Raw genomic sequence first — 144,179 nt, 5'->3', positions numbered from 1 at the left:
TATGGCAGTGGTGGCGAACCTTTGGCACTCCAGATGTTATGGACTACAATTCCCATCAGCCCCTGCCAGCATGCCATGCTGGCAGGGGCTGATGCGCAATGTAGTCCATAACATCTGGAGTGCCAAAGGTTCACCACTACGGCTCTAGGGTTTCCCTTTATTAGTTAATTGCCTGTGAAAATCTTGACAATATTATTACATAATAATGATTCAGCAGTGATTTTAAAGAATCTGCATCATACCAAACAGGACTAAGAAGAACTCAACAACAGTGTCAGAATGACCAAAACAACTGTAATAAGTGAAAGTAAGGTTGTCATGGCCTTGCATAACCCCTTCCTAAATATAATTTTAAGCAGTCTCAATTTTTCACCTATGATGCAATATGTTTCTAAGCCTTATTGTTCTTTGTAGAAATATAAATAAAACAGTATCACACCCACATCTACTGCTGGGCTAGGTTTATATAATAACAAATACAGCTTTCCAAAACATATGAATTATTCACAGTAATACATATGATAAATCAACTGTTTCTATAAACATAGGTCTCTATGGGGATGTTCCCATGATCACAGCCTTTTTCGCTGTTCTGATTAATTAATCTGGGGCTAAATATCATCCTTTTGCTCCATCCTCAAAGTTTAAACACATATTAGAATAATCAGAGCATGCATATATATTAGCTGAAAGTGTGAGGAAACTTTATTTTGGAGAAATACTGACTGGAGGATTTGATGATCATGGAGTGACTAAGGATGAATATCTAGATGAAATAATTAAAGTATCCTGTCTGCAAAAAATGAAACTTGAACCAAACATTTCCATAAAATAGAGTAGAAAGAAGTGATAGCTTTCAGAGAACAGATTCTTGCTTAGTGTTTCTGAATTACTGATGATGAAAAGGAACTCAGATGCATATTATGAGGCATTGTTGTTTTAATGTATTACTGGCTATTGCATTATCATCAGTGTAGAATTTTCACTATTTATTTAAAACTACTCTTGTGGGGGTTTTGAGGAGTAATTTAAAGCCTGGCATTCATAGGTGTTTGTGGAATTTATTTATTTATTTATGACACTTTACTAAGAAGCTAACAGTTGCTTTTTTAAAAAAATACAGTATAAAAGGTATAATGCAAACACACACACACACACCCCAAGGATTATAAACATAGGGTTGGGTTCAATGTAAAATTTCCATTTGTGTTAGAGCTCCTGAGCAAGTGGAAATACTAGAAAAAAGGCCATGGCAGCTGTCTGCTCTAAGTCAAATTTATCATATTCCAATTTGGATTTCTGCTTGTGCAACATCTTGTGCAATTAATTTCTTGGCATTAATATATAGGGAGAAAAGCACTAGGACATTGCACAGTATCTTGTGTTAGTGGAACTGTGCTAAGGTTATGTTTCCATTTGAGCATCACTAGATCCAAGCAAATATGCTGAAAGACTTAGTACTAAAGTTCACATCCCCATAAATAATTGTTGGGTTTGCACTATGAACAGGCATAGTGTTCCTTGATGATTAATAGAAGGAAAGTTGAGAAACAATTTGGTATGAACATATCCCTGGTGAGACTGAGTACCATAACAAAACAGGTGACCCCTAACTGAAGGTGGAGAGTGGGCAACCCTGAGTCATACCTAATTCATGGGGATTCAGATGGCCAAGGTGAAAGTAGACCTTTCTTTAGACAGGAAGAAGGGTCTGCTGGGAGGAAAGGCAGTACTTTGGAACTGACTGAGCAAGGAAGACCGTTTTTTTTTTAAAAAAAACATACACCAAAGTATAAAAGGGCTATCACAGCTTGGGAGCTTACTTATGAGCATGTAGTCCAAAGAGAGCAAGGGATAATGTCAGAACATTGAAACCAAGGTACTAGGTGATCTGAGGAGTTTTCCCTATGGCCAAAACATCCCGGGGGGGAAAACCGCGATCATACATACTGGGATGTTTCCATCTCGGTTCCTCCCTCCGCATGGCAGCCCGGCAGCACGTTCTGGCCGGGAGGAAGAACTCCAGGTGATTATGCATGGCCCCCGGTTTACTTTCATATTCCTCACCGACGATGCCGCGCATGTGCAAACTGTCCCGTTTTTTTGCCATTCTGATTTGCTGCAGCCGGTGAGGTGGGAAAAATAAACTGGTTCATCTCCCGCGGTGTTTGCATGGGAGCGGGAGCAGCGTGGTTTTTTAAAAGAACTGCCAATTTTATCATTTTTTGAAAGGCATGGGATAAGGGAAATCTTGTGGGGCGGGGCCATGCAGAAGTCATGGCCAAATCGGGATGGTTCATTTTCTTATCCCAGGATATATTGGCCATGGGGAAAACGCCCAAGTGAATTCAGCTTAAAGATTTGGATAGCCCATCTCTTAAGAACATAACTTACTTCTGACTTAAACTGTAATAACATAGTGTCCAGAAAAGATGACTTGTATTTATTCTAATTTCCTTTACCTTTCTTGTGTTTGCCGCTTTTAATTTATTCATGAAATTCTTCTCATTTTAAATATGATCTATCCGATCTCCATAAACTGCATTAAACTGAACATGTGTTTAGTTCACATTTACCAGCAGTGTTTAAAGGAGAAGCTGTTAATACTAGAGAGATTTGTATGCCTAGAGAGTTGACATAAGAGAGAGGGTTCTCAACAATAGCAATTTAGAGAGAAAAGGAGATTCACAGTTGGTGCTGAGGTCTCTTAAGAGACTAGATGTGAGAAGAACCTTGGTGCAGATCCTTGGACTAGGCAAAATCTCTGAGAATTTCCACACTGGTGGAAGTGATGTACCCTAGGGAATGGAGGAAGCAGGGCTTTGTTGGGATCCAGCAGCTGGGTACCCAGTTGACTGAACAACTGCTTTATTTTCCATGGTGCTAAAACAGTTGTTTCCAAGGCCTATCTCTTCACGAAGTAAAAGATAAATAGCATAGCAATAAAAGAAAATGGAGGGCATCTAAATTAAAACTTAATCAAAATTTTCATTAATGTATGCAAATTCACACATTACCTATTTTTATTTCAGCATGTCAACTTGTAGCAGGGGAAGGAAGGAAGGAACTGAGATAATGAAGGCATATATACTCATATAACTTTGACTTGAGGATGGAGTACATGTCACAGTAGGTTGTTTTCCAAGAAATACCCCTTACACAGACTGAAAGGATAAACAGTGTTGAGAGGAAGCCGTTGCTCTGTTACTTTATCACAGTTTCAGCTAGACTTTTACAAAAACCACCTCCTAAAATTAGAGTTGCCAAGTGACACAAGCCATTGGGTATTATACAACTTGTTAATCTTTTAGATCCTCTTTCTTTTTTAAATGTGCAAACTATACCAAACTGTGCACTCCAGAAAATACTGGGGCATACTGTCAAGTACAGTATCTTCTCAGCTTCTTGCATATTGTTAAAATGCAATATCTTTTCAAAAAGAAAACCTTTTTGAGTCAAAATAGTACATCGACTTTCTATGAATATATTTGGCCTTGGAAATATGTGGCTGACAGAATATGAAAGAAAATATTTCAAAAGAAATATGGAGAAGGCAGGGTTTCAGGGTAAGTCAAAGTCTTTTTTCCACTAACATTGTACTACATTTAAAAAAAAATCCAGCTCTGAATATTTTAAATCTGTAAGCAGAACTTTGTACGTTTTCCACATTCTTTAAATATTTTGTTCATATACATCACTTAGAAAAGATTAAAAGGTCTACCGCAAACTTTTTGACCTATCAGTTCAGGTCTACAAGTTTAGGACCATTATTATGGCCCTTAGTCACAGAGGCTCCAAACATGTCCTGATCACAATAGACCACAAGACAGCAACATTTTGTCAACAAGCAGAGGGAGATGGGCTCACTAGCCCTGTGCAGAGAAATCATCCAAATTTAGTAGCAGGCTATTTTTTTAAAAAAAAAATCATCCATATAGCAGGTCAGTCCAACATCTTAACAGACACACTGAGCAGAGGCAAGAGCAGACCATGAATAGTCTCCTAGCAATTACTATCTGCCACCTATTTTTGAAGAAGAAAGCTGCAACCGAATAACCAGGGGCAGCCATTGATGCCGGGGTGAGCCAAGGAGCAAAAATAAGTTGCAAGCATGGCTTGGTGGCATGCTGCAGAAACGGGGTGCATTGATTGGCTCCCGGCCGGTAAAGGCGGGAGGAGCCAGGGTATATAAGAACGCCTCACCCAGACCTCGCCCTTCCCGGCGGCGAGACTCAGAAAGGCGTGGTGTGCAGACCTGAGTCGAGCGTAAGGCCTGGACAGAGCCTGGTCTTGGCCATTCTCCCTCTTGCTTGGTCTACTCCTTACCTCTTCTCAGCTTCTCCTTCTTGGTCTGACTTCACCTGTGCTTACTTTCTCTTCGTTCCTTTCCTCTCCACCACTTCTCCCCTATTTTTCACTCTTGGCTGTTGGCCAGGTCTCAAGCCGCTGCATAATGGGTCCTAAGGCGGGCCATGAGCAAGGAGCCACCTCCCAGGAGGGACCTGCCACCTTCAGGCAGAGGCCGGGCCCTTCCTTAACAGGAGTGAGTGCCTCAGGACGGGGCCCGAGGGCAGGCGGTGGGGGAGAGCCCCTGTGGTCAGGTGGATCGGAGCTGCCGCGCATGCAGGCTGCCGTCACACTGCCTTGGGCTTATCCCCTATAGAGCAGGGGCAGGTCGGCGGGTTCGGCGGCACAGCCTTCTTCATCCGGGGAAGTGATCCCTGGGGCACAGCAGAAGAACTCCAGCTGTCTCCTCCGGTGAGCGCGTCCATGTCGGTGGACGTGTCCGTGGGCCCCTCCGAGCGGGAGGGCCGGAGGAAGAAGCGGTCGTCGCGACACTCCCTGTCCTCCAGGCGGTCGCCCAGCTCCTCCTCATCGGGTGAGTCAACTGAGGATGATGAAATGCAAGCATGCGGGGAGTTCTGGTTTCAAGGGGAGAAGGTGCCTGCTCTCCCTCCCTGGCTAGCAAAACGCAGGCCCCTTCGGGGGTTGGAGGTGTCATCTACTGGCGCGGTTCCCAATGACAACGGGAACCCTCCCGGATCCCACCTCCCCAGGAAGCTCCGGGAGCGGGCTCTCGACGGGTATTACGTGGATGTATTTAGATGCCTGTGGTGGGAGGGGGAGCAGGGCTTGTCCGGGGGCAAGGCCGATAAGAAACGGAAGGATCCGGCAGTGGCGGAGCGGACCTTTAACAACTGGTTGCAGGGCTTTACTGAATACCTGGCCCTGATAGCGGCTGCTTACCCCCCCATGTGATGCTTGGCACTTGGACGGCCCATATGGCACAATGTTGCGGGCCCGGTCCTTGGCCGGCAAGCGAACCCGCGGCCATAGCCTCATGACGCAGGCTATCCAAGCAAGAACAAGCTTCCCCATAAGAGCCGCTTTCGCTGGGGACCTCATCCACGACCAAACATGGATGGTCGAGTGGTCCAGCCCACGGCCATGAAAGGAGCATCGGAGCCCTCTCCGCCACCGAGAGGCCTCCCAGAAGCTACCTGGGACGGGGGGTGGAGAAAGGGACTTGCTGGGAATTTAATAGAGGCGCTTGCCAGCGACCAAAATGCAAGTATGATCACGTTTGCTCCAATTGTTCTGGAAACCACAGCAGGGTGGGCTGGACAAAGCCAGTCGGCTGCCCTCCCTTTCAGCAGGCCCGGTTCCCTGGCACCGGGCCCTCTCAGAAGGATGCCGGCGGCCAGGGCGGCGCTACTGCCTCCCAAAAGCATTGAAACTTCAGTTTGCTGCAGACCTTGCCCCCCACACCCGTCCGGCTGGGGGTGCTGTTAGACTGGCTGCAGCATTATCCTGACAAGGGTGCAGCTCGCCTTTTGGGGATGGCTTTGCAACGGGTTTCAGAATCCCATACCAGGGGTGCAGGAAGGCCTATCAGGCTAACAACTAAAAATCGGTCCTGGATCACCCCGACGTGGTGGCAGACAAGCTGGATAAGGAAGTGAGGGCCGGTCGAATTGCCGGTCCCTACAGCCAGCCTCCCCCACTCCCCAACCTGAGGGTCTCCCCATTGGGCGTGGTGCCTAAGAAGGCCCCGGGGGAGTTTCGCCTGATACAACACCTCTCCCATCCCCGGGGTGACTCAGTGAACGATTTCATAGACCCCGGGGTATGTACAGTGCTGTATGCCACCCTAGACGAGGCCATCAGCCTTATCAGGCAAACTGGGTGCATTACTGGCGAAATGCGATATCCAGTCCGCCTTCCGGCTCCTGCCCATTTCTCCCCTAGATTTTGAGCTGTCGGGCATCCACTTTCAAGGGCCCTGGCTTGCGTGGACAAGGCAATGCCCATGGGAGCTGCTCCCACAGCCTGGTGCCGCATCTCGAGGCCTTCAGCACTTTTCTCGAATGGGCTTCCAGGCAGAGGGTGCCCTCCGGGTTGGTGACACACTACTTGGATGATTTCCTGTTTATCAGCAGGCAGGGCACCAGGGAGTGCGAGGTCGCACTGGGGGGGCCTTTCAAACAGCTGGCAGCCGTAAATAGGGGTCCCTTTGGCTCCCTAATAAGATGCCGGAGGGGCCCTTCGCCTCGGCCTCTCAGCTACTTAGGCATACAGCTGGACACGGGTCCATGGCATCGTCCCCACTCCCCAGAGACACGTTGCTCGCTCTAGCCAACCTAATCCAGGTCGCATCATGCCCCTGCGAAAATGCAGGGTCGCGCCTGGTCCAGTCCTTTTACTGGGTCACCTTAATTTCGCCTCTGCAGGGTGGTGGCACCAGGCAGGGCATTCTGCTCCCCGGGCTGGCAAGGTCTTTGTGCGGCTAGCAGGTCCCCCGACCATCACGTTAGGGATTTACAAAGGGACTGAAAGAGGGACCTTAAGGTTTGGCAAACATTTCTCCAGGGCTTTAAATGGCATTTCCTTGTGGCAGACGTCTGTAGAACCTGGCCTGGAGCTACTAGGTGCATTCTGGACGCTTCTCAGGGGGCCTTTGGTTCTCGGTGTAGTATACTTCCAGGGTCACTGGAGCACAGGGCCTCTGGCCTGCATCTTGGCACGCACTGGGAATTCACTATGGGACCTCACCTTCCTTGAATTGTTTCCTCATTCTGGTGACCGGTGCACATCTACCAGCACGACTGTTGGCTCCTGGGATAAGAGGGTGCTCTTCTGGTACGACTAACCTGTGGCCGTCCATGCGTGTGGTGAACAGGCAATCTAGCAAATCTGCACGGGTCATGCGTCTGGTGCGCGATCTTGTTCTTACCTGCTTGAAGTATAAAATCTCCTTTAAAGCTGCTTTCGTTTCGTTTGCAGAATGAGATTGCCGATGCCTTATCTCGCCAGCAGGGGGATCGCATCAGGCGCCTGGCCCCCGGGGCAGAGCTGTTCCCGGCGACAGTTCCGGCATCCCTGTGGAACCTTGGCAGCGAACCGTCATCACAGGTGTTTTGAACTCGTTGGCACCGGCCACATGTAGGCAGTACGACAGAGCCGTGCTCGACTTTCAGAGCTACGCCGCGACGACAGGGCGGTCGGTCCGCAGTGGAGTGGATACAGGCCTCCTACTTGAGTACCTAGTTTACCTCTATGGGCGGGGCATGCACCCATGATCCATGGGGGTGCAGCTGGCTGGGATTGCATTTTATTGCAGGATCTCTGGCTTCCCGGATGTAACTAAAACATTTGTCGTCCGCCGGCTGGTGGCCGGCGGTGCTCGGGCCCTAGCCATAGGGACTTAAGGCGCCCCATCACCAGGGAGGTGCTCCGAGCAGTCACGGGGGAGTTGCGGCAGGTGTGCGCTTCACACTATGAGCGCCTGCTCTTTACAGCTGCTTTCCACCTGGCGCATCACGGGGCTTTCAGGCCGGGGGAGCTGGTGGCCCCCACCAGGGACTGGCTTCCAGGTACGGTGCTGCAGCGGCAGCACCTGGTCTTGTCCGGAGACATGGTCTATGCAATGGCTTTGCCCATTCCAAAACCGGGATCAGGAGTGGGGCCATGGTGCTCTGGGTCACGATGGCGTCAGTCTTGCCGGGTGATGTGACCTGCCCCTTGCCTCTCACTAACCACTTGGCTCCGCCACAGGCCACGGCAAGGCAGGATGCTCCTGGTGCCGCGGGGATGGGTCCCCCCTCTCTACCAGGGTTCCAGATGCTGGCGGTGTTGAGGGCTTGCCTGGCCCGGGCAGGATTACAGGCCAGCCACCGAGTGCAGCCTGCACTCCTTCAGGATTAGGGGCATGCACAACCCTGACCCAGCAGGGCAGGAGCCCATGACGCAAATCCGCGACCTTGGGCAGGTGGCGCTCCGGGACGCTTTTCGGGCTTTAAGCATCCGCTTCACTCTAACATGTTGATTCCCTTTCAGTGCCTCCAGGGATGCTGCAGACTGTTTTCCGACCCAGGTGTGGGTCATGGGGCACAGCATCAATCAATCAAGGCGGGGACCTCAGCCTTCTGCTCATCCGATTGGGGCCGGCATCTCCGGACTCATGACTCACGTGAGAATCACCTTGGTTGGGGCAAGGGAACATGCTATGGGATGAGCTTGAATGCAAGCTGATCGAATACATTTTCCAATTGGCCACACCAGACATTTTAGTTGTCCCACCTGGGGAGGAGGACCTCCCGGCCAGGTCGGGCCTTGAACTGAAGATGGGTGGTGGCCACCACGCTATCGGAGCTCATGGCGAAACACCGGCCCGACATGACTTTTGATGGGCAGATCTCCTCCAGCCCGGGTGCACTGGAGGGGGCGATGGACCTCAGCGACCCGTGGACAGGGCCCGCCGGAAGGTCAACAAGGCGGCCGCCAAAGGTGAGCTCTCCCTCTCGGGGAGCGGTGGCGGACATGCAGAGATTTCTACAGGGATAACAGAAGATCTGTTCAAGCCAGATGGTGTCCACCTGTCGCGTTGGGGCTTGGACCTTTGGCTGCAATCAGTGCATACACCCTCCCTCCGATTGGTGAGGGACCAGACAGGCTCAGGCTTGAGAAGCTTAGTGCGGGGAGCTGCCGAGAGGGGCAGCTCGTGGGCGGAGTTTGACAGCGGAAGTCGCACATCTGGGGAGAAAGCGAGAGCCTTCCGGCAGGTTCTCCCAGGCTTGTTGTCCTGTGGAAGGGCCGGGGGTGGGGCGGGCAGGCTGGCAGGCCGGCAGGCCGGGCCGCTGCCCGACACCCCAGGGAGTGGGGTTGGGTCGGGCCGATAGGCGGCCGTGGGCTTAGCCGGTGCCCAACACCCCAGCAAGCAAGGAGAGGAGGGCGGGCCGGTAGGCAGCCATGGGCTTAGCCAGTGCCCGTCTCCTCAGCAAAGGCGGGAAGGGTGGAAGCCAGAGTGATATCTCTGGGGCTTCCCTTCCCAACATTTCCCAGTGGAGATTGGGATGTTGATGTGCGACCCGTTTGCCGCCCAGCTTCATTTTGTACATAGTTGAAGTTTGATCATGTTATTGATTATTATATATTAATAAACTGGGCTGCGGCCCATTCCTTTTCCAGCCTGTCGTTGTTGTGTCTTTATTTGAGCGAAGAAAGGTTTCACCATCTGCAGCAATGGACCTCTTTGTATTCCCTATTCTGTGCTCAAGCAGCCAATTCTGTGCTCAAGCAGTGGGAAGGATGCCCATTTAATTCCTTCCCCCCTTCCTTTTGCCATCCTGCACAAAGTCATTGTCAGACTCACTTTTTGGTCTAAGAGAGGCTGGTTTTCACAACCATGGCAGCTTTAGAGAGGCAGACATAAGGCTGTGCAATTAGCATGAGGCCCTGTCTTATGGTACTATAGTACACATAGGCCCTGTTTTCTACTATGAAGAGGGGCCCCTACACCTCACAACTAAGCCGATTCCCTGGCAGCATTGATTGGCCCCAAAGCCATCCAAATGTCCCTCATACTCTACTAAGCGGAACCAGTCTGCTAAATGGACACCACCTAAGAGCATTTGTACTGACACTCGTCCCCTGTCAGAGATTTTTTAATACCTACTTTTTAAAAGACAGTGGTGGTTGTTTTCATCTCTAAACATTCATTTGACTGCTATATTTGCTTTCCAGAGAGTTTCACTGCTCTCTCTGACCATAATGCAAGAGATTCCTAAAAGGTTTACATAGTATATTTCTTCCATTTCCCCTGACAATTCTCCCACGGGGCTTGTCACTGGTCTTAGCCAATCTAATGCTTCCCCTCAGGCTATATCTAGGTAGGTGGTGTCTGTGATAAGACTGGAGCGTTCCTTGGCTGTTGTATCCTGTCATTTCCTCTGAAGGCTTATTCCACCAGGGCCCAGGTGTCATCTGCTGCATTTCTAGACAAGATCTCAATGATGATTGTAGCATTGACTCCATCTACATTCGTGAAGCATAATTCCTTGAAAGCAAATTTGAGAAATGAGAGAAATGTTGGCTGAAGATGAAGGGGAAGAGGAGTGCTCCCAGTGCTTTGAATCTTCTGGAAAGCTCTACAGTCTTCTCCACAACTATCCTATATAGTACACATGTGTGCTTGCCCTGCACAGAAGACTGTTTGATGAACAATAGTTACAGTTGAGTGCAACCCTATTTTCTGTTTAGTATTGCCTTTTCTGCAGACATTCAATGTATTTCACAACTGAGCAAAAAAAGTATTCTTGGGGAAAAGCTATCAAATGTGCTGTCTCTAAAGTCTAGTTTAAATGTTTGGCAGTCTATACATATTCTCCAGCTTGAACACTTGGAACCCCTGGCTTGCTTTTGGCCAGGAAGCAAACTTGTAGAAGTATTATTGTATGAACTGGCATCTGCATTCAGAATCTGGACTCAGAATCTACAGCGGCTTTATAAAGAGCTGTGAAAGATTTGCAATGCTTGCCACTATTGCATATGACCCACACTGAGGCTGGTTTAAATCATTAGTGCTCCCATCTAATTTCTGCCCTGTTTTGAGCCTGCAGATAACCATGGAAGAGCCACCATGCATGTGAAATGGGTCAGCCATAAGAATAAGTTGTATGCATACAGCAAAGTATTGTGCAAACAGCAACGGCTTTTTTTGGGTTTGTCTTTGTAAAAAGAAAAACGAGGCAGAGCACTTGCATATTGAACTCATAAGTCCCCCAAATCAGAATCTTCCTGAAATAATGATTTGAGATAACTTTCCCCATTACACGTTGTGCACTTTATCTGGAGTTTCCATCAGTGCTCTTTGCGGCAGAAGCAGTTGTGCTTTGAAGCTCTAATTCAACTACTTCATCAGATAGCTGATCTTGAATGTATAAATAGTCTCAGTGACTTGAATGCAGGTGCCTAATCTTAAGTAGCTCATAAGTAGTACTCTTTATTTCAACAGGATTACTTATGTCCTATTTAGGATTAGACACCTGCTGGTGAACTGTGCAAAGTCATAGTCAGAGTGATTGCACACATGCAAACTGTAATTGGTAACAACAGAGATTACAGAAACACATGGAAGCTGGTACTCCTGGGAGCCATTTGACTTGCTTATGCTTTAATTTACTTCTGATTAGAATCTCAGTTTTACAGATAAAGGCTACAGTCCCACATAGAGGGATGAAACCTGCAGGTGTAGCTTCCCATTTGTGCATTATGTAAGACAAGGCTGCCTATGATTTCCACTCACACATGCTGATACATTGTTGTTTTTCCTTCAGTGTTGATTGGTAACTGAATGTGTGAATCAAAACAGGGAAGGATGCCCCAGTTAGGTGCTGGTAATGGAATTGGGGAAAAAACCCAAAAGTCAAAGATGAGCCTGGCTGCCATCAGCAACAGGGGTTTGAGACAAGATTTAATAATCTGATTATGTTCAACCAAACCTTTGGCAATTAGTCATCACTTACAATTTAAGAGTATGTGAACAATGAAGAAATCTCTGAAGGAAAATTAACACGTTACTTCCCTGAGTTAGTAGTACAGAGTCAGTGGAGGGGCATGGTCTGAATATTCAAACAAATATAGCAGCAACTTGCTCCAGATACAAGAAAATAAGTTTATTCATAAACCAAAGAAGAAAACATGGGTGACCTTTGGAATTTATTCAGTCCAAATCAGACATTTCTGAAGAGAGTCAGTATTTCATAGAATTCAGGGATTTAATGATTGCTTATAAATCACCCTGCTACAGTAGCTGCTGCTACTAATCATGTCTGTTGTGGGTCCCCAACTTTGTTGATGCTGCAGACAGTTTTGAAATGCCATGAAAAGGTAGAGGTTGTCACAACAAAATCGCTTTTGTGGGATGCTGGCACAATCACAAAAGAAGTGCTAATCACAAAATGACTCCCTTGGGGGTGGTAGGATCAGTTTATTAGCTTTGGGAAAGAGGCTGCTTAGTTTCAGTTTCCAAAAAGAGAGAACAGTTTGTTCCCAGCAAGGATGCAGAAACACACTATTAGGCCCAGAAACATAAGCAAGTTTCTGTCTATGTCCAAGCCAACAGTACACAATTTTAAGGGAGCCAGAGACATGGGGGAATGTGACAATGGCAATATCTTTGTATTACTTTAAGGGAGTAATGTGGGGTAGCTTTATGGTAAACCCTACCCTAACATTTCCAGGTTCTCCCTGGAAGTAACTGTAAGGGTGGGGGTTAGTTTCTGCTCTTTCTGCCTGGCCTTGGCGCATTCCTCGTTCTGGGCTTTGTGCCCGGGGTGGTTGTGGCCTTAACCTTGCTGTGGTTATCTTGTGTGTTTGAAGCTTGTTTCTGTTCTGTCATGGGAATTCTGCTGGGACGTTTGGGGGAGGTGGCTGAAGGTTCCGTAAAAGCGACACCTGAAGCCCGGGAAAGTCAGAATCCGCATCCCGTGTATTGCGATCATTGAAGTTTATGAAATAAACGTACTGAACTCAGTTCCTTTGTTTCGAGTCCTTTGAGGTTCCTTACATTATGCGGATTCTCACTTCTCTATCTTGGGAGTGATTTTGGGTCAGTACCATTGTCCATCCGAGCTTTGTGGATCCCTGATGATGCCAACGACTATGCAGGGATTGAACATCGAGAGCTTCGTCGCACTTGGAAAGCTGACAAGACTGTGGTAGCCTCCCAAAGAGGGCTCCATATCTTCCTTCCACACAACTTGGCGTCTCTCTGGAGGAGCCAAGCGGAACCTCGTCTCCCTGGTGACCCTCTCTAGAAGCCTCAGCTCAGCCGGAGCTTAGCCCAGCGCTTCCTCCAACTGCATGAGCAAGTGGAAGAAGCCCCCTGATGGCTCGGCGCCGCGATTTCCGGCTGGCACGCCTGGAAGTGCGTCAGGATTTCTCACGATCCTGGTGGGCGGAGTGTCGATGGATCAGCGCCCCCCTGGGGCAACATTTCACCACCCGCCAGCATATGGGATTACAAACCCGGTGATGCGAATGGTTCGAGGGAGGGAAATCGGGTATCAACCATCCACGGGGACACAAGAAGAGTCCCCTGGCAAGATTCTGGATCAATACCTGCGAGGATCCCCTCCCGAAGATCACTGGCAGAGCACTGGAGCGCTACCTCGAAAGCAGCTCGCTGCAATTTCAACGACCCAGGACTCTGAGGAGGAAGTGTTGGAGTTACCTAAAACTTCCAGATTCAGGCTCACTTTCACAGAAGATGCCCGTACCCGCGACCCTCCGGACTTATCGGATCTCGAAGAAGCGGCGGCCATGCCCTTGACGGTGCCCGCGCCTCCATATCTGAGTTGATGGGGGCTACCGCCCTACCAGCCATGGATGCATGGCGTCCCCTGGTTTCGGATCTTTGGGAACAGATGGAGGCTCTCGAGAGAACCAAACGGGAGTGGGAGCAGGAACGGATGGCTCTCGAGAAAGAGCGCGAAGCCTTAGAACAAGAACGTGAACAGCAGCACCGAGCAGTGGAAGTGGAACTTTCATGAGAGAAGGATGTCCTAAGAGACCAGTTCCTCAAAGACCTCACTTCCCGTGACCGAGTCCTAGAACACTCCCGACTCGAGCTCCAGCGCCAACGTGAATGCCTTAAAGTGCTGGAAAATCAAGGAGTAGTCGAGGCGGAACTGCAAAGTAGAGAACGGGATAGACTACAACATGAACGGGAGGCTCTCACACGTCGTGAGAGGGAGTTGGCGGCAAGGGAGGCGGCAGCATCATTCGGAGAGATTCCCGAAGCGCCACCAGTGAAACTCTACCCAGCATCGGTGGGCGCAATCCTCACCGCCCATCGCCTTCGGATCGTACCGCTCCCCTACCCCAGCGTAGAGTCCTACTCCCGGTGCAAACCTCCAGCTCCCCGGTCCAGGGCTACGCTTAAATCCACCGCCTGCACACGCTCCGGCCCCTGTTCCCTGAGCCGGTAGGGGTTACCCCCGCCCTCCCATTCCTGCACATTTCGATGGGACCAGCTTCCAGGTTGCTATATATTTCATCCTACAACTCAACGCTTGGGACATGCTTTGAGTTTGATGATCTTTATAGAGTCCAAAGCCGAGAAGGTGCGTGACATCGGGTCCGTGCTGGATGGAGACGCCTTTGGCAGAATGGTTTTGTGGAATTGCATGAAGTAGCAGGGCCCCTGAACTTCAAACCGCGGGCAGCTTTACTTCAAGGGTTCGCGTACTCCGTTTTCAAGATCTGGAAGAGAGGGTGGAACAAAGCCATCAAGACTGTTAAAACTCTCAAGCAGGGAAATAAAACCTTGCAGAGTTCTACCCGAGAATTCTCGGTTGGCCGCGGAAGCAAGCTCTCCCGGACTGGCCTGGAACGCGATGAAATGTGAATAACTTCTACGATGGCTGTCGAGGGAGGAAATCTGCACCAGGGCATGCATGGTGCGTGACCCCCAGACCATTGCGGAGTGGATTACAACCGGCACCCTTATTGCGGCCCGCCTTAATGCAGGCCTTTCCAAGACACAGGGAAAACCGCCCACCTCAAACCTCCTGCCAAACCTCCTCCTGCCAAACCGTGCAACGTGACGGTCGCCGTCCCCGCCGAAGAAGGCGAGTGCAGGACCGCCGGCAGCCAAATCCACCTCTGATGCTGGCCGCCGCCTACGGGTTATGTCTATATTGTGGGGGCCCGGGCCACATGGCGGCCAACTGCCCGAAGAAACAAAAGGCACCTGTCCCAGCCTCCCCGCAAGTCAACGGCACTAACTCCTGCGCAAGACGGGTCCTCGGGGGGGCCCCAAGCTGAGACTGGCGCAAAACCACCTATGCGATGACGAGCCCGGGGAGACCGGGCTGACACCCGAACCTGAAGGGGCAGGAGCCTTTTCGTCAGGTCAGCCCGGAAGAGTTTCCTGCTGCCAGATCGCGTGGTGGGAGGTGAAGGGGAGCCCCCATAACTATTATGACCACATCTAACCAATACCTCCAAGCACACACCCATATTCTGGCATGAGCTCTCGTAGATCTCTGGTTGCTCCCACTCGCCTTATAAGGAAGCCTCAGTGTGGCTGGAGCAACTAGGGGCTCGAACGCATAGCATTGGCCAAACCAATTCCCTTTACTCAAATGGATGGCAGCCAGTTGGGCACCGACTGAGTCCGGCCCATATTTCAAGACCCCAACCAGTGCTTCTGCAGTAATGTGCGCTGAACACTGGGAAAGACGTAGCTCTTCATTCTGGCTCCAGTCGCCAAACATCCCATATAGTAGCTGGGTGCATGTGCCCTGGCTCCTCTCCCATGAACCCACCCATCTTCTGGGGACAACGCATGACAGTCCGGATTCCACCGATCCCCCCTTGTGGGAATCACATACACGAGGGTGAGCCACCGGCAGAGGCTAAAGAAGACCCCCGAAGACACCCCAGGCAATGGTTTTAGCCAGCGACCTTAATTCGAGGCCCAGAACTGGCCGGAGTTCCCAAACAATACTGCCAGGACTTAGGCCAAAGTCTTTGCAGAACAGGAATGCGATCAACTCCCCATAGGGACACAGACTGTAAAAAATCCCTTCTTGGTCCCAGGGGCACCAACTCCCCAAAAGGTGGTAAGAATATATCGGATGAGCTCTGCTAACCGAGGAGAAGGAGCTTCGAAGACCTTTCTCGAGTAAGAATCTGGCTCATGGTTTCATCTCAGCCGGTGCCACCAAAGAGCACCCACGCAGGCACCCAAAGCTTTGTTTGTGAAAAAAGAAAGATGGAACTCCTTACCGCCTGTGCACTGATTATCGTGGGTCTCAATGCTGTTTCGCATTGTCAAATAAATACCCTTGCCCCTCATCAAGCGAAGGACCTGCTTGATGCCTTGGGAAAGGGGCTTATTTTTCACCAAACTGGATCTGAGGGAGGCTTATTACCGAAAGTAACGTAATTTTTAGTGCTGAGGGTTTTCGAAAGCATTTAACAGCATTTAATACCAGAATTTGGGCCAGTCATGGAATATCTTGTAATGCCATTCGGATTATCCGGCGCTTCCCAGGGGCTTTCTATATCACTTATCAATGACGTTCTACAAGATTTTCTTGTTTAGCAAGGGGTGGTGGTGTATTTGGATGACGTTCTAATATATTCCCAAACGATGGAAGAGCATGAACGCTTGGTCGGAAGGGCTGTGTTGCAAAGCGCCTGCTCGCTAACTCCACTCTTTCTCGCAAAACTGTCCAAATGTGCTTTCCACCAAACCTCCACATGGATTACCTAGGGTATCGGATCTCTCCAGAGGGCCTGAGATGGGACCCGGCAAAGTTGCAACTGTAGTGAATTGGCCGATACCCACCAATTCGTAAGGGAACTTCAATCGCTTTCTAGGTTTTGGCGAACTTTTATCGTAGATTTTATCCCCCAATTTGCTAAGCTTGCTCTACCACTTCACAGACTTACTGCGTTACCAAAGTGAAAGGGGGCCCCAGGCATTGAAACCCGGGGCTCCCCTTTCCTGAGTCCCCTGAGTGTCAAAAAAAAATCGTTTTCAGGCTCTTAAGACAGTTTTACTCATCGAGACCCATTTTGAAACACCCAGATCCCACTTTGCCTTTCATCGTGCGTAATGTCGACAAGCTTCCGGATAAAGCCCCAGGGAGCAGCACTCTTTGCAGAAAAAATAAAGACATAACAAACTTCTGCACCCGTGTGCTTATTTATCGAAAAAACTGTCCGGCCCTGAACTCAACTGGACGGTTGGGGATAAAGAAACTGCAGCCATTAAGGAGGCTTTGTCTACGTGGCGGCATTGGCTGGAAGGTGCCGCGCGCCCGTTCCAAGTCTGGTCGGATCATAAAAACTTGGCAGCTTTGTCTACTCCACTCAAAATGTCGGCCAAACAATTGAGATGGGCGGATTTTTTCTCCAGATTCAACTTCACTGTCCATTTTTTCCCTGGTAATAGTAACAAATTAGCTGACGCCCTGTCCCGCCTCCCCAGGAAGACGGACACTTCCTTACGCGCCATGCCTTGTACTATTCTCACACCTTCTCAATGGGGTTGACGGTAACCCGATCCCAGACAGTTACGCCCCCGAAACATTCCCCCATGAAGGTCCCGGACGTTGTATCCCCGTTTCTACGTCACCTGGAGGAGGCGGAACGACAGGAGGTTCCGAAAGAGGAATCTGACCCCCTCCTGCAGTTGCAAGGGGGAGTGTGGAGACGGGGTGACTGCTGGTACGTCCCACCGGCCTTACATAAGCAGGTTCTACTGGCTGGTCATGACACCCGACAAGAGGGACACTTTGGATTTTTGAAAACGCTTCACCTACTTAGGAGGCAGTTTTGGTGGCGCACCATGCGCAAGGACATTGAGGCATACATAAAAGGGTGTCCGACGTGCGCAGAGGCTAAGGCCATCCCTGGTAAGCCGCACGGATTACTACGCCCCATCCCCCCGGCGGCTCGGCCGTGGCAAGTGATTTCCATGGATTTCATCACAGATCTCCCCGAAAGCCATGGTAATACAGTACTTTGGGTAGTGGTGGACCTCTTTTCCAAACAGGCGCACTTCGTTCCGTGTTCCACCATTCCCTTGGCGCCTAAATTGGCCAAATTGTTTATTTAACATATCTATCGTTTGCATTCATCGCTGGAGAGAGTGATCTCCGACAGGGGCCCACAGTTCATATCTAAGTTTTGGAAAGCGTTCCTGGAGTTGTTGGGAACAGCCTCAGCTGTGGCTGCCCCGTACCACATGCAAAGTGATGGCCAGACCGAACCAACCAACAGAACGCTTGAGCAGTACCTACGTTGCTACACCAACTATCATCAGGATAACTGGACGGAGCTTCTTCCCTTCGCCGAGTATGCCTACAACAACGCGGTTCACAGCAGCACCAATAAAACTCCGTTTGAAGTGGTCTCGGGTCGTTCGTTTCCCCTGTTACCCCAGCTCCCCGATCATGCGCTCCAACCCCCTGACTTTGGTGACTGGATCCGGTCTCTAGCTGAAGGCTGGAAATCCGTTTCTTCCTCGCTCTCGCAAGCGCAGGAAGCCCAAAAAAGACAAGCGGACAAACATAGAATGGATTTTCCTCTGCAAGTGGGGGCGTGGGTTTATTTGTCTACCAAAAACCTCAGGGATGTGCATAAATATTCCAAGCTAGGCAAGAAATTCATAGGCCCGTTTCGGATCACCCAGGTGATCAACGAGGTGACCGCTCGGTTAGAATTGCCCAATTCTCTCAGTAATATTCACCCTGTATTTCATTCTAGCTTACTCAAGCGGGCTCCAGATTCAGATGCTTGGCACGACCCAACAGAGGTTCCCCCGCCGGTGATCGTTGATGGCCACAAACACTACGAGATCGACGCTATTCTGGATTCTCGTTACATACGCAAACGTTTGCAATATTTGGTTTCCTGGGTGGGATATCCCTCGGGCCATAATCAATGGGTGTATGTTGAAAACATTGACGCCCCCCCTTTGATCGCTGCTTTTCATAAGGCTTTCCCTCATAAACCAGGGGGAGAGGTGGCTTTCGTGGAGGAGGCGGAGTGTAAGGGTGGGGGTTAGTTTCTGCTCTTTCTGCCTGGCCTTGGCGCATTCCTCGTTCTGGGCTTCGTGCCCGGGGTGGTTGTGGCCTTAACCTTGCTGTGATTATCTTGTGTGTTTGAAGCTTGTTTCTGTTCTGTCGTGGGAATTCTGCTGGGACGTTTGGGGGAGGTGGCTGAAGGTTCCGTAAAAGCGACACCTGAAGCCTGGGAAAGTCAGAATCCGCATCCCGTGTATTGCGATCATTGAAGTTTATGAAATAAACGTACTGAACTCAGTTCCTTTGTTTCGAGTCCTTTGAGGTTCCTTACAGTAACATAGCTACACAGAGATTTCGCTGCTTGTTTAAAATTCTGCTGCTGCTCAGAATTGTGGCAGGCAAAGAGTGATTCTTTATTTTTGAACTGGTTTTTCTTCTGTCACGCTGATTTTTCCCATTAACATCAACATGCTTAGTATTGCTTTAACTGCTATAAATAGTATGTTAATGTGATTTAATGCATAAACAGGAATGCCAACAAAGGTGAAAGAGGCGGACAAAATTCAGGAAGAATTGCTTTGGAGGCCCATGAAACAAGGCAAGTTATATGACTTCTTTTCAGATAGTGTTTATGTTGAGGAATATTTGCCTAGGGACCTGGGGTACCCCATGTCTCCAGGCACCCCCATTTGGTCACTGGGGGGGGGCAAAAATTTCAAGTTTGTTTGTGTGTGTTTTGTATTTTTAGTGTTTTTTCACTTTTTGGCCAGCAGGGAGAGCAGTTTTTAGGCTAGTGGCACCAAAATTTCAGGGTATCATCAGGTGACACTGCTGATGATATTGGCCAAGTTTGGTGAGATCCCCCATTGTTTCCAATGGGAACAAATAGTAGATGGGGCTACACTTTTGAGGGTCCATATCAGGAGAGTTTCCTGCTGATACCATCCAGGTTTGGTGAATATTGGTTCAGCAGGTCCAAATCTATGGACCCCCAAAGGGGGCACCCCATCCCCCATTGTTTCCAATGGGAGCTAATAGTAGATGGGGCTACCCTTTTGAGGGTCCATAACTTTGGACCCCCTGAACCAAACTTCACCAAAACTGGGTAGTATCATCAGGAGAGTTTCTAGAAGATAATCTGAAATTTTGGAACTGCTAGCTTAAAGATTGCTCCCCTGACAGGGGCTCTCTAGTCTAAACAACATTAAAAGTGATGCTGTTTCAGGGTGGATTCTCCCATTATAGGGGATTTAAAAGGAGAATCTGGGCTCTCTACATTGAGAATGATGCTGTTTCAGAGTGGATTCCCCCCCAGAACCAAACTTTCAGTGTGTGTGTGTGTGTGTGTGTGTGTGTGTGTGTGAGTACTAATAAAAGATTTGTTTAGGCCTTTAAGCCCCTTGTTAAAGTATTGTTAAAGAAACATCTGCAGGTCTAAACTACTACCTAGTAATGTAAAGGGAATTTTTGTTGTATTAGCAAAAGCCATTAAGGACCAGGATGTCTAGGTACTGCCTGATGAAACAGAGGTTGAAATCTTAAATACTTCCATCAATGGTACTAATGTTCTGCCAATGGATGTATTAATATTTGAAGGTTTGGATTGTTTCTGGAGACACTCCTTCCCATACTTTTTCCTATAAAAGCCCCTGCTTTTTGCCAGTTCGTTGATTCCCTACTATCGCTACCAGAGATGCTGTCAGCCTCAATAAAATTTTATTGAGTAATTCTCAAGCCTCTTGCCTCTTGATATTCCCCATCCCTCCCTTTGGGAGTTGGGTAAGCTTGCCTACTACCTTCTGCGATAACATTTACAGATGTGTTGTATTTCTGGCAATTCAAAGTGAATGTATTTAGCTGCCGATTTGTCTGCTGTTAATGGACATTTTGATGTATAAGAAACTCATCAGAAGACCTTCCTATGGAGCAGCATTTTCCATTATGAAAAATACACACTTATTGCTTTCTGATTTTGGCAGTTGTAATGGCAGCTCATATTTAATTAAAATACATTTTTATTAAAAACCATAAAAAATGTTTTCGCAAAGGGATCTGCTATGACGTTGAAAATCTTCCCAACTTAGACAAAGTCGTGCATATTCATTTGAAGAGCAAATACTGGAAGGCTGTATTTAAATGTCTGAATATTGAATTTTTCTTTTCAAAGGTACATCTTCTTCCAAAGTGACGAAGAACATATGTTTGTTGCTGTGAAGATGAAAAAGTTGCTAGCCTCAGTGGAAGGTAGTAAGGGAAGAGGGAGTAGAATAACCTTATGGTGATTATGCTAATTAAATGCACACAACCTATCAAAGTGCAGAGAACTGCAAGAGGGAGGAAATATTTAGCTATGCTTCAGTAACTGCATAACATCCTGCATGCTGGCTGAAACAGCCCCATTTTCAGTATAATTTTGTTTAAATGCCAGTCCATTCAAATATCTCAGGATAACCCTGCATCATTAACTTCCACTGAAAGACAATTTACAGAATCAGTTGCAACTCCTCTGAATGTGCCATGCAAGGAAACAGTTTCAAAGGAAGGTTTCCAAGTGCACAATCAGTGTGAGTAAAAGGGAATTTGAGGGAGTTGGCTTGGTGGTGACAAAATAATGAAGGAATGGAAATCATTTAGGACACTCTCTACCTCTTTGCTTTTGCATGGGGGAGGACAAACGGTGTCCTTCTGCACACTTTATAGTAGGAGTTGACCCATTTCTTATAAAGTTCAGTCATCTCATAATATTAATTAATCTCATGAACATTCTTACTCAAGAAACTCTTGAGTAAAAAAGAAAGAAATCTTCACCTTTCATTAATGTGTTGAGAGAGTTTATTTGGATGTTGCAAAGAAATGGCAAAGAAGAAAACATCCTAAAAAGGGAAACATACACTGCAAACAGATCTAGTAAATGAGATGCAGATTTTGTGGATTAAATAAGTGTCCACAAGTTTATTAATTCTAAAAGAACCAGCAGCGTGTGTGTTTGGGTGGGTGGGTGGGTGGAGGAAACTCTATTAATCTGGTTAACTCTCATGCACCCCTGCAAGGAGATGTTGCACTAGTTTTTTAATGAGTGAGCAACCTGCTCCTACTGTGCGCCATTCCCCAAAGCATCCACTATAACTGTTCTTGACTTCCCATGACAACAGATGAGCAGGGCCATCCTAAACAAAGCTACACTGTTCTATGTTTATTCATTTAGATGGGCTTAGAAAGTCTAATGGTGTTTAGAATTGTAAACAGTAAATGTACTAAGAGATAGCTTTCCAAACAACAACAACACCTACTAAAGCTGCACAGATAGGTGAGACAATCAGCCCCTAAAGCAGAGTCTGATTTTGGAAAACCCAGTAACAGTGAAAGGATGATCTGTTAGTGGTACATTAGTTTAGGTACAGTCACTTTTATTGTCCTTGCCTGTTGTGATCTCTTTCAGTGCTTAGGTCAATAGTCCTATTAGTGAAAATATCTCTGCTTTCCCTAATCCTCACAGTGGAAAGCATGCAAACCCCCCTATTCACTGAAGCTCCAGGACATATGGGTCAAAAGGTGTGTGGGGGTTCTATTTAGCCTTATAATAACTAATTCTGCATCATCCAATAGAAGAAACTTAGACAATACTCCAGAACTTGTGAGAGACATCTCATTTCCCATTCCCACAATATTTCCTCTTTCCCTTTCCTGGAAGCATCCATAATCTCTCAGCTTTTCCTATTGTCTCTTTCCGAATCAAAGATAAAATCTTGTATTAAACATTTTTAATGCAGCCTTGTCTCTTTCTCATCTATCAGTCACTCTACATTTATCTGCCCCTCTGTCTTCAGTTTTCTTTCATCCCCAGCTGCTTCTACCCAGAAAAACTATGGCCCAGTTGTGTAGTGCCAGCCATGTTAGGGAGTCCTCAAGAACTTACTTTCCACTGTATCCTTCTCTTAGCACTATTTCATCATTCTCTTCTCCTGGCAACCCACATATTCTCTCCTCTTTCCCTGCTTTATTGTCTCATCTCAGTCATTCACCAGACTGCCTGTTATCTATCTCCTATCTTCAGTAATATTTATTATTCCCTCTCTCCTTTTTATCTGTATGACAACCCTGTGACGTAGATTGGGCTAAAAGTATGTGACTGGTCCAGTTAATTTCCACAGCCACATTTGAATCTAGATCCCCTACATATTACTCAGAAGTTTTAACTGCTATACCACAATAGCTTTCATAGACTAACTGCTGTTTAAGAGTAACAAGTAGCCAGGCCTAGTTGAGTCATGCAAGTACAATGGTATCATATCATCCAGAGAATGCTGCTAGGAGGTTGCCTTCTTCAAAGTGGGACATATAAACCCAGAGGCGTATCTGGGAAAAATGTAGCCTGGTGAAAAATCTGAGTTTTCCGGGGGGGGGGGGTCCCCCCATCGGCGGCCACCCTCACTCACCATTGCCAAACAATTTTTTTTGCACCAGGTCATCTTAAAGTCACCAACACGTTATAGAACATGCAGGTACAAGGGTCTGTTTATACATGTGGCAAGTGAATACGGCAGATGTACATGTATGTATGTGTCTCCACTTGAGGCAGGAAGGAGGGAAAGCTAGCCTGTGTCCCCTGCCAGGCAACCCCCAGGTCACACATTTCCTTACATGCATTCCTGGAGTCACGCCAGAGGCGTACCTGTCAGAGGGACATGTGGGGGGCAATCTGCACCCCACATGGTAGGAATCAAGCCAGCAGCAGAAGCAGCATCCATGGCTACCAGGAGGTCCACCTCAGCACCTGGCCCCCTGATGCCCTGGTCACAGATGACTGAAGCAGGCCCAGTTCTGCCTCTGAGTCACCAGGGGGGGTCCCTGCTAGTCCCAGCAGCAGAGACAACCAAGCATCAGGAGGGGCCTGGGGGGGGAGTCGACAACAACAGCAGGAAACACCTGGAAAAAGGCTGCAACACCAGAGGAACTGGGAAAGGGGCAGTAATAGCCTGAGGGTCACTTGGACTGCAATGTTGCTTGCCAGGTTTGTGCACACACCGCTCTGTCCCCATGAAACCAACCCAGGAGGCTGCCAAAAGCAAGCAGCTCCTCTAGGCAGCGCCAGAGCCCCCCTGGCCCCATGAGCTGGCACCCCCTGCCAAATCCCTGCGGGACCTAGGCCAGCAGGTAGGTAAGGATTTTAGAATGTGGGGGGTCCACAAAATAAGATGGCTGAGGCAAGGAGTCAGTTTCCAAAGCACTCAAGGGAAGGGAGCAGTGACCAGGGAATGGGCCTCTTTTTGGACGGGTTGTCTTACTCATGAGAAGACCTGTGCAGCATCAGGTTTGGCATTGAATGTAGCAAGGCTTACTTTAGAGTAGTCTCGCCTAACCACAGGCTGATTTTGCTTTCGCTCCAAAAAAATCAGCAGCCAAATCCCGTCTGCCCCCCCTCCATGTTTTTTTAAAACCCACAGCCTGTTAACCACTTTTTCACTTCTATTTTTATTTATTTATTTATTTTATTTTATTTTATTTTTTTGGTCTTATAGACCGCCCAACCCCCGAAGGGCTCTGGGCGGTGAACAACATTAAAATAACAGGTACAGAATAAACTATAAATAATTTAAGTTAAAATGCAGCAGTTAATAAACAACAGACAGCAGTGCCTGTAACAATTCCTACTAAACTCTCCCAAAGGGAGAAGAAGAGTGGCCCATAGATGGTAGTGGGCCCAAAGGTGGGAGGTGGGGGCACCCATCAGCGGCTGGGCACTCCAAAGGCCCGGCGGAACAACTCCGTCTTGCAGGCCCTGCGGAACTCACCAAGATCCCGCAGGGCCCGGACAGTTGGAGGAAGAGTGTTCCACCAGGCAGGGGCCAGGGCTTAAAGGTCCTGGCCCGCGTGGAGGCCAGCCGCATCATAGAGGGGCCAGGGACTACCAGCAGATTGGCCTCTGCTGAACGCAGAGGCCTAGTAGGGACATATGGGGTAATGCGGTCCCGAAGGTATGAGGGTCCCAGGCCATGTAAGGCCTTAAAGGTAAGTACCCATACCTTGAAGACGATCTGGAACTCGACCGGGAGCCAATGCAGCCGGCGCAGTATTGGTTGAATATGATCACGGAAGGCGCCTCCCGTGAGCAGCCGGGCTGCAGCATTTTGGACCAGTTGTAACCTCTGGATCAGCCGCAAGGGTAGGCCCACGTAGAGCGAGTTACAATAGTCCAGCCTGGAGGTGACCGTTGCATGGATCACCGTGGCCAGGTCTGTGTGGGAGAGGAAGGGAACCAACCGCCGGGCCTGCCAAAGATGAAAAAACGGAACCCGGGTTGTATGGGCCACTGGGTCTCCATTGAAAGAGACGAATCCAGGTGGACCCCCAGGTTGCGGACCGAGGGGACCGGCGCCAATAAGGCCCCCTCCCACACCGGCGGCTGGAAATTCCCACCCTCCCCCCCACGACCAAGCCAAAGGATCTCCGTCTTCAATGGATTAAGTTTTAACCTGCTCTGTTGCAACCAACCAGCAACCGCCTCCAAACAATGCTGGAGAGCTGCAGGGGCGGTGACCGCTCCCCCCTCCATCAACAGAATGATCTGAGTATCATCGGCATACTGATGACAGATCAGCCCAAAGTTCCGTATCAGCTGAGCAAGGGGTCGCATGTAGATATTAAATAACAGCGGGGACAATAGCGCTCCCTGAGGCACCCCACAATAAAGCGGGCACCGCCGGGAGGCTTGGGCCCCACACCACACTTGCTGACTCCGATCCCGGAGGAACGAGGCAATCCATTGAAGGACAGTGCCCCGCACCCCGGAAGCGGCCAGGCGGTGGGTCAAAAGGTCGTGATCGACCATATCAAACGCTGCGGTCAGGTCTAACAATACCAACAGCGCTGATCCGCCTCGGTCAAGCTGTATACGGAGCGTATCTGCGACGGCGACAAGAACGGTCTCCGTCCCATGCCCAGCACGGAAGCCGGACTGGAAGGGATCAAACGCCGATGCTTCATCCAGGAAACCCTGAAGCTGCTCCAACACCACTCTCTCAATTACCTTCCCCAGAAACGAAAGATTCGAAATGGGGCGGTAATTGGCCAGATTGCCAGGATCTAAGGATGGTCTTTTCAAGAGTGGGCGGACAACTGCCTCCTTCAACCCACCTGGAAAGACTCCTTGCTCAAGGGAGCCATTGATGATCTTCAACAGGTGGGGTTGTAACTCCTCCCGGCAAAGCTTAACAAGCCATGAGGGGCATGGATCCAGAGGACAGGTAGTAGGTCTAACAGCAGCCAAGGCCCTGTCGACAGCGGCTTCGGAGAGCAGGGAAAACTTGGCCAAACATGGGCCTGAAGACAGCAAGGGAGCCTCCAGTTCGCTAATTTTAGATAAAGAGTGGGGAAGGTCCTGGCGGAGTGACGTGATTTTATCCGCAAAAAAGCTCATAAATGCCTCACAGCCAATAGTCAATTGAGAATTTACAGAACTCTCCGACAAGGAGGTCAGGGACCGAATCACACGGAACAGTTGTGCCGGGCGAGAGCTAGCGGATGCGAGAGAGGAGGAGAAGAAGATCCTCTTCGCCTCCTTCGTCGCCATCTCATAGGCTTTCATGAACGTCCTATAAGATGCTCGCGCCACTTCATCACGAGATTTCCTCCACACTCGCTCCAGACGTCTGAGGCCCCGTTTCATATTGCGGAGCTCCCCAGTATACCACGGAGCCCGCCGAGAACGGGGATGCAGAGGACGCCGGGGGGCAACAACAACAATGGCATCGGAGAGTCGGGAATTCTAATCCTCCACCTGCTCATCGAGTGTGCCGGCAGGTTCAGGATCTCGCAGAGCATTCAGGAAACCAATTGGATCCATAAGTCTCCGCGGGCGGGCATAAATCAGTCCGTCGCCTAGACAGGGTTGGCGCGGCAGGTCCACCCGAACCTTCAGGGCAAAATGGTCGGACCATGGCACTCTATCAATAGAGGATACGACCAAAGCAGTTCCTGACCTGAAGACCAAATCCAGCGTGTGACTGGCCTCATGAGCGGGGCCAGAATTTACTAAGGAGAGGCCTAGCGTCACCATGGATGACACTAGGTCCGCGGCCACTGCACAGGAGGCGGTGTCGACATGGACGTTGAAGTCACCCAAGACAATAAGTTGAGGGAACCGCAGCTCCCAGTCAGCTACCACCTCCAGCAACCGCGGCAGGCCGACCCGGGTGCGCTAGGCGACCTGTACACTAAAAGGACAGCCAACCTCTCCAGGCCCAACCACTCTAGACCGACACACTCCATGCTGGTGATCTCCAGAACAGGAACAGCCCTGAAGGGGATAGAGTCACGGATGAACATCGCCACACCGCCCCCCAGGCCCTGTGTTCGAGCCCGTTGGAGACACACGAAACCTGGTGGCGCGACCTCGTCCAAGACGACGGTCTCACTGTCACGCACCCAGGTTTCGGTGATACAAGCCAGGTCCATCTGTTGATCTCCGAGATAGTCACTGAGAACAGGTCTTATTATTGATGGACCTGGCATTAAGCAGCACCAGGGACAAAGCAGGTTATTCTCTCTGAACCCAACCACTCTCATTCCTCGGGATAGGACGGAGGTCAGAAGGCGAACGAGCATAGCCGTATCTCGTCCGTCTTCTCTTATAAGGCTGCCACCTACCGTCATAATTACCCCGTCCCATTATGACTGGAATCCCTGGCCCCATGAATGGTGCCCCCATCCCTCTATCTCCCTTCTATCTAATCACTCAGGACTCCACAACACGTGGGCCCAGGTTAGTCACTAACTTCACTAAGAATATTAACAATAAGCAGCCTGGACTAATCCAGCTGTATCTACTCTGATCTAAGCTAGCACAACTAACAAAACTAAACAAACAATTCTAACTAGACCAGACTAACATCTTATAATATTCCCTAGCTCTAATCTATCACAGCTAGTGGTTATACAAAAAGGTGCCTGAAACCGGCACCTAAACAGTGTCAAAAAAGGTAATGGAGGCTGAGGTAGTGAAAAATGAAGTGATGGAAACTGGTAGAAACTGAGGAGGGTGCCAGCTAACAGTAGAGGGAGCCACTGCCACCAGCTCCCTGTAGGGGTCACTCTTGGCTGTGTTCTTCAAGGGACATAATAATAGGAATGGACCACAGGTGGCGTGTGTGGGGCTCACACCACCCAAACAAGCCTCCTGCGTATTAATTCCAATATGTTCCTTAAACTGCGACCTGCATGGCTCTCTCACAGCCAACCTGTCGCAGTCAAAAACAGCCAATGTCCTCTTAAGCGCAGCAGATCATTTTGCTTTGGGTTGTATCGTTTGTCCCGTAGCCAGCCACCACTCCTCGCATGTAACCAGGCTCCAGTCCCGTTGCCCACACCCCCTGTGGTTGTGTTTACACCGTGGGGGCCGAATCATAGGCGTGATCTTAATGGCACCAAAATGCCTACCAAATCAGTAGCCTCAGTAGTTCCAACGGCAGGGAAAGGGACCGACCCAGCTCTCGCACCCAGCTCTCCTTGGGTGCGGTGTCTAACGACAGGGAAGGGAGTCAACCCGGCTCTCGCACCCAGCTCTCCTTGGGTGCGGCGCCCAACGACAGGGAAGGGGGTCGACCTGGCTCTCGCACCCAGCTCTCCTTGGGTGCGGCGCCCAACGACAGGGAAGGGGGTCGACCTGGATCTCGCACCCAGCTCTCCTTGGGTGCGGCGTCCCCTGCCCCTCAGTATCGCTGCTATCACAGATGGACCTGGCTTTGCCGCTGCCCCTCAGTATCGCCGCTGCCGAGTTGCCTCATTAGCGCCGGTTGCTCCGGATTCGGCTCCAGTTGCTCCTCTCGTAAGCGCGATCGCGGCCACCGCACCACGGCTGCCACGCCCGACTTTCTCCGGCTGCAGGCTGCCTTCAACAACGGGGCTTCTTGTCTGGCAAACTCCAAGTTCGCAGATGGAGGGGGGAGTCTCTGCCACCGGCTCCCTGCCACACAGCCACCGGACCACCCATCCCCAGTCTCAGCGGGACGAGCGCGGCAAAGAAAGCAAAAGCCTCCACAGGGCCACGGGTGAAAGTGGGGGCGGAAAAACCAGAGAAGGCGGGAGATGGGCGCAAGCAAAAGCAGATACCTCATGCCGTTCATCGACTCAGTTCATCAAGTTCGTCAAGTTCATTCGTTCTCTGCACTTCTCTGACTCCAATAACCCGGCCCCTCAGGTAAAACCAACAAACACAGTGGGTAAATAGTTCCCGAGCAGACTAAAATCCAGGAGAATGTAGTTTAAAAGCCTAATGTGGCGGAGCTCTGCTGCTGAGCGTCCGCTATGGGCACCATCTTGAGAATGTCCTCCTTCTAATCAATAACTCACCAAAATCTAACTTAAACACAAGGACTTTAGCAGATTAAACAGTTTCATTAATATTGAAATGGCGTCGGATCCGGAACGGCACCTCTTGTGATGTGAGGGTACGTTTTTCAATATTAACAGAACTAGTTGAATAGGAGAAGAATGTTACCTTCTTAATCTGGCAAAAATAAAGCATGCAGGATGGCGGAAAGAGAGAGAAGAAGCCCGTGGAGAAAGCAGTCCCTGGAGTCCTTCACTCTTGTACTGAAAGGGACTTCCTGTCCAGTGCCAGCAGCACTCGTACAACTTCGACCCTGAATGTGTGTCAGTATGTTAAACTGCGTACCTCCTTCTCCTGGGTGTAGATAGGGTTGTAGCTGAATCCTCTCTCCCAGTGTAACTCAGCTTTTCAGAACCTATACCTGTCTATAAGCAGAGCTGTATCTAGAAAAAAAGGAGGGGGGCATAAAACTCAGATTTTGCCCCGAGTTCCATTTTCCCTAGGGTCATGCTGACACCTTTATTGGAAGAGGACATTTCCACATGGCCTACAAAGCATCCCAGAACCCCTGGCTCTGTAGCCCTGCTTTCTAAATACCCAAGCAAATACCCTTTTTACCTCCTTGCCAATAACTCCCATGAAACTATCTTTAAGAATGCAAGATCCCGTTCTACTACATGCCCCATAAGGCAGAAAACTGTGATTTAATTTTAATAACCCAGTGTTTTATTTTGTAGTTTGAACCTTTTGTATTATGTATATTGAGGATTGCCTCCTATGATCATTGTAGACTATGTCAACATCGCTATGTCAGTTCATGGATCTTCGATCGTAATAAAGAGTACATCCCTCCTAGCTCCCTGGATTTGAGCCCAGGAGTATCTTAAGAGACTCACAAGATTTTGGGGTAAAAGTCTATGATTGGTGAAATCCCCTTCATTCACGTGCAAAACTTCAGTGAATATTCATGCAGTGAGGTGATAAACATGCACGTGTGAACCATCCATCAGAAACTGTTAATATTTTCAGCATATCATATAATATCTTACACTGCTTTAATTTGATGAACCAATATGACTTTGAAAAAGTAATTTCAATATAGATGTTATTTTATACATGTTTATGACCTATAGTGCTTCATACATAAAATTAATTCACAGCTCAACATGTTTTACTCCACAACTTACTCTCTTTGGTCTAATTTTCAGATTGACATATTCACTTTTTATAAAATTCATTGCCTGATTTCAACATAGGAAAAATTATATTGTCATAGACATTCAAATGTCAGACCTTTTACTGAGTATAATTGCTTATGTGAAAAAACTATTAATATTCCCTGACAACAGAATTTTCCAGTGTCACTTGTCAGTTTACAACATAAGGAAGCATAATAAATCTGAATGAGAGGCTGATATTCCCCAATGCAGGAAATGTCAACAAGATCATAATCAGAAACTGTAGCATATGGTATATCAAATTGAGCAATGTGTTAAACTTCCTTGAACCTTCGTCTTAAAGCGTATCCCCCTAGAGATCCTAAGAAACACTGAAAAACTGATACGGTTTAATGAAGAGAATTCCGTGTTGCTTTATTAGTACCTCCATGAAAAAAGGCCAGTCATAAAACAGAAGATTTCACAATGTTACATAGACCTAGGCCAGCCATTGTGCATGGGCGTGTGGTGTCTGAAATACTCATTACATGACAAACGGGCAGGTTTATATAGGAGAAATATGCTTACCAAGAGATATGAGTGTCTAGAAATACCCAGAGCTTGATGGGAGGAGCAGTAATTCAGTAGAAGAACCCATGCTTTACACATTGAAGGCCCTAGCTTCAGCCTCTGGTATCTCTACTCAGATAGCAGGTGCTAAAAAAGATCTTTTTATGCCTGAGATTCTTGAGAGGCACTGCCAAGTAAATACTGTTAGATGGGTCAACATTGGTATAAAGCTATTCCATGTATATAGATAAATAGTGATTATATTATTTTCTTTATTACTGTTATTGGAACTTCTGCTTTTTTCTTATTTCCATTGTTTTTCATGGACAATTGGTCTTCCAGTTACATTTTAGAAAGATAAAAGAAAGTATTTGAGTTTTAGAGGGAAATATAACTTCTTGTTTGCAGAGCAAACACATTTGGCAAAGAAGGTAGGTGGTGGGAAACACCATCACCACCACCACCACCACCACCACCACCACCACCACTACTACTACTACTACTACTACTAGTAGTAGTAGTAGTAGTAGTAGTAGTAGAGAAATTGGAAGATCCTTGAATATCTGTATAAGTCTATGTGAAGAAAAAAGCATGCGTTTGAGAAACTAAGCATTACCCGCCTTGAGTCTTCCTGTACTGTGTTCTGCTACTTGTCACATTTCTCTTCCAACGTTTTGTTTACAGAATGTACAATTTATTTAAGTATGTTATTACCCACATGTCTCACAATGTGGATTAATTATAGCTATGTTATAGTCTGAACTTGCCAGCCCTGGGAATCTAAGCAGGGCCGATACTTAGTTGGGGGAACTACCAAGGAAGACTCTGTAGAAGAAGGCAATATCAAACCACTTCTGCTTCTCACTTGCATTATGGGGTAGATATAAGTTGGTTGACACTTGGCAGCACCTACCTATGTATAGCTATATTGATGAGCAAGGTATTTTGGGTACAGATTCTGATTAGGTAATAACCAAAGACCATAGTGAATGCCCATATCAAACTGCATTTTGAAAATAAAAAAGAAATGTGGAAACATTAGGCATATGTTCAAGTCAGTTTATCACCATTTCTGAAGCTAAGAGTAGCCATTGCTGAGGTTTCCCCCTGGCAATTGATCTGATGAACTAAATCTTCTTCAGTTTAATTTATGATCAGGGTACAAGAACTTTGCCTTTTTTTTAGTCACATGAAATCAAAATATGTTGACTTTCCCAGTAAATTAAACCCATTACAAAATTCATGGATGTTTCTCTTTAGTGGTGATTAATGAGATAACGATTAATTTCCCCAAGACATACAAGGATTATTTTAAAACATGGTACCATTAAGTGTACTTTGGGAGACATCTATTAATAGTATGAGTGAAAATGCAGTGATTTGGTTGTAAAACATTTGTAGCACCTCCATTGATTGGTTAAGTCCAGACGATTTACTACTTCAAATAAGGATATATTACTGGAGTCATAAATTTACAAACTGCTGCAAGCATTCTTTCCAGAAGCTTATTAATGGATTTTGTTAAACATTTCACATTACGTCAAATATACTTACAAAGTACCATTAATTAGGTTTTTTACGGTAAGTACCATTAATTGGTTAACATAGAGCAATGAGGTTTCCCTATCAGTAAATATTTGATTCCCCCTACTTCAACTCTGGCAGTTGTAGTTCTGGAACTATGGTATCTTAGCAGCATAGTATGCAGGCATATCATAACCTGATGAAAAGGAAGGTCCATGTCATATCTCCTATATTTTGAATGGATAAGCTCTAAATGAAAGAAAACAATAGGTCACATCGTGTAAGCACCAAGTACTGTTATCCAATGCCATCTCTGCCAGGTCAAAGGTGCACTCCAGAACCAATACTTAAGCATATTGCCTTGGAACCAGATATCAAAATCAGGGAAGGACATCAGTCTATGTGGACTAGTGGTCTAGTTCGAAGGCTCTTCTTACATTCTTAACACCAAAGGTTCGTGCATCAATTATTGACACATGCCTGCTTCTGATGTCACTAATCTCTGTTGATTGATTGAATAACCTGAAGACTTGCAGATCCAAACACTTCCATTTACTTTCCAAATAGCTCTTGTGGATGTACTAAGCTAGAGAGTATGTTGTTTAGAACTTATATATATCCCAAGAAGCCCCTGCCCCTGAAGGTTTCCAACTGGCTGTCGGGGCTTCCTAGGCAAGGGCGGCAGGGTGGGCTTGTCTGAGCCATTGGCATCATCAGCAGATTCCCATCCCTAGTTCAGAGAAGGCCAGCAAAGGAGCCCCTTTCTTTGATGACTTCTCCCTGGGCCAGCTTCCTCTGTTGACAGGCCAGGATGGGTATGAGCAAAAGTGCTCCAGGAGCTGGTGTGCAGGATACTTGCCCTCTTTCATTGGATGCGCACAAGCAGCCAACCCTCATGCCTGCAGCCAGTCAAGCAAGTCAGTGAAGACCCTCCTGTACAGCTCCTGCTGCCGAGGGCGGGTCAAGGGGGGGCACTTGAGCATGCCTTGCCCCGGGTGCAATTTCCCCTCCTTATGCCTCTGCCACTGCTAATCAGTTGGCCTTTGGAGTCTGCAATATCAAATATATCAAATATATCTATTGAGGTCAGTTATTTCTTACAGCAAGCACCAGTGAAATCAATGATTCAGTACTATAGAAAGTTTTGGGAGTAGCTGGAGATTGAGACCTTAGTGCAAACTGGAACTGCAGAGCAGTGCCATAAAGTTGACCAGATCCAGAGGGTCCATCCATGTTGTTCTGCAGTATTTTCAGACAAATGAATGGATATAAGCATACTTTTTTTTCTGATTGATTCATCCATAAATCTGGTTTTCTTCTGCAGACTACTTAAGCTACTTAATCAAATCTGTTTTCTTTCACCATTTGTGTTCATTTCTTTTATATCCCTTAGAGGAAAAGAACCATTAGCTCTCCTGATTAAGAACTTGATTAGCTTATTGGGCAGATCCACATGAATATGCCCATGAATAGTTACATTTACTGAGTTATTGTTCTACAAACAATGGTAATTTATTATAGCCTGAGAATAGGCTTGAGAGAGACACTGAAGGGCACTGACTAGGATACATAGCAGCTTTCCCATGGAAACCAACCTGCATCAGAAAATGCACTTAATTGCACATATCCATAATCAGCCTTTCTGATTTGATGCAAGGTGCAGCTTCCATGGCTGCAGAAGGACCCTTTATCTGGATGAAGCTTATAGACTGTGGCTTCTGACAGTGAAGAGGTCTTGTAGTAAGACCAGGTTTATTGAAGTGAAGTCTGTGAGACCTAGATCATAAACGTATGTATGTATGCATGCATGTATGCATGCATCTATTTATTTATTTATTTATTTATTTATTTGCCACCTTTCTACCTTGTGGAACACAACAACTTACAATGTAAATAAACAATTATTACAAACACATAAAAGACCACAATTTAAATTCTCAATTAGGACTACCAGTAACAGACACAGACAGCCCCATCCAAAAGGCTCAGTGGAGCCAGCACAACCTTTCATTGGCATGTTTGGGATCTGGGTGCGTGCAGCGGACTTTGGTGGCATCTGACCAGAAAGGATGATGGGGGCAGGTCAGAGTATTCCCAGAGTATTCCCACCCAGCCTTCAGGCCATGAACACCACAGTTGGTGCCCCAGACTTACACCAAACAAAAGTCAATTCAGTCCCATGGAGGACTTTCAGCCACCTGGGGTTGTTTGGAGTTTTTCCCATCTCCCCACACTACTCAAAAGTCCTCTGGGGGCAGCAGAAAAGCCCAGCGGAAATGTCCTGGCACCTCTGGCTGTGGATGGGGCCAGAGTTTGACTGCATTAGTCAAATGCAGCCCTAAATAAAACTGTTTTCAAGTGCCTCCCTGAAGACTGAAAATGAAGGGGTCAAGCATATCTCCTGGGTGAGGTAGTTCTTAAAGGACATTAAATGTCATAACCAACATGTTGAATTGGATATAGAAACAAAACTGTACCCAATGCATATGGTACAATAGTAAGATAGCCTGATGGACTCCTGTCAGTAAACAAGACAAGATGCAGTTTTTGAGTTGTAGTCAATGGCAGATGCAAGCAGAGCATATTTCAGTATTCTAGTCTTAAGGTTAGAGTAAAATGGATAAGCTGTGTCCAGAAATAAATGTTGTCTATGAGTCAGGTGTAACTGAAAAAAAAATTAACAACCTGTTTTCTCATAAAAAAGCTTGGGTCACAAAACCTTATTGGAATCTACCAACCTCAGCAGCACACTGCCTAGAGCCTTTTCTCTATACACAGCTTATCACAGATTTTCCAGTGTCTTGAAAATGTTTTCTGTGAAATCATTCCATTCTCCCTGTCATTTCCCTCCATTTCTGCATTCATTGCACATGCTACTCTGAAAATGTATTATTCCTAATAGTGGCGGGATGTAATCTATTATGCAGAAGAACAACCCTCCCCACTTTTTAAAATTTTGTGTAGGCACTCTAGTGTTACTACACGGTTACATTGAAGCAGCAATTCAAAAAAGTATCTTGGCATCCATTTCTACCATTGAGAACTATCCATAAAAATGGAAGCCATCTACAAAAGTGGAAGTGAGTCATTATGACAGCTATGGTCACCAAACTTCCATGTGGAATGGTGCCTTTCACAAGGCCTGTAGTTGCTCATATTGCTCAATTACCCCCTCCCTCATGACACTAACCTTCTTGAATTGGCAGGCTGCTAATAGATTTTTTAAAATTAGGCTGAAGTTCCACCGCAAAGCAATTGCTCATCAATTCCCAATATCACCCAAACCCGAACCAAAAAACCCACAGGGCTACATTGTGGAACTTGTGTGTGAAAAGCAGAGGCGCAGCTGGTCCAGAGTGCGCCCGGTGCGCACTCTGGCTTTTTAGCACACCCCCCCCCACAGCACCCCCCCGGTGCCCCCCCACAAACCCCCACCACTTACTTTAGGAAACCAAGCAGGCTGGAGGCCTGTTCTGGTGGGAACTACATTTCCCAGGGTATCCTGGGAAATGTAGTTCCCACACAGGCAGGCCTGTTCTCCAGCCGGCTCGGTTTCCTAAAGTAAGTGTGGTGGGGGCACCGCAGGGGTGGTTGGGGGAATTTTGCACCCCCCACATGACCCAAATCCATGCGCCCAGTGCGTGGTGCAACCCCTTGCCCCTGGTAGCGTCGCTGCTGGTAAAAAGGGAAAGGAGAAAATATGGAAATAGGTGCACAGGAAGTCACAAACATGGAAGGACCACCTCAGTGTTCTTGCACATGGTCCTGTTTTTTCAAGGTGTGTGAAGGCTGTAAGCTTCAAAGGATTTAGAAGAGTGTAGTTCTACTTAGGATTTCATTGCCAGTCTTACAAAGGATTTGTGAGATACTAATAGGTACACAGATATCTTCAGTCACTGAAGGGGGTGCTAATATATTTTGTTTCCTGTTTGTCTTTGATGGATGTGTTTTTCACTTGCAAATGGTGTGGACAAATGCATATAACACAGTGCAGAAAAAGGCAATTTGGAGACAGAAAGTGGTTGAGGGAAATGGAAGGTTGAGGCCTGTATTCACCTGTGGACGTAGCTGAATATGCATGGAGACAGATACCATTAGGGAAGCAGGTGATTTGAAGATGGAAGGGGTAGGCAGTTTTTTAAAAGATGAGCATGGATTTTTCTGAACTAAATGCCTCAGCTTTTCTTTCTTTTTAAAAATATCCACTGCAATTTTTTACATGTTTTTGTGCATTCTGTTTACTCAGATCCTGATGTTTACTCATTTTTCTGACAATGCATAACTGTTATCTAAATAATGTGCCCTGATCTAAATCTTTTCTTCTGTGTCAAAAACAACAACAGATTTCAATGGGATTAAATTGGAGTAACTGCTATTTGCATCATTGGGAAATGCACATGTAATGACAGCTGTACATACACCTCCAAATAAAGCAAACAACATCTTCCCATTGACATTTGAAAAAAGTGGTGTGAAAGGATGAACAGTCACAATCAGAATACAGCCTCCATATACCTGGAAGGAATGGGACCATGTGCACATGATACAAGTCCTTGTCACAACTGCAATGACTTTGTATCATGTGTATCAGCCCACAGTGTGCTTTTTATAGAGGACACTTTCCTTATCTGCTCTGTCTATCCCTGATTTTGCGAGAACTTGATATTAAATTAAGAATGGTGTTTACACCAAGATCTGATTAATCCATATGGAAATAACACTTTGCTATTGTGTTGGAAACCATTTGGGGTGAAGCCTGTCAGAGGAAGCATTTAGCACTAGAAGGATATTGATTAACTGCCCCATTGTATATTTCACCAAGAAGGCAAATGACATTTTAAAATTCTCCCTTCCTTGTTATGAGGCTTCAAATTGTTTCTTACCCCTTCTGCTGGAATTGGAAGAGTTGTCCCTGGCATTGTAAAAGATAAATGTGCCTGTGATGTTTGACATATAAAAGCATCAGTGCCTATTAGCGATAAACACTATGTGCTTGCCTGTACTGATGGATTGAATTACTTTCATTAAACACAAAGGCAAGGTGACAAGAGACAGCATTATTCTGGATGTTTTCTTACCATACTGTTGGCATTTGAAGCGGGGGGGGGGGGGTTGTATTGTTTCTGGAGGGAAACAATGTTGACAGTGGCAACTGATTCAGAGAGGGAGACGTGTGTGAAGGGGAAAACCTTCTCCGAGTCCTTCTCACAAAAGAGACTGTCATATTGTGATGCCATCATTTTTTACAGTTCCAAGTTCACAAATAAGTCACTCTAAAAAAAAAAACCTTAAATAATTGAAGCATCTTTTAACAGTGGTTAAGAAAAAAGGTTTCAGGTATCAGTACAGGCTGTACTTCTGAAGCATCAATAATGCCTGTACAGCTAATGGCTCTGGAGCAGCAACACATCCTTCAACCAGATGTAAATGTTGTGAAGGAATTCTTGCCTAACAAGCAATCATAACATCAAATCATCATGTAATGCATGTTCATATTCATTAGTGATGTTACGGGAATATATATAGCAGGCTAGCAATTGAGAAACTATTCGGCAAAGTAAAGTCCTAGGGCATTTTCCCAGAGTATGTCATGGCCCAAAGGCACACGATGCAGCCACACTGCTGCAGATAATCAGGTCTGGGGCTGGCCACTGCATTCCACAATGATAGAAAGCCATAACACAACAAGAACAAAGCATAGAATAAACTGAGGCAAGTTGAGGGGATAGGCAAAGGTGGGATCCAGCAGGTTCTCACAGGTTCCCGAGAGTAGGTTACTAATTATTTGTGTGTGCTGAGATGGGGTTACTAATTGGTGATTTTGCCGTGTGATTTTTGCCTTAGTTACGCCCCTCCTCTCAGCAGTATCGCGCAGAACTTGAAGCAGTCTAGCAGGAGGTGCACCGGCGTGCGTGGCAGCCTGCGCCTGCATGCATTCGTTTCCTGCCCAAGGACCAGCGCAGCGGCTGCATCCTTGCCACAGCCCAGCCCAGGAATGCCCCGCCCCCGGAATGCCCAGCCACGCCCCCGTCGTGCCCTGCCCATCCCCATTGGCGCTACGCCACAGTTTGAATCCCACCACCATGGGAACCTGTTACTAAATGTTTTGGATCCCACCACTGGGGATAGGGCAAAGGAAGTAGACATGCATGGGAATTTGTTTTGTTTCTTTCATTTTTTGTAGGGTCTTGTTTCATTATGTTCCCTTTGTCATTGTTTCAATTTATAATTTTATTATATTAACTCCCATTGGTTTCAAGGGAGATTCTCCCTCTGCCTTCTCTACCTTCACTGATTTCCATTCATATTGGATAAAAGTCAGGGGGGACAGCCTACAAAATACATAATGCCAAATTTCAACCAGACAGAATAAAGATGTCTGCATTTTTAAGGCAATGAAATGTATCCACGTTTAATATTAAAGTCTGTGGTAGAACCAATAAGAAAAGTTCCAAACAGTAACGCAGGGCTTTTGTGCATTTTCATTTTCCTTGTTTATAAGTTCCTATTTCTTTGGAGGGGGGTGTTATGTTCTGCATGTGTTTTACCTCCTTTAGTGATTGAGATTAGACTAGTTTATATCTGGCATACCTCTTTTCAGATTTAAACAACAGGTTTTTACATCAGACATAAATTGGTGTGATATCAAGTCAACCATTAGAGGGAGAAAAGCATATATGGGACAGATTTCCCTCCCTCCTCCTCTGAGGAACAGGAACTCACAAGTGAGGAAAATGAAAATACAGAAAAACCCATAGAAAAGAACAAAATGGCATTTGGCGCTGCAGCTTGAAGAAGAGTAACAAGAGAAAGACATATTTGGAGGTACAAGTAAGACAAGACTTCTGGGCTGGCTGGCAGAAGCAGGAAGTTCCCTAAAAGTAAATTTGTTCACACAGAAGATAAGGTTTGAAGAGCAGCAGCAAGCATATGAGCATAAACTGGAAGGGTAGATTGGCAAAATGGTCCAGCATTAGAAAGATAGGAAGGCAAAATCCCACCTCATGTCCTCCAGAATTGGAATGCCACATAAATGGTTGTGCCTACTTTGGCACACTATGCATTCTCTATACTCTTATTAGGAAAAGTCTGGCTGTCTTGAAAGTGAAACTAGTGACAGAGTAATAGAGAAAAATGGGCAAAAAAGATTTAGAAATTTATATATATATATTATATATATAGGGTGTTCAGATGAAGGAAGGTTCTAACCACATTTTCTTGCTTTCTATCTCTGCTATCCTCTTTTCTGCTCTCTGTCTCTCCACTTCTTCCTCTTCTTCGAGTACTGAGCTTCCGTGGTATGACTTTCAAAGTGACCAAGCAATTCCCATCATCATAGCTTCAAGATCTCCCCCAGGCTGACAACATACAGTAGTGGAGGGACAGTATGCAAGATGTATTCATTGATTTTTTTAAAAAAAGATAGATCATGGCACTTCTATAATAACCCAATTTAATTTGGTCTATTATACAAGTACTCTACCATGATTAGGGTAGATCCTACCCATTACACAAACAGTGAATTAGGAAATACATAAATCTGTCAATGGCTCTTAGACAAATAACAGAGCTTCTGTGTTTAGAATACCTCTAGTTATCAAAAGCTAGGGCTAAAAACCAGCTGTGTGGTTATTTCCATCAAATCTTGTGAATGATTCCCTGCTAGGAGACTGACTCTGGACCTATACTTTTATGGTAATACTAGATTCAGTTATTTCTTGAAATTTGGAAATGTTGGGAATCTTTATGGTAAATGTGTTTTTTCTTGCTTTTTCTTTGTCTTTTTTGTGTTGACAAGCTGTTTAAGTAGTAAAAAAACTTTCTGGGGTAAAAAAAATCTAGAAACCTTGGTTCCAGATGTGTGAAAGACTATGGCTACTCAATGGTAAGGGAGATTCACTGTGGGCATGCTCAGAACTTTTCATTGTGTCACATATTCAAAAGACGAGTCATGTTCATGTAAACTGGTTCAATATCTGAGTCCTGGCACAATTTAAACTCAGACACTATTTCCTTCTGTGTTTGTTTTTCTTGTTCCAAAGAACAAGTTAATGGCTTTGTGTGGAAAAAAATAGGATGAAACGGAATTCTTCAATTTTTTTAAACATTAAAAAAAACACCTACACCAATTTCATTATATCACAGTTTGTTTTGCTGTATCTAGCACCGAGTGGGAAAAGTAGCTAACTCTTTATGCCATTTTGGCAATTATACCAGGTGATGGCAGAAAGAAGGTCATCAACAATTTTTTTTCATAGTGTAATGGAAATTTCATTCCATGGTGGCATCATTTACCTCTCCATTTGCTCTAATTGAGGGCAATTTGATTTGAATTAAATTTAGTTTTATGGCTGATGTTCTACTACGGCAGCAAAGACAAAGGTGAGTGAAGTCCTCGTACTTTGTGTACTCAAAAAGAGAACATTTTTGCATAAATGAGGAAAAGAAAACAGAGATATGCCACATCCAACAGATATCACAGGCAGTGTTAAGAATGCGTACAAAGAAGCAGGGCACAGGAAATATTTATTTACAAATTAATTCGTATATGATACCTTTTGGTGAATAATAGCCAGGTGGCTACCAAAACAAACAGTAGTTATTAATAGCCCAAACACACACTCTTCTTCTTTTTTAAAGATAAACTTAAAAGAGCTAGCAAGTTACTTCAGTAAAACAGGACCCTTGGTTAAAAAGAAATAGGATACCCACTCAAAGTCAATGAGATGATTGTTGGAAACTGGAAACGCTTTGCAGATAAAATGTCCATTTGACTTATTGTGTTTCTCAAACAAGCATGTTTGTTAATACTGAGTCACTTTATCTGCATAGTAAATCAGCACTAGACCATGAGAAACTAGGATAATAATCCAATTACAAGACTTCAATTCAAACCCTAAATGCTGAAAATAAATTATTTTTGAATTTTTTATACCCATAATTTATTTGGCTGTTGATTAGTATATTTCTGACTGCCGGTCCCTACAGCTGACCCCTAAAGTGAATAGAGTGTGAAAGCCTATACACTGGGAACACGTGGAGTATTGGGACAAAGCAGATGGTTAGTTAGTTAGTTAGTTAGTTAGTTAGTTAGTTAGTTAGTTAGTTAGTTAGTTAGTTAGTTAGTTAGTTAGTTTACAGAGAGTAGCATGAAATAAAAAACAATATAAAAGAACATCACAGTTGAAACAGATAGTTCAAGATTGTTTATGTAGAGAAGGGATTCGCTCTGTAGACACTCCTCCAATGCACTCAGAGAAACACCACCCAGTTAACCAAGACAGTGTGTATAGGCTCTAATTTGTCTAGGAACAACACTTCTTTGAACAGTTCATCACTGTGCACTCATATTGCTATATGTACTGACTGTATCAGCAATAACGGTTTTAATATACTACTCTGTTGGCAGCAACTCACTGCAGACATAAGAATACAGTCATGGAGTGATTTGTCATACAACGTGACCCTAAAGGTCCTTCCATAGTTCAGTTATATTTGTCAAATAAATAGCATAGTATTGTAGTGCAGTCATACACCTTTGTAAGTCCACTGATTTTGATAGACTTGGAAGGGTACAATTCTGAATAGTGTTTCTTGCAAAATGGTATTTCAGCTTCTCATACTACATACTGGCTTAGTTCTAGTAAAACACTTTGGCTTTCTTTTAATTCTGACAGCTTTTAGACCCCTCTTTGTCAGTGGACAAAAACTCTGATAGGTGGCAGATTCCAAAGGCCAGGGCTATCAAGAAGCAGTCAATTTCTATTGTCAAATCCTTGACTACCATTCAGTTGTTTGGTGGCAAGCCATTTCATAGTATTCAAAATGATCGTCGGAAAATATATGGATATCTGATGCTATGGTTTTCCATGAGTAATGGATATGTGTAACCACATATCACGTGTCCCTTTTCATGTGACACACGTTAATTACTCAGTAATATCATCCCTTTGCTGTTCAGACCAGGGGTGTAGCAATGTCCCATTCAGATACTGAAAAAGCCACTCATTGATGAAGGGGACTTTGACTCTGAAAGCTTATACCCTGAAAATCTTGCTATCTGTAAGGTTCTCTTGGACTTGTATCTGAAACTCATTGATAGTGGTGGTGGAAAGTGCCATCAAGTTTGAGCAAGAAACACACAGAGGTGCCATTTCCTGACTCTGCATAATGACCTTGGAATTCCTTGGTGGTCTCCCATCCAAATGCTAACCAGGACTGGCTCTGTTCAGCTTCCAAGATCAGACTAGCTTGTGCTCTGATAGTGACATATGTATCAGATTAACCTCCAACATTTAAGAGTGAATGTCTGTGGTATTAAAACTTTCAAATGCATATTGAAGCAGTTGCTTTATAAATTATCCATTAGCTAATGCTATGATCTAATCATCCTTCTTATAACTAAGTTTGGAAAAAACAAATGGACTTAAAGTCCTATCCACCCCTTTTTTTCTCTTTCAGCTTCTATTTTGTTACTTTCTCTGCAACTCATCTTACTGCTTTTATTTTGTGTCTGGTATTTTCACTTTTAGAAATGTTCTCCTGATAGACAGATTAGGTGAAGTATTACCCAAGCAAGAGCAAACATTCTCTTCTGCTCACCTACTGCACCTGCCATACACACATCAGGACTAGTGTGCATAGACCCCAATGCATGATCAGTATCCCAGATAAAAGCTAGAAGTTGGTTATATGATTTAGGATTGTGTATGGTGGGTTTTATGTACATATATAAAATGTTATATATGCACACAGTTGTCCAGTGGTCTCAGAAGCAGGATGGGAGTGCGAGGCAATAGCAGAAGAAAAGTGTGCGTTTGTTTCGCATCATACAAGGGGGAATAATCTGGTAGAAGTATCATGTAAACTGTGCCAGAAACTGCAAGAAGCAGGAGTGCTAAGCATTCACAAAACAATAAGCACAGCAAGAATTGATAAATGAAATAGATGGAACAATCTATTTCACATGCACCCATACCTCTGTCCTCGGTAGGGAACTGGGCTGGTTACCAATTTTTTTTTGGGGGGGGGGGTGAGGGGGGAATGAGTAATAAGTCTCAGTGTGAAAGGGCTTAGATTGACTTATTTTTCCCAGCCCTGCAGGTGATGCAAAACCAGGATCAGGATGTTTCTGGCCACTCATATGTAACAAAATTATGATCAGAACTCATTGCAAAGTGTCTTTGTTGGTCACTTGCCTTGAAAACCCTATTGGGATGCCATACGTTTTCTGTGACTTGACAGCACTTTGTAGACTCACATTTACACTAGTGTAATGGTGTACAGCTAGTGTAGTGGTTAAGGTGTTGTACTAGGACATGGGAAACCCAGATTCAAATCCCCACTTATGCCATGGAATCTTACTGGGTAAACCTGGGCCAGCACAAACTCTCACCCTGACCCTAGCTAGTATTTAGATGGGGGACTTCCAAGGAATGCCAGAGTTGTAATGCAGAGAGAGGAAATGACAAATAGCTCCAAATGTCGCTTACCTTGAAAACCCTGTGGGCTTTCCATATCTGCTGTGGTTTGATGGCAAAAAGGGGAGGATTTAGACTGGGTCTTGATTCATGAAGCTGCAGAGAGGCTCATTGAGGATTAGCATCATGGTGCTGGGAAGTAAAGGTTAACCCTTTCCTTCTGAACTACTTTACCATTACAAAAAGAAGGAGATCACAAAAAAAGGGGGAAAGACAAACATAGTACAGAATGTATTGTCGAAGGCTTTCACAGCTGGATTCAACTGGTTGTTGTGTTTTCCGGGCTGTGTGACTGTGGTCTGGTAGATCTTTTTCCTAACGTTTCGCCTCCATCTGTGGCTGGCATCTTCAGAGGTGTATCACAGAAGGAAGGTATGGGTGTATCTGAAGATGCCAGCCCCAGATGCAGGGCCACAGAGCCCAGAAAATCCACAACAATAGTACGGAATGTCTCTTTCCCCCATATCATGACTATATATAGCATTTATGGCAATAGTGGGATGGTTTCTATTGAGGAAACAATGTGAAAGAATGAGTTAAACCTGCTCACCCAGTGCTGTGGTTTTGATCCAAAATCACGTCCTCCTTTATTGCAGCTGTTTTTTTAATATTAAAAATCATGTTGTGAGATCCAATTATGTCTCTTGTCTGTAATGGATCATTTCACCCAGGTGCACCCCTTTTAGTGTACTTGACTTTATATCAATAACTTTGTTATATTATATTTGACTCTGTGCATGCAACTTCATTCTTGATACACCATTTTATATTTTTTGTTTGTTTGTAATAGATTTCAGCAGCCATTCATCATCAATTTAGGGGCTACTCTTGTTGCTTAATTCCCCACTAGAGATCCTTCTACATATCACTGTTTATCACCTTGGAAATTGTATTGCATTTTTGAGTCATTTTCAGGAAAAATAATAATAAAGAAACCCTCATAGCTCAAGGCTATAAATGGAAATCCTCTTACTCTGCTTAACTCTCTTGGTAGGAGTGCTTTTTCATTTCCTGTTCTTAAGTCTCTTGGATGTGAATGCAAAAGACTGTGACACCCCCTCCTCCCCAGAGGGAAGAACAAAATGAAGGTGTCAAGAGCATTGACCACCTAGCGCAGTTAAGATTTGGGATGGCTCCTTTCCCTACTTACAGAAATGTGATAAACATCTCATGGGAACAGCTTGGTAATCTGCAGTCTAAAAATAACCAAAAAAAAAAAGGATGAAGTTGAGAATTTAAAATAGAAAGATGGGGGAAATGAATTACTTGGAGCATTTAAAGTGAAGTCATTCAAGTGAACACCAAAGGAAACGCAGAACATCTGCTGTTATTAGTTTGAGCACACCTGACTTGCCAGCATACAAGGCAGGTTTTCTGTTCATATAACTAAAATTGCACATGCAAATACAAGTGCACTCATATGGAGAAGGACAGCATGCATGCAAGCTAGTTATGTGAACTCCAGAACACTGGAAGAGTGGTTGTATCTTTTTGTCACTATATACTGTTCAGTACTGGAATACTGAAAATTATAGACTTAGATTTGAGACTACACATGTAAGCATCTGTCTGTGTGCATCTTTTTGACCCAGATTTGTGGACCCTAACAATGCATTCCTAAATAGAAGTACATATTTCTAAGCCCTGGGTTTAAAAGTGTATAACTGTGATTAGAATGGCACTTTAAGTCTGTATATAGATAGGCATGTACTTGAGGCAACATCCAGGAGGTCACGAGCGAGGGAAACAGCGAAATAGGAGTTTTAATCAACTGCATCAATCTTTATTCAGATTTGTGTGTTTGTGTTTTTGAAGACATCTCATCGAAAATTTTAAAAATGGGAAATTATACACTGCCTGAATTGGCAGTAGATTAAGATGGAGGATAAGAAAGGTAGATGTATAATATTACTAAGAGGACATAGGGAGTTTAGCTTGAATGCTCTGTTTGTATTTACTTTGTGATACAAATACTTTGTATTTACTTTTGCATCCTCAAAATATGATGGCTCAAGCAGAAATAAGACATTCTGAGGACATCTTGGGGAAAAGGCTGTGCAGAATTCCTCCCCAAGAGCCCCCCCCCCCGCCCAGGACATCTTATTTGTGCTGTGCAGAATCAGCCCTTGTCTATTGATTTTTCTTGACTTTTAATACCATCAGAGTTTGCATGCCTTTTGTAGTGGTTGATTATGTAACCCTGCCCTTCATCCCTGCCTTATGAAATATTGTATTTTCATATTATTTCTTACACTGTGTGCTACAAAATGCCAGTTTCCATGTTTGTTTGTGTAGGTAGCAGAATGTCCACCATAAAAGCAGGCCACAGGCAAAAGGTCTGTTTGCAAAATTAAATCAGTGAATGCGTTACTCCAGGCAATAGAATCTGGAAGTCTCATTGACCATGGGGATATCTTGATTACCACACAATGGATCCCAGAGAACTCCCTGATACTGGATGTTATATTTAATCTGCTTTTGAGAAACCATTTCCTCAACAATTGCTCCTTCCATGCATTTCCTCAACCTCTGGATACGATCTCCCTAACAATCAATCCCTTCCTGATTCAAGCCTCAGCGAAATTTGAATACTCTAGGCTGAGACTTTAGGAAGCATCTCTGCATAAACCATTCAAGGTTTCACTGATATAATCAAGGACCAACTGACACCATTGTCCCGGGAAGTAGAAACAATAGATAGAGCTGCTAATTAGCTCAACCCCGCAAGTCCAGCAAGGAAACCCCAATCAGTTGCAGAGAAATGAAACCTAAGTTCAAATTTCTCGCCTTACCTGCACAAGGGGGTATAAAAGTACTGCACACCCAAGCCTCAGTGCTCAATACTAGCCTGAACCTCTCTTGGTCACGTTGGTTTGAGACGTGATATATCGTCCTTCGCTTGGGTCCCTATGCTGGCATAGAGATTCTTGCCGCTTTCTGGAACTTCTCTGCAGAATTTAGATAATGTATAAGTCCCCTGCGTCCCCTCCTACTCTATCACCCAAAACCTATATTTTCCTCCATGTTTATATACTTAGGAACTGTGTGTATGAGCCTTAATGTCTCACTGTATGATTGCTTGCAACCAAAATTTATATAAAAATATTTAAAACTACAATTTGGTCTCTTTTGCATTCTCTGTAGAATGTTTCAAAAGCCAATTCTGGTATAGTTGTCTAAAAGATCCCAACTAGCCTGCCTCTTGCACTGCCAAGCTTGAGTTATTTTCCCCATTGCTACTTTGAAAAATATACCCATAACTGTTAAGCTAGGTAACAATTAGGTTGCAAATGGGGGTTGGAAAATAAGTTAGAGTGGTTCTGCTTTTTCTTGTTGAGAAGATGCTGTTGCTCAGGCCCATAACATTGCCCCTTAGCACTTAAAGTAAAGGTAAAGTTTCCCCTTCAGTCGTATCCGACCCTGGGGTACCACTGTGAGAAGTGATTTTATAGGCAAGCCGTTTTTGTTGGGTAGTTTGCCATCACTTTCCCTGGCTATTTTTAACCCCGTAGCTATGAGCTGGGTACTCACTTACCGACCAAGAAATGGATGGATGGCTGAGTTGACCATGAGCCAGCTGCCAGGATATCTGACCTACAGGGGGCTCAAACTCCTGACCGTGTGAGTGGTAATGCAAGCACTTAACCACTATGCCATGTGGCTCCTCTTAGCACTTAAAACTACATTAAACCATTGGGAAATGTTTTTAGGGATTTGTAGTGAGCTGCACCAGCTTTGTTACATCATGTGGTCTGTAGATATATGGTATTTAAGTTTTATATATAAAGAAGAGGCATTTATAAGATCTCAGTCTTTAAGTTGCTGTGCATTCACGTTGCCAAATGGAGGGTGAAAAGTGTTTGTGTATAAGTGTTTACATTTTAGATTTCTACCCCTTGAAAAACATAAGGAAAGGCCCGTAAGTCTTCATGAAGGGTTAATGAAAAAAAGCTCTGCATTTTCTGATGTCTGACCACATTGCTTTTAAACATGGCTGCCAGTGGACCATTCTGCATGGCCCAATTAAAACAAGTTGAGGCTCTTTTTAAAAGTGTGTGTGTGTGTGTGTGTGTGTGTGTGTGTGTGTGTGTGTGTGTGTGTGTGTGTTGGGGAGGGGGGTTCCTACAGAACTCGCCCCCAAAACACTGCTAACTATTTTAATGGCCAAAACCAGGGTTTAATTTAACTTGCTAGTTTTGTGAGTTTTTCCCTTAAACCCGAGTAGCAAATGCTTCCTGCTTGCCTGTGCAAACTGTGACAAACAGGAATGTTTAGTCCCCACTGCTCCTTCCCTCCACTATTATGGTGGATTCCACAGGCAGCTGCCATTTGAGGGGATAATCTAATAGGTGGCTCCCATGCCATGTAGCTAGGTGGAGGGGATTCTCAGGGGGTGGATTCTCAGTTGTGGGAATCTCAACTGCATGGTTCGTACAGAAACACAGGATTTCTATGTGAACCATGCTGCCTTCTGCCTCCAGGATCCCAGCGATCCTGGCTGGCTCCTGCAGCTGCTATCCAAATGGCAGCAGGGCAGCAGACACGATTTTATGAAGGGGCCAGTAACAAGCAAGAAGGTACATGTGGTCTTCAATGTCCAACAAATGCAATGCCATGCTTTCACCATGAAAAGACATCCATAGAGCATATGTATTGTTCCTCTTCCCTGCAAAAGGAAGAATTTAAAGGAAGCTATTTACTCACAAAGTATTAAAGCATCTCAGATATTCTAGCTTCCATTATTGTAGCCATTTTAGCATGCTACAGCCAAAACATCTGACAAATAGCCCACAAAAGCTTCAGTATATCTGTTATTCTTTCAAGTGCCACAAGATCGCTGTGCAACACACACATTTTGAGCTCACCTAAATTTTGACTGATTGTTTCAGGTAACTCAAACTTTCATATTATATAAAGCCATGCTAAATGGTTAAAGAGTTGCAAACACATTTGTCTGTATTATAAATAGTTCGAGTTACTACAGAATGCTTCCCAGGTTTCAGCAGTCTTTTAGTTTACATCTGTCTCTTGGTCATTAAGTACAAATAGATCTGGTTTCATAACTAGACAGGTTTATTTAATATATGTGATTATAAAAGCTGCTTCAAGCCAGTGAGCCTGATAGAGTGAATCTGACTGGCTATAACTTATCCTCATATGTTATTTTATGTCAGGCAGAGCCTCATTGAGCTGATGCAAACTGCCATGGATAGTGTCTGCAAGAGCTAAGTTCCTGTGGACTGGGGCTTGTTGATAGATCTACCCTAATTGGGCTGAATAAATAAAATAAACAGCTTGCTCCTTTAAAAAAAAAGTCATATGTACTACTGTGGAAGCACAGGAGAGACTGACACAAATGCCTGAGGGCCTAAATCTAAATGTATTTTATACAGAAGATTGTTTTCTGCATGCTGCCAAGTATTTCCAATCTAGTACATTTTTTCCAGTGTAGAAATCAAGTGGAGGAGAGGAAACAAGTCATTTGCCAAACAACACAAGTTGTTCTACTATGGCTTTATTTTTATTTTATGTTTGATCTAGGGAGTTATTCAGAGTTAAGAAGGGACCATGCAGGCAATTTATATGACTGTGAAGAAATCTACATGGAAAGAGTGAAAATAGTACCTCTCTTAAAGCACCACATGGTTTGCATAAAACGAGATGAATAAAATCAGAAATGGATGTGAAGTGCTCAAAAAGAATCTATATTTGATCTTAAAAAATAACTCTATAGAATTATTCATTCATTGTTTTCTTTGTTGATCAGACTTCACGTTTAATCTCATACTGTCCTGGTGATGTGGGCCACAGGAGCTGAATTTTTACTGGCCATGAATTAATTTTCGATTAAGCATACTATGGGACTTATATTACTGTTGTTCACCTTGTTTGCGCAACAATTACATTATTTTGAAATGTACTATTTATGTATTGAACTAAACTGAATAATACTAGTGCTATTGCTGCATAGGAGTAGAATTTTGTATTCTTAAAATGGTAAGGAGAAGAATAAGAAAAGCATGCATGAAGGAAAAACAGCAAATGTATCAATAGATCCAGGACCAGCTTCTAATGATTTAGGAAATAATAGCAGCTCAGTTTCTCTATTCACATTATAATGACTGGAATATTTCTTACGATGTGTTCAGGCAACTAGAGCCACATACTGATAAGAAAATTATCTCTCCTGGTAAAAGAAATAAAATAAGCATTAATAATGCTGCTGCAGTTGTTGGCAGGATAATGCTGCTATAGTTGTCTTGTTTGTGGGCTTCCTAGAGGCACCTGGTTGGCCACTGTGTGAACAGACAGCTGGAGCTGATGAGTCTTGGTCTGATCCAGCAAGGCTTTTCTTATGTTCTTAATCACACTGCTAATTTAGCCAGTTTTGGTTTTGAAACTAGCAGTTCTGAAAAAGAAGCACTAAAGCTGGAGAGTAGACTTGCAATCCAACCTTGCTTAGGTTTATCCAGATGTAAAACTATTCAGTTCACAGAGGCTTACTCACTAGTTAGTGTGCATAGCACTGCACTTGTAGGAAAAAACAAACAGTAAACATAAGAAATACATATTGGAATGGAGCAATGAAAAAGTCTAGATTGATAATACAATCCACAGAAACGTTTTTTCTGATTCTTAAGACTACCAGAAGGTGTCACAGATAAGAAGTTGATTTTATCTAAAATAGATCCAACAACAATTAGGCTTGACAATAAATTAGCTCTCCATTTCTTTCAAATGATTGATTTCTTTCAAGTGACTCTGAGCCAATGGATACTTGGTCTAAGTGAGGATTCCCTAATCGATTTTTTAAATTTATAGCAGCAACCGAATCACTGGGAGCAGCCATTGAGGCTGTGGTGAGTAAAGGAGGCAAAAGGGGTTGCTTGCAAGTATTGCTGGCCAGCATGCCACAGGAGGGTTGCATTGATTGGCTCCGAGCCTGAAAAGGTGGGAGGACCCTAGGTATAAAAGGGGCGCCACACCCAAGGATCGTCCTTCTTGGCGGCGAGACTCGGAAAGGCGTGGCCCACCCTCCCTCCCTGTTACAAGGTTGTTATTTCGCTAGCTTTGTCGCAGCCCAGCGGGTTGGCAACGGGAGTCGCAACATCTGGGGAGAAACCGAGCCATCCGGCCGGTTCTCCCATGCTTGTGCCCTGTGGAAGGGCCAGGGGGTGTGGCGGGCTGGTTGGCAAGCCGGTAGGCTTGGCCGGTGCCCGACACCCCAGGGAGTGGGGTTGGGTCGGGTTGGTAGGCGGCCAGTAGGCTTAGCCGGTGCCCGACACCCCAGCAAGCTTGGGGAGGATGGCGGGTCAGTAGGCGGCCGGTAGGCTTAGCCGGTGCCCGTCTCCTCAGCAGGAGCAGGAAGGGTTGAAGCCGGGGGTTCGCCCCTGGGGCTCCAGCTTCCTGCAGGTGGCCCCAATGGAGATTGGGGATCGCTTGATGTTGCGACCCATTTGCTGCCCAGCTTCTCTGTATATAGTTTGTTATTATATATATTAATAAATTGGGCTGCGGCCCAATCCATTTTCCAAGCCTGTCGTTGTAGTGTTTTCATTTGCCGGAGAAGGGTCTCACCATCTGCATGCAATTTAAAAAATCTGAAAATATAGGAAGAGCAAACATAGCTCTTGACTAAAAGTGTACAAATAATTATTTTTATATTTATATTTATATTTATATTTATACATATACATATACATATACATATACATATACATACACACACACACACACACACACACACACACACACACACACACACACACACACACACACACACACACACACACACACACACACACACACATATATATATATATATATATATATATATATATATATATATATATATATATATATATATATATATATATATATATATATATATATAGTGCACAATTCTATTCTGCCCATTTTTATTTCTGGTATTTTTGATGCTGGAATAATTTGTTAATTTAAAAAAATATCATTAAATTTGTTCTGTTTTACTCTTTGGATACTTCAAGGGAAATTGTATTGCTGGTTTGATTAATGACATGTAATGGGTAATTTCCATTGTAATATTTGTTTTTTTATAGTAATCAGTGTTACTTAAAATTATACCATTTTTTATCTCAAGAATGATGAAACATTAATTGAAGTTGCAGTGATATTCTGTGACAACAAGTGCTGAAACAATTCATTGTATTTAAGCCCAAACCCAGAGCTGAAAGCTATTAAAATTACATTTGTCTACTGGAATATTGATATAATGGCTTATTTGTTGCACACTGAGTACTTGCTATTATTACACAGTGAACCATATAAACTGCCTTCATAAGGAAATGTTATCAAGTGATACCAAAAGTTATAATGGTAGTGCTTGTAGTAGCTATTTCACACATGCAAGTAAATTCTTCATGTTGCAGTTGCAGATACACACGTGTGGTCTCACCCCTTTAACATCCTCTTAAACCTTGTTGAGCACTATTAATGCAGTAGAACAAAGAGAGATACAATCTAGACTCAAAAAGCTTTAAAGCATTTTTGAATACTATCTTAATTGATTGCTCTAGATACAGATTATAGAGGACCTAGGAGACTGACTTTTTCTGGTGGCCAGCTGGCTGGAAAATCCCATCTTATGTACGGATTGTTTTGACAGCAGTAGAGCATGAAGATGAAAAAGTACCGGCTGTTGATGGAGCTGATTTAGCTTCCCTTGAGTATCTGCTGTGGGATGATCTTACATTCGGTGAGCATGATCTGTAAGTAATGACAACTTAATAGCTTTATGTTATGAAGGCCAGGAAGAGGTTATCAATTGCTGCAATTGAATCGTACTCTACCCACCTACGTACCTATAGATAGAATTTTCAGTATAGTATAATGTATCAGTGAACACAGAAATAGAATGTTAGCAAAAAACAACAACCCAAAACCAGGCTGGGATACTGTTATCAATGAATTGGTTAAAAACAAAATTCAACGGGTAAAAGGAAGGAAGAACGTAGTTTGATTTTAAAGTAGTTTTCAACCAGTGACGCTGAAGTCTTCATGCCCTTCCCCGCTCCTATGAGTATGCTATCTCATTGAATGGTCAAAAGAGCACTTTGCAGCTTGCTGGTGGGCAAGAATAGAATTCTGAACAAAATCATTTGGAGGGTCGTGTGACAAAATGAACTATGAACAATATAAGATGAAGGTTTTGTCAAGGACTGAGAATTTAACCTGTGTTAGAAAGGACTGCACACTCCCTGATCCTTGGAGGAGTAGACTTGGAGGTGCTGATGAATGCTGGCCAATGGTTGGAGGGTCAACTCTCCTCTGTAGCATATGCTGCTTCTTATCAGGTTCAATTGATTATGATAGCAATGATAGCAATGGGCATTCCTCGAAAACAAGGATCTGATTAACTGCTGAAATGCACCCCTGAAATCATTCTGCCCCACCTGTTTTTCTCCTGTAAATGGAATTAAGCCCCACTGGGAGAAAATCAGCTGTTTAAAAGTGAATGAAAGTGCAGGTGAGAAAGCATTTAGCTCTCCTTCCCTCCTACTCAAACTGTTAATAAATATCATTCTCATCAAGTGTTTAGGATTTCCATGTAACCCAAGTTGAGCATGCCACCAACCCTTATAGTTACTAAAGAAAGTCTAGCAAGAAATTAATTCACCAAAAACATATTTCCAAGAAGGCCCAAGTTTGGGGATCTGGCCAGATTAAGAAAGCCAAATCAGGTGGTAAATAGGGATGTATGACTGTCATCCCTCCTTGCCTGCTCGAGCATTCCCTCAAATACTATGTCAGAAGAACCTTCGCACTCCCATCAGATTTTTTTCTTAGGCAAAAGCTGCTGAAACCAAGGGTTGTTCTAATTGCTGCCTTCTTAATAAATATTTTCATGGCTTCCTAGAATTTCATGTATTGCCTGAAAAAAATCCTAACTTAATTTTAACAGAAGCCTGGGCAGGCAGGTACAGCGCTGTTACGGAGCTGCCCTGTGCCTCCAGAGGGCTTTTTAGTGGTATGGGGAGGCAACAAAGAAAAGCAACCCCCCCCCCTGCTGCTGGAAAACCGTCCACGGGACTCCATGGGCCTTCTGGAAGCAAAGCTGGGGTGAAAGCCAACTAACATCAGCTGTGCCCCCAGTCATACCCCCCACTATGCCAGCGAGGCTGGTAGCAGTGCTTAGCACCCCATCGGGGCACCCCAGGAGGCCACAGTGGCCACCCACCAACAAATTTGCTTCTCTGCTGAGGTAAGTTCTCCAGGAAGGTCATTTCACCTAGTGTTGGACTGCTGTGCCTCTACAAGTTCCTTCAGCCCCCCCCCCCCTACACACACACTGTATTGGGCTGTAAACGTTGCTTTATGTGACATTTCTGTGGAATGTTACATGGGATCAGTGATGTAGGTATAGATTTTTAATAGGGAGGTTTGGGGGGTGTTGCCACGCCTCTCCAAGCCCCGCCCCCAGCCTCAGTGCTTATAAAAGCAGCTCTCAGAGGCATGGGATGGCAGACTCCCCTTCCCCGCCTACCCCGCCCCCCCACCAGCTGGGCTCCCAGCCGGCAGCCTCTTCTGCCCTCCCCTCTGGGCAGAGGCGTGGCTACGGAAAATGGAGCCCGGTGCAAAATCTGAGTTTTGCACCCCTCCCCATGGCTGCCCACTGTGATAATGGAATCCACCGCCAAATAGCACCACTTTCAATGGTGTCTAAACTAGGGAGCCCAGATTTTTCTTTTGAATCCACTTTAAAGGGAGAATCTGGAGTTCCCAGTTAAAACAACATTGAAAGTGATACTGTTTTGGGGTGGATTATCCCCCACCCTGAAACAGCATCATTTTCAATGTTTAAACTGGGGACTTCATATTCTCCCTTTAAATCCATGTCACGGGGTGGATTTAAAAGGTGAATCTGGGGAAATTTGGAAATTTGGAAATTTGGAAATTTGCTTCTCTGCTGAGGTAAGTTCTCCAGGAAGGTCATTTCACCTCGTGTTGGACTGCTGTGCCTCTACAAGTTCCTTCAGCCCCCCCCCACACACACTGTATTGGGCTGTAAACGTGCCTGCTGTCAGAGGTGCAATTGTTAAGCTAGCAGCACCAAACTTTCAGGGTATCCTTAGGAGACTCTCCTGATGATACCACCTAGGTTTGGTGAAGTTTGATTCAGGGGGTCCAAAATTATGGACCCTTCAAAGGTGTAGCCCCCATCTTTTATTAGCTCCCATTAGAAACAATGGGGGATGGGGCACCCCCTTTGGGGGTCCATAACTTTTGACCCCCTGAACCAAACCTCACCAAACTTGGGTGGTAACATCAGAAGAGTCTCCTGAAAAATGCCTGCAATTTTGGTGCTGCTAGCCTAAAAACTGTGTCCTGTGCCAAAAACTGAAAAACACTAAAAAATACAACCCCCCCCCCCAATGGGGAGCAGAGCTTCGGACATGTAATGGGGGGGTTGAACCCGAGAACCCCCCCTTACCTACATCCTTGCATGGGGTACTTATCCCACTCAGTCCTAACTGAATATTCTGTTACACTCATGTTCTCATATCGATTAATAACATTTTAAATTTACTTAACTCCTATGTATCCATGGCTGAGTTACAATCAAACCACTGCTGACTCTCTCATAAAAAATAATACTAATGAGAGACAGAGATCAATAGATAGCCATGTAGTGACCTTTATAATCTTTATACATGTTCCAATCTATATACATGTTTTATAGCACTTGGAAGATCTAAAGATAAGTAATATAGCTGTGGTCTCCTTTATAACTCTGGGAAGGTAATAGAAATGGCTTCAGAAATTTTAGTGTACGTTTTAGCTGCAGCAGAGATAGGAAAATGGTTTTTAAGGAGAGACAGAGATGAATGTGAGAAAGTTGCTGAAGTGGAATGTGAAATTATTCACAGGGCATAATTACATTTACAGAGGATATGTTCTTTACATGAGGTATTTTTCCACTGATAAATTTTAATGGCTGAAAGCACTGTGTATGGGGAGGGTACTGTGGCATTTATTTATCTTGATATATTTGGTGCTTTGTTATGGGTTTCTGAATTTTCCAACAGTTTAGTTGGAAGTTTGCTCCTTTGAATATGTTGTACGAATACAGATACCCCATTAAATATATTTTACAGAACAACCATCAAAATGGCCTGAATCTTTTTCTAATCTTAATGTTCTTAGCTATCAGACACAAAACTGGAAATATCCAAATCTTAAGCAGACCTACTATTCTGAAATGTTGATTTATGGCATTAGGGAGAAAAAGCATAGAAAAAAATTAAACAGAAATTCTCTAATATATTTTTACAGTTCTGGGAAATCTTTCTCTCTCCACATGCTACATTTCCACATGAAAAATATCTAAATTCCATCTCTCCAGACTGTCTGCAATTGCGATTTCAATACTAGGTTTCTTATTTCTGATCAAGCTAGCAGTCAATTGAACTTTTAAGTTTAAATGAGAATTTTTAAAAGTCAAAATTAAGTTATTGTGCCACAAAGTAAAAGCTGTGATTTTACACAGCATAAGTGCTAAGCCATGGAGCTGGTGTGCTCTAACTAATCTGTTTTTTAAAGTTTATGCATTCAGTATAAAATATAACATTAAAAAAAATCTTAATAGGTTTTCAGAAGCATCAGTCAAAAATATATGTAAAGAACACATAGGGTTGGAAGCAAGCTAGGTCCAGAAGGTGGTGAAGATCCTTCCCACCTTCCAAGCACCTCCCCCATACACCCCTGACATTTCAGAAATTATACTGATGCTGCTGGTCACAGCATCCATGCAGACAAAGATCTGCTATGAAATCACTGCACATTGCTGTGTGCCAACTAAGGACCAAACTAGACAAGAAGGTTTTTAAAGACTTGGATCCAGGTTCCCCAGCCACACAACAGCTGCAGGAAATGGCTCTCAAAAATTAAAGGAGAGACCCCTTGGGCTTGGAACACTGCATTAGGGAGACAGAAACTGTTCATTCTGGAAATATCCAAATCTCCCTTGAGCAAGGAGTCTTTCCAGATGGGTTGAAGGAGGCGGTGGTCCGCCCACTCTTGAAAAGACCATCTTTAGATCCTGGAGATCTGGCCAATTACCGCCCCGTCTCGAATCTTTCGTTTCTGGGGAAGGTAATTGAGAGAGTGGTGTTGGAGCAGCTTCAGGGCTTTCTGGATGACACATCTGCTTTCGATCCCTTCCAGTCCGGCTTCCGTGCTGGGCATGGGACGGAGACAGTTCTCGTCGCTGTCACAGACACGCTCCGTATGCAGCTTGACCAAGGCGGATCGGCGCTGCTGGTGTTGTTAGATCTCACCGCAGCGTTTGATATGGTCGATCACGACCTTTTGACCCACCGCCTGGCCGCTTCCGGGGTCCGGGGCACTGTCCTTCAGTGGATTGCCTCGTTCCTCCGGGGGCGGAGTCAGCAAGTGTGGTGTGGGGACAAAGCTTCCCGGAGGTGCTCGCTTCATTGCGGTGTGCCTCAGGGGGCACTGTTGTCCCCACTGTTATTTAACATCTATATGCGACCACTTGCTCAGCTGGTACGGAGCTTTGGGCTGATCTGCCATCAGTACGCTGATGACACTCAGCTCATTCTGTTGATGGAGGGGGGAGCTGCTGCCGCCCCTGCAGCTCTACAGCAATGTTTGGAGGTGGTCGCTGGTTGGTTACAACAGAGCAGGTTAAAACTTAATCCATCGAAGACGGAGATCCTTTGGCTTGGTTGGGGGGGTGGGATTGGGGATTTCCAGCCGCCGGTGTGGGAGGGGGCCATATTGGCGCCGACCCCCTCCGTTCGCAGCCTGGGGGTCCACCTGGATTCGTCTCTTTCAATGGAGACCCAGGTGGCCCATTTAACCCGGGTTGCATTCTTCCATCTTCATCAGGCCGGTCGGCTGGCCCCCTTTCTCTCCAACACTGACCTAGCCACTGTGATCCATGCAACGGTCACCTCCAGACTGGACTATTGTAACTCGCTCTACGCGGGCCTTCCCTTGCGCCTGATCCGGAAACTGAAATTGGTGCAACATGTGGCGGCCCGGTTGCTCACAGGAGGCGCCTTTCGTGAACATATCTCCCCTGTGCTGCGCCGCCTGCATTGGCTGCCCATCGAATTCCGAATCATGTTCAAGGTGTGAGTGTTGACCTTCAAGGCCTTACGCGGCCTGGGACCCTCGTACCTTCGGGACCGCATTACCCCATATGTCCCAGCTCGTCCTCTGCAATCAGCAGAGGCAAATCTACTGGAGATCCCTGGCCCCTCGATGACGCGGCTGGCCTCCACACGGGCCAGGGCCTTTACAGCTCTGGCACCGGCCTGGTGGAACACATTACCATCAGCTGTTCGGGCCCTGTGGGACCTTGGAGAGTTCCGCAGGGCCTGTAAAACCGAATTGTTCCACCGGGCCTTTGGAGAGTCCAGCCGCCGATAGTGCCGCCCTTCCCCCCCCCTGCTAGTAGGGTCCCCTAACATCACTGGGACCCATCCTCAAATTTTGGAAGAGGGTGGTATATGGGTCTCGTGGGCCCCATTTTAGAATGTACCTGTTTTAAGATTTTATGTTTTCTGTTTGATTTTCTGTTGTTCACCGCCCTGAGCCCTTCAGGGATAGGGCGGTATATTAAGTTAAATAAATAAATAAATAAATAAATAAATAAATAAATAAATAAATAAATAAATAAAAATTCTGCACAGCACAAATAAGATGCCCTGAGGTCGGAAAAAAAAGCTGACTCAGGGAGGAACTCCGCCTAGCTTTTTCAACAGGATGTTTTCAGGATGCCTTATTTCTGCTCAAGCCATTTTATTTTGATGCAGTACTACTGACTTTTTACCCCAGGTCATCTGCAAGTCAACTCCTCTCTGCTGTGCAGAGCTAAAGAGCTGCACAGATCTCTTATTTTTCCTGCCCAATTGTTAAAGCTGTCTGGTCAGTTTCCTCCACCACTTGCGCCCAACATTTTGCTGTTGCAGCTTTTTGCTTAAGGTTTTCCTGGGATGTTTGCTCTGCTGGGTGAGTTTTCAGCCCAAAAAGTACATGGTTGTACTCAGCTTGTCCTGCCAATTCCAAAAATATATATAGTTTATTTTCATTACCTCTGTGCCACCCTGAGGGTGGGGGTGGGTGGGGACTGTGATCCAGTAGGCCAGCTGTGGGTAATTTAATTTGCTTAAAAGAGCTTTCTAGTCATAGAATTAGTACTCCCCTCCTCCTCAATTATGAGCCCAAGTTATCCAACCTTCCCACCCAGGGAAGCAGTGTTGACTTCAGTCTTACAAGGGTGCTCCTTGGTTTAGGTTTGCACTGTAACAACTGGGCATGTTTCCCTCATGCACACATAACTGTTGATTCTCTGAATTTTCCCCATTTGCTTATTCTTCACTTGATCACTAGCAGCTGACTGAATGGATTTTCTACTGAAAAATAATGCTAAGGGGAGATGAGAACACCGAGTAATTATCTGTGAGAATGGTCCATTCACACTCATATGCTGCCATCATAAGTGAAGACCATATCTGTGTAAACCAGCCCTTGTTTTCCCAATACACTGTCAAAACCAAGAGATCTGTAAGTAAACTATTTCCAAGCAAGAATTGAGTTTTTGCACTGATGCGTAATATGTTTACCATGCCTGGAGGAAGAAAAAAGGGTTTAAAATGTTATATTGCATCTCAGTTTGTTTACAGGAGGATGTATTAAATAGCTGAATGGTGAATGTATTTCATATGGCACTGTAACTAGATTGGACCCTGACCTGAGGTATAAACTTTGTGGAATATATGGCACTGCCCCAACCCATTAGTGATGGCAGCTTGTAGGCAGCAAACCCAGCATGCAACAAATGATAGATAAGCTGAAATCTGGGCACCTGTCCATAGCTGAATGGTAAATACAATTCTCGTGCTGCCCTCAGGAAAGCCTTCTCTCTGTCTTACGAGTTCAAGTGAAGTGCAATTAAGAAATGACAGCTTAATTAATATTCTTCTTGTGCAACAACCCTTTCTTTAGCTTTACTAATAGATGCATAGATACAAAGACATGGATTATAGAGATGTGGTTTTAGAAAGATATTTGTGGTACAGGTTTTATTGATAATTCTGGGATTGTTCTTTGATATGTTTACAGCAATTTAAGGAATGCATGTAAGGCACACCCACTTCTGTTGATAAAAGCTCATTAAAGCTACATTCAGAAAGAGAGAGAAAGAGAGAAAGAGAGAGAGAGTGTTTTCCTTTGGAAGTTTGAACTGAGCAAAAGTTTTACTTTAAATTTTAAAAAGTTTTCTCTCTCTTGATAAACTTTAAACAGGATGGATCCTTTACTCAATCTTGTGCAGTGCTAGGAGTATGTAGGTTGATATTTTCTTTTTAATAAATGCCTTATAACTTTTAATGCTTGTAGCAGTTCTTTGTACAACCTTAGACCTCCATCATGCCCAGCAGGCTATTTTTTTCAAGGAGCACCATGAAGTGGTATAGTCAGTTTGTGACTGGCTACTCCCTCAATAGCGTACAAACAGTGAGCTTTCCCTGTGGTACACTGGATAGTAGGAGACAGAGGCGAGACCTAAGAAAAGTTTGAAAAAGCTGGGAGCTCTGTACCTCTCAGTGGCAGTCACATAGCTGCCACAGGGTGGGGGATGCTGCGCCCTGGGCACACACCACTGTGGTCACGTGTGGGTGGAAAATTGCCCACACATCCCTCTTCACCCCTTCCCGGCCTTCCCCACCAGTCAGGCCCCGTGGCTAGAGCAGGCTGCTTTTTCAGCTGGCTGCTGTTTGCAGCTGGCTGAACTAAGGTAAGTGGGGGTTTGGGGGCAGGGCCCCATGATGGGTGGGGCCCCCCTTTCAGCCAGGCCCTGCAGCCTGGAGCAGCCTGGCTAGAGCAGTCTGCTTTTTCAGCTGGTTGCCCTTGCAGCTGGCTGAATTAAAGTAAGTGGGGCGCAGGGTGTGTGTGTGGGAAGGGCATGGGGTGGGCTCCCATGGGAGCACAGGGAGTGGGGCCTCAGAGGGGGCAGGGCCCGAGCACCATTTTGCCCTGGGCACCATTCCCCCCTCACACTTCTGCTCAGTGGGCAGTTTCTACAAAAGCTAGTTGTACAATTTATGCAAAATCTAGTTGGTGGCTGTGGCTGAATACAGAGAGAAAAGCCCCTCCAGTTGTTGGGAAAACCAAGTGAGTGGCAGGCAGAGACCCTGGGCATTCACTGGCACCCAGGTACCCTGTAGGGCATGATGGAATAGGGCCTGCAAGTCAAAGCAGGGATGTGTCACCATCTCCATTTCTAAATATCATCTGAACTTCAAAACATCTTCAATGCATTTATTCTGTCACCTGAAAATTACTGATCTAAGTCATTTCAGCATTGATGCTTTTGATTTGAACTGCCTGGTATATAGGGCTGGTTTATTTAAAAAAATAGTGGAGCACAAAATATTCCACACCTTTGTGGCATATAGTGAGGAGATTATTATGCACAGAGTAATCAGGTTCTTAAACACATGCATTTTGTTTTAAAGGGGAAGAATAATAGGATATGTGCACTTGGGAAAAAATGGAAATTTTCTTGGATTTGGTTTCCATGCCAGTATTCTGGATTATTTGGGTCACCAATACTATTTTGAGATTGCGATTCAGGTTTGTTTGAGCCGCCCCCCCCCCGCCCCCCTGTGCAGAGTGGCTGTTTTTTCAAGCAAATGACATCAGAGTTGCAGGGAACCTAGCCTCTCTACACTCTGCAGACTGAACTGTCATTGGATTGCAGAAGGACCCTCAAGAGCTATACCTACCCTTCATCTCTGGCACTCCTGTTTCCTCCCATCACTGTACAGAAAAAGTACAAAATTAGTGTGACTAACATAACGTGTATTTTAACTTATGTCACCATGTATGAATTTGATTTGACAGTGAACCTCAAATCCTCTGACAATAAAGATTTCAGCCTAACAAATGTGCATTTGGGTACCTTGATCTGCTATTTGGACCTTGAGAAGTGTATTCTTTGTTCTTTTCAACATGGCTTCTTGACACCTTGGGTCTTTGCTCTAGTCTAGATAGAGTGGACTTGATGCTGAAGGATTATAGCTGGAATGGTAACATCTTGCTTCTTGCATTTTGAATCTTGTTCTTTGAACCAATGTTTTGGTCTCTTAATTATATTCTTGTACAATTTTTATAAATTCTTTCAATCTTATTTTATGGTGTTCTATTGGACAGATAGAAGAAGAGGAGGAGGAGGAGGAGGAGGAGGAGGAGGAGGAGTTGGTTTTTATACCCTGCTTTTTCTCTACCCTTAAGGAATCTCAATGTGGCTTAAAATTATCTTCCCTTCCCCTCCCCACAACAAACACCTTGTGAGTTGATTGGGGTTGTGAGAGTTCTGAGAGAACTGGGACTCACTCAAAATCACCCATCAGGCTTCATGTGGAGGAGTGGGGAAACAAACCTGGTTCTCCAAATTAGAGTCAATTGCTCTTAACCACAACACCATATTGGCTCTCCAAAGGGGAAGGGGATGGAGCTACCAAGGCTGAGGCAGCTATCAAGGCCTCAGGGTTTTTGTGTGTGTTTTGTTCAGACTCCCCCTTAAATGAGATGCCATTTGACTAGGGTATCTCCACAGCAAATCATCTGAATCAAGGTAATTTGTTTAGAAAAATATAAAATATTAGAGATCATCTTTCCAAATCCGTCCAAATAAAATGTATACCATAATAGCCATGTAGCTACTTACTTAGTACTTTGTGCAGTCAAACCATTATTGCTGAGGGGAGGGCTTTGATATTTCAGCAATGTTTAGCCTTTTTAAAAAAATTACAAGTTAGCATCCATACAGTCAGATTAAACAAGGTTTTTAGAGCTACATGAGAGAATGATTAGAAGCCCAAGCAAAGTGTATTTGCAAAATAAAAATAGCGGACTATTGCCAGCTGTGCATAAAGAACTGGTGTGATTGGGAAATATACAGAGTGTTTTAAGGACATGTTTTAAATACAAAGTTTAAAAAGGATATTTCCTTTATAATGGGAATGACATATGAACACCCATAACCATTACATATCCTATGATATTAATGTTTTAACATTATTTATAGTCTACCTTTCTCTCTGAGACTCAAGGCAGTTTACACAATGTAAATAAGTGCAATCAATAGAATGAGCAATAAACAAAGTAGTTGGACTAGGACAGGGGTCTGCAACCTGCGGCTCTCCAGATGTTCATGGACTACAATTCCCATCAGCCCCTGCCATCATGGCCAATTGGGCTGATGGGATTTGTAGTCCATGAACATCTGGAGAGCCTCAGGTTGCAGAACCCTGGACTAGGATAACAGAAATCTGAAACAAAGCTTAAGTATTAGGCATGATCAGTAAAGAACATGCACAGACTTGTGGTGGGTCACTTCATTTTCTCCTGTGCCCTTTTCTCACAAACTATTTCCCCTCTCTCTCCCTTCTTGGAAGCCCCCATATATTTTACTTTTCATTACTTTCTTCTCTCCTTCCTACTCACCAACCATCTTTGTAGCTGCCTCCACCCACCCCGCCCCGTTTTCAGTTTTATCATTTATAGACTGTACCACATTTATTCTCTCTCCTTCCCTTTTCCTAGCAACCTCTTCCTGGGAAAAATGGTAAAAATCATGTGGGAGTCAGTTTTTTCGGTAAGTTGGTTGGGCACAGATAAGTTGGGTGAAGGCTGTTACCGTGCCATCAAGTACAAATTGTGTACCATCAAGTACAAGTTGTGTACTTTAAAATCAAGAACCCATAATCACAGTTAGTTGTGCAAACTATATAGTAGTACACTGCCCAGTGGATGTTGCTGGGCCTGGCCCTCTGCCACATAAGGGAAGCAAAATCAAAGTAGCCCTGAAAGGGTTCTTCTACCTCTCCTCTGCTTTTTACTGAAAGAAAACAAGATTTTAAGGTTGCCTAGCAACCACCATCATCACCATCGAGAGTGTCTTTTTAAAGGAATAGGTGCTACATCTGTATTGGAAGAGGGTTTAATATCCAATGTATTGTTTTTAAAGATTTCAAGGGGGGGGGTATTTTTTCAAACTTTTCAGGTTTGTAGAAAGATTTGTCCTGTTCTCTTCATTGATCCAATCTCAAGATGTTAGTATTCACATATACTCTGTATTCTCTCCCCCATCATTTCTTCTTTCCCTCCTTCTTGCAGCTCCTGTATTCTCTCCCTTTTCCTTGCTTCCTTCTCTTTATCTCCCCACCAGCCAACCTACATTTTATCTGCAAGATAATACACACTGTACGCAGTAGTACAGTCCACAAACCCATTCTTCTTAATAAGGCACCTTCCTGAAGCATTCCATTATAATATTGCCCTATTACCTTTATAAATGCTTTCCTGGGCACTTTTGTTTTACACAGTTTGCAGAATGACAGGAGCCCTTCTAATCTCTGCCAGAAAGCCATTCCACAGAGGGGGGATTTGCAATAACGAATGCACATGTACAACCACCTTGCCCATTTGCAGGGTGACATCTGGAGAAGACCCTGCTCAGATTAGCAAAACTGCCATGGCAGAGTGTGAGAAGAGAGGGTATCTTGCAGATATGAGAATCAAAAACCATGACGGGTTTTCTGTGAGATAGCTAGAACCCTGATAGCTAGGATACCTGAGAGAGAGTATCTGCAGAACAATAAGCCATCACAAAGTTATCAAAACCACGTCTTCTGTGGTCAGAACAATTACAGTATTCTTAATGGAGAACAGAAAACCTGACATACTGAATTTCAATTACTATTATGAGCAAATTCATACCCAACTATCAAAAGCCATCCATGCTAGATGTTTTCATAAATAAATTCAGTAGATACATTTATATTAAAACAATCTCTTGGTGCAGATGTGAAATTACTTTACAATTTTTATCCCAGCTAGTCATACATTTATTTATGTTAGTACAGCATTACATGTTTGAACTTTCTGCCTTTCCTGAGTCATTAAGAGGCACTCCAGTGGCATACAAGGGTCAATTAGAGTGAATTTTAATGGGGCTTTCGGGATGTAAAAAGGCACCAAAATTATTCACCCACCACTATTCTAAGTCTCCAAAGAGGAGACAATTCCACCTTTCTGTGTTGGCCAAGTAACCATGGGTGGCACACAGTAGCAATCCAAAATCAGCACATTATGGCTATTCAGCAGCAACATATGGCATGCCCAACTGAATGAAAAAATAGAACAGTTGATAACTGATGATATTTAAAAATACAAATGGAGAAATACAAATGGAGGGAGAAAGATAAATTTGGGAAACATCAAAATTGAATTGGAGAATGGACGTAACTTCTGGCTTAATATTAAAGGATTTAGACAGTTTTAGAGTGACAAATAGTAAATCATTCATTGTACCAGAGCTGGAAGATTTGTTTGAGAATGAATAGTGGATGAGAAAACATTATGTAGACTGGTGCAAGGCAATATAGGTATCCGGAGACATTTTTGGCAAATATTTTACTATTTCTAGTAAAATTATTGTGTTCACCATTTCTTTTTGAAACATCAATATATAATGTAATGACCAAATAGCCAACTCTCAAATGCATTTAGAATTTCAGAAGTGGTGTGAGTCTTTCTCCTATGATTGCTCCCAGATTAATAATACCTGAAAACTTCTGCCCACAGTGGTTGCAGAGGATACATGATTATCAGCTAGGAAGCCTTCTACCCTTCACCCATGATGTTGTTAAGCATACATTTCAGCAACCCTTATGGGAAGAAGTAGTTAGACATTCTGGGAACTAGAAGCAGCAGCATTTGTAATGATAACAGAATGTTAGAATGGTGTCCTCTGAAATACAGGCTATATACAATACATCTGCAATAGTCTTCACTAGGTATGTATGCATTTCGTTACTTGCAATCTGTTACCTAGCTTAACAGTTAGAATATATTTTTAAAGTAGCAATGGGGAATAATTCAGCTTGGCACTGCGAGAGGCAGGCTAAGTGGGATCTTTTAGACAGCTACACCAGAAACGGCTTTTGAAACGTTCCACAGAGAATACAAAGAGGCCAAATTGAATTTAAATATTTTTTATAAAATTTTGGTAAAACAAACATACAGTGAGGCATAAAGAAGCTTACACACAAGTTCTTAGAGGATATAAACAGGGAGGAAAAATAGGTTTGGATGATAGATTGGGAAGGGAAGCAGTGGGGACTATACATTACCTAAGTTCAGCTGAGAAGTTCTAGAAGAAGGCAAAGATTCCAATGCCAGCATGGAAATCCAAGCGAAGGACGATATTGTGTCTCAAACCAACTATACCAAGAGAGGTCCAGCCAGTAAAGAGCACTGAGGCTGGGGTGAACGGTACTTTTATACCCCTTTGAGCAGTTTGGGCGGGAGAAAGTAAGTTTTGTTTCCTGGATCTTCTGGGTCTCCCATGCTGGGATTGCTGGGATGAGCTAATTAGTAGCTCATCTATTGTCTTCTAAATGTTGGGACAGTACAGCCAATTGTTTTTTGATTGTATCAGTGTTAGTCTTGAATGACTTCTACAGAGATACTCCTTGGAGTCTCTGCCCATGTATTCAAATTTGGCTGAGGCTTTGAGTGGATCAGGAAGGGAACGATTGTTAAGGAAATGATTCTAAAAGGAAGAGGAAATGTAAAGTCTGGCATTAGGGAGTTCTCTCGGTTCTTTGTGTTAGCGGATTTCTTTGGCAGGGTGTGGTAATCAAGATGTATGTCCATAGGGCTTCCAGTCTCAGCTGACTGCATTAACCCTTTTAATGTTCTCATTTTGCTAACAGACCTTTTTGCACATTTTGGCCTGCATTAATATCTGGCCATTCTGCTACACACACACAAATATATGGCTGTTGGCAAATCATGCGAAATCCATTATTCCATAAGGCAGGGTATGAAGGGTAGGGCAACAAATATGGCCATGGCATATATCTATGTATTACATTGCAATATAGCCATGTTTATTTTAACTGAACTGAGATTACTACTGAGGAACTGTTTATAAGGAACTAAGAGCTGTTAGAACTAAGATGTTTAGGATTATCAATCAATTTTCTAATCTCTCTATTACATTTTATCCTGTCTTTCTTCCAAGGAAGTCTGGGTGGGTGACACGGTTCTTCATACTCTGTTTGTAGGAGGGTGCAATGACTGTCACAGAAAAGCTGAAAAATGATTATCACCAACCACTGCCAGAACCAAAGACATACTTACTAGGACTCATTTCTCCCTCTTCATATTCATGTAGGAATATGACTCGGGATCCAATTACTGAAAGGCTGGGGGTTTTTTTTTACCCTAATGGGCTTTTCCTCTGAATGTTGGTTTAATGTTAGTTTCTGACATTAACTAAAATAAATATTCTACATTTAAGCCTTGTTCCCTGGTCCTTGTCTTCTGGAAGCAGAGAAATATATGTTTGCTGTATAAGGATAAAATGCATCCATTTTCAAGATGAAGGAATCCTGACCACTTAAACTTTTTCAAGTCCCATTAATTTCATGGTGCTCTTTAATAGTAAACTTGATATGTGTGTGTTTTTCCCTAACACTTCAATGAATTCGATTTATTCTTTTGATGTTCATAACTGTGGTATGTAGTATAAGGCTGCTCAGCCAGAAAATTTGCTGAAAGATAAAAGCAGCTTTGGCTCTTTATGAAGCATGATGTTAAACCCCAGGTGGTTCGCCCCCCCAAATGTGCTGAAGAAAAAGGTATTAGTATATTTGAAATAAATAAAATGGCAGCTACTTAAATCATCTCTGAAGCAACATCAGCATCCAGTGACAGTTAAGTACAAATGTATTCTGTACACATCTGCTATAGCAAACATCAACAGGTTTCTGTGCAAAAGAGGGAATATTCCGCAAAGGGACTGAGGATAAAAAAATCCCATGCATTGACCTTGCTCTTCCCCATGCAGTAGACTGGTTTTGGTCAAGCATATTGGGAACTCCAAGATGGACATAATCAACAGACAATCTTAACTTCCACCCAGAGTCCCTTGGGGATTGGGCGGTCTATAAATTTAAATAATAAATAAAATAAATAAAACTTGCCTAACTGCTGAAAGCAGAAGCTAGGTGAGCTCTTAAATGGATCACTTTGCTGGTAATTTTGGAAGTTTATGTCAAGCATCTTTGAGTCTTTAGATGATACAATATCGGAATGATGGTGGCACTGGATTATTCTGCCCCTTTTCTACTAAATGAGAGCAATCCCAAGCAAGTCTACTCAAAATCTTATTCAGGATCTACTGAATAGGGCTTACTCCCACAAATGTTCTTGGTAATTTTTTAACTAGACAATATCAGCTGTAAGCTGCAATGACCAAGGGATTATCGCACAGGTGCAGAACTGCTCAGTGGAGTATTGTGTTCAAGATGAACTTTGCCAGAAAATGTGGCAAACAAATCAGGAACTTGCCTTGGATTTAATCAAGGGAGTTTGAACAAGATATGTTTATCTGGCAATCATATTGATATTTCAGCATGCCTTCAAGAGACTCTTTGGAATACATCAATATGGAACTGCTGTATGACATATCATTGTTGTTCCCCTTTTTAACTAGTCAGTACATGAGACTGTGATATAGATCAGGAACATGCACCAGGAATGGAGAGGGCAGATGGGTTAACCTTGAACTCCTTTTTCACTGTGAAACAGTTCCACAGAACTTCTCCTTGACCCATTGTGCCAAACATACAGGACTTGCATTAGGACTTCAGTAGAAACGGTCTGTTTACTCCAGTGAGGCAAGCAGCAGCTTCACAAGGCCATTTCAGAAAACTGCGAGGATAGAAGACTTTCTTCCTATTGTGTTTTGTCCTAATATAAACTTGAGGTCATGTACACCAGTCATTTTTTTAATGCTTTGGAGCTTCCTAAATGGAATTCACAGTATCTCATCTGGCTTGGTTGTTAGAAAGGTCAGCTGCTAAGTCTGGACACTAAGCAATATTTAAGAGAGAAGGAAATGGCAATCTCAGTGTACATTAGAAATTTACAATTACAAACCACTTAATTTTGAAAGATGAAATGAAGGTCAATTTAGTTCCAATATTAGTTAGGCAAACAAGGCAATTCATTCATGCCCCAAAAAACAACAACCCCAAGCCTCAGATAATAAAAAATAAAGGGAAAGAGCTATTGATCCAACAGGCATTTTGTAACAACACAAGTGACTCAGCAAAATAAAAATCAGAATTAACTTTCATAAATTAGTTTGGGAAGTCTTTACATATGAGAATAAAGCTTGACCTTTCAAGATAAATGAGGCAATGGCTAAGTTTCAAAATTGCTCCAGATTAAAATACAAAACAGCCGAACTTATGGTTAATCATCTAAATGACTCATCTACATGATAAATTATTCCTCCATTTAAGGGCAGGCTGCACCAGGCTGCTTCCATTTAACTTCACCCGTTTGTGACCTGTGCCTAGAAGAGCTCAGCTTAATTTCCATCCGCAATGTGCCTTGTGCTGTATGGACAACTAAAGTTTTGGAGGCTGCTGCTCAACACTCTCCTACTCCTTCTCACTATGGGCTGTTGAGGGGTTGTTCAAGAATTACCTTCATCATGTCGGATGTCTTGCCAATTCACACTTCTATCATGAACAATCTGCTCTATTCCTACTAATACAAATCATGACCAAACTGGAAACATAGGCCAGGCCAGTTTATCCTATCCCCTTCCACAACAGCATGGGACAGGTTAAAAAAGATCCCTCTAACAAGTCAAACATGGGAAATTTTAAACATTCCTCTTCAGCCCTTAAGTAGCTGCCAAATCCCATGTTGCCTGTAGGTAGGATTGGTAGGCAAAACCACATGACAAATACTTTAATAGAAGCGGTAGAGAATCTCTTTTATGCTATTCCACTTGGTGTACCATAGAGTGGACAATTAGCAGCATCTGCCAATCAGTGCTTCAGTTTTATTTGATTTAAAAAGAGTTGGGACAACATCTCTGAGCCCAGTGGCCATAAAATAATGTCTTTCTTTCAAATGTAGTCCTATTCTGTGAGCCATGTCTCACCCACTTAATTATCTTCCTTCCTCCTGGCAACGAAACCACCTCTTTTGCAGCTTTCATGATTTCATGGGTAATGCTCATAAAATCAGTTATAAAAGGAATAGTGTCTCTGCCAACACATCATGTTTTCACCTGTTTGGTAATATACTAATTTTATGACTTCTATTTAATATTATACGGGGAATTAGAATTTTTTCTTAGAGCAGCTAAGGATGTGAGGATGAGTATGCTTACAAAAGTAAGTTGTGGGGGGGTGGGAGGGAAGCTAAATCTCTTTGTATCTGCAGATACTTAAAATCTGGGCATGGTCAGACATGTGAGGACTTTATGTGTGAGTCAAAGGACAAGAACCCAAGGGCTCTTGGGTCTTATTGTATAGCTTATATCCAAAGATCAGTGTATGAGCCACCACAAGTGATTCAGAATCAGCTCAGGATTTAGCTGTGTGTGTGTTGTAAGCTGCTTTGGACAGTGTCAGGGAGAAAATGGGAGTTATAAAGTTCATAAATACACTTGCATAAATAAATCTGCTTCCTTCCATGCCTTACTTCACACTGACCTCTACTTTTAAACATTTTCCTCTCATCTGAGGTGATTGCTAATGTCAGAAACAGGCCGCAGAAAGAGTAATATGTTTCAAACAAGGGCAGTTAGGCAAGCAGTATGCTTTGAATTTGTTTCCAAATAGCTTATCCCTTAGATATAATTCACTAAGGGTTCCAGCTGTGCAAGTGAGTCTTTCTCGCCCATTGGTTGGAACTGTGTCCCTCACAGCCTGGCTGCTCCCCCTCCCCCAGCATTCCCCCAACACAAAAGCAAGCCAGGCCCAGAGAAGTAGTGATGGCAGGCTGCCCTCTTCACTGGGCCCGACCCCAGACTCCCCTGTTTTATACTTTCATATTATTCGTTTGCGTGTAGAACAAGACTCAAATTGTATCAGAAGCATTCCTGTGATGGGATTTATCCTTCCTTTTTAAAAATTTTAATTTTGATCAAAGCTATATTATATGCAAACTGGAGTAGAAGTTACGAACAGCATCATTTATATCATTGTACAGTAAATCACTTGTAATAATACACCAGGGGTTTAGAAGATGCTGTTAGTGGCTTCTACTCATTGTACATTTAAATATATTGAAGTTCTTTAATATGCCTTGAACACCCCTCTAAAGCACAAAACTAATAAGGATCTAATTGAGATCTAACTCAAACCAATCCCATTTATCAGAACAGAATTTGAACAGAACTGTACTCTCTCTTAGAAAAAGATGTTAGTACAGCCCATTGAGGTGCAGTGGTCGAGAAAGATGTATGCTTCTGCATTAGACTATAGTCCCAAACAAATATGAAAATTATCATTAATTTTTATTCACTACCTTTGTTAAAATCATTATTTTCTGTATTATTGAACATGTTACTTTGATACAAGAGCATTTATAGTTCATTGAACTACTGAATGCCAAAATATATTTTTATTTTCAAATGGATAGAGCAGGGGGCAGGGCTAGGTAGGCACTAGGGTCCGGGCAGAGCATTCTACAGCAAAGAAGATCTGGCATGTTGGAGTTCTGTGGTGGAGGAATGTACAACCCTACTAACATCTTTATCTGAGACAGACTATATTTAGAAATATGGTACCAAGGAGTTTGAGTGGGGATGCTGCTGGGTAGGCAAGATAGCCTTGAGGAAGCAAAGTAAAGGCTAGAGTTTCCACCCATTGGCCCCTCTTACAAAGGGTTGCAAAGCCTGTGGGAAATAAAAGGTAGAAACTTGACCATTATTCCTTGTGTCCTGCAAATCCAGGATGACGGCAGAGAGCCTGAGACTTACGGTTTCCCTCCACATGAGAGAGAATGGCTGAATCAGGAGCTGAGTGGTCTCAGGCATCTCTGTTTTAGGGATGTAATTTTATTTCTCATATTTGCCGATTGAATTAAAACTTTGGTTCAAATGGGTTATTTGAAGCTGATGGATAAAATTGAAGCTGCTGAACATGTTTAAGTTCTAGACAAACATCAGCAAAAATGTACATCAATATTGATGACTATTGTTCAACAGGTTGGGGCTGTGGTAGGATTCAAATAATTTAATAATCGGCTCCAGTGGTGGGATTCAAATAATTTAACAACAGGTTGTTTACAAGCACTATTTTAACAACCGGTTCTGCCAAAGTGGTGTGAACCTTCTGGATCCCTCCACTGGGTTGGGAGTTAAGTAGCTTTTTTCTAACTTATACCTGTGCTGGCTTCTCATTCTTTCTTCACTGTAATCAGGGACAGAGCAAGGGGGAACTACACCTGGTGAACGCGTACGCCCCTCCAAGCCCCCGTCTGCCCTGGAACACCCCATGCCTCCAGAATGCCCCCACAGGGGCACGCACCAAGTGCATTGCAAATCCCCCTTCCCCTTGCCGCTACACCACTGATTGTAATAGAGACAGCAGGACCTGAAGCACTGTAGGATGGTGAGAAAGAGTGGGGTTAATGTCAATCCTGCTGTCAGGCATTTAAAGCCCAGAGGGCTCAGGCTAAGGATGCTAGATGCTCTCTGAAGGCCCAAGCAAGCAAGAAAAATGGAAAGCACAACCATCTTGACCTGAGGATCATCCTAGCCAAGAACAGGAGATTCCCTGCAACTCCAAGGGTACACACTGCATGTATCGTCACACTGCCTTATAGGGTTGGAGATTCGAACAGTCCGAATCTGGATTTTTACTGCACTGATCCGAATCCATGCACTGATCCGAATTCTGCACTGATCCGAATCCATGGGATCACCAGCCGAATTGCGTTTTTATTTTTTGGTATTTTTTTCACGTTTCGGCCTGCAGGGGGCGCATTTTTAAACATATCGGCACCAAAATTTCAGAGTATCATCAGAACACTGTCCTGCTGATACCCTCCAAGTTTGGTGCAGTTTGGTCTAGGGGGGCCAAAGTTATGGACCACCAAAAGGGGTGTCCCTATCCCCCATTCTTTCCAATGGGAACTAAGGAGATGAGGCTACCCTTTTGAGGGTCCATAACTTTGGCCCCCCTGAACCAAACTGCACCAAACTTGGAGGGCATCATCAGGACAGTCTCCTGATGATACACTGAAATATTGGTACGGATACATCTACAAATGCACCCCCTGCAGGCACCCCAGAAATTTGCCCAAGATTCTTTGTTCTGCAGTGACTTAGCTGTATTGCTGTCAATAGGGAATTTCTGATAGAGGGCTGTGGAGTGCACATTTTCATGGTAAACCCACAAAACTTTCAGGGTATCTTCAGGAGAGTCTCTGGATGACACCATCTAGGTTTGGGGAACTTTACTTCAGGGGGCAGTGGGAGATGGGCCCTACCCTTTTGGGGTCCCATAGAATTAAACCCCCTGAAGCAAAATTCCCCAAACCTGGATGGTGTCATCCAGAGACTCTCCTGAAGATACCCTGAAAGTTTTGTGACCATACCTTCAGAAATGTGCACCTCACAGCCCTCTACCAGAAATTCCTCATTGACAGCAATACAGCTAAGTCACTGCAGAACAAAGAATCTTGGGCAAATTTCTGGGGGTGCCTGCAGGGGACGCATTTTGAGATGTATCGGCACCAAATTATCAGGGTATCATCAGGTGACTGTCCTGATGTTGCCCACCAAGTTTGGTGCAGTTTGGTTCAGGTATGGATCCTCAAAAGGGGTGCAACTATCCCCCATTGTTTCCAATGGGAGCTGATAGGGGATGGGGGCTACACCTTTGAGAGTCCATAACTTTGGCTCCCCTGAACCAAACTGCACCAAACTGTGGGGGTATAATCAGGAAAGTCTCCTGGTGATACCCTGAAAGTTTGGTGTCACTAGCTTTAAAAATGCTGGTTTGCGTGTTTCACCGCTCACTCACTCCAGCAGGCTTCATGTGCAGGAGCGGTGAAACATAAAAACCAGACTTTTTAAAGCTAGTGGCACCGAATTTCAGGGTATCATCAGGAGACTGTCCTGATGACACCCCCCAAGTTTGGTGCAGTTTGGTTCAGGGGGGCCAAAGTTATGGACCCTCAAAGGGGCGCCCTTATTCCCCATTGTTTCCAATGGGAGCTAAGGAGATGGTGGCTACCATTTTGAGGGTCCATAACTTTGGCCCCACTAAACCAAACTGCACCAAGCTTGGGGGGTGTCATCAGGACAGTCTCCTGATGATACCGTGATATTTTGGTGCTGATATGTCTAAAAATGCACCCAGCAGGCACCCCCAAAAATTTGCCCAATATTCTTTTTTCTGCAGTGACTTCTGCATTGCTGTCAATGGGGAATTTCTGGTGGAGGGCTGTGGGGTGCACATTTATCAAGGTACAGTCACAAAACGTTCAGGGTATCTTCAGGAGAGTCTCTGAATGACACCATCCAGGAGTTTGAGGAACTTTGCCTCATGGGGGGGGCAGTGTGGGAGATGGACCCTACCCATAACATTGAACTCCTTGAAGCTTAACGGTCACTGAACCTGGGATGGTGTCATGAAGAGACTCTCCTGAAGACACTCTTGAAAGTTTTGTGAGGTTTACCATAATAAATGTAGTACTCCACAGCCCTCCACAGAAATTTCCCATTAGTTTGCAATGTCAGAGCCAACCACTACAGAGCACAGAATCTGGGGAAATTTCTTTGGGTGACTGGGAGGAGTGCACTTTTAGAGCTACTGTCACCAAAATTTCAGGGTAACATGCAAGTACTGTCCCTATGATACTCCCCAAGTTTGGTGAAGTTTGGTTCAGGGGGTCCAAAGTTATGGACCTTCAAAAGTGTAGCCCCCATCTCCTGTTAGCTTCCATTAGAAACAATGGGGGATGGGGCACCCCTTTTGAGGGACAATAACTTTGCCCCCCCTGAACCAAATTGCACCAAACTTGGGGAGAATCATCAGGACAGTCTCCAGATGATATCCTGAAAGTTTAGTGCCGCTAGCTTTAAAATTGCGTCACCTGCAGGCCAAAACGTGTAAAAACACCAAAAATTCAAAAAAATAATAAAACAGACCCGAATTTTTTGGATTTACCCGAATTTTCGGGCATATCCGAATCGGCTATGATTCGGATTCGGGTATACAAATCATTTTATGCCCCAAAATACCTAAATCCGAATTTTAACGAATTTTTTTAGTATTGACCAACCCTAAGTGCCTACACCAACCTCAACCTTTTCCACACATGTTATAATCCATGGTTAATTACACAGTAACCATACACAATCGACTATGGTAATTATTTATGAGAGCATGATTCTCAGGCCTGTTGATTGTTACATCAGGACAGGGTGGGATTGCATCTGAACCTAGAAGTAAAATCACTTCTTGATGACAATCTAGGAATCTTCCAAAGCTCTGTGGTAAAGATTATAGAGATTCAGGGTGATTTCTAGAGCATTGTTTATTACTTCTGGTTTTGGTTGTAGTTCCCCCACCCCGCACCCCCCACATTTTATCATCACCAGCAGGCAAGTGAGTGGATTAATTGTCAAATACCCTCTGCGATGGGCAAGAGGTAACTATATGTGGTAGTCAGTCCAACTGAATCTGTAAGAATTTCTGAATAAGCATGCATAGGAACATACTGCCAATCTTCCATACTGCATTACTGGTGGCTACACTTTCTAGATCAAGTGAATTCTTCAGTCATCTTTCTCATTCAGAACATAATATTTCATTTGTGCAAAATACCCTCTTGAAATTGCTTTTCTCAGAGGAGTAACATTTCTCACATGAAATTTTGTCCCAAGTGAATATGTTATGTATTTAATAAAGACCCTTGGGAGGTTCTACATAACATCATATAATTTCACAGCAAATACCCTTTAGAGTTTCAGTAATTTTTGTTTGTTTCAACCCTTAGAGAAACAGGATTGTCATTTGCCATAAAGTTTCTGTATATTCTTGGGTATTTTTTAAAAAACTGAAGGAATGAAACTAGCAATGGTATTCTTTTGTGTTCAGTGAAACAGTGAGGGTAAAATATTTCCAAACAGTACAGTGGACATCATGAACCATGATTACAGAACTTAGAATGTCTCACTAATGTGTAGTGACCTTTGCCCACCATGGATTAATCTATGGCACAGCAATTGCATGCATCCAAAAAATGAAAAAAAAATGCCATAAACATCATGGGTTACTACTAAGCACAAAAGACAGTATATATGAGACTGCTGAGTCCACTATTTGCTTATTGCTGCTGAATGGGGGCAGGCACACCATGAAAGGCAAATACACAACAGGGGACAGGGCGCTGATATCACCAGACAGTGAAAAGTTCTACAGTCTCAGGGAATGGCTCCTGCCCCATGAAGTGTCATGAAACTCAATCAGGGACATGAAAAGCTACTGCAGGCCCTCAAACAACAATCCTATCTGACCTGACCTCCTCCTTTTCCCACAGAGACCAAATTGAACATTATATGAAGAAAAAATAGAATGCCTGCCTGACTTCCTGTCTGTGCCTTGATTCTGGACCATCAGACTACACCTTTGCTTGCCACCTACCTTGACTCTGAACTGCCTGACTATGCCTTTGCTTGCTGCCTTCTTGGACTCTGGACTGTCTGACTATGCCTTAGTTAACACCTGCCAGCAGCACAACCATAAAACAAAATACAAAAATACAAAATTGAACAGTAAAAAGCAATATCAAATAACTTCTTATCATATAAAACAATAATAAAACACCATAAAACACTTCCAGAATATTAACCACCCACACAATCTCCCCCCACCTCAGCACACTTCATCTTACTATTGCCCTTTTCATTATCCTTGTAGGAATGGTTTCAGCATAAAAAGCTCTGCATGTGATCTGCATCCAGTGAAGCTAAATCCTCAGAAGAATCTGAAGGTTTGTCTGCATTGCCGCTATGGCTAAGAAATAAAGAAGTGCAATTAATGTATCCCCAACACAGAAATTCTCCAATATGCAATAAAAATGGCACTCAGCCAGAAGTTCAGATTAGAGAATCATGGGAAACAAGGGAGGTAACTTTTAAAAAAGAATCACAGGCACAGTAACCAATCAGAGCAGACACAGTGGACCCTATGTAATGGCATGACTGATAATGCGCTAACATGCAGGTGTGTTCCTCCTTTGCCGCCCAAACACATCATCATTAGACTATATGCATGAAGAATAAATAAATTAGGATGAAGTTGGACGAGCATCCAGCATGATTATCGACATCACTAATGATGTGACACCCCCATCTGAATCACTTCCTGTGTGGACAAGATAAAACTGATTAAAGTAAACATGGAACATAAGAAACAACATTGCCAAGGGTGGAATGCTTACAGAAACCATGGACTATGTTTCCAAGCCTCTAAGATCAAGCCTCTAAGTGTAGAAAACCTGTTTCCAAGCCTCTAAGTGTAGAAAATCTGGAGTAAGCGATGCATGCAGAAAAGACCTGTTTTTTTAACCCTGTCTTCTTCCTGCCTCCAGTAGGGTCTTTTTTCTTTCTTTCTACACTAGAAATTGCCTGTTCCAACATAAACTTTATATTGGTGGAGGAAAATATTTAGTGGGAAATTTAATAATTATCAGAGGCTACTCTAAAGCTGTTTTGCAAGAGAGGACCAAGGTGGTAAAACAAATTTCCAAAATTAGTTTCCAGTGGGACTCAGACTTACTAAAATGATTGGATATGAGTGACTGGCTTAACAGACAAAAAACCTTTTTTCAAATTGGCGGTAGTGTCTGGTAAGTAGACAGTATGCAAGCAGAATCATGGAAAATTGCAATTTGGCACTAAGTAGAAGATCAGTGAATTTAAAAAACCTGACCTGAATTTAAAAAAAAAAGAGAATTCTGGCCGAGACACAATTTTTTTCCCTCACCTAATCCCTTCATTGTCTAGAAAAATAAGACAAAAGAACCTGTCTGAGGAGCTGAATGAACAATGACAGAGTAAGACATTCTAGACTTAACCACAATGAGATGTGGGACAACCAGAATCCGATAACTTAAAATGTATTTGCCTATCATTTGTGTTTCAGAATCCACATGTTTAGATTTAACAAAATTTATTACTTGTGCTTATTTTTTTTTACCAAGTTGCTGTTAATAGATACTTTATTTTTCTCTATTTATGCATAAATAATTAACAGTTTCTTTGTATGAAATTGCTGTCAGACCTTGGTCATGCTGTTTCCACAAAAAAGCCTAATCTTGGTAAACTGAAGCAATTTTCCAAGGAAAAACAGGAAACCATTTGAAGGCCATTTAATCACCTATCCAGCCTAGGATTAGGAACCAAATAAGGACAAAACAAGGACAAAAGATACCAGTATGCAGGTTAAGAAGAGTATTAATTGCTGAACTACATCAATTATTTATATCTGAATTAATGTGAGACTTGCTGCTTACAAGCAGCCTACCTTGGCAACCTGCATTTTGAGTTAACCTCTCCTGGTTTCAGACTTACGGATGACTTTGTTTATCCTCTACATATAAAACAGTGTTGAGAAATGATAAGCCTTCACCTATGTGCTGTTAACTACTCAGCTGATGCTGTGCAACCACCAAAGGGCATTTCCTGCCCAGACAGAGTTGCTACTTTCCCAGTTTCAGTGGGAAACCTCCCACTTGCTGATTGCTCACAAGTTGTTTGCTGCAGGGGAAGGTGAATGGCTGTTGTGACAAGATTTTTTGTATGGACATATTTCCTCTAGCCTCGCTTTCACTTTCCACTCTCTCTCTGGAAAGCATATTTACTTACAGCATGGTTTTAATTTTGCTTTGCTGCCAGAGTGGGACAGATTTGCCAATGGGCACAGTTTTGCCTCAGACCTCTTCTCTCCACCCACAGCCAGTCTGCCTAGTCTTTCCCCCCACTCCCTTGTGTTGTTTTGCACACTGTCACCCCCCCTTCTGTTGCTTACTCCTTCCTACATCTTGTCCTGCTGGATTGTTTTATTGCCTGTGACCTCCCCACTCCTGCATGTCTTAAAAATGACTATATCAATAGATTAATAAATCAATACAAACACTAAAAAAAGTACAAATGATAAGACTAGTTGATCAGCCCAAACACCCAATGTGCCCCTGCATTTGATACAAATCAGAATGTCTCCAGCCTCACAGTTTTACACACAGAGACCACACTAGGAAAAGTGGTTTCCAGACCACACTGGGAAAAGTCCATTGGTCTTGACGCTTGGGTTTACAGCACATTGGGAGATAGATGATTGTGGGCCTTTTGTGGTTTTGCAGTTTGCACGCTGCCATTACCCACCCCATCCCCACTTCCACCATAAAAGACAATCAGTGTTTGGGCAAAGTGTACAGATGCCATATTCAAAGCTTTTCTTTAATTGCCTCTTCTTATGTTGACATATTGATATATCAATCTATTGATAAAATTAAAGATAAAAATTAAAGATTATACTAAAAATGAAAGCACACATGCACAATAGAGAACTCGCAAAGTAATGTTTGTTCCACTGCAAACAGAGCAGTGGGTAATAATGTCGAACATGCCCTGAAACAAAGACTTCCTGGCCAATTCTCTTTGCAGGAACCTTGCCATACAAAATTGGTTACTGATGCTTCCCTTGCTTTGCTAAATGAAGCAGCAGGGGGAAAAATGGGAGAACCAAGTTGAACAGTCTCAAGATATGTCTTCTTGTTTCAGAAAAGGAAGTGATATCAAGATACTTGAGGAATCCTCTGTAGCAAAAACATTGGCGGTTTCTGCACGGGCTGAGAGCAACGGCTTCAGCCCGGTAAAACACCATTTTGACGGGGACCCTTCGCACAGGTGCCACTGCCAAATCGATGCAGCAGCGCTCTGTGCCCGCCAAAATGGTGTATTCAAAACTCGCTTGGGGAGCGAGTTTTCCTGCAAACGCTGGCTTCTATCCGCTGCCATATGAACGGCAGCGGATGGAAGCCGGTGTTCTCCCCTCCCCTCCCCTCCCCTCCCCAGCCCCAAACGGCTCCTTACCTTCTGCTGGCAGCTGCATCGCTCTATCGTCACTCTATCATCTTTCTTTGTACCTATGCAGATGTAAGTCTCGAAATTAAAAAAGGAAAAGGGAGGCAAATAAAGCATTCCCTGCCCAGCCATTTGCTTGCGAGCAGCTGCAATTTGGGATTTTTTGTAAAGACTCGCTAATAGCACAATTCTCAAAAAAACAGGTTTGGGAGAAATTACACAGGACAGACTCATCTTGGGGGCAGGATTTATGTGAAGTTCCCTTCCAAAAGGGAATTTCTAGCATCCTACATTGTGTTTATTGGCCTGTGTAGAAGGGGTCTTAGTTATGGCATAACCAATGAGAACAGCAGCCTAATTAGAGAATATAACTACATCCTGCTGTGGGCCAGATGAAAAAGACCACATCCAGTCTAATCTGAAGGAGGCTCTAACATTCTTGCTCTGCCTTTCAAAATGTGACTAGTTAATTCCACATTTTTCAAAGGATGAGTTTACCAACTCACTGCACTGAGTTTACCAACTCACTGCACTGATGCAGAAAGCAGGACAGAATTCAGCAGCTTTTAAGCACTTTTATGATTGGCTGTTCCTCACAAGATAGTTTTTGGCTCATCAAGAGCCAATAAGGCTCATGTCTTTTTTAAAAATTGGGACTGACACAAACCAGTACTTTAACAGTTTAGGCTGAAGATAAAATTCTTTCTACAGATAGTTACCAGACCTTTAGCTAGAATACAGAACAAGATGCTGGCAGATGGTAATGAAGATGGGATCTTCAAACCTTCTATAACCGTATTTGCTGCTTTAAAAAGCTTTGATATGTATTTATGAAGAATATTATATTATGTGTCATTGTCTGACTATAAATCCTCCCTGGAGAAAATTCCGCTTCTAAATTTATATATAAGGATGCTTCCATTTTCTCTAGAAGCACAGAAAAATAAAAAAGCATATATACTGTATGTGAAATACATTGACAGGACAATGACTTCTGCCTTCTTGCAAAAAAAAAATTTCAATCCCATCTCTATTATGTTCTTTACAGATTAAACATTTTAGCCCCTTATCGAACATCTGCTAGGAGAATACATTCAATATTGATTCATCAAGCGATTAAAATATCTAATGAGAAAGGAATAAAAAGAATGTGAGGGGAAAACTTCCTACGTGTTCTCTGTGTTACAAAACTTTCCCACGCTCATTATACCATCGATCAAGGAAGTTCATAACATTCAGAGCCTCCATCTCTTTCAAGTTCAACAAAATTAAAGGGCGAAGAGGCTAATAAACAAAGTGTAATTTACAGCACCATTGCCAGGAGCAGTTTGCCAAGGCCCAATTTAGTTCAAAGGAGGCAGGAAACCGCATTGGGATGCAAGTATGAGTATCAGCAAATTGGGAGATGAGGTTAAGTGCCACGCCTCCTATGAGCAGACTTTTCCTGATAGCTGCTGTGGAGAACTGGTTGGAGCTGGAATTGAACTTGCTAGAGAGATGCTTCTCATTGCTTGTTTAGCCTATTGGTATCTAAAGCATAAAGAGGGACTGTGATAGAGGGACTGTGCCTGGGAGTGTATGGTTGAGTGCCTGATTTCATTAGGTATGTGGGGAAGCTTTTACTGACCTTAGCTGCTCATCTTTTCCCACCATCATGCCTCTCACCACCATCCTGTTTTCTGGAGGGTTATTGCTTGAATTCCAATTTGTCCTCTTACCCACCCACCCCAAATTATTTAAGGCAGGCTCTATAGACTTGTGCTTCATCCAGTTGGTCTTTCCCCTCCCACCTCTGTTTTTTCCCACCCTCACATCATGTGCAGGCTGGGCAGGGCTGGTATGCTGCCACAGCAACACTCAGTACTGAGGAGGCTCAGGGCTGGGCTGCTGGCAGTTCAACAAAGAATAAAGTCCAAGGTTACCAAGTCCTTGGGAGAGGCCAAAGAGAAGTCAATCAGGCCAGGAGCCAATTGCCAGGGATACATACAGCAACCAGGAGAATCCAGGAATCAAGATCAGAAGCTGGTCCATTGTCAGGAGAATCCAGGAATCAAGATCAGAAGCTGGTCCATTGTCAGTCAGGTCTGGAGACAGCAGTGGTGTGCAGACAAGGTCAGGCAGAATCCACTTTGCAACCACAACAGCAGTTCCTGTCAAAGACCTTTTATTCCCCAGAGCAACTTGCTTGGGACTTCTCCTGCAAAGACTCTGGGTAATGCCTAGTCTGCAGTCTTGCTGAGCAGTGGCTCTCCTTCAAGGCCACTATAAATCTCTGTCTGCAGTGCTGACTTACATCTGGAGACCCAGAGCTGCTAGAATCTTCCTTAGCCCTGCTAATTAACTCTGAGCCAGAAGCCTGTGCTGGTTCAGGCTCTGCTGATTCAGCTGGCATCTCTCTGTGAGGCTCAAATAATTCTTCCTCGGATGAGCTGTCAGCTACAGCAGGAGGGGTCATGACACATCATTTGAATTAGCCAGTGTGGTTTAGTAGTTAAGAGTGGAAGACTCTAATCTGGAGAACCAGATATTATTCGCCACTCCTCCACATGAAGTCTGCTGGGTGACTTTGGGCCAGTCACAGTTTTCTCAGAAATCTCTCAGTCCCACCTGCCTCACAAGGTGTCTGTCTCGGGGATGGAAGGGAATGTGAATGTAAGCTGCTTTGAGACTCATTAGAAGAAGGTGGGGGATAAAAACTAACTCTTTTTCTTCTTTGTTCAGGCTGATTTGGTTTAACAAAGCCCTGTAATCAGCTTCGGCTGGGTGCCAAGCTTGTGTTATTGTTTTGCCTGTTAAAAAAAAAAGTTCTCAGCAGTTTAGGATAGGGTGGTACCTGCACAATTATATGATGATAAGGAGGAGAATAATGTGGCAGAGTAAATTGTATGCAAGGAAGCTTCGAAGAGAGAAACTGAGTGCCCAAAGGTGTTGATTAGTATAGTTGACCCTAAGGCCGCAAGAAATCTAGGGGAGATTTCTCAATCAGCAGTTAGGATGACAGCCTTTTGGAAACTGGGGTGATGGTGACTGAAGTGACTGCAACAGAAGCTGAAGCAACAGAAGACACAAGGACATTTTCTGGGGGTGGGCTTCCTAAGACTGCACAAACAGGGGATAAATTAGCAGTGCAGGAGAACCAAGCTCATTATAGCAACAGAACAACTGGGTCAGCTGAGGCAGAGAAGGCTTCAGATCAGTGGCACGCGCCTAACATATCACCTTACAACACTGAATGGAGGTACCAATGGTTTAGGGTAGCATTGCTTTGGGGTGGTAATATGGCCCTGGCCCACCATAAAATCAGAATCCATGGCTATGTTATCTATCAGTCATGACCAATAAAGCTATCAGGGATATTTGGGGTAGGATATTGCTCTGCAGATTTTGCCATGCCTCTAAGTGGAAACTACCCTGGTAACTACCCTGGTTCAGAATGTTCTAGATTTAGAAGTAGACAAGGTTGTAGTGACCCAAGAGAGGGCCGGAGAGGTGGACTTGGAGATGTCCTGTAGAAAGACACCCAGTCCAACATGACTTCAAACCCTTTTGCATGAGCTGACATTAAATTCTATTAGGAAGGATGCAGAGTATTTATCAAATGGCTTTAAGCTAGGTTTTCAGATTTTTTTTAATTTGGGTCTGAGGCAGTTTTTCATGGCTAAGAATTTGAAATCAATTGTAGGTTGGAATAGGTGGCTTGGGAAAAATTGAAAAAGGAATGGAAAGCAGATAGAAAAGCTGGGTCTTTTGTGGCCATTCCCGTGAAGAACCTAAGGATATATTCTTTAGATTTTGTCCCCGAGAAGCCCCCTGGATGTATAGAATTATTCATCAGTTATCATATGCTAGAGGTAAATAAGTTGATGGCATACCAGAGTATTTATGGTCAGTCAGGTACACTTCTTTTGATGTGGCTGTGGTCATGGTAAGGCCCTGCAAGTTAAGTGCACTCTTTGCAAAGTGTGACATGAAGTCTACTTTTAGGGTCCTCCTAGTTAGTACATTTGGCAGATTTTGAGTTGCTAGGATTGAAGGGAGGTTTGATTTTTACAAGGCTCCATCTATGAGAGATTTTAGTACTGTGCTGGAGTGGACATTTAAGGAGAAAACAGGGCCAGATAAGGTGACACATTATGTACACAGTTTGCAGGCCCTTCTGGCTCTGCAGAGAGTGCTGAGTTGGTAGCAATTTCTTCTGTTTTGACTTAAGAGTTAAGGATCATGCTAGCTGAAAAGACAGAAGGCCTGGTTGCAATACACACTTTCCTAGAAATAGAGGCTTTTTTTGCACAACACAAATAAAACATCATGCATACATTATTTTTTAAAAAACCTTTTGCCTTTTTTTGTCTGTATAGTGCAGAAAAATAAAGCATTGCCAGTGAGAATGGTTCTTGCACCCACCATCTTCTGCTGCTCCAGGGATCCTCTGTGCCTCCCGCCATTTGCTGAGTGTTTCCCATGGATGTTTCCTCAGCTGGCATCGTGGCTGCCCTTTATTTTTGTTTTGCCTGGCGATTCTGTGAACGCGTCATTTTTCCCCCTTTTTTTCAATGAGGTGACTTTTTAGGCCATTTGAATTTTACTTGTAAGGTGGTTGTGTCAGGTAGGGCCTTCTTGTGGCAAATGGCTGATTCAAAAAGGTAAATTGGGCTTACTGTAAGATTAGAAAGTCAGGTCAGATAAAGGCAGATGCTCAGGTATGGCTAGAATTTTTACAGGATTTCAGTGGTGTGTCAGTTTTGCTCAAAGGGGATGACTTTCAGGATCATCATATGACACTGCTGGAGCACATACTTTTAGTATTTATTTTCTAGGCCATTGATACTCTCAGCATTGGTAGGTTGGGAGCAAGATATGGTTCTTTGGGGCATCATTTTCTGGATTTTCTCTGATTGTGGGAGCGTCATAAATTGAAGTAGATATTCTTGCAAATTCAGTGGTGTTATTTCAGTGTGATAATCAGGCAGTGGTACAGTTAATTAATAAAAAAGACTTCTAAAACCCTCAGGGTTTTGCAGCTGTTGTCTTACATGGTTTAATGCTCAGCACATGCCTGGTTTAAATAATGGCACTACTGATGCTTTGTTTCAATTTTAGCAGCAGTGTTTTTGGAATTGGTGCCATGAGCAGATCTTCAGCCAACCATGATGCCCCAGAATTGTGGGGGCTTTGGAGACTGAGGTACACAGCAATAATGGACTCCCTGGTCCTAGATATGAGGGTGTCCTCGGAGCAGGAGAGGGAAGGAAGAAACAAAAAAAAATTAAAATATTAAAAACTTTTAAATGAGCAAAAAAAGAGGAAAAATCTTGTCTGATGACCCAGGAAAAGAAGGTAACAGACAGCAGAGCATGGAAGGGCGGGAAAGGAGAGCTGCTGGCTGAGGTGCCTTCATTTCCGCCTTAGTCACTCTTAGCCCAACTCCTCTTCATACACTGAATCTTCACACGCTGACGTTTGTGTCCCCCTGTCCTTAGAAGGAGCTCATTAACTCCCCCCCCCATCATATACATTTAACTGCCCCTTGGCAGTTTTGCTGCCCTTCGTATGTGGCTCAAGTCACACACCCCATTCAATTTTGTGGCTTTCCTTAGGCTTTTCTGCCAGCCCCATCAGCACAGATCCCCCCCTTTTTTATTTCCATTTTTTGGCGGGGGGTGGGGAGATTTTTGCCAGCCTCCTTTCTGGCTAAGCTGCCAGAAGAGCCTGCACAAAAAGAGCCCAAAGCAATCTTTGAACACCTCCACAGATCAGGCCTGCCAACCTTGCCTAGAGCGAGGATTGTCAGGGACCAAAAGGGAAGCCTAGGACTGCGAGACGGAAAAACATCAGGCTGGCCCCTTTCAGAGGTAGCCTTCGGTGGCAGCAGGCAACCAGAAGAGAGGTGGCAGCTGTGTCTCCCAGTGTGCCAGTGGCTTGGGTTGCTGGCTTGCCTCTGGGGCAGCTGGGAGGCACAGAAGTGCTGAGCCCAGTTGGGAACAGGCAGGTGCCAGCCCTGCAGAGATACATCAGCAAATGGCACTGCTTCACCTGCCTCCTTTGCCCTGCCAGCGGTCTTCTCCCTTTAGGCTTCCACCTCCACTTTGGCAGCTTCAAGGCTCCCCTGATGCAGCCAGATGTCCAAATTAGCCCAATGGGTCTCTGGGGGTGGGTTGGGAGATGGTTGTGAGGCACTATTTGAAGTAGGTATGCCCCAGGTGTTATAGCCAAAGTCATAGCTGGGCCATACTGTGCCCGGTGGGCACTCAGTGTTTTCCGCCTCCTCCCCCCGTGGCGCCCCCTCACACTCTTACCTTAGTTCAGCTTTAACGTGCAGACTGGAAAAAGCAGCCTGTTCACTTGAGGCTAAAAATGGCCTGGTGGGAACTACACTTCCTAGAAAACCTTGGGACTCACAAGATTTCCTGGAAAGTGTAGCTCCCACCAGGCTATTTTTAGCCTCAAGTGAACAGGTCGCTTTTCTAGCCTGCACTTTCAGGCTGGACTAAGGTAAGTGTAGGGGGGCGGGAGGGGACCACGGGGCTATTTTTACACACACCCCAGGCATGCACCAGATGCAATGTGCACCCCCCGCTCCCTGGTAGCTCTGCCTCTGATTATACCCTGCTTTTCTCTAACTCAAGGAGTCTCAAAGTGGTTTATAATCACCTTTCCATCCTCTCCCCACAATATGCACTTTGTGAAGCAGGTGAGGCTGAAAGAATTCAAGGAAAATTGACTAGCCCAAGGTCACCCAGTAGGCTTCATGTGAAGGAGTGGGGAAACTAATCTGGTTCTCCAGATCCAAGTCCACTGCTCTTAATCACTAAACTACATAATGATGCAGGCTGCCTGTTCCAAAGTGAAGGCAGATCACCTTTGACTCAATTCCAGTTATGGGATGCATGCTCTATATTAGTCAAAGAAAGGTTACCAGTTTGAAAATTTATCACCCATTTCTTTAGAATCAAGGCAGTATCTACAGCAATCAGGTTGGGTCTGCCACAGGACACAGTACAGTGCATTGGGAGATGGCAGTATAAGGATTTCAAGTCATGTATTTGATAAAAGAGTGGCCGGGAATCAGCGCGGCCAAAGTTGCTGCATGGGAAGGGCAGGAGGAAGCCCCTGGCATCTGCCCTAGTAAGGGCAGATGGGGGCTGCCCCACCATACCCCTTAAGGGCAAGTGCAGCATCACCCAGGGGAGGCTGGCCAGAGCCTACAAAATTTATTTATTTATTTATTTATTTATTTATATATTCGGTTTATAAACCGCCCTCCCCCTAATGCCTGTCCAGTCTTTGTGACGACCTTGTGCTTCAGCTGGCCCCCCTCTCCCCTTTATGCTTTGATGTATTAATTCATGCTTCTTTGTCATAGCCATTCAGCAGTTTGGCACATGGGAATTGATCTGAGGGGCCAGGGGAGGGAAGCTAGGGAGCTCCCCGCCCCCCGTTTTGGAATGCCATAGCAAGAGGCCAACTGCCCAGTTGAGCATCACAACAAAGCTCCAGTAAGAGGCTGCCCACCCGCTGGAACCCTGCAATATCAGCAAGGGCATCTGCTCAGCCACCAGAGTGGCGGGAAGAGCAGCTTGCCCGGGAGGCGGCCCTGAGGAGGGGCTGCCCAGTGTTACAAATCAGATCAAAATCCCATGCTGTACTTCGCACTTCTCACTGTGCAATAAACGGTTGGCTATGGCCAAGCAATTTACCCCATCCATGAGTGTGGTGTGGTTATTGGGTCAAGGGGCTCCTGTCCTCAGGTGGCAAATGATGCTCTTGTTTTTCACAGGTGCTGGCATATCAAGGAGCCTGATCAGGGTGCTGGTGATGGGCTCTTTTATTATCTTATGGGAAATCAAAAGAGCAGCTTTCTTGGTCAGCTGAACCTTTCTCAGAGTCCTACATACAGTGGTAGGGTATGCTGTAATGTCAGATCTTGATCTGTCTCTATCAGGTACTTAGAAGGTGCAACCATCCCAATATCCTCATCTTGCAGCTGGGCAAGAAGAACCTGGTGCAGACAAAAGGATGGCTTTTACTTTATCCCTCATTAGTCTGTTCTAACTTTTTGCAGTTTGGAGAGGGGCTAAGAAATGACCACTTTTTGCCCCAAACTCCAGGTCACTGTCACTCACCAAGTGACTTGCAGTTCTATCAGCACTAACTGAAATATTGCCAGCCAATAAGAAACTGTTGAGGTTAACTCTTTGTTTTCAGGTGCCTTTGCTCTGGTTAACATTTAGCAAAGTCTTAAAATCTGTTGGTCATGCCTTTATAGGGACGATGGTGTGAATCTTTCTGATAAAGGATGTGTTGCCTATTTAACTGATCTGCACCTGTGCCTGCAGGATGTTATAGTTGGCAAGTGAGCCAAGAGACATTAAGGCCCCTTCCACACAGCAAGTGCATAGCAGGTTGCAGTCAGGAAAATGAACCCATTGTACCCCCAGGCTGTTCACATGGCTGGCCGTCCTGCTGTCAGTGAGCAAATTGGCTGGCCTGCGCACCTTTGCATAAAGGCACCTCACTATCGCTTCCCCCTCCTAGTTGCGCATGCATAGCTATGCAGCCAAAGAGGAAAGATTTCACACAAGCAACCAGGGTGCTCGCCTCAGTGATTGGGCAGTTTCCCTGAATATGCCGTGATGGGCACCTCTGCCAGGACCTGTTCCATTGACTAGTCAGTGCTGCTTGGTTTCTCCATAGCACTTCCCTCACCATCCGGCTGATTGCAAGTGGTTCTGCAGTGTGGTGCTCAGGCAGGAGCACTGTGCAGGAGGCTCTGACAGCAGTTGCCACCCTCTCAAAGACATCCAGGTTGCGGTGGTTCCTGCCCAATGCCTCCTGGATGGCTGGCTCCCCCGAGATTGCCAGCATGTCCCGTGTTTTCATGTTCCTCTAGGCGACCTCATGCTTTGGCACCCTTCCATTACCTGTGCTGGTGGAAGCCATGTGTGGGAAAGGGATCCCCTAGAGCCCCGCCACAGCTTTACCACACTGACCAGACTCCTTCCCCGACAGACAGCACTCCCCTGCAGATGTATCCCAAGTCACAACCACCCTCCAAGATCTCCCAAACTCCCTAGTCACTCCTCCCAGACCCAGAGACCTCCCTAGTGGCTGGGAGGAGGGGTTGACAGGTGGGCACTGCCAAGTCTAGTTCAGACACTGCCTCCTGGGCTCAGAGCTCTTGGTCCACCCAGGAGCCAAGAATCCTCCTGTCAGCTCCATGCTGACAACTCAGTCATGCTCTGTCAGCTGCTCACAGGTGCGCCTCTTCAAAGCAACACAGGGATGACACACCAAGAAGAAGAAGAAGAAGATGAAGAAGATGATGATGAAGATGATGAAAAACCCAGCTTGGCTGCTAAATCATGGCCCTGACTCATTTTAGGGGCAAGAACTATTTGCAGTTCCCACCAAAACAGGTTAGAAAGTGGCCGTGTTCTCCTTTAAATGGCCCATGCCGAATGGGCCTAAGCTGGGCTAACCCTGTTTTTTGGCAGAGATCAGATGGGAGGAATTGGCAGTAAATATCCTGAGACATCCATGTCTGCAACAGCACATCACTGAAGCAGCCCTTTGGTGCTGAGCAACATTTCTCCAAACCTGGTAGCAGCAGTGTGGCAGATCAGGTAAGGGGGGCTGGGCACCTCACAGCACATTGTATACAGATGATGAAAACTAAGTCAACAGAGTTCTGTTTGAAATGGGGGTGGGTTTAACCGAAAAGCAGCCACAAAAGTGCTGCCTTAGCATAGTCCATCTATTTAAATATTTAGCATATTTAAATATTTATGCTGATCATTTTAATTAAATAAATAAACTAGTTAAACCCAAGCTGCTGCATCAGATCTTCTTTTGACTGGTTCTTGGGCAAATAGCTCCCCTAGAAGTTTTATTTTTACACAAGAGCTTTCCTCCAGGTAAATGGACAAATATTTTCAGCAGGAACGTTTTAGGTGTTGCCATGATATTGCAATGTTGTGGCTCTTTGTAGCTTACAGGTTCTGTACCCTGCCCCCTCCCCATTATAATCTTCTAAACAATCTCCTTGTTTTAGTCCTTCAAAGTGTATTAAGAAATGGTGTGTTTTATTGATTGTAATTACTGCAAGTGATGAAGATGTAGATGTGTTGAATGTTCACACTGACATGGTCAAGTATTCAATTCAAAGGGGTCAGGAATTCTCATTAGCATGTCAACTATCTCTGCCTTTGTATAAGGCTGTGGTCAATTGATTGAGGGACAATCAATAAAGGCTTGTGGGAATAAAAGAGTTTTGCTAGGAAGTAACCAAATTGTATAGAATTGCAATTATAGAGAAAGCCTTGCAAAGTAATAGGATAAGCTTCTTTCCCATCAACAACTCAACTGGGAAATGAAGTTCCTATCATTAGTAAAGCACAATACACAGTTCAGCAATCTGTATTAAACAAGTACTTAGAAACTGCTCCTGCTTGCTTTGAATGTACATTTAAAAAACTATATTAATAGGTTATCATTATTCATACAGTTGCACTTCTGGATGTGTTCTTGCTTACATTCAGGTTTTAGTTACATCAGTTATAAGGAGTGCTTTTGGCTGTGAACCGTATTATCTGTTAGATTCACAAAATGTGTTTAAGTTTTCTTTATGGCTCCATTCCTCTCTCTTGGACATAGATTTTAATGTGATGGTGGTGGGATGTACATGGCAGCAAACCCGAGGTCAATGCTGTAAGAAGTTTAGAATGTGTCAAGAGGCTAGCGTCTAGCAGAGCATTCAAAGTAGAATGGTCACAGCTGAGACAAGACTAAAATGAGTCTACCCCCTTCAGGGATCAATGGCCACATCAGCAAAAGAGAACAGACAGTTCAAATGGTGATGGGAATGGAAGAGTCCTTGAAGTGTAGCTACTGGGCAGTAGCAATAGTGTAGGTGACGTTGGTGGAGGATCTTTCATAGGCAACAGCAGTGCCACTACAGCTAATCCTGGTTAGTAGTGTGGAGAAGAAGGAAATGGTAACTCCCTTCTGACCAAACTTTACCTCATAAACCCCATGCTGAGACAATCCAAAATGAGAAGATATAGTGCTGGAAGATAGTAACCCCAGGTCGGACGAGTGGAGGACAAGTATGAATAACAATATTCTTAATGACATGACTGGACTAAAATCAAAAATGGTTGACTTGAATGAATACAAAAGGAAAGTCCAAAGCTGTCCAATGCATATAATAGGAACACGGAATGTGAGGAATATGAAAAAGGTAAGCTTGAAATTGTAAAGTGTGCAATGGAACATTTAAACATTGCAATTCTGGGAGCAAGTCAACTAAAGTGGGCTGAATTAGAACCTTTTCAGCTAGAAAATTACAAAATGTTTTATTTAGGAAATGATAAACAAGGAAGAAACAAAGGCAAAATATACCACAAACAATTGGAGCTATAATGCAAAGTCTGACCAAATAATATTAGTCAGACTTCATTAAAAGACTATCAACATAATCATCATTCAATCTTTATGCCCCAAGATGATGAAGAAGAAATTGAAAGCATTTATGTACGAGTTCAGGAAGAAATTGTTCACAGATCAAAAAAAGATGGGCAAATAATCAAAGGTAATAGGAATGTAAAAATGGAAAGAGGAAGGATGACAGCTTAAAAGAAGAACAGCACAGAAAACAGTGAGAAGAAAAGGGAAGAGAGAGAGAAACAGTTAGTAGGAGAACAGATGGAGAACAACAGGAATAATGACTACCCATAGAAACAACAATGCCAAGACCACTCAGTGGCGTAGCTAGGGGAAATGGAGCCTGGGACAAAATCTGAGTTTTGCGCCCTGCCCTACCCCGCATATGGGCAGCGTCCCTCCCCCACCACGACCAAACAACATTTTTTTGCACCAGGTCATCTCAAAGTCACCATCACATTATAGAACATGCCCCAACACACAAATCTGAACACACCCAGGGATCCCTAGTTTAAACAACATTGAAAGTGATGCTATTTTTTGAAGGTGGGGAATCCACCCTGAAACAGCATCACTTTTAATGTTATTTAAACTAGAGAGCCCAGATTCTCTTTTTAAATCCACCTTAAAGAGAGACTCTGGGCTCTCTAGTTTAAACAACATTGAAAGTGATGCTGTTTCAGGGTAGATTGGTGCCACTAGCCTAAAAGCTGCGCCCCCTGCAGGCCAAAATTGAAAAAAACAGTAAAAATACAGAAAGCCACAAACGAGCCTGCAATTTTTGCGCCCGCCACAAGGTGGCGCCTGGGGCACTTGTCCCCGGATGTCCCCATGGTAGCTACGCCTGTGCTCTTGACTTAAAAACTCCAGAAAGAAATGGTAGGGACTTAGAACAAAAGATGAAGAAACTATTTGAGTTAACAAAAGCCTTTCAAGAAGAAACAGAGGAAAGCTTTAAAAATGGATAATAGATTTAATAATCTCCAAATGGAAATTCAAGATAAAAAAATTAACCAATTGAAAAAAATGGAGATAACAGTGAAAGAAATAAAAAAATGAGTTGAAAGAAACAAAGTCAGAAATGGGTCTCCCAACAGTGATGTAGTGTTAAGAGCAGGTGTACTCTAATCTGGAGAAACTGGGTTTGATTCCCCGCTCTGCCACTTGAACTGTGGAGGCTTATCTGTGGAATTCAGATTAGCCTGTGGACTCCCAACACATGCCAGCTGGGTGACCTTGTCCATGGTAGCAGCAATAAGGGAAAGAAGTATTGGGTTCCCTGATTACAACAGACCTGTGCATTAACTGCATGATGGGTGGATAACAAGAGAACTAGGCTACTCTGACTGGAAATGTCTCTGGGAAGGAGGAGAGAGAAGACATTTAGAGAGGAATCAGACTTGACCTATTAAAGGGAGGCAAAGTGGGTGGCAAACTGTGACTGCTTGACTAACCTGAATTCCTGAACCTGTGTGACAGCACTTGTGGAGGCTGATAGGGTGTCTAAGAGTGTGAAGAACAAGTCACATAAGTAAAACCAATGCTGTTGTTTTGTGTCCTTTTTGGAGGTGCCTGGGCAAAGGACATTCTTCTCCCCTATTACATCCACTGCAGTTTCCATTTCTCCCCTTGCTAACTGTGTCTCAGAATGAGGTTGGAAACCTAATGGCAGATAGAAAGAGGGAAAGGAGAGAGAAAAGGAAGTTGTCTTAAGATGTAGCCCTTGACTGATCAAGAAAAGGGAACTGCATGAAGAAGCAGGCTGCTACCCATACATGGATTTCCTTACTGGGAATCTCACTGTCAGCTACAGACTTAGTATAACTGCGCCCATTTCCATCCATCTTGAACAGACCTCCACTTATAGTCATCGTCACTACATGTGACTCTCTCTGAATTATAGCTATGCAGGGTTAAAAAAAACCCAGTTGGTTTAATTTCTTGAGAAAAAACAACTCCATGGCTATCATGCTGTATTACTTTAATTCACACATTCATACTATGCTTAGTTGATCAGTAATTACACCAAGTCATTTATTTTCTCTCCAAAACCCCTTTATTTTACCTTCATTAAAGAACAAGTGACATTGAAAAGCCTATGCTTATATGTCAATAGTTTCAATATTTGGGATTTTTGTTTAAAAAAATAGCTTCTGTTCCTGTTTATTACTCAGAACATTTGCATGGGAAAATATTTTTTTCCATTCTCAAGTGTCCATCTGCTACAACAGCTTATTCCCAGCCTGAAGTCATAATACATTGTTTATGACATCATCATAATTTTCACAATAACCAAATGAAGTGCCTGTTTTTTTAAAAAAACATCAGACTTTATCTTCAGTCATGCTATAAAGGAGGAGACAATAATGATTTCTGTGTGTCTTTTGTTCACACAAGTGTATGTTCTAATAAAGAGTCATGAAAGTGTCAGAAAGATTGGTGAATCTTTCAAGGCAGCCAAATGAAGCCAAAGATATTAAACTATATTACACAAACTGGTCAATAAAATTCTAGTACCCAAACTTTTCTTTTTAAGCTCCATCACCAGAATCATTTCCCTAGTTCCTACATCTCATTTTCTGAAATCAACATTCATATATAAGTGAGTGTATAATCCTGCAAAGTTCAGGTTGTGGTAGTGGTTGAATGGAGAGAGAGGAAAACACACACACACACACACACACACACACACACACACCCCCGCTCTGAACTGCAGGCCCTATTCTACCCTCCAAGGTTTGTCTGGCACTTGGAAAGGCTGTCCCCTCTCTCTGTACAATGATCGTCACCAGCTGACCTTCATATGAATTGCCCACTAGGAGGACCAGGACTCCCAGCTTCCTTTCAAAGTTGTGAGGCCTTTTCACTGGGTCTCCTGGTATCCAGGATCTGTTTATTATAGGGACAGCTTATTTCCATGTGCACCACTGGAAGAGTAACCATGTGACAACAGACTGCCCCTCCACTCCTCCTTGCATTCCTTTGAAAACAGCATATCCAAGATGGTGGAGGTTTATGTGGGATAGAGAGCCGCTACCATTATCAAACATTGTAAAATATTTATTAAAAAGAAAATGTTCGCAAGCATACTCTCAGTACAGCACTGAGAAATGGATTCAAAAGGAAAAGGTAAAATGCTATTCTTCTATCTCTCCCCTTATACTTACCCTAGAAGATATTAACTATAAGATAGGCTTCTCAGCTTAAAAAAGTTACAAATGATCTACAGGGTTTCCATTACCTTTCAGCCTCTTCAAGTGTTCAGGTCAGCACACGGTAATGGCAGCCTCCCACAGGCCTCAGTTAACCATCCTGCCTGCCTTGATGGCATCAGCACAAAAGATTTCCTCACTCCCAAGAGTTTTACCACCCTGCTTTCACTTCCCACAACCATGTCAGACCAGGTCAAAGAAGCTTTTCCTGAAGACTCTAGGAATTTCTTCCTAAAGTCTTTCTAGAACTTAATTCATCCAAGTCTGTCCCAAATCTCTGTTCCCCGTTCAGGAGGGAAGGGGTGGGGTGAGAAAGGTAAACCATTCCATTGTCTCCAGCAAGACCTGTTAGCATTTCTAAAAGGATGGTTGCAGTGAGAATAGAAAGCAACTAAATTGACTTCCTACTGCCTAACAGTTATCAGTCAAGAGAGGAAAAATCTTTTAAAAATGCCACGTGCATGTTTTGCTAAATTCAAACATCCAAAAAAATGCATTTCTCCATAATTATTACCAATAGTAATTTAGTAGACTTTTTTTGTATATAGTGGCCCCTCATAATCTAAAGCCCTACACTGCATTTTATTTGTGTTGCATATAAAAGCCAACTCCATGTGTACAAATAGCCATGATCCACTGCTCCAGTGAGCTCCCTAGGAAGCAGGGCTCCTGTGTGCTCTTTAATACCAAGAAATTGCTTAAACTTTCACACAATACTGGTGTTGTGGGCAGTGCACAAATTAATGCATGTTTTATCCAAGGCTTCATCTGTAATTAGTTTAAGGTTTAAAAGGGGTTGATCTCTCTACAGAAAATACTCACAGGCAATCAATGATGCACCAAAGTTCTTTCAGCCCACAAAAACTTCCTTTCAGTAGTTAGTTAATATATTTTCACATGCTTCTTATTGTTCCTTTCACTTTGTCCCTTTCTCAGCAATGTTCTCCCCTTTCAGGTGGAGGATGGACTTTACAAGAACGGTCAGTTGCTTCATAAACAGAAATAAATTAGCATCAGTTTACTTAATAGAGGAAACTAATCTGTGGCGGCATGGTTGCTAACCTTCTGGGAAGACCTGAATCACTTCTGGAATTACAGTCACTCTTGAGAATCCAGAGATCAAATCTCTGGAGTAAACAGTAGATTTGGAGGGTGTATTATTCTCCACTCCTTAAACAATGCCCACCTCAGGCAGCATCCCTAAATCTCTGGGAGTTTCTCAAGCCACAGCTGGCAACCCTAGCAATTGCTGATTGTGATATAATATTGGTGAGATAAAAGTTTGTCTGCATGATTTTGAATGAATCCAGTGTTATTTAAGTGCTATTTAAGGAAAAAGCAGCTCTGCTCTGCTTTGCATAGAACGTCTGCACAACACCCACATAGGCTACAGATCTCTGGTGTGCTAATAAAGCTTGCACAAGCAGCATCACAGTTTAAACAAATGCCCAAAGACAGAGGTTTTCTGGAAGTGGTACCTTGACTTTGGCATCTCCAGGCCAAAACACTGCTTATATCGATGATTTTGATGGAGATTGTTAGGAGTTGTGAATTTGTTGTTGTCCTCTTATTGTTTGGTCTAGTTATTTTAACAAAATCCATTAAAAGAAAAGTCTTTGCTTTAATTTAACTTCTCATTTGTTATGTTGGTTGTTTGCTGTGCCTAGCAGGAGTCAGACCAGATCTTGCTTATGTCTTAATGTTCTGTTTTGGCACCTAGGGCTGTGAAACTATTAGACTGGCGACAAGGATAAAACTACAATGACCATGACATTGTATGGTACCATGCTGGATTTTCATGGAGAGGGTGGTCTGAGTATGTTGAGAGGTGATTTTTGTGCCCCCCAGGCTTCTGGTGCAACGCGCCTCGCCCATCCCCTTGTAGCTCTGCCACTGGCAACAGAAAGCATGTCAGGACAAGAAATCTTGCCCCAAAGTTCCTCCTCTCTAGGTACTAAAGCTCTAATTTGGCCAAAAAAGTTTGTTTTCTGTGGGACGGGCTACTTGTTTTTGTTACTTCAGGTAATGGTGCCTGCTTGAATAGATTATTTTTGGCTTCTATTTTGCATGGATAATTCTCACTAGTAGAAACAAAGGCTGATACATTTTCTGAATTGCTGCTTCAAAATGTAACTGTGTAGTAATGCTAGAGTACCTGCTCAAAAGAAAAAAATGGGGGAGGGGAGGATTATTCTGCATCACAGATGACATCCCACCACTATTAGGAATAATATGTTTTCAGCAGTGGAGTGTGGAACAAGTGGAACTGAAGAGAGACAAGGGGGGACACAAAATGATGGGGGGAAAGGAGGTGCGTGGAATGAAAACATTTCGGAAAACAAACGGAAAACATTTCCAAGGTCCAAGGTTTGGCCTCTGGGAAAATCTGTGGTAAGCTGGCATTGTGAAAAAGGTGTCTGTGATGAGTTACATGAATGTCACTTTTAGATGTTGTTTTAAACTATTTATGCCCTGGCTTGCTTTCTATGGTTTGTTTTTATTGGTAATGTTATTCTGTTAATGTAATGATGTTATTGTATTGGAATATCTTGTGAATGGCCTTGAGAAGTTCTCTAGAGAGAAGGCATATACGTTTTCTAAATATTTAAAGTTATGCAAATAAGTTCCTTTCTCATCCCCAGCTTTCAGTGTTAACCACTGGCTCACCCAAGCATACACACAGGATATTTGCATGTTGATTTCTGTTGGTTTAAGCTAGAGATGAAGAGAAAGTCTGTCCATTTTTTTGTTGTGTTGTATAGCTCCACGCCCATGCTAACCTTCTCCAAAAGGGATTCAGGCAGCCAGTGTGGCATAGTGGTTAAGAGCAGGTGGACTGAGCAGGTTTGATTCCCCACTCCTCCGCATCAGCAGCAGTATCTTATCTGATAAATGAGATTTGTTTTCCCATTTCTCCATTCCTACTGGGTGACCTTCAGCTAGTTACAGTTCTTTGAATCTCTTTCTGCCCTCACAAGGTTTCTGTATTGAGGAAAGGAAGAGAAAGGAGTTTTGTAAGCTCTTTTGAGTCTCTGTACAGAAGAGAAAGGGGGGTATAAATTCAAACTCCTCCTCCTTCTTCTTTGAACTGGCTTTGTTTCCCCACTCCAATACCTAAAGCCCACTAGGCAGGGGCGGAGCAAGGAGGAACTGCACCCAGGGGACGCGTGCACCCTTTGCCTCTTACCACCCCTGCCTCAGAATGCCCCCAGAATGCCCCCGGAACACCCCGGAACACCCCGCCATACCCCCACACAGTCGCGCGCCCTGGGCGTCGCCCCCCCCCACTCCACTGATGCTACGTTACAGCCACTGGGTAACCTTGGACTAGTCACAGTTCTTCAGAACTTTCCGCCCCCCACCTCAAAAGGTGTCTGTTGTAAGGAGAGGAATGGTGTCTGTTGTAAGGAGAGGTGTCTGTTGTAAGGAGAGGAAAAGGAGTTTGTAAGCTGCCTTGAGATTCCTTACAGGAGAGAAAGGTGGAGTATAAATCCAAACTCTTCTTCTGACAGCCTCATCTAGGCAGCTTGACCAGGATGAGAATAGCAGCCTCTTATGAATTACTATGTTGGGGAATTCTGAACATGAAAAAAATAGGAAATACAGAGGGCACTTAAAATAAAACTTGAAATTGCAATTTTATGTTATTAAATAATCTATATTATATAGATTGTATTATTCTATAATAATACATTATATATATTAAATTATATTAGAAATATCAAGTAAGGGATAACATGAGTACCTATTCATCCAGTATTCACTAAGGTTAGTCATTCGCCTTGATCTTTCCATAGAGAAAGAACTCCTACCAAATCTGCTCCGCTTTAAATTTGTAAGCTGGCAGATTTTGGAAGCTAATTTGTAAAACTGGCAGATTTTGGAAGCTAAGCAGGGTCACCAATAAACACCACAGTTGTTATGCAGAAGACGGCAATGGCAAACCACTTCTATTAGTCTTTTGCCTTGTAACCACTATAAAGGATCACCATAAATTGGCTGCAACTTCGACAACACTTCACACACATAATAAAAACTGGGGAACAGAATATCATAAGCTGCTTTTAGTCCCCACTGAAGGGAAAAGTGGAATATAAATTATTTGTTTGTCAAAACCATTTCAAAACTGCCTTTCCACTGAATTTAGGACACAAATGCATTACATCACTTTTGTCCTCCACCCCATCTTTCAGAAGTGATGGCAGCATACTGGCGCAACTTCCATCTGCCATTTCCTCCTGCTAATGTTTCAGGTGCTGAACAGCAAAAAGAGCAGCTTTATGTGGAGAGACTGCACTCAAAAAAGTCATTTTCTCTAGGATGACTGATCATTTGTAATTCCAGAAGAGCTTCAGATGCCACCTTTTCACACTCACACATCTGTCACAAACTAGCAAGGCAGATCTACTCAGTCACAAGTCCCATTTTAGTCAATGGTGGTTACTCCTAGTAAACCATTCTTAGAGTTGCAGCAAAAGTCATCAGGTGCATGGACCTGAGATCAGAAAGCACAAATGTACTGTGAAGTGTGGTGTGTAGAATCAGGAGCTTGACACTTTAAAAAAAAGTACAAACAGACTGTGCAAAACGAACATTTGGCTGTGTGTATTTTGTTTCCTCATCCTACTGCCTTTAGTCTTATTTTTGGATTTCAAACACAACTACCAGTCACGCCAGCTTCTCTGGATTTACTCACAAATTAATGTAATTAGGATTAGAGCTCACATATTTCTCTTGGCTTGAAAATATTGGATCTGAATTCATTTTCAGTATAATTCACAGGTTGAGGAGTGAATACTTCTCTTTCATACAGTTCTCAGCGTTCCTAATGAGTTGATAATGAGCTGTCAATTTCTGATGCATTTGCAGTCATTGAGGAACTGCAGTACAAGATATTAAAGAGCTCAGGCTGGAAATATTACAAAACTAATTATTGCCAGCTTAACATTGCTCAGAGAGTCTCCAGCCATGCCTAACATGCAGCCTGTTGGGTTATGTGCTATTTATTTTATTGCATAATCAACTTCTAATAATACCTTAAGTGACAGTTGATTAATGACCTAAGCAACTGTAAAGCCCCTTCCGCACATGCAGAATAATGCACTTTCAATCCACTTTCACAATTGTTTGCAAGTGGATTTTGCTATTCTGCACAGTAAAATCCAGCTTCAAAGTGAATTGAAAGTGAATTGAAAGCGCATTATTCTGCATTTGCGGAATGGGCTTAAGAGTGGATGCAAGCTTTAATCAATAAGTAACATAAAATAAGACCTTTTTATTCACGAGTTTCTTTTGTATTAATGGTGACTGAATATAACACGACAAAAGAATGGCCCGAAAGTAATTTTTGCTTCATGTAGCCTGTGTATGTCTGCTCAGAGTTATGGGCAGTGAACTCGAACTTTGTCAAGTAAGCGAATCAACTCTTGCCTCAGCTGCACTGTTCAGCACTGAAGAAGAAGGAGAAGAAGAAGGAGGAGGAGAAGAAGAGTTGGATTTATATCCCCCCCTTGCTCTCCTATAGGAGACTCAAAGAGGCTTATAAACTCCTTTCCCTTCCCCCTCACAACAAACACCCTGTGAGATAGGTGGGGCTGAGAGACCTCAGAAGAACTGTGACTAGCCCAAGGCCACCCAGCTGGCGTGTGTTGGAATGTACAGGCTAATCTGAATTCCTCAGATAAGCCTGCAAAAGCTCAGGCGGCAGAGTGGGGAATCAAACCCGGTTCCTCCAGATTAGAGTACACCTGCTCTTAACCACTACGCTGCTGCTGCTCCTAGGAGACTATTTGGTTGAATCCTGCCAACTTTTTTGTTCAGTCTTAGCCTCATGGCTTTTGTTCAGGCAAGTCCCACCTTCTGTGGCATAGTCTACTGGTTTCCCTTGTCCTTCCTTTTTAACAGTGGGAAAGGTGGTTATATCCAGCCCTTTGTCTTACACAGACTAAAACACAACTGTTTCTTCTCTCCTATGCAATGAGAATTCCATACACAATGTCTGGCTGCTGAAATTCAGGACTGTTCTGAGGCAGCTGATCAGGGCCACCAAGAATTAATCCCAGGCAATGGCGGGAAGTATGACATTGATGTATCACACTGCTCAAGCTGCAAAAGGCAGAAACATGGTGGTGAGTCTCATGCTTTTTTACATGGTTGAAATACAAAATATACTTACTTGTAAGTAGGGAAGCTGAGGATTTTGACACTGATGCAGTCACCAACTGACCAGCCTCTTGGTTTATTCATGAATGGAGCATTCTTGCTGGATTGAACTGAAGCTTTCTGATTGAAGCACAGCTTGAATATCTTGCCAAAAAACTTTGCACCTGTGCACCTGTGCAGAATCCACTTATTCCTTGCCCCAAGCCTGTTTTTAGTGAATTTTGGCGCATTTGAGCAGAGTTTGTTCAGTTTGCGGGGAGCAGCTCATTTTCAAAGGAGGGAGTGTAGAAGACACGTAGAATTGCAACACCCAGCTGTGAAGCACTGAAGCAGTGATTCATTACAAAATAAAAGGCAAAAAAAATATCACAGAATGGTGGCCAGGAATTGTTTGAAGAGGGCAAGTTCAGACATAAATAATTGTAAAAGAGGGGAGTGAAAATGTTTTAGAAATGTTTTCAAGGATTTGTGCATAAAGGGCCAATGTTATATATTTACAGCAGTACAGTAGGATATATTTCCAGATGAGTAAAAACTAGTTCTGCCATTTGAGCTCTTCGCACCCAACATAATCCATATAGCTATGAAACCTTCTAGTTAATGAATTACGTTTTGCCCTAGCAATGGATAGAGATGGATCCTGAGAAGATGAAGAAAGCTTTGTCCTACTTTCAAAGATTTGTATGTTGACATGGCAGAAATAGCTTCATACGAACATCATATTTATAAGATTGATGAGAGAAAAGGAAAAATGCATGTGATGGGGACGGAAAGTATTTCTTCTCTCAGGAATACCTGTCCTCAATTTTGCAGGCTAATGTTTTATATAATAAATGTGCTGTCTGGGTGTTTGTAAGCAGTGGATTTGTTGCAGAATATGCATCTCAGCACTACATAGATTACTGCGAAGGTATGAGAGATGGATTTTTGAAGTGATGTGGCTCATCTATATTTTATGCATTTGTTGCTCTTGGTTTCTTCAATATTGCAAAAAAAGGAGAAAGATTTTATGGAAAAGGACAAAAACTTTTGCTATATAAATCACAGTCAGATAAATGAAATTTGATTCCATCCATTCTAAAGTACTCTGTCTAATAATAGTGGTGATGGCTACCAGCTTAGATGGCTTTTAAAGAGGATTTGGCAAATTCATGGAGGATAGATACATCAGTGGCTGTCATGATCAGTACTTGGAAGCTCCATACTCAGGAGCAGCTGGAGGTACAGACTCAGAGCCTTTATGCATGAAGCACTTTTTGCAACGCTCCTTGTGCTCGCCTTCACAGAGGGGGCTCCTCACATTTCCTTGTTTACATGCAGGAGGTACCCAACCGCCTGCTGTGCAGCTTGTGTGGCTTGCCTGTCCCCACTTCTGGGTTGCTCCGTCATCCAACACAAGATTGAAGATTGCCAGCTTTGCTTTTAGCCCCTAAAACGTAATATCAATATTTCTTATACCAATATTGCACAGGCTGCTGTCCTTTATTTTTTGGGGGAAATGCTGGCTGTTGACCCCTGCAAGGAGCAGGGATATAGATTGAGTTTCAGATATGGGTGATATACAGTCCAGTTGAGGAGGGGTCAAATGAAGGCAAGAGCTGAAGGGAAAAAGGAGCAAGCTGGGAGCAAGGCCAGAGACAAAGAATTGATTGCTTTCCTGGGTTTGCAATAAAAAGACAAGAGAGGCTTGATGAGCCATCAGGACCCAAGAGAAAGTGGTGGTGAACCTATGGCCAGAGGTGGCACTCAGACCCAGAGGTGTAGCTGGGCCAGAGTGCGCCCAGTGCGCACTCTGGATTCCCCCCCCCATGGTGCCCCCTCCAGCGGTGCCCCTAGGGTCTCCTGGGAAATGTAGTTCCCACCAGAACAGGAAGGCATGTTCTCCAGCCTGCTCAGTTTCCTAAAGTAAGTGTGGGGGGGTGCAGGAGGGCCACTGTGGGGGGGAATCCTGCCGCCGCCCCCCCGCGGCAGGAGACCCTGGGAAATGTAGTTCCCACCAGAACAGGAAGGCCTGTTCTGCAGCCTGCTCGGTTTTCTAAAGTAAGTAAGTGGGGGGGCACCATGGGGGGCAAAAGCCGTGGAGGCAGGGGAAAGAGGGAGGGGCTGGGGGATTTTGCGCCCCCCACATGACCCAAATCTGTGTGCCCAGTGCATCGCGCACCCCTTCCCCTGGGAGCTTCACCTCTGCTCAGAGCCCTCTCTGTGGGCATGCACAAACAGAGTGCTCCCCCCACACACCTAGACTGGCCTGGGCCACTGGGCTTGATTATTAGCATTAAACCTAAGACCTAGATTTGGGGAAGCAGTGTAGGTAACCCTGTTAAGTGCTGTTAAACCCCTTTACCTGGGAGTAAGCTTGGTTGCTGGCAATGGGGCTTGCTTCTGAGTAAACCCTCCTAGGGTTGGAAGAGTTGCACGGTTGCTTCAAAGCAAAGCCACTGACTACCACCAAGCTTACTCCTGAGGAACGCACGCCTCGGAGCCAACCACTTTTTCTAAACTAAAACCTCAGTATTCAGATTAAATTGCCATGTTGGCACTTTGCGATAAATAAGTGGGTTTGGGGTTGCAATTTGGGCACTCAGTCTCAAAAAGGTTCACCATCACTGGCCTAGGCTGTTTCCTGGTTACTGATTAATGGTTGTGATGGCTGTAAATAAGTGTTGGGATGGGTACAAGTTTTTCACTTGAATATTGCTGTGGTAGAATAAATAATGGTCGGCTTGGAGCATCAATTATATCACTTTAGAGCAGAGGTCGGGAACCTGCGGCTCCCGAGCCTCAAACGGCTCTTTGCCCCCTTGCGGTACTGCTCCCGGCGTGGCTGCCCCTTTCTGCAGGGGAGAGGAGAGAAAAGCGGCGCCCGGCTCGGGCTGCTGCTGCGTGCTCCCCGTTCCAATGGGGAGCTTGTGGAATCCCCTCCCCTGCAGGGGAGGGGAGAGAAAAGAGGCGCCCAGCTCAGGCCGGGTCGCTGCTGCGCGCTCCCCGTTCCAACGGGGAGCTTGTGGGATCCCCTCCCCTGCAGGAAGGGAGAGAAAAGAGGCGCCCAGCTCAGGCGGGGTCGCTGCTGCTCACTTCCCTGCAGGGAGAAAAGCGGCGCCCAGCTCAGGCCGGGTTGCGGCTGCGTGCTCCCCTGCAGGGGAGGGGAGAGAAAAGCTGTGCCGGCTCTGCCGGGCCGCTGCTGTGTGCTCCCCGTTCGAACGGGGAGCGCATAGGTTGGAGGGGAGAGAAAAGTGGCGCTGGCTCATGGATTCTTCAAGCAACACACTACAGTTGTTTTATACAAAGCATAAAGGTAAAAAAACAAAATACGCAGTGTTATCTTCATTTTAAATGTCAAAAAGTATTTGCGGCTCCATGTGTTTTCTTTCCTGTGGAAAATGGGTCCAAATGGCTCTTTGAATGTCAAAGGTTCCCGACCCCTGCTTTAGAGTGAGACAATGTAGATTAGCTAGCTACATTGTTCAGTCAGGCATACACCGGACCTTGAAAAAAGTACAGCTTTCAATCTCTTCCACCCACCCCTGCCCTCTGCCCCATCCTTTTACTTTCAGAACCCAGTCCAGAATACTTTGGTGCCTAGCAATGGCCATGGAGGGAATCCTTTGCTTGAAGCTATAGGCACTTCTTTTTAACATCTTCAAGTTTTTAACCCCCTCCCCACTTCCAGTATTTTGTTAGATTTCAGATTTTCTTGCAAATATGGAGAATTTTCCAGGTTTAGAGAAAGATCTGTCTTGCCCATTCACAGCTCCAATCACCATATTTAAATATCCAGAGATTTGGCTGCCTTCATTATTATAAGATAGGAGCAACTTTTTTTTTTCCAGCTGAGAGGAACCATTTGTTATATTTTGCATCTAGGAAACCAGGATGCCAACTGGCCAAACTTCCATTTTAAATCTGCATGCACATTAAGAATGTATAAAACTCTGGCAAAAGAAGATCCAGATCATGGCCTAAAATACCTCCTTTCGCTCCCTCCCCCATTTGATTTTTAGTACACAGTGCTTGTACACTGTTTTGTGTCATTCTGGTTGGATTTAATCAAAGTTATTACCTGGACTGAGTTCTTAGTTTTGAATTATTCTGTATGCAGGAGATGATATTGAATATGTTCCTAGCACCAAATAGGAGCAGCTAGTAATGAGTAGCATACAGAGGCGTAACAGGGGTAAATGGCACCTGGAGACAAATCATCTCCAGGCACCCCCCATGCAGGTGGGGCTCCTCCTCCCTCATTGCAGACCCACTCCTGCACCTGGGGTGGGCTCTGCCCCCTTGTATGGAGGCAGGGTGGGGCTCCACCTCCATGCCTGGGAGGGCAGAACAGAAGGAACTGCTGGCTGCCAGCTGGAAGCCCAGCCGGCAGGAGGGGTCAGCAAGCGAGGTGGGGGTGGGGGGCAGAGCCAGGTGCCCTTGACCCTGCCCATTTAGATTATGACATGGGCGGAGTCGAGGGCGCTCTGAGACGATGAGGCAGCAGGAAGTACTGTTGTCTCATCATCTTTGAACGCCCTTTACCCCCCGCCCATGTCATCATCAACATGGGCAGGGTCAAGGGCACCTGGCTCCACCCCCACTGCTGTCTTCCTGGTCACATGGGGGACTGATTTTGCATCCCCCACGTGACCAGAAGAGTGGTGGCCATGGGCAAGGGGTACCTTTTGTCACTAGGCAAATACGACACTGGTAGCATATGTCAAAATGAGAAAAGTCCACTCTCAAAGGAATGATGTTACTGAAACAGCAGAAGCCAATCAAATCTCCAAGGCCAAAAGTCGCATTTTGCCTCATCCACTTTCTAAAAACAGAAGGTGCCAGGAAAGAAATCAGTGGCCATGACACCCACAAGCACCAAGTATAAATGACAGAAGGGATTTTGACATGCCTATTATATGATTATTTACCACTCCTCCAAATAGTGTGTTCAAAGGTAGAATTCCTAAAGTTTAATTTGTAAAGCCCTCCAAAATGAAGATATGCAAGTAAAGGAAGCAAATGTCGGCTTGTATACAGTTGCCAGTGATTTAATGGGGGCGCATAAACATCAATGTTCACATGAAGGTTTCCTTGTTATACACAGAGTTCTAGACTGCTGTGCCTTATGTAGCATATGGATGGGAAAACTCTGAGTGAGAGAGTTCAACTCTGTGCAGTACTGCTTTGTCAGCCTGCTTGTTCTCTGTAGAAATCTTTCCTTTGTTCTTTTCAGCTGCCTCTTGTTATCGGAAAATGTAAAGTGCTCCAAAGCTGTTTAATGTAGTGACATTTCTTTGACAATTTCATTGAAATGTTCATATGCCACCTTAAAAAAATATAAAGTTGCTAGTCAAGAAGCTTAAGCAAAGGGTAGAGAGGCAGAGCAACATTGTGTACACATAAATTTTAAGCAGACCTGTTCCGCATTATATGAGCATATATGTTTAGTGAGAAATTAATGTGGATTGGAGAGTGAATGGAATATTCATTGAAATTTGCCCCAAATCTTATATTTTTAATACTGTTTATTCCTATTCCATGCCCGTCCATGGTCCTTTCAGGAGCTCCTTCAGTGCCACTATACTGAAAGTTTCTTCCTGCTGATTACACAGTCCTAGAGACTAAGGAGCCATGTATCCAGCATAAACAATTTCATAGCACCAAATAGTGATCTTGAGATGTTTATCTGAAAGGGTGAATCCAGTGCAAAGTCACGAGGCCCATGAAGGGAACCGTATTCTTTCCTCTTCCCAATAAACATGGTGATTACTCTAAATGGGTCTTGAAACAGCAGAAATGCACTGTTTAGAAAATGCACTGTATTAAGGAAAAAAATACAGCAAGAGTTGAGCAACAATGGAATAAACTGACTAGAGAGGTGGTGAGTGCTGTGACCAGAGCTCCCTGTCATCTCAGCGATGGTGCTCCCATCACTTCAAGAACTTTCCTCAGGTCTCAGTTTTTCTCAACCTGGATAGTGCCCCAGTGAGCTGCTGCTAGTGGCTGACTGACCTTACAGACCCTCTGGCTCCTTGAGGCTTTTATAGCTTCCTTCTCTTCAACATCCCCACCCTGAGCCTGGCCCTTTGGTTGGTTCCTTCCTGGATCACCTTTAAAGCTCTGCAGGCACTTCCTCTGGTCTTTGGGTCCTGGGAGGAAAGGGCTGTTCGTGATGCTGGGCTGGCTTCCTGTTTGGTGAGGCTCTGAGATAAGCCCTGCCTTTGCTGGCCCTAGTCTGGGATAGCTGATGTCTGACTCTCTCACCTCCTTAGGCTGCTGCTGCTTGCCAAGTCCTGTAGATAAGTGGTTTGGGGCAAAACTGTTGGGGCAGTTGGGGAAGTCCAGAGGCCTGGGCCCTAGAAAGTGAGTTCCCTCTCACTGGCAGTCTTTAAGTAGCAGCTATACAAACTCTTGTCTGGGATGCACCTAGGCCAAGGCAGGGGCTGATGTGAATTGTAGTCCATGAACATCTGGAGTGCCATAGGTTGGCCACCTCTGATCTAGACTGATCCTGTATCAAGCAATGGTTGGACAAGATGGCCATTCCATCTCTATGAGTCTATGATTCATTATCCCAGTATCAGAAATCACTTCTCAGGGAGTGAGGTGGAAAGCTGGGAAGATTGGCAGTCCTCAGTACCCATAATTGTCATTACACTAACTGAGGGGTGGGATGGAAACTTATCAGAAACTGGACTGATGCTTCCATTCTTGCAATGAGCTAAGGAGGTTAGAGTATGAAACAAAGTGTTTGTATGCTTATCAGACACATGTAGCCAACCTGCAATGAAACGATGCATCAAATATACCTGTGAAGCAATTTTCCTGAACTTTCTCTCATAATCATAGCAGCTTGTGCAAGATAACTACAAAATGAAGATTTAAACTTTAGCCCATTGGCTAAAGAAATTTACTGACTGTAGAAATGTACTAAGTTCAGATGTAGACAGTTCCTTGTTCTTTCTGGCTTTGAAAAATAACAGCTTTTACAGAAGGGGCTTTTATGAAGAGGAAACAGCTTTTTACAAGGAGAATGCACAAACAAGAAACTTTAATAAAAATGGTATGTAGGTTCTATGAATAGTACTTTTGGGGAGTTTTACTGGGGAAGCAGATGTCTGTGGTCTAACAGTGCTCGCTAGGCTGCAAGATGTACTATAAATTAAGGATCAGGTCAAAAGTTCTCTTATTTTAAATACTAAAATCCACACCACAATTGCTATTTCGTGCATTTTTAGCTACCTACAATGTATGGAGAGCCATATTGTAGGTGTAACAGAAAAACATGCCAAGATGTAAGTTGTACCACTGTAGGGCCCACCTGGAGGCAGAGCTTATGCAAATGTAACAACAAAGTGTTCCATGGACCTCCCAAATAAACAGACGCAGGCCCATTCCACATTGGCCGGGGCATGGGTGCAAACTGGGATATATGATCCCGGTGCAGCCCACATACTTCAGTGCAGATGGCTCCAGAGCTGCCGCGGCTCTCAAATGCACCTCCACATGGAGGTTTGTCCTTTTTTAAAACCCACCATCTCTTCCCTGCGCAGCTTCTCAGGGGCAAGGGGACAGGTCCCCATGGTCATGGCGATGCCTTGGGGGTTGAAGGGCCAGATGCTCTCCTGCGGAGTTGCGCAGAAGAGGTGATTTTTTTAAAAAAAAGCAGGCCTAAAAGCAGTGCCTCCCATTTGGGCCTTTCACACAGGCGCAGCTGCAACCTGGGTTATTGTAAAAGAATCGCAGACAGCCGAATTAGGGGTGGGAGCTGTGCGAAGTTCCCGCCCAAAACACTGTAGATCCCAGCCCTGCCCCGGGTTAAATGGCCCTTGTGGAAAGGGAAAACAGAATTGATTTATTGATCGGCATTCAACCTGGTTACTGTTGAAATATCTTTGCCGAAACGAAAACTTTCACACCCAGTTGTCCCATGCACCCCTTTTTGCCTGGTTGCCAGACAACCCCACCCTTTTGCTTCTCATTACAAGCTTGCATTTTCTTAAGGCTGCACTCTCTGAAATAACAGCCCAGGTGGGCCCTGGCCCTGGGAAAAGTTTTTCAATTAAGCTCGCACATTCCTACATAGCAAAGTGCTAACACAAACAATAAGCAGTCACAGCCAGTCAGGCTGCCACAACCTCCCATCCTCCCCTGGACTCATGAAAAGACCGATGCATCAGGGTCCGGATACAAAGCTGCCTGCTGTATATCAAGTTTATGGAATGCAGTTGAGCCTTATTCATTAACATAAACTTAAAGACTTTTCAAATACGGGTGGTGACATTGGCTTTCGACCCCAGGTTCTACTGCCTGGTTCTGGTTCATTTCCGGCAACACAGAGACATCTAAATCAGATCCACACCCAAAAGCACACTGAAGATCAATTATTTCCCATTCCAAACTGCATTGCTTTCAGTTAAATGAACATCTTGACTTGCATTCTGGAGATGACTATCCAAATGTTCATCTTAATAAACACACTACAGTACCTGCGCTCCTGAAGTGCATTTCACGCCATACCTGCTTTCTAGGAGTGATTCATAATCCAGCAAGGGAGAAGTGTAACAAAATCTGCTTCCATGCACTGGTTTCCAAAGTTGAATTTGGCTTTCTCACTTGCTGCACTTTTCACTGTTTACCAATAGTTTCTTATCATAGCAATGAGTTATTAGAATCCCCTTTCCCTTGCCCTCTGTTGTACTTCTTTCCCTCAAATATAGAAAAGGTAGAATTGGGAGGGTGTGTGTGTAAATTGTGTAAATTTGATTTTTACAAATACACAATTTGAATTATTATCAGTATTTAATGCAAAGTACAATTCTGAGTTGAGGGCTGTCTTCTGAATGAAACTATTGAATTATCTTGTGCTGCTTGCTATATTTTTTCAAAGCAAGAATGTTAAAGTGACATTGTAACTTGCAGCTATCACTCAGTGGTGAATTGTTTGGAGTAGATGTATAAAAGAGATGTCACATCTTCTATAGCATCACTGCCATGTTTGATTATTGTGATTCAGTCTTTCAGCCTACTCCAAAGTCCTGACCAATAAGTAGGCTCTTTTATAATATGGTAGAGAGCCCAATGTACTGAATTAAATAAACTTGATAGAGAGAAGAGGAATATAGACAGAAGTTCAGCAACTCTCCTGAATTCCACTGTTTAGATTTCTGGGTTTTTTAAAAAAAACAACAAATGAACAAATAATTAAATAAAAACAGAGCTTTGCTTTAGGGAAGTTCCTCACATGATCAGACCCTTGGTTTTCTAACCTTCCATCAATTGCCTTTGTCTCTTGGCACGTATTCCACACATTTTTTTTTTCCTGGTGAGCTCTTTCTTGATTTCTTATCCAGACTACTGCTTGTTGATGTTTCCTCAGAGATACACAAAACACATACCAGCATGCACTAAAAGTATCTTCCATGGACGCAACAGGCACTTAGGAAGTTTTAAAGCATACTCACAAAAGCATGTCATTCAGGGCTGATCTTTAAAGTCAGGGCTGGAAATCTGGGATTTGATCTCACTGTAACTAAAAGTCGAGTTGCCAGTGATATTTCATCTGAAGCAAAATTCAAAGTAACTTTGGGAGGGGAGAATGTCCTCAGGTGACTCATCTGAAGAATTGCAAATGAATCCAATACTGTTTTCCAAGGTGACTGAAATACCTCAGAAAGTTCAGTATATCCCTAGGTTACTTGGTATCTGCTTTCATCTGAAGTGAAACTCCAAACAAATGTGAAAGTTTCTCCTTTGGTGAAATAGGAAAAAAGGTCAACTAGTTTAAACAAACTGTATGAAACCCTATTAAGAAAAAAATTAAATGTCCTTATTTTGTTTAAGAAGAGGCAGTTATTTATGCCAGTTGTCTCTTCCCAACATGCTGTTCCTATATGACTACTGACACCCTCGAGCAAAATTTGAGAGGGGTAAGTGGGCCTCAGCAGAAGGGGGAATGAACAGAAATCACTGCTCCAATTAAGAAAAAGTAAGACACAGCTCTAAGACGGATTCCACATGGGCCATAAACAGCGCCCCAGAATGGCAAAAACGGCGTCTTGGGGGTGCAATTCACATGGCTGCCACCTCCAAGCGAGGCAGCACCACGCTTCCCCCCTCCCCCAGCTGCTGTTTTTGAGATTGAGCAAGTCTCTTAAAAAACAGCGGTGTCCACCTGGTGTTGAGCAAATGGAACCGGGTGGAAGGCGACATTTTTCAGCACACCACTTTTTTTTACTTACCTCTTCTTCCCTGCGTAGCTCCGCAGGGACAAAAGGACATGCCTTCTGGCCCCCACCTCCGAGGCGTCGCCATGCCCATGGGGGGTGTCCCCTCATCTCTGCAGAGCTATGCAGGGAAGAGGAGGCAAGTAAAAAAATGTGGTGTGCCTTCATCTGGAGGTGCCTGGGGTGCACTGCCGCTCTTAAGACCAGTGTGGAGTGGGCCTAAGAAGTTCAACTCAGAAGTAAGTCTCATGATATAGTATTTTTAGGGTAGTGGCTGTAAGCACACTTCTGTTTTCTGAATTGCAGCATTGGATATGGACCACTGATGCTAGTGTCATTTCTGTGGGACTAGAGCTTGCATTTGAACTTCTTGGGTCCTCCTTCCATCATAACTTTTTGTCACCCATTCCCTAGCCATGTGCTCAAATTTCATTACTTCCATAACATTTTTGCCATTAAAATTGTGATTTCATTTCCATCCATGTGGGTCATTCTTTAGGTTCTATTCTAAAAAAAAAAGGAGCAGAAGAAATTGAACGTCTTTGAAACAGAGCTAAGCAGTTTCACTAATAATCACTACGTTGGCCCATTAAACAATCCAGATAAATTTAACAAAAAGCCTTAAAGGTTCAGCTTTCTTATACTATATTACAGGCCAATATAATTATCTTAAGAAATTAAATTAACTAAAACCACTATTCACTTTTTATGTTATCACTTGCATTGTATCTCTGAAACAGAGACACTTTGCAAGTAGGTTAATTAGAAAAAGCATGACCGTGAGGGATGAAAAGCTTTGCCAGCTTAATTTTCTAACCAATCATCTCATTTGTGTGGCCTCTTTTAAAACAGCTGTGTTTATCCTATTTATGACCCCATATCCTGCAAAGGAACCAATGCAAAATATCACCAAATTTGTACCATCTAAGCACTTTTGAGACAAAACTACGCCAGCTTTTTGAAGCTCCAACACGCTCACAGTGCAATCCTGTGAACAACAACTCTGCATAGGTTTACATTGTTGTAATACGTATGGTTTTCATCCTGGCATTAAAGTGAGCAGTCTGGTGTGATGTTTAGGGAGTGGGATAATTGAAGAGATGTATTTAGCTATGAAGACCTTGCACCAGTCATTCTGTCTCCACCTAACCGATATCACAAGAGTTGTTGTGAGGATGAAATGCAAAATATATAACACTGTACAGTATATCTGAACTCCTTGGACAAAGCATGGAATAAAAATTTAATACATATGAGACTTCTTACTAGCGGCTATACTGTGATGTCACAGAAGTCCTGAGGAATCATGAAAGCATGGAGTTAACATTTTAAAAAGGATAAAAATGGTTACCTGCATGTAGTGCTTTGAATGAGACAACTGAGGGCTTAACTGGATGTGATAGTGGGAGCTATATGCCTGTCTTTTTAAAACTGTGAATAATCTGGGGATGGGGTGGGCGGGTGATTCAGTCTGAAAATACATTAATATTTCCCCCCCATAATATTTCTGTTGCTCTCCCAAGCTGGGTTTTCCTCACAGTGGAAAATATGCTTATAGGTTACCTGCATAATTTTCTCATGGGGCAAATAATAGCCATGATAAGGTGACTGAATTTTAGTAAGAGGTTTGGGCAAAAGTGTTAAATCCATCCCCCACCTCCATGGCCCTGATATGAATCCTTCCTCATTTTTTAAAAAATGAAAAATGCATTCATTGACCTCCATTTTTACATCTAGTTAAGTCCTGAGAAATGTAGCACTTAGTGTTCAGGCTTGCAACCCGCACATTTCGAAGCATGTACAGCGTGTTGCCTTCATCTGTAAGGATTACAGCCAGTATCCATCCATAATGCCTCACAGGTAGGAGCATGTGACTGTTAAGCGGACTGATGTTTTAGCAATTATGTGGCCAGTTCTCACTTTGCTAAATCATCTTTCTTTAATGTGGAAAGATGGGCAGATGCTGTACAAGTGTAGACCCTATACAAGTGAAGATCTAATGATCTGCTGTTTAGTTTAACCAGAGTATTTTATTGCTTCTAGGTTGCCAGCAGGCACAGATTTAGCTGGAGTTGTACATTCCCTTTGGGAAAGAGAAGCATTGATGAGAATTGTACCAGTGGGACTAGACAGATGCTATCTTGTGCTATCTCTTGAGGAAACAGTTACAAAACAATTGTCTTTTGTAAAAGCATACATGTGCAGGATAAAATTATCATTTGAAAGAGACGAGATTTTTTTTAAAAAAAAAATTGCCAGCTTAGTTACCTACATTTTAAAAAAATCAAATGGGGGATTTCTGCAAGTGAGTCCTAAGATGATCAGAAAATGGACATAATTTTAAGCATTCACTGTAAAATGAAAGTTGAATGCAGATCCAGTTGTGGTTTATCAATACATGAGAGGCAGGAAATAAGTTGTGCAAATACTGAAATGAGAAAACAGATCTGAACCCAGTCATGAATATATTTCACCTGTAAATTAGAAACCATCAGATGAAAGAAATTTTGAACCATCTTCTAAATACAGCTTGTGGAAAGCTGTTGTCAAGTGGCAAACTGTAGCTTGACAAAGGTTTGCTTGCTGTTCTTTGAGATATGCTTTCTTCAGGCTTCCTTGTCTGCACTATTCTGTTGTTTTGGTCTCCTTGCCAATACTATACCATCTCCTTCAGTACTGACATTGCAAAACGAATGTATGGTAATTTATTTGTATCTGTGAGACTACTGATTTAATGTTTAGCTAATGAAGAGTGCTTGGGCCTGTTAAAAAGACATTTTAGACATGGACATTACTAAATGCTGAGCCTGGCCAATTAAATTCTTGTACATTGTAGTTTCCTAGCAAGTCCCTGGAGTTCGTCTTTTATCTACAATTTTATTAAATTTTATACAGGCAGGAGAAGACCAAAAGAATATCGCGGTTGTCCGTCTGAATGACATCAAAAGAGCATTTAGTTCAGCATTCTTTCTTTAGCTGTGGCCAATCAGCAAACTCACAGGACTGAAAATTATATGAAAATCACTCCATGATGTCCATGCTTAATTAGCAAAGCCAATTGAACCAGCACCCTAGCATGTGCACACGCGCACACCTTACAACATATAAAGACACAAGGCTAAAGATTTATTACTTAAATTGTGTTACATAATCTTTATGCTTCATCTATTAAGGATGGATGAAAATTAGGAACAAAAAGAAGAGAATTCCCAATCATGAGACTCCTGTTCGGTGGATCATTATTGCTCTGGTTGGATGATGTCCTTATCAGCTCATACAAAATTACTTGCCTCATAAGAAAGTTTCTGCTGCCTCAAATCATTCTGCTGGGATTCAAACCAGATTCAGTATTTACAAATTGGACACATGTCTCCCAATTAGTAAACTACTTGTTTGTAGTAGAGTCTAAAGTTAGTTTAAAGTTAATTCTGAACCCGCATATTTTAATATGAATAGCAATACAAATAAATCAATTTTCAACAAATTATGAAACTTTAACTTACTTGCTGGAATTTATCGCGACTCTAATTGCCACAGGGCTCAGTTATCAATCTATTCATTCTTTAGAATGACCTATGAAACAGGGAGACACATTATACTCAAGTTCTTGAATGAAATATTTCCAATGTTACCCATTTATTTATGAAAAATTGTACACTTCCATCTATTTTAGCAGTTTGCTGAACTTGTGAACCTTTCCAAGTCAAAATAATGACCTGCTTTCTCCGGGTTTTAAGTGAGACATTAAAAAGAAATATTTATACACAGAGCTGCAAGTACTCTCTGACCATGCAATGCAAGCATGGAATTTGGTATTGGGTACAAAATGTATCATTCTGTGCATCTCATGTGTATTAAAAATCAAATTGCTACCCTTTTGCCTATAAAGATAGACTTGAAAGTATGTATGAAAGACAGCCAATGAAATCTTAGAAGAGTGGGAAGGTTTCTAGTGGTCATGGCTGAAAATGTTTGAAGCTCAGATATTTACAAAAACTTTATATAGAAGATGGAAAATGTACATTATGATGAGTCAAATTAAATAAGCCCTATAAATAACATGAGAGATAAAATTCACTTGTTCATTGAATCTTCATTCATCTAATTTATAAAGGTAATTTATTCACTGAATGTAAAACAAATGGACTACCTTGGCAAATAATTTTGTTTCTTTTTAAACAGCACCTGAACCACATTTTAAAACTGCTTTGTGATTAGAACATAAATTTTAAAATGCTCATTAGCCTATCAAAGACCTGTTGCCAACAGTATTTAACAATAACATTTTTACATTAAATTCAATACAACATTGTATACATTTTGTTAATTTTGGAGTATAAACATTAAAGAATGAGGAGGAAAAAAGAGTAACAACTATTTACAAAGATATGAAAAGTACTCATTAACATTAGATTTGATTGTAACTATAATATACATTATATATGTGAAAAATGCTTAATCAGATTATTAATTGACAAATAAATATCTAATTTCTCATATAAAAATTTAGCTTGTTCATTGACTTGAATTTAAAATTTAACATTTGGGTTCCACGAGGCAGTCCTATCTCCCTTACTATTCCACCTGTGTGTAAATATCTTAGAGAAATCATTTGTAGTTTTGGAATTGGGTGTCATTTGTATCTGTATACCCAGCTCTGTATCTTTCTATCCAAATTTCTGGTAATACAGTAAAGATCTGCCTGACTGCTGCAATTAAATAGGTAAGAGCTCCATTGGGAAAGAACGAATCCGCTTGTGGAGTTGCATGCAGCCATGCCAGTAGATTTAACCTCACTGGGGCACTAACCCCAGCGGAAGGGTGAACTTACCTCATGCGGCCGTCATGCCCCCCCCCCAGTGCTGTGATGTGGTGCCAGATGCTGGCATCAGCACCTTAGTGTCCCTGCTGCCACCAGCATGGCAAGTGTGGGCCTGGGGCATAATTAGGGGAGGGGGCAACTTTAATCAGCTTCCTCCTGACCAATTGCCATGTCACACAGGCAGACAGAGTCTCAGACTTATGGAACCAAAGAGGGTGGCATAAGTCTTTTATGGTCAATGGGGGCTTCTTGAAAGCAGGGAGATTTTGCCTTTTCAACCTCATTTTGCTACCAGAAAGCCTCTTTGGGGGCAGCAGCCTGGAATGACTGCGGAACAGCAGCCGAGTGCACAGCCCCTTGGATAGGACTGCACATATATAAACTAACACTAAATGGATATTACCCTAAATTTCCATGTGTCTTTTTTAGGAGTAACTCTCCCTCCCACAGAAACATCTTGGATGCTCTTGAAGCTATGTCTGCCTCTTAAAGTAGCATCTGGGATGTTAGGAAGAGATGCTAACAAAAGTATTATCTCTATATCCCCCCTCCTCTGTCTTCAAAATAACCCTTCAAGTGTCTGAGAAGCCAAAATAAATTCCAGTTCTAGGATAAATTATTGCATAAAGAACAGAGGACAAGAGGAATAGAAGATAAAAAACAGATTCCATTAGTAGAAGTGGAGCAAGGTTATTTAAAACCTAGCTAATGAGAATACCCCATGGAGCATGTACAAGCTATCCCCCTGGGACATCCTTTCTGTGGTAGGTGGGTTCTCCCCAGCTAGCATCCGTAGCTTCTGGTTGATGTCTGCCAGGAGAGCTGTTAAGTTCTGAGTGCAGCCTCCTCAGAGGGGCTGTGATTTTAAAGTTACAGTGTAATGGAGTGTATTACCATTTACCATATGATGTGATGGCCTTGTCTGTCAGCCAGGGAGTCATTTAATGTTATATATGGGTCAAATGAGCCAAAAACAGAGAAAAAGGAGATTCAAGAACACTGAGGCCTCAAGCAAAAGGGGAAAGTTCCCTTATGGCAGGAGGCCAGGACCGCTTTTCTCCCTTATTTGCTCCTGAAAATTGATTGAGCAGCATTTTTTCAAATTAAGGAAAAGGAATTCCAAGGGCAGAGATAAGTTCTGCTGAGTCAGCAGATCAGGCATGCAGTCAATTCCCATGTTATTTGTATTTGTTCAGATATCTGGGTGGATTAAAAAGCTAATCCATATCACCCTGTGATTATAGTTTCTTAGTTATGTATTTCTTTGTATTCTGTGCAGATGTTTCTGTTAATGGCTTCCTTTCTTTGCCCCCCCCCCCCATTAGAAACAACAAGTAATATTTGGTTATTCTTTCATAAGTCAACATGCCAAATAAATCATATTTCTAAGTGATTAATGCGGCGGACAAGTTTCTCGTGTACATAGGCGTGTTTTCTGTAGCACAGACTGGTAACCCAATTTAAATGGGTAAAAATAATTAGAAAAAAGTCTTAACATTACTTCAAAAATGTTTATACTTTTTATCTATACAGGGTAGATTAGTGTAGGCAATGTATGAGATAACATTTCTAACTAATTCTTCCATGGTGTTCCTTTGCTTCCCTTATAGATGTTGCAGTGACAGTTAGGGAATACAACTACTGATAAAGAATGTTGTTTCCCCTAATAAAGTATATAGAGAACAATGAGTACCACCCCCAACACACACATTTAGAAGGATAAGAGACTATCACTGGTTGAGAGAGAAGCCATTAAAACTGGACGACATAAGAACTGGGGATATGGTGTGGAAGGGAGATCACACATCTCTAATTATCTACTAGTTATAATTATCACGGCATGTTACTTCAAGACAAATTTGGGACAAATGTAGCAGTTTCTGCTGGGACAAAGCACCAAAAGAATGTCAGTAAAACACCAGGGGGTCTTATTAAAGCTACTAAAATGTCTAAAGAATGGTATATACCACAAAATGTTTGAAGTGAATTCTGGGGCAAATTTTGAATCTGTTGCATAAGCAAAATATTTGAGATGTTAAGTAGGCAGAAGTTATCTGTTTTGAAAAATCCTATAAATTTGATCAGAGGATGCTGTTGTTAAGTCCCAGTAGATAGTTTTACAACTGAGAAATTAAAAAAGTAAACCCAGGAGTATGTCCCGAGAAGTCCATTATGAGCCAAGCTTGGCTTAACTGCCAAGGTTTCAGCTCAGCTGTCAATTTGGCCAAAATGCTAGATCTTCCTGAAAGTTCACAGGGAAGATCCACTTTAACCAAAACAGACTTGTGTCATAGTGGTAGGACTGATATTGAGAAGGTCTCTCATATGAGAGGCCATGTCTTAAGGTAGCTATAAGCAGTGGCAAGAGGAAAGATTAGTTTGGTCTTTCTGAGCCTGTCTTGCAGAACTATCAAAAAGTGCTTTCTTTGAGCTCTTCAAGAAACCGTGAAAGGACAATGCCAGTTATAAAGTGAGCCAGAGGGAGCTTAAGCATAACTAGAAAAGGTTATATCAAAGCTTTCTAATATTGGAATGTATTTTTGAAGACTTCTAAAATGCTCAGGATTTTTAATTACACTTGAGAAATTTTTATCTTCTGTATACCTCAGCTACAGGTGCCAATGAGATTCTGGAACAGCATTTTGAATAGATCTAAAAATAAACTGACAATAAATTGAACTGGAAGAACTTTTAACAGATGCAAGAGAAAAGAAAAACTGAAATGAATTCCCCATGAATGGTGCCAAATATAATCATGGCGATTGCATATGAATGAATCTGCTTGGTGTACATCATGACATTGCCACCCAATGTCTCAGCATGATTCTAATGCTTAATTATATCAGTACTAGTCACTGTATGAGAAGGGATTTTGCTCAAAGGTAGGAACAAGAGATGAACTCCAGAACCACTATTTTCTACTATATCCATATACTTTTCTCTATAGGTAGCCCACGGCTATGAAGTAGAATCCTCATCATAAAACATGCCATGATTTCTCAGTTTTGCCCTACTTAGTATTATGTCTTCAATTTTAATAAGCAAAAAAGCTCATGTTAAACTGTCAAGCTCAATATATAACAGCAAAAGCCTCTCTTTCTCCGTGTGTATGCTATCAAGTCACAACTGACTTATGGTGACCCTGAAGGGGTCTCAAGGCAAAACATGTTCAGAGGTGATTGGCCATTGCCTGTCTCTGCAAGAACTAAGAGAGTTATGAGAGAACTGTCACTGGTCCAAGGTCACCCAGCAGGCTTCATGTGCAGGAGTGAGGAATCAAATCCAGTTCTCCAGATTAGAGTCCACCGTTTTTAACCAGTACACCACCCTGGCTGTAAAACAAAGCAAAAGCCTAGCTCTTCTTTTTACCTATTATTTTTACTTACAAGTATATCAGTTTTACTCAAAAAATTTCAGGTAAATTTTTCCAGTTTGTTTTAAATTATTTATATGCCACTTCATAGCTATTTAAACAGAGTGGCTGATCTCTCTTTTCTCTAGTAATTAATGTTCTGGATTCAATGACAGATGAGATGGGAAACTCTCTCTCTCTCTCTCTCTCTCTCTCTCTCTTGTGCTCTCTCTCTCTCTCTCTGATAAAGGCATTAGACATTCTAGGCTAGAATTGCTCAGAGACCAGGAACACTCAGCCAATGAAAAGGCTTGAAACAAAGAACTCTCACATCTTAAATGCAAGTCTTGGACTTTTCTTTGTAATCTCAGTTTAGCTATGTAGAACAGCTTAGCTATGTAGAAGATATCCACTCACTTTTTATGTTATTATGTCTGCCTTTTCCATAAAACAACATAGTATTTTAACGTACTACAGCATTCAATTACTTTGATTAAAAAGATATCTACACCCACTTTTCATGTTAAAGACTGCCTGAATCAGTTGTATGACATTTTCCTGCAAAAAGCATGTATGTAAGCTTACTTTAGACTGGAGCCTGGTCAATATAGGTGGAACTGAAGCATCAGAGCAATTCTTCCAAATGGCTTTTATTTGAAGTTATCCCTAAGGTGGTCCATGTAAACATGAGCCAGCAGTTGTGTGTGTGGATATTAGGCTGTACTAGTTGTACTATTTTCTATCACCTTGGATGAATTATTCAGTCCTAAGCAATTATATCTAGAAGTCACAAAAAAGGAATAGTAGAAAACCCAAATTATAGCTAACCTACAATATTCCTGAAGCTAATTTGAGTTCAATTTGGTTACCTCAGATAAATGACTGATTTCTGAGAAACCAGACAACTTCCTAAGGGTCCTTCAAAACAAACGTCCCTTCAATCATTGATTGCAGTGATGTGTCGACATCATGGTGAGGTTCTCATATGGCTATTATTTCAAAGAGCTCAGAACAATTCCAGCTAATGCTGGAAGACAGAGAAAAATGCTGAATACTAATCTTGAATAAATCTCAGCATATAGCCCTTGAAGTCAATATATCACTAGGGGCCTTTCTCCATCACTATTTATCTACATAAGCAAATAAATTGTAGAAAACTCAAAAGAGAGTCAATAATATATCAGCATTAAAGAATCACCCGAGATTATAAAGAATAAGTGGCACAACCATTTTTCTTCCATGCCAGTTAAAAGGCAAGATGATGTAATCCAAGAATTTTCCTCTGAAGAGTCTCCATAACTATAAAATGATAATACTAATCATTTTATTATTTACGAGGCTCAATTAATCAGACATATAATAATTAGATCTATCCATAAAGGAGGAAATACTATCTAAAGTCTGTTGTCACTGTAGCTCCAAATTTTATTATTTGAAATAAAAAGGAATGGTGGCAAAGTTAAGAGACTCAGCTGATCTAATGAAATACAAGTTTCAGAATGTGATCATCCATTCAAGATACACTAAGCCTCTTTAATATTTTACAAGCCATCTTTATTACCCTCACACACAACATTAAAGGAAATCTGCATCTGTTAAGGTGAATTTTATTTGTCATTCTTGGGTCTAACGGTTCCCTTGTTCTTTCTTGTATTGAAAAAATGATCCATTACATAACACATGGCAAATACTTATTAAGATTTATTTTATTTTTATTGCCTTTGCAACATTTGCTTCTTACCTCTGGTTATAAAATCTCAAATCTTTTCCAGTTTGGAACTTGACATCTACCAATAAAAGGGCAAAATGAAATACTAGCTAACAGAGAATAAGGTTTTATGCTAGGATTATATTTTGTGACAAAGCACACAGAATGAGCTGTCCTAAGGAGTACATTAACACTGGGCTACATAATTACAATTAATTTGCTCTGAGCAGCAACTGTTGGTGATTCTTTGCAAGCAGATGTTTTCTGTGCATGAAGACATGCAAGTGTTTATGAACAGGGAAAAAATAATGAGCAATATTTTTAACCAGCAAACTAGAAGTAAGGATTTTGTACTTTTTACTATCTTGAATTTGTGAAATAGAGCATGTTTTCCAAAGCTGATTACTCTAATTGCAAACTCAATGACAGATTGAGAGATAGGAAAAAAATGTATATCCTGACCACTGTCTTCTTGTTACATAACATACAAAGCCACCCAGATATCTGAGCATCTTGAACTTGTCAGCAACTGTCACTGACACCTTAAAGATCATATAACTACATTTAAAAGCTATATTGGTCATCATTGTGGTGTTTTCTCCAGTTGGTGTTGGTGAGATTGACAAATGAATAGAACAACAACAAGAAGACCACATCTTGACTTGCTCTCATTATTTGAGAAGTGGCTAATATCAGCCCATTAAAAAATTTGGTTACTATAGAAATAAACAGGATTATCACCTAACAGAGGGGCCTATTGGAATACTGGCCATCCTAGGAATTGTGTCATAGATGAAGATATGTGTTTGTAGAAGTATCAGGCTGGCTTGGAATTCATGTTTTGAGAGACACTTTTGCTTTTAGTTTCTTCATCACCATTCTGGCAGCTTATAAACTATAATATCAAAATATCTTCTGAAATTCTGTAATTCTACAGCAAATTTTCAGCATCAAGATTAGACTCTAAACTTCAAGAAAGAGGCATACAGCCAAATCAAAATTTTGTTGAGAAGGAAATTGAAAGGATCAAAGGCAGAAAGTGTTGACAATATTTAAAACACCTGTACTGGGAAGTCAGCATTAATGTATTTCTGAAGCCTGCTACAAAGTGAATGCCAGCTACTATGGAGAGCAGAAAGGGAAAGTCTTGAACAACCTAGATCAACAGAAAATCAGTTGAATGTTTATATATTTAAGCATGTATACAAGGATTTGAGAAAGCACAAGTACTACAGACAGCAAGGCTATCCAGGAAGGAAAAAAGATACCATGTGGGGAAACACATGTGTTTTCCCATGGCTGATCTCTGGGTGCAGTATGCTTTCTATCAAGGAGCAGCCTCTTACATTCCCAGTTCAACTGATATATATGCAGGAAAGTGGACTGCATAACTCAATGGAGTGGATGAAACATTCCAATTTGGATGTTAAGCAGGAACAAGAAAGATGGAGTTTGTATATCAGCTGTATTATTTATTATTAGATGTTCTGAAAATACTCCTCATCTGAACCTTTCCCAGATTTTGAAAGTCCACTTTATCAGGGCTTGTTTCCAAAATGAAACTGATGTACTGAAATTCCTTGACCATTCCTTTTTCCCCTCATTACCATGCATTACCAAGCCCACCCCACCCCTAGACCTCTCATTGAGGCTCCCAGCCAAGGGGAGGTCCGGTGTGCAAGCTCCGCCTCCTTAAAAGGATGTGCCCCTATGCCCATATCCACCACTAAGCTGGAAAACCAGCTCCTGCCACAGCTTTCTAAACCCCGAGCTACTGACAAAATGTGTACCAGATGGCATGCAACCACACATCTATGCCCCACAATTCGTGGCTTGGCAATGGGAGATTTTGCACAGCGGTTTTACCTCTCAACCATCCCTGCACTACCTGAGCTGCAGCCTTGCACACCTTACACCTGGCAGGTCCACATTACCTGGACTTCTGGCATCCCACCATGTCCACCTTCTCAGCAGACCAGACCAGAACAGCCCCACTGATGGCAGAACACTCTTGCATGCCGGGATGTCGTTTCCCCCCAGCTGTATGACTACGGCATGAGGCAAGCCGAATCAGAAAACTGCAGCCCAAACCAGTGGCTGCAAAGCGTCCCACTTCATACCCCGGTGGCCGAGCCAGTGTATCTTAATGAAGGAATCCAGTCCTAAGTTCAGGCCCCATCCGGATCCTGCATCATACACACTAGGTCAATGTACAATGCTGTGACCTAATATCCACATGCAGGTCTCCTGGCCCAACTAAACTATAGGGAACAATATCAAAGCATGAGATGAGATTGGACATACGCTCTGTAGACTAATGAGCACCAATAGGGTTGGTAGAAGGGCAAAAAATTTGGCCCCAGTTCGGATTTGGGCCAGCTTGGATAGAGGAGCTCGGATTGGCCGAGCTCCGAGCCTACCAGGCTCGGATCCATCCGATCCTGCAGGAACATCCGAGAAATTCGGATGTGGTTTTATTTTTTGTTTTGTTTTCACATTTTGTCCTGCAGGGGGCGCATTTTTGGGTTTATCGACACCAAAATTGCAGGGTATCATCAGGAGACTGTCCTGATGATACCCCCCAATTTTGGTGCAGTGTGGTTCAGGGGGGGCAAAGTTATGGGCCCTCAAAGTGGGTGCCCATATCCCCAGTTTTGCAGCAAATACGGCAGCCCAGCCTAGCCTTGCTTCATTCATTCATAATTCAGTCATCAGACGGGGAAGCAGCAGCAGCAACGAGGTGTGTGAGAGTGGGGTCATTTTGGGGGGGTTGCCCAGGGGTTATTTTGGGTTGGGAGGTGTTGGAGTTGTGTTGCCCGCTTAGGAGTGTGTGTGTGTTCCCCATCCCTGCCAGCTAGTGGGAATCAGCTGGCGTCTCTCACTTCTTCCCGGCTTGTTTTTTTTTCTGAATGAATGATGACTAAAAGGTTTGCTGGGGGAATTTGGGGTTCTATGAGGGATTATTTTGGGTTGGGGTGCTGAAGTTTTGTTGCCACAGCGAGTGTGTGTTTGGGTGTGTGTGTCTGTGTGTGTGTTCCCTAGCCAAACTCCTTGCCAGCTGGGAGTGTTTGCTTTCTTTTTTTAAACTGCCCGGGCTGGGAGTGGGGTTTTTTCCTTTGCAGGGCTCGAAGCTCAGCTGCGTCGCGCCAGGCGTTTTTTTTTCTTTTGCCGGGGCAGGGATCCCACGCTGCCCTTGCAGGGCTCGTCTGCATGCATGCAGGGGAGGGGTTTTTCTTTATTGGGGGCAGGGATCCCACGCTGCCCTTGGAGGGCTCCTCGTGTGTGCAGAAGGATTTTTTCCTCCAGAATCACAGTGAGCTGCAGTTGGGGGATCCGCCGCTCCGAACCTCATGGATTCGGAGCGGCTGATGTTTGGAGGGCCTTTGCTCGGCCCAGCAGCACCCGAGCTTGCCTGAGCCACGCCCAGCTCGGGCCGAACTGCTGGATCAGAGCTCCAGAACCGCCATCTCTAAGCACCAATGGCCAATGGCCTGAATTTGCTCTGGCAAGAGGCCATCCTCAGCCGCTGACATAGTCATTTTCATTTCATTTCATTTTAACCTTTAATGGCATACGAATTATTTCCATTTAAAAGAGAAAAGAGAAAACTTTTAAAACATTTAAAAGAGAAAACTTTTAAAACATTTAAATATAGGTATTTAAAATGCTTTCCAAGAATTTAGCCACTGCCAAGGTGATCGATGGATTACAGTCACTTAGCAGAAAGCGAGTGGCCTGGAACTTGGAGTGCTCAAGTCTTGGAAGCAGCAGAGGGTGAATTAAAATCATGCGCAGGTTACTGTGAAGACAGCATTCCAGAAGAATATGGGTTATGGTTTCTATAAGATCCACCATCACTTAGCGGCATAAGTCTCTCTGATGTTTAGGGATCTGGAGGTTATCTCCCTGAGGTTTCCGCTGATGGGAAAATATTGAGGCGTGCTAGCATGAATGCACGACGTTGGTTGATGGATAACAGAGATGAGAGATATTTAGCTCTTGCTCTGTAACTTGGTTGTATTCTGAGGGAGCGGGGAGAGCATACAGCCGCCTTTGTTGGATAGAAACAATGATGTTCCAGATCCCTCAGTCTTTCGCGGATCTGATTGAAAATATGCAGTTCACTATCAGTCCCGACATTGTCCAAATCAAATCCTATGGTTCTGATTTTGTTCTCAATGACTTTGAACCAATAGAATTGAAAATTGAAAACCAATAGAATTGAAAATGTATTTTGAGCCAATACTTTATGGTGGCAATCCAAGCTTCTGTTTCCACATATGAGAGGCCAACTTCGAGACATAAAGTTGGATAGGTGACACTATTCGGGACTCCCAAAATCCTTCTCAGAAAATATGCTTGGAAGCTGACATAGTCGCCCCAATGTGGAATGAGTGCAGGCCCAAATTACTAGGCAGGTAAATCCAAGCCCCTCAAGCATTTCTGTAGCACCAAGACAAAGTGAAGTCATGACAAGGATGAACCATCCCAGTGAAGAAGAAGAGGGCCTGGTATTGCTGGCCGTTGTGCCAAGTACACCGAAATGTCAACAACTCATCATGGGGTCCCAGGGAGTGATGGTGGGAGAAAAATTTGGGTTCCTATACTAAGCTGGTCAGTTTTTGAACTGCACAGCCAAATATAGTCAAAATGGAGGGGGAGGAGAAGTTGGGTCCCTGCTGCGCGGCTCGCAGTGCAGCGCCAAACTGCTGGGAGCACAACGCAAACTGGCCGCCAAGATCAGCCACCACTCAGCGCACTACCCTGCTCGTCCACTGATTATCCACACAGCCCCTTCTAAGACCCAAGGCCTATGGGGCCTGCAAGGCCCTCTCAGGCCTTCACAGGCCTGTAGGATCTTTACAGGCCTTGTCGGGCCTGCAAGCCAGTGAGGAAACGTGCCATGCAACCGAGTGGCAAATGTCTTTTCAGCTCTCCTGCTTGCCTTGGAAAGAGGCAGAGGCCTTTCCAGTGCTACCTTTTATAGGCATACCTCCTGCACCCTCATCATGTGATGGATCCTCTGTGACTGCACAGCCCGGCACGCACATGCTCACTAGCACAGTGGCCTTCTCTTCACTCTCTTCTTCCCCAGTCGCAGCAGTAGCCCCAGGTAACTCAGGGGCTGTGTTTTCTCAAAAAGACCTGGCGGAGGTCCTTTTTCCCCTGCTTCACACTGACTGGAGGCAGATGAATGTAAGACCAATCCTGATGTATTGATGAGGTTCTGACAAATGTGTTGTTAGGAAGAATGGAGGTTTCTGCATAGTAAATGTAAGGAAGAATTGGAAGGAAACCTAAGGCATCTTGGAATGAGGGAAGCTCTACCTAATCAGTCTATTCGTGTCTGAGCAGATTCAGAGGTTGCTATGTACTGGGCTGTTGGTAATTTTCTCTGGTAAGAGATACCTTTGCATTACAAGCAGAGTGCATGGTGGCTAAGCACAGCAGAGCTTCCCCAGGTATATGTGTGTGTGTTGGCACAAAGAAAACTCAGAGTCATTTCGTAGCTTCTAACTAATAAGAGGAGTCTTTATTTGTGAATTCCATTCTGGATAGAAAAGTGAAGAGATAGGCTCTCCATTTTAATCTATCTGGCTCCCTGGTGAGAGATGCAGTCTGCATCCCTCTGCGCACATGGTGCAAGACGGAAGGGGTGTGTAAGAAGAGGAGTGAGAGAAGGAGAAGCTGGGAGGAAGGAAGACCCTAAGAGTAGTAATCTACATATCATAGGGATAGTGTCAGGCCCCTTCCGCACATGCAAAATAATGCATTTTCAAACCACTTTCACAACTGTTTGCAAGTGGATTTTGCTATTCCGCACAGCTTCAAAGAGCACTGAAAGCAGTTTGAAAGTGCATTATTCTGCATGTGCGGAATGAGCCTTAGTGTGATAGAGAAAAGGTGTCAGTGTCTTGACCCTCTGTAGCTATCTGACTCACTGATAAGTCCTCCTCTGTTACTGAGGCAGGAAGTAGTGTACAGTCCTTCACTTCCAACATGGGCAGCATCATTTGAACCTTAATGCTAACTGTCTTAGTAGTTATGAACACCTGCCTATGTGAAGAACTATGTACTTTTCCCACCAAAAGTGGATACCAAAAGAGTATCAGAACACACTGTATATACAGATGCATATAACCCACATTCATCAACGTTTAAAGGTTGTTCATGCTATTTTCTGCTGTAATTAAATGTTCAAATGCTAGGAATCCATGGCAACTGCAGCTTCCCAATACATCTGTGTAATCACCAGCTGTTATAGCCTACATGAAGTTCACATTAATTATAACAGAAGTGTATTCCATGTGTGGATATGTGTCATTCATGTTGTGCCTCAATGAATTGGCTGCAAAGACTTGATGAATAAAAGCTCTACATTCTGCATATCCCAAATCTTCCTTTTGACGAGTAAAACTGATGGCTGCAGGGAGGAGAGAGAAGAGATGAAAGCAGTTCAGATTCAGAAATATTCAGAAGCACTGAATAATGCTATATTTAGAAAAGTTATGGGGAAGGCTGCAGAAAGTCTTCAGGAACATTGCTGGGTTTTCCTGAGGTGTCCTTTGAACCCTTTGCGTGAGAGAGAATAGCACACTCTAGTCCACAGTACAGGGTTTGCCTTATTTCAGTCTGTTTGCCCATATAGTTCCAACTGGATACACAGAACGATCCTAATATTTGGAGTCCTATTGACTCATATAGACTAGGATAGGATAAAGCAGGATAGGCTGCTTTAAGAGGAGGAAATTGAAACCTATTTTTCAGACAACTTGGCTTGGATTCTTGAAAAAGGAAATTGAGGAGGGGGGGCAGAGCTCAATGTCCCCTAATTGGTGCTGTGATTCCCCACCCCCCCACCCCAAGGAAGGGGGGAAAGGAGTTTCAAAAGTTCAACAACCTCATTCAAGTATTGCTGCACTGTGATGCATGATCATCTGTCACCCAATCAGCTACTTTTCTTTTCCTGTTTCTATGTAATGACAGCTGACACTCACAGGAATTTCAGTGGTGCTATTACAGCACAGGATTGCTAGTTTGCACCAGTGCTGTAATGAAAATCTTAGAACGTTAAAAAGAAATTAACACTGACAAATGGTGGAGGGGGGGGCTGTGGGGGGAGGGGGAGGGAGAAGCAGCACTGTTTGAAGTGGCCAGGGCATTTCATGGAATTTTAGAGATGGCTCATAAATGGAATGAAAACAATGAAATACCCACCCTGATGTTGCTTTACTTGAAAATGGGCCAACAACGAATTACATTCAGTTTAGAATGGTTATCTGAAAGGGGCCTCTGTCTGTCTGCTGCTCCAGTCTGCCTGGCAGTGATGCTCAGGATACTTGCCCATTCCCCAGCTCCAGCTGTTCTCTGTTTAACTGTTCCGTGTCTAATGCTGCCCTGGTGGCATTTGTACGGTTCAGATATCATGCCTAGATTGTAGTCATTTCATCATGAGTTCTTGACAATGTTGCTTGGCAATACTAGCTGTAACTGTATGCATGTAGCAGCAAGCTGGGCAACCTGGTGGAAAACATGGCAGGAGTAGAGGGAATGTTGGGTTGCCAACCTCCAGGAGATCATGGGGATCTCCCAGAATTACATTTGCTTTCCAGACTAGACATCCGTTCTCCTGAAGAAAATGACAGCTGTGGAGGGCGGACTCTTTGGCATGACATCCCTCCTTCCCCTTCTCAAGGTCTACCCTCCCCAGGCTCCACCTCCAGGAATTTCCCAATCCAGAATTGGAAACCCTTGGGAATGGCAACATAGGTGGTGAGGCCAGAAGCAGGATCAGATGATGGCCTGCTGACTCCAGTAGAAAACCAAAATCCTGATGACCACTACTCACGGTGTGGGTGTGACTAGGGACCACCACAGTAGGAACACAGTAATTGCTGCTCCTATAGGGGTAAAAGCATTCTTGTGAACTTATGATGGCTGTGGAAATTCTGGGGTTGGGATGGACCCTGCCATGAGAAATCTCACTTCTAGAAGAAGAAGAGGAAGAGTTTGGATTTATATCCCCGCTTTCTCTCCTGCAGGAGACTCAAAGGGGATTACAATCTCCTTGCCCTTCCCCCCCTCACAACAAACACCCTGTGAGGTAGGTGGGGCTGAGAGAGCTCAGACAAGCTGTGACTAGCCCAAGGTCACCCAGCTGGCGTGTGTGGGAGTGTACAGGCTAATCTGAATTCCCCAGATAAGCCTCCACAGCTCAGGCGGCAGAGCTGGGAATCAAACCCGGTTCCTCCAGAATAGATACACGAGCTCTTAACCTCCTACGCCGCTGCTGGACAGAGTTGAGTCCATTGTATGTATCTTGTGAAGAACTGATTAAAGAATGTATGCTTGCAACCTGAGTGAAGCAGGTTTTGTGGAAAGGACATCAGGTGGACCAGTGTTTCCTTCTGAGCCTGCTGGCACACTGTTTCAGATAATGGAAAAGGGTTGGAGGGTTGAGGGAACCTTTGAAAAAGTGGTTTATCTTGCACATTATGTTATTAACCTTAATGAAGTGTTCCAGATATTCAGCCATTCCCAAATTTTCTAAATTCCACATACCAGATCCAAAGGATCCAAATTCTGATTCTAGATTTTAGTGCTAGCATGCAACCAAGACATTATTGTCTTCTTTCTCTTATGCCACTGCAGCTCATGAACCCACAAAGCTAATACATAATGAAGATCCCATGATAATTTGAATCAACTTTCCTGGGTGTGGAAATGGTTGCTGGTGAAGGAGAAGGTGGAGAAGACTGTCAGTGGTCTCTGGTAATCCAACCCACTGTTCATAGTTATTCCCACACCCATGCCATGTACAGGCATACAGTATGTAATATTGTCAGTTGTCTATGACTACCAGCAATTTGCAGAGCATTTTGAAGCACAGTTTCACCCTTCTAAGCTCACTGATGTTAATGGACTTCGAAGGGTATAACACTTTTTGGGCTTGATCTACTAAACTCTGAAATTATAATTGACGTGGGGCTGTAATAGAAGGAGAATTGGGTAAGATAGATTGAGAAACCTAGTGGGACCCAACCCTCTGTCAGTTTAGACCACTTCAAAGGATTGTTGTAAGAATCAAAGTAGAAGCCCTATTTTCATATATAGCTTCTGGAAGAAGACTTGATAACTACCATCAGAAAATATAATTTGAAAATCAATTTTTCCCTCTTGTCAACACTACTTGCTTTTCAAAAAACACTGCCACCACACAGTTCCAGCAAGTTCCCTACTGAAAGTCAAATAGGTAGGCAAATTGTAGAAATACTGGGAAATGGTAAAGTGGAGCAACATTTCACTAGAGACCACAGAACACATTAAGCATTAAAAATGGCAAGTCATTCAAATTCTGATGCCTCATTTTTTGACAAAGAACTTAATGAGGACAGAAAATAGCACAACGTTAATCCATTTCTGTGTCAAAGCTAGTAACATAAATGGAAATTGGTACAAGCTTTAGCCATTCATGTAGCCCTCTCTGGAATGTCAGGCATGTCATGATCTTCTGTAGTTACCTGAGTACAACGTCACATAAACTATTAGCTTTTCAAGTCAAATTGCGCTGTTGGCAGTGGATCCAGTTAATTGAAACTGCAGTTTCTACTTCACTAAAAATAGACAAAATATAATAAGATATAATGCACTGAGAAATTTGAGTTCTGTCAACAGTAATGGATATGTGATAGTTACGTAATAAAGCATTTGAGTTTAACTCTTGGATTTCTCTTGCGTTCCAACTTGATTTCCTGGTCATTAAGTGTTTTTATGTACATCACTGTTCTTTGTTTTGCAAGCTTCAGATTAATTCTTTCCCCCCTTTATTTAATGCAACTATGTATAGCACCACTTATGTTAATTCATTTAGGTGGGATGGAACAATTCTTTAAAATGCATTGTGTGGCTGTGTAGCACAGCAATAAGGATATCAAGGTGACTCCAGTATGTCACAGAAGCAATACTGTTTAAATCCTACACTATTACTGTAGTCGTGCCGCGAGGTCAGCGTAAGAACGAGACGAGACGCGGTGATTTCATCTGGTGGAGAGCGCCAGCAACGGGAGCGCGGGTGTCCGTGTTCCAAGCGACTCCCTCGTATGCTGGTTCCTCGCACCTTTTATTATGATTCTAGCGGGGGCGTGTAGAAGGGCGGAACGGGGGGAATTCTGGGAGAGCGGGAGAGCGGGGGACTGAGAGATCATCATGTGAAGCATGATGATCTCACACCTGGCTGCTCACGTCGGCGAGGAGGAGGAGCATCGGCGTCTGGGCCTAATCCTCACCTGGGGGCAAGGCCATTGTCCCTTTGTCCGGGACACCCGAGTGTAGTTGTGAGCCAGGTAGTTCATGACCTGTGACTCATCCGGGAGGGATGAGGGGTGGGGGAGCCGGTAAGCGAGCCAGAAGGTCGCAGGAGCGCGGGTGTGCCGGCAGCTCTGCACTCTCACGGTGCTGCTGGGTCCAGCAGTGCATCCCCTACATCTCCTCCTTTTTTTTACATTTAGAAGGGAGGCCTCTAAATGTTAGGGGAAGCTGATTTAGGGGGACTCTACCGTCTCCTCCGGCCGGATTTGGCCAAGCTGGCCGAAGTTGCTTGTGCAACATTAGGACTTTCTGTAGTCGCGATGTAAGGGAAAGTCCATAGGGGAGTTTCTTACACATGTTACAGGGGCAATATTAGATATACATTGAATGAAACAAGATCCGACAATGAGGAGCACACAATCAAGCCAATGCAGAAGCTGTACAATAGCACTCCAACCATCCCCGGTGTTAGCCAGCTCCAGAGGGCTGACCACCTGCGAGGTAGAAACGTCGCGCACAGATTAGATACAACATCTTGTCACGGTTCACGCGACTTTCTACCACATGAATCAAAATGGGAATTTATCAGAAAGGATTAAAACAACATATTATGTACATTCTCACCCACCTTGGTGATGCAATAACAACAAAGGACCAATAGCGGCACGATTGCCATCTAAAGTCGGCTTGACGAAGTTCCTGCTGCTCGGGAGGCCAGAGCATCCCAGAGCAATGGAGGTGGGGATTGATGGACCACTTCGCGAGGGCACAGGCCAGCCGACCCAATGGTCTAATAGCGTTAAGCAAGAAGCGAGTCCGGGGACTCCCCACTAGGGAAGTCAGCGAGGGAGACGAACTCCGCAGCAGGAGAGGCGCAACCCGCATCGCTCCCGTGAAGAGGGGCTTCGAGGGGCAGAGTGGAAGCTGGCCGTGGCGGCGCCCGGGCTCCTGGGGTGGAGCCTGAGGCAGGACGATGCGTGGCGACTAAGGCAACAGAGAGTCCCGGCAGAGAGCCGAGCAGGGATGTAGTTGAAAGTTCTCTCCCTGCAAGTCCAGAATACCCAACCCTTCGGGAGCAAGATGTTCCCATTACATTACGGGGAGAATGTCCCTCTGTGCGCGTGCAGTTCCAGTTGGCCGAACCGGTGAATGGGCCCGGGTCGGTTCCTCGTCTTGTCGCGCCGGAGATGTGGGCGCAGGTGTTGGACTTGTGATTAGCGACAGTCTTGGTGACAAGGGAGGAGAGCGCCGGGCCGGAGGGGTTTGGACGACGGGTCCCCAGTCAGCGCTCATAGAGTACTTGATGGATGAAGCATTCATAAAGGGGGTTAAGCCAGACTCCGCTAGGAAGTCTCCAGGGGCTTTGCAAACGGGGAGCAGGCAGGAGCTTAGTGCTCCCGACTCCTAGGTACTCGGCCCCAGGCAGAAGGACTCCAACGTTGGCAGCTGGGCAGCAAATTGCTCCCCAAAGATGTTGGTCTGGTCAAATCTCTCGTCAGGGGGTGGCCGACTGCCACCGGCAGGAGGCAGCAGAGCAGGCAAAGGATGGTGGCCGTCGAGTTGGCAGTGATGATTGCAAAGAGGGCGGCACAGAGGTTCTCGGGCGTCTCGGGGTGGCCTTGCTGGCGCAGCAGCTCTTGAGCTTGGCTGGCGGTTGCTTTGACATTCCCCCAGGTCATCCGGCTCTTTGGACCGTCTGGGCGTCGGTGGCGGCGTTCCCGTCGAGGCCGCTGGGCGGGATCCTCCGGAGAGATTCGTTCCATCTCCGGAATGGGGTCGATTTCCTCCTGGCGCCATTCCATGGGCTGGCCTGTCATGGCGAGTCGGGGGATGAGGGGTGGGGGAGCAGTGCGACCAGAAGGCCGCAGGAGCGCCGGTGTGCCGGCGCTCTACTTACGGTGCTGCTGGGTCAGCAGTGCATCCCTACATATTACTAATTTGTTTCTCTCCATTAGATCCACCCATCTAATCATTCTACTGTTTTTGTGACATTAAAAACAACAAATCCAGATACTTATCTAGTCAGGTCACAGAACTTGATTTCATGGTTTTGTGACATGTCTGCATAAGGCAAGATCCCAGGACTTACTTCATAGAGACTTCAAGCAAAAACCCTTTCTTTCTTTCTTTCTTTCTTTCTTTCTTCTTTCTTTCTTTCTTTCTTTCTTTCTTTCTTTCTTTCTTTCTTTCTTTCTTTTTTCTTTCTTTCTTTCTTTCTTTCTTTCTTTCTTTCTTTTGCTGCTGACACAAAAGGGGAAGTCATTTTATATTTCTTTAATAATTTCTCTACTGCTTTTCAATACACAAGCACAAAACAGTGAACAAAACTGAAAACCAAAGCAATAACATTGGAAAAAACAACTAAATCAAGCACAAAGATGACCTCAGTAAAATAAAAACCTATAAGCAATTAACAAAGGCACACTGGAAAATAAAAAGATGTTTCAGGGGATTTCAAGAGAGGAAAGAGTCCCATGGTAAAGGACTCTGCATTGCAGATTTTTATATATCTCTTCAATATAATCAGTAAACTCAAGCATGGGGTTTTTTTTAGGGGGGGAGCTGTCAAGCCACATCTGACATTACCCCTGGTGGGATTTTCAAAGCAAGAGGATTCCAAGGTAGTTTGCCATTGCCTGGCTCCATGTCACAATGGCCTCATTAGCAGAACTTAAAAATTAGGAAGATACTTTACAAAAGTGGACCTTCATGATGTTTAATGTCTTTATTTCTCTTTCCGCTTTCCCTATATAAATATCAGATTTTGCTATGAACTATGCTATAATTAAAAAGACTTTTTCTTCAACAAGAGTTTTCAGTCATCCCACCTCAGATTAGGTTCAGTTGATTCACTGTATTAATCACTAGAACAATGTAAAAGGTTTAGTGCTGATGGTTAGTATGACATCCAAATCACAAGATGTTATAGGCCCACTATACATCTCATTGGTCTTGCTCTTCCCTCTAGCCTTGCTTGAACCTCTCTGGTTCTTAGCACCACCGCAGCCCCTTTTCTCAGGCCCAGGGGGGTCCTTGGTGAGCTGAAGATCAATTTCTTTTGAGACCCTGTCTTCTTTTAAGATATAGAAAGTTGGACCCTTCCTGTAGCACCACCTTATTCATAACACTACGGGTGACACAACTAAGCGCATCTTGAGCAATGTTGAGGGCTGCTGTTTTTAAGTGTGGCTTCGCTATGGCCACCCCTTTTCTAAAGAGTGGTACAGCCACTCGAAAAAGCTTTCTAAAAATCCCTCCTGCACCCTGCTGATATATAACTGGTACACAATACCCCAGGAGACCATAACCAGCCTGCTGTTGATAATATCTCCTAAACATGGCCGGGTTCCCTTAATCTTTCACAATCACCATTTCTTCCAGGGACAAAAGTGCAACTTCACAAGAACGTTTCCTTATCGAAATAGCACGTGGAAGTTCTGGTCAGACATTATTTTTATAGAGACTGTCTCTATATATTGCTTATTGATAGGAACGTAGTGTGTTTTTCTTACGTGATGGTGATAAAGTCATGAATCTTTCCCTGCACTGGTACACAGCATAGAAGTGACACAACCATGTCCCTCACAAATTGGTGTTCTATAATATCTGTATGCAGTTGTGGAGTCTCTTAGCAAGTGCATTAATTGGGGCCCCCCAGATTAAAACTGGTTCTTCACTCATTGTAATCTGATATATCCCTGAGCCATTAAACAGGAGCATCGCTTGTATAGGGTCAATATTGAGGGGGGGGGGGGTTTGCCTGTTTTCTCACAGTGGTGTCTTAAGTTCTGTTATTTCAACCATGCTCCAATAATATCCAGTTCTTAAGTAGAACTCTTGCTTACGATTAATGTTGTCAGCAGGAGCGTAACGAGGCAGCCCTGGGCAAACTGTAGCCCTGGGCAAAACCTGAGTTGGATGCCCACCCCCCATGGGCGGCCACTCCACCACGACCAAATTTATTTTTGCACCACGACATTGGTGCCTGCAGGGGGTGCATTTTTAGACATATCAGCACCACAATTTCAGCATATCATCAGGAGACTGCCCCTATGCTACTCCCCAGATTTGGTGAGGTTTGGTTCAAGGAGTCCAAAGCTATGGACTCCCAAAGTGGGTGTCCCATCCCCCATTGTTTCCAATGGGAGCTAATAGGAGATGGGGGCTACAGTTTTGAGGGTCCATAACTTTGGCCCCCCTGAACCTAACTGCACCAAACTTGGGGGTGCCATCATCTCCAGATGATACCCTGAAATTTTGGTGCCGATACATCCAAAAATGCACCCCCTGCAGGAACATCCTAGAAATTTGCCCAAGAATCTTTGTTCTGCATTGAGTTTTCTGCATTGCTGTCAATGGGGGTTGCAGGCTGTGGGGAGCACATTTCTGAAGGCACGGTCTCAAAACTTTCAGGGTCTCATCAGGAGACTGCACTAATGATACCCCCCAAATATGGTGCAATTTGGTTCAGGGGGGTCAAAGTTATGGACCCTCAAAACTGTAGCCCCCAATCTCCTATTAGCTCTCATTGGAAACAATGGGGGATAAGGGCACCCCCTTTGGGAGTCCATAACTTTGGACTCCCTGAACCAAACCTCACCAAACTTGGGGGGTAGCATAAGAAAAGTCTTCTGATGATACGCTGAAATTTTGGTGCCGCTAGCCTAAAAACTGCGCCCCCTGCAGGCCAGAAATGGAAAACCATTAAAATACCCAAAAACGAACCCAGCATTTTGATGCCCCCCACAAGGTGATGCCCTGGGCAGCTGCCCACCTTGCCCAATGGGCATTATGCCAGTGGTTGTCAGATATTAGAAATCTCGTTGGTGAAGTAAATTTGTAACAGCCTTGTGGGTAGTAGATTTCCACCAGTCCTGCTTCCCACAACCCTTCTAAATCCAGAGATTTTGAAAGACGTACTATGAAAGAAGAGACTCTGTTTTCTGAAAATAAATCCATCAATGCATTGCTGGGTAATGTAATATAAAACCCCTCATCCTTCATTTGGTTCTGTAATGTCACTGGCTGGTACCCAATTGTTAAATTTAGTAGGTCACCCTTTCCACTTCACGAAGAAATACTTCTTTTTCTTCTCTGTCCTGGTTTTTATAATTTTCTCAATCCTATATACCCAGTCTTTCCGTTGGTAACTCTCTGCCACTCTTCTAGATTAACCCAGCCTCCCCCGGGGGAGTTTCACCTAGTCTACCAGGTGAAACATAGGCCTCCGTCCCTTTTGGTCTATACCAGGGGTAGGGAACTTTTAACACTCAAAGAGCCATTTGGACCCATTTTCCATGGGAAAAGAAAACACTTGGAGCCACAAATAATTTTTGACATTTAAAATAAAGATAACACTGTATATATTGGGGTTTTTTACCTTTTACTCCACGCATTCTGAGAAGCGCATGGATGCGCCCACCCTGCTGCCTGCAGGGCAGGCAAGGATGGAGCCAGCGGCTTGGCCTTGCTGGCCGCCGGGAAACCGCCCGCCCCACTCGAACAGGGTGGGCGAGAGGGGAAGCCCGCGGCATTGTCCAGCCAGTCATGGGCAATTGGTGCGCCTGCTCTGCTGCCTGCAGGGCAGGCAAGGATGAAGCCGGCAGCTCGGCCTTGCTGGCCACCGGGAAAGCGCCCGCCCCGCTCCAATGGGGCGGGCAAGAGGGGAAGCCCACGGCACGGCCCAGACAGCGAGAGGGGAAACCCGCGGCACAGCCCAGACGGCCAGCGGCTTGGCCTTGCTGTCCGCCGGGAAAGCACCCGCCCCGCTCGAACAGGGTGGGCGAGAGGGGAAGCCCGCGGCACTGTCCAGCCAGCCACAGGCAATTGGTATGCTCGTCCTGCTGCCTGCAGGGCGGGGCAAGGATGAAGCCGGCGGCTCAGCCTCGCCGTCCAACGGGAAAGCGCCTGCCCCGCCCCAACGGGGCGGGTGAGAGGGGAAGCCTGTGGCACAGCCCAGCCGAATCCCTTGAGCAGGTGGAGTGCGCCCGCCCTGCTGCCTGCAGGGCAGGCAAGAGACAAGCAGGCATTTCTGGCTCACATGGAGCCACAGTGCAAGGGCAGAAGAGCCGCATGCGGCTCTCGAGCCGCAGGTTCCCTATCCCTGGTTTATACCATCTATAATAGAAAAATTCATCTAAAAATGTCTGTTTATAGCCCTTCTCAAACACCCCTTTTGTTCTAGACACCCTCACACGGTCCCCTTTCCTAAATAAATGCCCAGTTCTGTTTTTTAAATAAATGCCCAGCTGTGATTATAACTTTTCACCAGTTCTTTCAGCACATTAATATATTTAAAAGTGTCCTTAGCTGTAAAATAATGACACATTTTTGTTTTAAAATATCTGTTAAACCTCTCCACAGCCACTTTTACTTCACTAAGTGTCATGACACCTTTTGAGGTAGGTGGGACTGAGAGGGTTCTGAAAGAACTTACTGTCCCAGGATCACCCAGCAGGCTTCGTGTAGGGGACTGGAAAATCAAGCCCAGTTCACCAGGTTGGAGTCTGCTGCTCTTGACCACTACACCATACTGACTCTCTAACTTGATTAAATAAGTGATTTTCTTAAAGCTTGATCAGGTACTATTGTAAACTTAATATTATAGGAAGCAATTTTATTGACCCAGATTCTGTGGCACACTTAATCGGCTACAGCAAACTTTTCTTAATCAGGCTTTAAGACTCCCCACTAAATGAAAGGGAGCTGTAAGACTCAGGCCATTATTCTTTGTTTTGGGTTTTTTTTCATATAGGTTCCCGACAGAGCAATCCTCAGCAGGTATATTTAGAAGTAAGTTTCACTGAGTCAATAAGACTTACTCCCTAGTGAGTATAATTAGGATTGCAGCCTAAGTATCTGCTACTAAATTAATGTAAGAGCCAGCATGGTGTAGTGGTCAAGAGCAGCCAACTCTAGTGTGAGGAACGGGGTTTGATTCCTCACTCTTCCACGTGGGGCCTGCTGGGTGTCCCTAGGTCAGTCATAGTTGTCTCAGAACTCTCTCATCCTTCATGGAAGCAGGCAATGGCACACCATCTCTAAGTGTCATGAAATGTTTAACATTATGTTCCTGTAACACAGTCCTCAATTCCTTTCAATTCTATTACCGTTAATTTTGATATAGAACTGGTCCCCTCGGCTCCTGAAGATGCTATTTTTTGGAACATGTCAATCAAACCACATTGGTAACAACAGTTGGGGTTCAGTTCTCCCTGAACTTGTATAGCCAGAAATGTGAAGTCCACAGGGCTATTCCACACCTGTGTTTTTAAAACATAAGAATACATTCACTTCAAGTTGTCAACTTAACACACTGTGATCTTTTTTGGGGGGTGGGGGGTAGGGTGGATGGAGAGAAGCAGAACTGGGAGTGTCCAACAGGTGAAACACATTTTATTCACAATCTCTCCCTTTCAGGTAGGCAGTGGAAATATAAATTAATCTTATGTTTAACCCCAGCTTCCAAAACTATTAATAAAAAAAATCTCTCTTGTTGCATATTATTATCTTTTCAAAAACCAAAAGGGCAGTAGACACATACATTAGGACCAGCATTAGAGAGCTCCAGCCATCTGTTCATGTGCCCTACTGCCTTTTTCCCTCCATAATATCCACTGGTCTCTATTATTGATTGCTTTAGTCTTAGCTTCCTGGAGTCCTGCCAGTTGACATTTAAGGTTTCCTGCAGCTCTATAAACAGGTGAAAAAGAAATGCTTTGTTTACACTGCTTATACATATATTAGTAAGTAAGTACTTGTTAAATTGAAAAATGCAGGATGCTACATAGGTTATCAAACAAGGGGGAAGGAAATCAAAGGAGGTTTTTTAAAATTAATGTTATTGGTTTTGCAGGACACCCTTCCCTGGTGGCTCAGGATGACTTCCAACCATTCAATAAATACATAAAACAACCACAAACAACATATATTTAAAAAACCTATTAAAACCTAATGATGACATTAAAACTAATCACCTATTTAAATTACTTAAGAACAGGATGAAAAAGGATAGGGGGAGCATAGGAACGGCCACTTTGATGGAGAAAAATCATAACTGCCTCACCTGGTGTAGCAACTGTGTGTTACAGGTCTTGCAGAATTTCATCAGGTCCCAAAGGCCCAGGCCTTCCTAGATAGAGTGTTCCACCAGAGTGGGGCTCGGGCTAAGAAGGCCCTGGCCCTGGCTGATACTAGCCAGACATTCAGCCCCATCAAACTCTCTGTTGGTTGACACCAGGGCTTTGTGGAATCTTAAACAGTTCTGCAGGGCATGTAAGATAGAGATATTCCACAAGGCCTTTAGTTGAGACCATTTGTATGTCCTGACTCCATCCGCTGACTTCCTAAAACAACAGTCAGCTATCGACAAGGTTGTTACTCTGCACCAAACTCTCTCCTTAGGTTGTCCCACACTTGGACAATCTTTGAAAGTAGGGTCTATGTTTGAGGTGGGATGGAGGTTTCCATAGGTCTATGATATTGTTTGCCAACTTGAGTTTTTTAAAAAGAAAGATAATGGCCCGAGTTTTAGAGGTTGTGGCCAGCGGACTGTTTTAAAGCATGTATAGGCATACACATATTTGGCAAGCTCTACAGTGGCTATGTTGTCTGTTGGCATCTCTTCATGCCTGTTGTGAAACATGGGGATACTGGCACCTGAGCATCCGTGGCCAGGGAACACAGATGCAGCAGCAGCTAACTTTTGAATGTGCTGCGTCCTTCTCTGACACTATCCTTCCATTCACAGGAGAGAAACTCTCGCATCCCACGCAGTCCAGCGTGTGCCATCCCGTTCTCTCCCAACCACAGTCCCCCAGGTGTTCCAGGAGCCAGGTGAGCTCTTTCCATGAAATCCCAATTAAGTGATATTTCATGCATTTTGGAAATGTATGGGGATGAATTGTAGATGGGTGTGTAGGGCAAAGAAAGTATTTGAATTTAGAAAAATAATAGAGGTCAATAAAAAAGGAATTGTACCTTACAGTAACGCTGCTGGAAGGCTTCACACCTGTGAAGAAAAGAACTGCGAGCAAGACTTTGGATCTTCTTTAGGAGTTCAACAAGTAGAATTGTGAAACCTGAAAGCTTACAATTTTTGTGGCTGCTTCAAGCAACTTCAAACTGTACTAAGTGAGCATGGAGTCTCATTACTCATGTGCTTTTGCAATGGAAACTGAGTTGCAGAACATGTTATTTTAGGCTGCTGATGAGTGAATGGTCCACCGCACATTGTTTCCGGCTGGTATTGCAGTTTTGGTTTTTGCAGGATACATGACATGGCATCCTACCATACCACTCTGGAAAGGCGCCGCATATGCACAATACTAACTTTCAATCCAATTTCAATGCACTTTGCAGACAGATTCCAATGTGTGCAAGATATCAAAGTACACAATTCAACTGTTGTCAGCTATCCATTTCCGGCTGGAGTCCACCCATCCAATAGCACACAGGAATCTCTCTCCAGCTTAGGGCGGAAAGTCACGGCAGAGGCGTGCTTTCGCCGGGTTGGCCTCCTTGTGGACGGCTGGCTAAAAGCTTTCGCAGACACTGCAGATGAAAGAAGAGCTGAGAATCCAGGAGGAACAGGCAAGCCAGGAAGCAAGGGTTGCACTTCTTGAGGAACTGAGGATCCAGAAATAGCAAATAGCTGATGGTGTGAAAGCTGCAGCGTCAGCCATCACAATGGTGGCTCTTGAGATGTAGCCCGATTATTATTGGCTGACTTCACAGCAGTGATCCACCCCTAAGGTTGCTCTTGACCCGTCTGCACAGGCTCCTCAAACTTGCCTTCAGGCTGAGGGAACTACACTTTTCAGGAGATCTTGCGAGCCCCAGGGTCTCATGGGAAGTGTAGTTCCCACCAGGCCATTTTCAGCCTGAAGGGAACAGGCCACTTTTCTAGGCTTAATGAAGATAGGGGGGCGGGCAGGGCACTGCGGAGGGTGGGGTGGAAAACACAGAGTGCACACCAGGGGCACTCTGGCCCAGCTACGCCTCTGCACTGTCATACAAGGTGTTGTTCATACTGAAGCTGTTTAGGCCATTCCTCATTGTCATTGTCTTATATGTAGGCCAAGAAATATTAAAGCGTCATAGAACATTTTCTCATTATTTTTTCTGGTATCTGTTCCATCACAAAGTAATTTTGAGGGTGATTCAAACACATGGGCAGCCATGTGACACAATCCTGACAAGTTACTTTGATACAGAAACGATATCTGCAGATGATTGCTCATTTAAAAGCAGCACCCAGTTTGCTTACCATGCTAACTGCAGTGTGTGATAACATTGCCATATTGGTTTCTTTCACTCTGTCTGTCTCTGTCTCTGTCTCTCTCTCTCTCTCTCACACACACACACAAGCCACGTAATAACTGAGATTACAAAGAGCACTTAAGATGAACTTCAGCAGCCTGTGCTTGTGTGGCCTTGTGTGGCCTCAACAGAAGGGATTCACTCCCAGATGCCCCAGCCCCAAATAATCATAGCACTGAGTGAAAACATTATCTGTGTCAGAGGGCTCCAAGGATGGAGTATCCTATGTTGCTTGACAGAGAAATGGCAGGTCACAGCTGTGCCCAGTAACGAGGTGAGCGTATTTTTTCTGCCTGCAAAAGTAAAATAAAAATAGAGACAAGTAAAATCTATTTCAGTCCCTGCTGCCATCAAGCTTCCAGTAATCGCTTCTGCCTTCCAAGATCAGTCAGCAAATATACTGCAACAGATCAGGTCAGACTTATATACGGAAAAAGCCTCTTGCCCAACCCTGGCTCTTTGCATTCTGTCAACAGGCCCTTTGCAATAGTCAATGAGAGGTGTTGGTATCTTTCACTCTATACATTTTGCCTCCTGATCATACAGGAAGAGCAGCTTTGGATGTTACACAAATATTATTTTTTGTTGTTTTGTTTTGTTTGGCAAGGGGGGAATATGTAAAACTCATGTCTGCGGCGACTGCATGTGTCATAAATTTGTGACTGTGAAAAGTATGCATGCTGAAAAAGAAATGGTGAAATGAGAAAGCATAAGTAATTTTAGTTACCTATGAACCCAATTCTGTGTACTATCAAAAGCCACCTCCATTTTGTTTCTCATAAAGACATGAAAGCATCAAGGATGTGCTTTTTTTTAAAAAAAAATCATTTTAAACATATCACAGAAGAGGATGTGGGTGAGATAAATAAATGGTGCCATTTAAACTTACCGGATGTGAAGTTTTATCAATTGTAGTCTCCCTTGTCCAGGGTAAAGCTCAGTTTCAAGTACTGCAGTGATTCATAATGTACTTTTAGAACTGGAGACACACTCACAGAGAGACACAGATACACAAATTATCTGTATTTAAATACAACTAGCTCGTTGGTATACAATTATTTGAGAAAATTGAGTACAAGAAGCAGAAAATGACACAAAGTAAATAATAACTGGTTTGGATTAAGAGGAAAAGCACAACTGGAAAAAATACACTCGGGGTTGTCAAATTAGGAGGGATGATAAAGTCATACCCATTCTTATTTACAATACCTACATTCTACACTGTGATATTGTGACCTATTCATGTATCTAGACGAGAACCTTGCTTGTTTCTGAGCTCTTACTCTCTATCATACAGCACAATTCTTTTCTAGTTATGTGTTTTGAACTGAAACATAATACAAATAGCAGTGATAGTTGCTTTCATGATGCTAAGTTTTGCCCGAAGCTGGGTGCACACTCATGTCCTCGGAGTTGTCTCCAGTCTTTCTGAATCATTGGAAGAACATTCATTCAAGTCTACTATTCTTTAATCCCTACCAGCAATGTAAATCATAGCTTCCTTTGCTGATTTTCTACCTTCTCAGAGCATTAAAGAACTTGACTTCCTGGGGGCAATGACATTTTTACTCTTATGGTTGCCCTTTTCCACAGCCTTTCTGGCCTTTAGTCTCTCCCACTTCTTTGCTGTTTCTGCAAGCTATATGCTAAATGAGTTCAGCAACAGAGAACGTGTTCATCCTTCTGACTTTTGCATCGCAGATCTGATGTCTAATTATGGGATAGATTCCTGCCTCTGGTAAATTGGCACCGCTCCACTGAAAGCAGTGGGATTACAGCAGTTTACAACTGATGGCCCCATGAGCCCAACAGTTTATTAAGTCTGTCTCTCTGATGTATGACTCTCTACAGTCGTGATGGTTTCCCTTGGGTTTGTTCCTCTTGCGGCATCTGTGTAAAACTGTTTGTCTCATAATTATGTTTCAGCATGCAAGCAGGGAGGTTAAAAATAGGAAATGAAAGCCTCCTTAGAAGTAGAAGACACCTTCCACAGATCTCACTAACATTACCTGCCAATATTGATTTTGCTGATAAACTTCATAATTACTAATGGTAGGCCATTTAGCATCATGCACAGAAAATTATAACAGCCTGATTAAGGCGCTGGCAGTGCTATTTATATAAAGTCTGGAGATGCTCAGGAGTCAAGTTCAATGACTAGGAATTCCATAGCTGGTTGTTGTGGGTTTTCTGACCACGGTCTGGTGGTTTTTGCTCCTAACATCTTGCCCACATCTATGGCTGACATCTCTGGAGGCATGTCATGGTGAAATGTGTTTCTCTCAGTGTGGGATTCCATCTGTGTAAGCCTTCGAAATACAGTTCCATAGACATTGATAATTCATTGCCCTGGGAAAGACCAGATCCATCTCTGTTGCACTGGAAGTCATCAGCAAGTAAATCTTTCTTGCTGGATCTCCTGTTCTAGAAATGTCAGACCCAGTTCATGCAACCATATCTTATTTTATTTCTTATTTTATTTTATCTATTACTGAATTTATTCACCATCCTTCCATAAAAGGCTCAGGGCAGCTTCCATCATCAGGTACAAATAATACATAAATTAAAATTACATTCTAAAATATTATTTAAATTTTAAAATCCCTCACCCTAAATTCCCGCAGGTCATTGGTTCAATTTGCACATAGGTCCCAGCTTCTGTTATAACTTTACTAATGGGACTCCTGCAGAGGGATCAGGGATCAGGGAAAACTAAAAAAAATAAGAAGGGAGAGGAAGAAAAGGAAAAGAGAAGGAAACTTAGG

Source organism: Sphaerodactylus townsendi, linkage group LG01 (genome assembly GCF_021028975.2).
Source record: "Sphaerodactylus townsendi isolate TG3544 linkage group LG01, MPM_Stown_v2.3, whole genome shotgun sequence".
In the NCBI taxonomy this organism is placed as follows: domain Eukaryota; kingdom Metazoa; phylum Chordata; class Lepidosauria; order Squamata; family Sphaerodactylidae; genus Sphaerodactylus; species Sphaerodactylus townsendi.
This window is presented reverse-complemented; position numbering follows the sequence as displayed.